This window comes from Platichthys flesus, chromosome 3 (genome assembly GCF_949316205.1).
Source record: "Platichthys flesus chromosome 3, fPlaFle2.1, whole genome shotgun sequence".
NCBI lineage: Eukaryota > Metazoa > Chordata > Actinopteri > Pleuronectiformes > Pleuronectidae > Platichthys > Platichthys flesus.
The window spans coordinates 3,925,942-4,027,817 of NC_084947.1; the positions used below are offsets into that span (position 1 = coordinate 3,925,942).

Sequence of the window (101,876 nt, forward strand, 5' to 3'; positions counted from 1 at the left end):
CGGCACGATTCTTCGATGGGAGACTGTTCTCTGATCAGCTTTGAAAATTGCCTGTGAACATAAGCGAGAAGTTTTGAACAATATCAAGCCTTTGGGCGCGGGGGGGGGGGGGGGGTTGTGGGAGAAACCACTGGTCAGACCAGGACTTCCCTCACTCGACGCTGTTCAGTCAAACCGCTGACACTTGAAATGTATCCCTCGTCAACTTGCAGAACTATTTACCCTCCATGAATTGCTGTCACTGAGCCCCTCCCCCCTCCCCAGAAAAACATGTATATGATTTGCTTTAAATAGCTATTGATGGATACCATATCTAATAGATGCTGATGGAAATCAGTGCTGTAAATCCATATGAACTGTGTACACTCTAATCCGTACTGAAAATGACTAGTGAATAGTTTTCTGCGTAGTATATGAAAAATATTAGTTTTAATAGTTTCAAATAGATTAAAGATCCTGGATCTGAGGAGTGAGATGATTTAGATCTGTGCAGGCTTTTTTAAAATCCTACTTCAGTGAAGACGTGACTGTTAAGACGCGTCGAGGGAGAGCACATGACCTTTAAGAGGGAAAACCAAAACTCTGAGAAGTCAAAGTAAACTTTTGGGTTTGCTTTTGGCAAGTTCAAATGTTTCAGGTGTTTCCTAAATGCAGTGTTGTAGTCACTTTAAATTAAAACACACTTTAATTATCAGTCGCAGTGTTAATACAAAACTTGCTAGCAGAAGCTAATATTAGCCATTGTTAGCTGCATTCATTGTAGGCTAAATGAGACTGAAGCAGTAAAATCTCTTAAGGCGATCGAGCCAGGTTTCATCTAATGGCTAATAAATTCAACTTTTAATTGCCATTTTTTCATTTCTTAAGATACTTATTCTCACTTCAAGACAAATACGGATCCATACAAGTGAAAAAGTCCGGTTGAAACTTCACAGGTAACTTAATGTGATTCTTAATTTCTTTGATCGTATCAACCATTCTGAGTCATGTAAAAGTTTATTAAATTCTATCACTAAATATGCCTCATTCTCGTATAAAGATGGGACATAATTTCACTTTCCTCTCATTGCTTGCAAAGGGGGGTTAATAAATATTGAGCATGGTTTCAGGATATCTCTCACTTTTCTACGTAATTTAAAGGTTTACGAGTTACAAGTCCCGGTAATAGTCTCAGCTGTCAATCATGAAGTTTCCCCCTGATTATATCGCATCAAAAATTAATTGGAACCAAACTTTTGTGGGAAAAAAAACATGTATTGTGTATTTTGACTATATTTGGCACCTGTCCCTTCAACTAACCTGGAGAATGCAGGATTAATGAACTATTCTTAAACCAGACACGCAAGAGAGATTATTAGCCTTGTCACATCCTCCATCTTTACAAACAGTTGCCATTGATGAGGCTGCTCTTGACTGCAACACTGCTAATAAAAGGTTTCCGTAGGACTAACTTGATTTAAAGTTTTAATTTGTGCAAACCCTACAGATTGAAATGACTTCTTGGATCATAAAGTAAAAAAAAAAAAACACGTACGTAACTTAAATCTGGCCGAACTGTCCCTTTAACATATCAGAAAAAGACATATCAGGACGACCACCCCAGGCCATTTTTCTACTTCACGCTGTATATCAAAATATATTTAAAATGTACATTTTAGAGATATAACAAATCGGAGTCGTATCATCGTGAATTCAAAGTCGTGGCGTCACTTGAGCTGTAAACTGCTTCTGATTCTCCCGAGCAACTTCAAATCCACGGAGACAATCCAGTCATGTTAAATAGCCATTCCCACGTCATTATTTACACATCTGCCAGTGTTGGAAAATGCATACAAACAATCTGCTGCTGTTTTTTGGGAGTCTGTCTGTCTATTTTGAAATTGCTGGGATTTAAAATATTGTAAGTGGATCATTTATATTTGTACTGTTTACAACTTTCAAGTGCATGAGATGGACTATCAAAGATTGATTATTGTTATGAAAAAGAAATACTCCTTCGACCCTATATATATATATATATGTATTTATATATATATATGTAAGCATTTGTTCTGATGAACTGTTGTCCATTGAGCAGTTTGATCTCTATACCTAATGAGGTTTTTCGTCAGGCTTTGCAAAACGTTTCAAACCTCTTTCTTTGGGATTGTTTCAGTATATTTATAGATTATATAAATGATTAGACGTTCGCATTTAAATAAAAAATAAATAAAGAAGACCTGTGCACATGCTCGAGATTACACCCTGACTGGACAACAATCAAAGATCCAAACATTAGTGCCAAGTGTATATAACAGATTGTAGAGTATGTTTTACCGTCAATTGCCGTAAAAACCAATATTCCTTGTGAAATCTTTTGACTTCTTTCTTTTGAATGTACAAATTGTGTTGTGTTTTTTGGTTGTTCTTTTTAGTTTTTTTTCGGTTCATTTGAATTTATTTCTCTCCATTTTTCTTCTATATTGCATTATCGTCGATGCTGTGTCGTTTCTTTCCCCCTTGATTTTTTTCGTCCTTGTATTTGTAGATTGATAGCCACAAGACGCTTGTATTTAATGATGCCTTATGGTCCATGGCTTCGTGATGAGTAGATTTTAATCACAAGCTCTTTTATTTGCACTCATCATTTACAAAGTGTATGACAATAAAAAGATGTTTTCATTTTGGACGTTTTCTGTTTCCTTTATGTCATCTTTTATCTTAGTCAACCCCTTCTCCATATTTTACTTTGGTTGGACTTTTTAACACAGCATTCCTGTGGCTGTGAGTCAGCGCCTTCCACCGCAATAGTTGTTTTAATCATTTATGGTTACTTGTCAAGTACTTTACAGTTTGGGGATTTTAAATCTAAATACTAAAAGGGGCTTTAACATTTTTTTATTCTCTGACAGTATAAAATATTTATGTTCTGTTTTTATTTGAGTTGAAGATTCCAGACAGTTTCACATGTTTATTATAATATAGATTTGTGACAGGGCTTTTCTTCATGACCTAAAACTCAGTTAAGATAATTCATACATCTATACATCTATTTAACATTAACAGTGTTGCTTCTGCAGCAAGCAGATATACAAGCAGGCAAACTGCAGCTGAAACATTGACCTAAAAAGATAAAATAGTTTCCATAAGTATAGGAATCTTTATATCTTTATTTATCAGTATACAAACTGTATTGTCATCAAACATTTAGGGTGAAAAATGGTTTTAAACCGAAGTCCTTTCAATAAAGCTTTGTGAAAATAGGCTTCACAATGAAGATGATGAGAACCACCACATCAAGTTCTACTAGTCAGACTGTTGTGTTGAGCTCCAGAAGTCTATAAATGAGGTTAAATGGTTTATGCTTCCTATGAGAGAACCTGTTTCCATCACATTCATGGACTGAGCGGAGCAGTGGTTCACCAATTCAGCCTCAGCTTCAACCTCCTTACAGTAAATCCATTTAATTAACTTACAGTATAAACGTCTGAACCTTTGTTAAAGATGAAAAATGTGCCCCAACACAACCCCCCCCCCCCCTTCGGCTCTAATACAGGCTCATAATTAAAGTTTTTAATAAATGATGTGGAATACACAAGTAATTTAGAAAGAGTAATGTGCTTAATTCGATCAGAGGCAACAGGGAGGAATTACTTTCAGAGAAGTCTGTTCAAACAGAGAAAACCCTGAGATCTGATGTGATCCTCTTGTATTTGTTTAGTCCTCGGTGAAGGAGCGAGCACAGCGATGATGGGGACTGTTTGTGTGTGTGTGGCACACGATGTCAGGCCTGACTCACCGGTGGAAGACGGAGAGTTAGTGAGGGCACGGAGCAGAAAAATATGAAACCATAAATAAATAGACAGATTGATAAGAGCTCTACCTGCACAGTCCTCCTCCTCCTCCTCCACCTCCTCCTCCTCCTCCTCCTCCTCCACCTCCACCTCTGAAGTCCAGCCTCGGCCACTGGAGCGTAACAAATCCACATGACCCAATCTCATGGAGGCTGGAGCCCATCAGAGCATGAATGTTTGGTTTCTGTCGAGTTTCTTGTTAAAACTTCATACGGTTCGGCACGTTTCTCGTTACAGGAAATGCTAATGTAGAGAATAAAAATGAAAACAATAAGGGAAAATTAAAATGGGTACAAACAACTTAGGTCCAGGTTCAATTATGTTATAAACTTCCAAACTAATCCCAAAGGAAATGCCAGCATCACAGACACATGCTCATGTTCTTAAACTGTGCGGAGATCATTTAGGTATTTATAGTTTCAGTGGGGGGGGGGGAGGGACAATAAAACACTCGAGAATTTTCTAAAAGCAGATTCAGTTTAAAACGTGAAGGAAACAAAGAAAGAATATAAAGAGAATCTAAACAGAAAGATGAGGATTGCCGTTAAAAAAAAAATCCAGAAGATATTTGTTTGTTTGTCTTGATGTTCGCATGTGACCTTTCAGTTGAAACCCTGTCAATCTCTTCATGATGTTTTATTTCAAGTCACCATCTTCCGTTTTATTACTTTCATTCATTTTATTTGATTGTTGTGTGTGAGCTGGTTATAAAGGAAACAATCAAGAAACAACAATGTCGGTGATTAGACTTCATCCATGTGGTCACATGACTGAAGAACCTTTTGGACAATGGAAATTTTGTGTATTGTGCTCTCCTGTTATTACCTTTTGTGGCCACAGGGGTCACCTTCCAGAAAACGTGACATTTGCTTTGCATTAAATTGGATTGGTACACTTAGGACTTCATGTAGTACATTTTGTTCACAGCGTACTCACTGGTGTGGGGCGACAGGATCCTATCATCTAAAATTAAACCACGTTACATTTAAAATGGTAACTGTTGAGTGTCAAATTGCTTTTCTATTAGGTTTTTTTATTGCACTACTGCCCTTGGACAAAATACTCACAACACTTAACTTTCCGAGTAAATCCAACAGACTCTTTATAAAGATGGACGACATGACACCTCCCCAAAAGTGAAACCAAATCAAAAGTGAAACCAAATGATATGCCCCCCCCCCCCCCCCCTTTGGTTTTAATTTTATATTTAATGCTATAAAAACAGCTGGAAACGTCCGAATCAACAGCTGAGACTGACTTGTGATTGGTCGAGCGTGTGTTTGGGTGGAGCCTCGATTTCGAAGCTACGCACCGTGATCACTACTGCACGGTCTATGACTACAAACTACGTCTTGGTCTTGCTCTGCTGAGGCTGTTGCTCTCTCAATACACACGTGCAGCCGCGCAACAAGTGCAAACAAGTTCTTCTTCTGAACTTTAATGAGGTGTTTTGTGAAATGTGTGTAACCACTATGTCATGTATGGCTGCAGGCGAGTTGAGTTATGTTACAGAGACACCTGAATGTGTATACAATCCTGCTTCAATCATCACAGGCTAGTTCTGCCCTTTTGCAGGACTCAGGTTGGATTAAGGAGGCTAATTAGACCGCTTCACTGTTCACCTCACAAACACGATGGAGGTCCAGAGAAACACGTACTATATTCATCTTTGAAATTAGCCAATTTGGAGCAGCAGGGGTAGCTGGGCCACATAGCCTCACAGGACTGTGGGCTTCTCTTTATTCATTTAAAGACACCCACGTGGCTTATTATGCCAGGGATGTATCTCATTAGCGCAGGTTTTTGGGAAGGCAGAAAGAGAAAGACGAGCAGTGATAGATTTGCCATATAAGGAGGGGGGGGGGGGTGCAACGTGAAGGTTCAGCTTCGATGAGCCCGGAGCCGTGCCAATGAGGAAACGCTTGTTAGGGCCTTGAGGCTAAGAAACAAGCTGGCAACACCTGTATGTGCATCGCAACAAATCCCACGCAGCTGCTGGCTCGATTCCGGGAGCAAATACATTTAACACCAATGCTAGAAATACTGCGGCTATCAAATCAGGAGGACTTGTCTGAGGGATGATTTACAAGCAGCCGGTGGTGATTCCACATCGCGCTCAAGAGCCGGCGAGTGGTTGACTGTCCGACAGCAGCTTCTCAAACCAGCACTGGTTTGAACTGTACGTCCCCGAAATAAATCTTACATAATGGGAGAGGATGGCCGCTGTGACCCTGTCCTGCCCTCTAGCAGGCCCCGCACCGGCCCATCTGCCAGATCATGTGCAGCGACACTGGCACTCAGACCCTTTTAGACCCGTTGTGGTTTTTCCTGGATGCAAAGTTTGTATTTCACGTCTCCACAGCATGTGTTGATGAATACTATGAATAATTTTTATACATCTTGAATTTGAACTTGGACTATTTTTAGCCTGTGTCCCTTTCCTTCTTGCAGTGACGTCAAAGTCATTCGAGGATTTGTGATTGTTTGAGGATCACTGTGTGTAATTGTTTTGCAATAATGCTGCAGGTTTTTAGACTATTCACTTTTTTTTTAGATAAGACCTGTCAGGCCCTGAAAAGTTTAGGCTATAATATCAAATCTTCCCCAAAGCACAAGCTTAGAAAGACAAATTCCTTACTTGTATCAAACTCTGCAATATATGCACGGAAAACGTCCAGTTGAGCGATATCCTATATCGGAGACCACAGAGTGAAACCAACATTTCTATCAGTGTATGTCAATGTTTTGTCTGTGCAATAATTGGAATTTTTCCTGTTCTAGTGGCTCCTTCACAAATGCTCTTCTTCAGACTGAGGTTTCAGCTTCACTTAGCCGTTAGCTCGCTCACCATTGAACCTGCTTGTGTAACATTGTCTCTGTTGAAAACACAAACTCCACCAAAGAGCTTTAACTTCATTCAAGTGCAATTGTCCTTGAAACTCATCCAGTCTGGTTTGCATGTTTCCTGCTGTTAGTATTTTCATGCATTTATCTCCAGATCCAGTTAGTCTCCTCACTGCTGCAAAATTAAACGAACACAGTTTTGGGATGTGTTTTGAATTAGATTTCATGTACTCTGCTTTGTTCAGTGTCTGTCAACAGTGCTGTTGTCCTGCAGGACTGTGTGTGTGTGTGTGTCTGTGTGTGTTTGTTTGTGTGTCTGTTAAGATGGCTTCAAATTTAATGATGTCTCTGTTTTCCTTCCCTCCCCCTTCCCGCTCTAGGCTGTAACGGAGCCATCGATGGGACCATGTCTTTGCATGAAGCTCGTCCTCAGCTCTGCTCACATCTGCCCTGCCACCCTCCCACCCACCCTCCTCTATTGCCCCATCTTGCTTCCACAACCTTCGCCTCTCCTGCTCCTCCACTCCAGCTCTGACACACAGGCACAAACACACACACACACACACACACACACACACACACACACACACACACACACACACACACGTTTCCCCCTAATGCCTGATTGGACCCTTTAGCGGTCAGTGGTGGCCCACGTTGCCAGAGTGGGCGGCCGAACACGCCGCAGACTTTCAAACAGAGAGGCCTTGCTATCTCCACTCTATGCCTGAAGCCCTTCCCCAAAATGACACCTTTGTCTTTTTTCTGTTGAGGAATTTTCAGCGCCACACCCACGCCACCCTTCATGTCGTGCTGCAACTCATCTCCAGCCTGCAAAACGTGTTATTTGATACCATGAGTGTGCAACATGTCATTCTCAGCCTTGTAGCCCCGAAGACACATTGTCACAACAGCGCACACAACACGTCTGTTCACGTTGACATCTGGAGTGTGCAAGTTATGCAAAGGAGTCATTCCGAGATCGACACAGTCAGTACATCTGGTCGCCGTCCTCTGACGGCACCGCACGCTTATAAGGACCCAAGCGAAATGACCTATGGTTTAAATTCTGTATTTGAAATATCAACCGTCAAGTTAATGTTTTTAATATTTCAGCAGTTTATCAACATTAACCTTTTTGTTTTATCGCCAACTCCAACAAATTTGGACCTTAAGTTTATGTTGGATGGGAAACCTGCAGAGACCACTGTGCTTCAAAGTGTGTATTTCTATCAGTTACATTTTATTTACCAATGCACCATTGTTTTATTCTTGCTATGATTTGTGCCTGTAACCATAAATAGTCCATCACCACAACATGGAACTCTCCTAAAAATGAAAAATGATATTATACCACAAACAGTTTTATTCACTCAAAACCATCACATGTTCACAAACCAGGAAAACAAAGTATATAAGCATCATTTCAAAAAGGCAGGATTGACACGACACCACAGTTTGAACAACGTGTGGAAGCTGAACGCAGCTCACATTCAGCTGCAGAGACTTTCACATCTGCAAAATGCCAGCACATGATCACGACTGGTGGCCACTGAGCAGCTGCATCTGTGCAAGTCAGTAGGTTAAGTGCCTTGCTCGAGGGCATCTCATCAGCGGCAGCGATTATTAAGGAAGGAATGACTCTTCATATTATTGTGTCCCCCGAAGATCCCCGGGTTTTGAACCAGCTTCTTTTTGAGAAAACAAAGATATGAATCTCCATCTTTAAAACTGAAACAAAAGCTTTTTGTGATCTCACATCTACTTTCATTCAGAACAAAGTTCCTCATCTTTAAGCTCGAGCAGCTTGAGTCATCACTTGTGGGGAAAACAATGGCGAGGCAGCGAATGGAGTCGGAGCGAATCAAACCTCCCAAAGAGAGAATCTCAGATTTGATTGATTCTATTACATGGTCGGCTAACTTAGAAATCAGCTCTCCCATTTGTCTAGACTGACAAATTAATCTCTTCTCAGTGAGTGATGAAAAATGGAAAAACCTGAAGTGCTAAACTATTTCTATTGATATTTGCATCACATGGAATGAAAGTGAGTTCTTTCATTACCTCTCTGGGGAATATGCTTTTAAAATATTGAAATCTCCAGTTGACCACAGACGTTCTTGCTTCACGTTTGTTGACGCTGTCCCAGCCAATGAATGACAGTCACTTAAAATAACAATAATTAGACAGATTATTCCAATGTGAGCATTTGTGGGAGTCAGTGAGCTGATTATTCAGATTCTTCCCCCACACGAGACCATGTCTAATGGCATCAAGGCTGTGCAATTAGAACAAAGAAGACATATGGTTCAATACCAAAGGTTAAATAACTAATTAAAGTGCTGTTGAAATTGATTAACTGCCCTCAACAGTTTAAGGTTTGCATTTAACATTTTTAGGGCGTCAAAAAAAACAAATACACATTCAACTTTTAAGTAGATTTAAATCATGTTTTGGTTTATTCAGGAGACACATCCTCCAATAACGTCTGATTTACTAATCAAGGCAGATTATTAAACATCCCTGACGAGGGCTCTTGAAGCTTCGCTGAATTTCACGATGGGCTCCAGACGCAGCCTGAGAGTCATTCTTATGATTAGTTGCTGTCGAATAAACATTCACAACCGCACATGTGATTCAGCACGTCCCCGCTCTACCTCTGGTGAATATAAAACCCAGTGGATCACACAGAAGCTCGGACAGAGGAGATTAGACGTACTCTGGTATGTTCCGCGTCCATTTGATACAATGGCGACTCCTAATGTGCACACAATCATGCATTCATTACCGATAAAGTGAGCTAAGTAATTGTTTGATTACAGCAACAACGTCGTCTCACACTATCACAGCTCCAGTTAATAACAGCATTATTATTTGGGTTTATTTCAAGCCCTGTCCTGACACTGCTCAGCTTTAAAACCGTCTCACGGCATTCTGAATATCCTGAGCGTCTCATTTGTAATAAACAGAGGTAAAGGTAAATAAAGAGAAAGGTGACTCTGCTTTGAAACAGGCCCTTTGTATAAAAGCTGCAGGCCGAGCACGCAGCACAAACAGAGGAGATGTTTGAGTTGCGTGCTCCGCCTGCAGCTCCACAGACTCCCACTGTTTTCTTTTGAAACCTGCAGCAGAAAAAACAACTGTCGCTCTTCACATGTGTTTCTGGCATTAAAGGATACAACTGAAGAGAGATTCTTTTCTGTTTCTGATTGTGGACAAATTCCCTGAAAAGATTGAAACAGACATTGTGTTAATCCCGACCGCTGGTTCCTACCAAACACACTAATCTTATTTATTTAATCATTTCCTTTTTAAGGCTTAATAACTTCCTGAACCGACTCAAGCAGCGTAAATTGTGTTGTGGATAATTCTCAGCACTGTGGGGTTGAGTCAATACAAACATCAATGTTAATGGGAATTAAAAAAAGAATGTCACCCAAGTGCAAAGCTGCGGCTCATTGATGTGTTTTTTAAAAGATTCTGGACACCAGTACAGCGCAGAGAAAAGTGTAGAACCATTTTTACTATATAGTTTCAGGCCGTTAATGACAGAATAGTAATTGGGAGAGAAAGTGAGAGAAGAACCGAGGTCGGTACCAAACTCGAGGCCACGGCTGGAGGACCTGAACCTCTGTATGCTAGAAGCTTCCCTCCATATCTCCACTGCTAAGAATGTACGATATGTGAGTAGATTGTCTTTACACAAACTCACACACAGTATGCTCTAAAACAACATCCCTGCAATACCACTACCTACCACTAGAGAGGTGGTTGCGATATTTAGCCCACTATGGGGCCCGTATTGCAGCAATAGTATTTGTGAGTATGTGTAAAGAGTTGTGTAACTGTATCTTAAAAAAGTGTATTTAAATTCTTACAAATCTAATTATGCACACACACAGATTCTGAATCCACATATGCAGATTCCTGTGCACGTTCACAAATCTGGTTACACACACAAGGAGTGAGACAGTGTCGACAAAGCTAAATTTATTTCAGGACTGTTTAATCCGACGTTAGTTTTAGCTGGTGAACCTGAATTGGTGTTATTTTATATTATTTTATTTTTATTTTTCATATGCTTGTTGTGATTTTAAGGAAAGGAAGAAGACATCACACATATAAATTAAACAAAATTGAAAATTTTAAAAGTCCTCTCCCCACACTTTGATTGAGTCGCTGAAGCTTCCTTAATGAGTGGACACCTGTTTCTCTGCCATGCATCCTAACCTTGTTACGTGCACTTGGCTCAAAGGCCTCTGTTGAGATCAAACACGGTGGCAGGACTTCAAAAAGAGGAGAAATAATAATGGAGAAAAACACCACATACTTCAGATGAGCAGAAAGGCTGCACTCGACTGCGCTTCCCCTGTTCGCCCAATTCTCTCCAGCTCTTCAAAATATCCACAGGTGATACAGATAAAGAGCCGCACAGTGGATCCATGCAGATGAGACGGTGGAGAGAGGTGTTTATTTTCCTGCTGGGGAACATTTCACGGTTGAGGCCGGAGAGAACGACCTGACTTCTCCCGAAGGCTTTGATCTTTTAATGCCAGAAATTTGTGGGCGACCGATGTGACTCTTATGTTAAATGTTCTCATCCGAGGGCGTCTCCACACCTGAAAGTCTCAATCCAGGTTCACATCTTTGCTCCCATCGGATTTGGTTAGTTTTGGTTTCACATTGTAATTCAAGGAGCAGACTAAAGACATACCTACCTTCTGCTGTCATCACCTACGATTGGCTGGGTCTAATCCGTACTCGACATCGATTGGTTCGTTGTCAGGCGAGCGTTTTATTCCAGCTGTCAGTTCTGCTCGTTCCATTTCCGTTCTGTTTATGTTGTTGCCGTTTGAAGACGTGAACTTCTGGGTCTTAAACAGCGGGAGATTCGTTCACAACATCACAGAAATCCTATCAAGACTATCAAACTGAGTCACTTTGTCAACCGGAGATGTTTGTGTTGTTTTCATTTATTTGCTTCCGCTGCGTGATGGAAACGTCCTCAACCCACCCACTGGGTCGCGGTGAATCCTCCAGATACTCTCCTGCTGTTTTCTCACATGGTCTCACTTTTGATATCATCTTTCAGTGCATGTCTGAGAGAAACTTTATTATGGTTAATTTAATCAACAACTTCAGATGTAAAACTTAACACTAGCTTCAATGCACCAAACAAACGCCTCTTCATTCAAACATCAAAACCTGATTATTATTTTTTTTCTTCTATTGTTTAATGCTGCCTCAACTTCCTGAAATTTAGTTTTGATCATAAACTGAAAAGTCCAAAGGACCAGACCCAACAAGGTAGATGTGAAAGTCTCTGCAGGAAATCAGCGGAAAAAAAGCTGATATTTTCTAAAACCCACTCCTCCAGACATTCAGCTCGGAGCACGGGGAGAAACACGGTGAAATCCTGCTCAGTTTGACTGTTACACAAGGGAGCACAGTGAAAGGGCTTCTCACAGCAGTTCTGTCACCATTTATTTGTTCCACGTTTTGCTCGGAGAACTTGTAAAAGGTGACTCTATCTCAAATGTCATCCAATCAAACTTGAGAATGTACAGAATGATGTCAAATACAAGCAGCTCTTCCTGTTCGCCACGAGCAGATCAGCCCAAACATACTGTATAACCTCCTTTTCTTTTTTTTGATTCCTGTCATGTTGCTCTGAATCATCCTCTGAACCGACACCATGCGCTGTACAGGAGAAGTGCTCATGTCCAGGGCTCATCCCTCTGTAAAACCTTCTCATATCCTTTGGCCTCATTCGTTGTTGTCATTTTCTACCCGAAATGCTTTGCTGCATCCTCTCCACGTCCAGGTCCCTGAGTTTGATTTTGACGAATCCCACCTTCAACGTCATCATCCATCGTGATGTTATCAAAAGCAACACGTGATGCTGTCCTTACTCGAAATCATTGAAGCTTGTAATGGATCTTCATTTGTATAATTTGTACAGTAAAAGTTTATAAAAAAGTTTTCTACCCTTCCAGAAATGATTTAGTTTCTGCCGTTCAACTGAATGTCGACGAATTACAATTTGCAGGCCTTGATATAAAGTTTGTGTTTTTTGTGCAACATTTGGGTTTGTTCTACTGTCCAGAAAAGAAGAACAATTGTCAATAAAAAACTTTGAGTGATACTTTTGTGTTGTTTATTCGTTGTTTTTATCCAAACTAGTGCAGTGTCGCTTCTATACCAGCCTGTTTTAAACGTTTACTGTGTTGATGCTCGATAATACACTGTCACTTTTTATTGAATTTAGAAACTTTGTGTTCATCCTACCTGGTTTATCTGCATTCAAGATTTTATAGTCGATGTTTTTCAAAAAATGAAACTGTTCACATGTGTGCTTGATGGTTGATTTCAGGGGTCAATGAGGCAATCGACACAATCTTTAGACACAAGTTGACAAGTTTTCAGAATAAAAGCTCTGTGATCCCGCACAGTATAAAGCATTTTACTTTGAAGACAGTTTGTAAACCTTGGGGGGGGGGGGACACTTCAATTTTGTCTGGTAGCCTCAATTTGAGCCAGCGGCCGACCACCGCTGTAGTTTATCAGTTGAAGAAGAAATGTTCAGCCTCGTCCACAGACTCCATGTTTTATACTTTGTGTCTGTGTGGAGATCAGATGTTTTTGACTCACATTTTGCCCCGAGACATCATTAATGTTTCTATTAATGCATCTAATGTTTCTTTGACATTAAATTCAGAAGCTTATTTATTATTCTCTTGATGTTGACCAACTGAACTTATATGGTGATGTTCTATTCTTGCTGGTGGCAGTAATTTCAGGGATGGTACTGAGAGCTTTCTCAAAACCCAACGTGTGTGCATGTAAGCATTTAAATCACCTGTTCAGTTTGCAATTTCAAAATCCATTCATTATCTGTCAGAGTTTATTTGTGTTGCACTTTTCATACACGCAAAGAGAACCAGAATAAAAAGTAATAAAGATAAAACCCCTCTCCTCCACCCACCAGCCACCGACCTAAAGAGCAAAACAATATACACAGGAACCGAGGAAACTCTGTCCCAAATCAAATCAATATGAAACGAGGAAGCACCAGCAGATAACATGAAGATTAAATAATAAAAGAGATGTGAATAGAATGAAGGTTAAAACAATAAAATACTGAAACACATGAGAAAGGATAAAAATAAAATAAGCTAAAACCAGACATAAGAAAAGAGTTGGGGGGAATTATGGGAATGTGAGTTTGTCAAATATTGGATTAATACATCAAATTTAATAAAAAGATTAAAACAGTCTATTAAAAGGTTGTTGGTTCAATCCCCGGCTCCTCCAGTCCACATGCCGAGGTGTCTTTGTGCCCTGATAGTCCTCGTTCATGTGACCTGCACGTCTCTGGACTGAGGGAGGACGCTGGAGTGAGGAAACCCACACAGAGACACAGGGGAACAAGCCATCGCCACAAAGAGAGACTCTGGTCAAACACAGACAATACGTCTCCACTTCCTCCAGTTGTGTTGTTGTAATGAAGCTAAATCATTCCCGGATACAGGCGTCACCATCTTCTGACGTGCTCTGGAGCCAGAGTCTGCAAAGGAGCGATCAAGGGATGGAGGTCCCAGCGATACACGCCCTCAACCAATCAGAAGACGGCCTCATCCGTCAATCATCTCGTGGACACTTCCTAAAATGACAGAAACCTTCCTGGAAGAAAAAATTGACTTTTAAGTTTGATCCATGTCCCATACATTAACATAGAGGAGGTTATTGACCATCTAATCTTTGATTCAGAACCTTCTTGCTGAGAGGCAACAGGTGATAACCGCTGTACCACTGTGCCGTTGTCTGTGTTTTTCCCTTTCGGGCTGGATGGCAGTCGGTGTGATGTGCTGCCGCCTCGGTGCGACGCTGGAGTCCGGACAGGAAACGCAGTCATCACAATTACGTGTGCATGGCACTAACCGTGTCGGCTGGAGATGCGTCCTGGCTCATAACCCTCGCCGCTGGATGCAGCCGGTGGAATCTCAGTCCTCGGAGAGAGGATGCAAATCACCGGACATAAAATGAAATTGTTTCTGCCTCGTCTTAATTTGACATAAGTAAACATCCATTTGCCTCTGATCACCGGCAGCTGATGGCTCCGGCTGAAAATGATGTGTAGTTTCTCTGGTAAAAGCCTTTCATCTGGTTTTTCTCCCAGAGAATAGAAACACAGAGTAAAGAACATGTGGAAGAGTGTGAGAGCACTTTAGAGATCTGTGCATTGTGTGTGATCTGAAGAGGACATGAATCAGTGAGAAGATCTTTTATCTGAAGAATATTTCATCTGCTTCAGTCGCTGAAGAAAAAAACCTTCGGGTTCGTGAAAGCTGAAGGCAGCAACCTTGTTGAATTCATGTAATCACTCCTTTTCTCTTTCTATCACTCTTTGTGTCTTTTCACGTCTTCTGTGGACATTTCATCACCAATTAAACTGAATAGAAACTTTTGATTCAACATCTTGGGATCTAAATGATGATTGGATCTTGAAACACATCACAGTTTTTTTTACATGGTAGGAGCAGCTGAATGGACTCGTAAGCACTGAAACTCTCCTCTGCAGCATCCACTGGAAACCAGTTGAGGAGATGGAGGCAGTTGTAGTTTTTCTTAGCTGATAAAACGAGAGCTGATTTTCTCAATATGATCAAACACAAGTGTGAAAGTGTTTTTGTTTTGGATTAACTGAGCTTTAGAAATTCAAAGAGCAGATAAAAGGCAAAACCAGCAGCTCCTAATCCAGCTCCTCGTTCCCGCTGGTTTTCTGTCCTACCACACACACACACACACACACACACACACACACACACACACACACACACATACACACACACTTCATTACAGTTAATGACAGTTATTAGCACTTATTTGGATTCACCTTGCGTTTTGACCTTGGGCACATCAATCCTTGATGAGACGGTTCCAGTGAAATCCAGCAGGAAAATCACATGTTTATTTTACCCCAGTAAAAACAAACAGCAACATCCTTGTTTAAAAATGAAACAACAGGTAGAAGAAATATTTTTGAAATATATCAAATGAGATGTTACATAGTGAATCAATGATTAAATTCAATTAAAGCTATGAATAAATACGTCTATTGGTTACAGATGTCAAGTAAACACAAGAGAAAATAATAATTTAAAGATCATAAACTGGGGATGAAGCTCTGACTGACATTAAAGGGACTTTGCAAACAGTTCGAGCAGCTGAGAAATTTTCACTGAGCCTGGAACTGATTATAACAGCAAATATTTAGCTGTATTTTTTAACGTAAAGTGTTCACATGAGGACACAGATGAGGCTATCGAGGGGAGCGGGGGTGCTCAAATGTTGGCAGGAGGGGGGGGGGGGGGCGTCCCAGCGCCAGCCATCGAGACGTGACATGGAAAGTATGATGATAATGTGAAGCACCCACTGGATGATGGGCATTAACCAGTTCACATCATCCCCAGTCATTTGCTCTGGTTGTTGCTTTTCCCACTGAAATCTTTGTTAAAAGATCGCAGGAGCCATTATCTTCATCTGCTGTGACCACAGTCATTCTCTGAAGAGCATCACACAGCTGAACAGAAGTCGTACCCGCGCTCGTTTGGGTGAAGTTGTCGTGAAAAAAAAAAAACTCATTTAAAGTTCCACAGATCGACGGCACCGACGGACTCGTTTGCCAACCGATAGATTATGTATTTTAAATAGTTTGCCACTCCCATGGAACCCATTGATGTGTTTCATTTGCATTCAAGGGGCGGGGGAGGGGGGGGGGCATTCTAGCATTTAATACAATTACGTCTAACAGGAGAAAGTGGCCTCGTGTGGATTGTAACGCGTCTGGTCATCACGGCCCTGGACCTCGGGAGGACAGTTTTTTAAAAGAAGGCTGAAGAGCAGGTGAGCACCTTGATGTCAGCTGTCATCAGAGACCACAGTGGGAGGCGGCCTCCTTCATCAACTTTCATCATGTCCGGCGTCTGGAAACCGGATTTCACAGTCTTTGCTCAGACTATTGCTTGTTGAGTTTGTTAAGAAACACTTTGAAGGGCTCCACAGGGACTGACTTCCTGTCAGTGGAACAAAGGCTCCTTGTAACACAGACATGTTACTTGTTCCCTCAGTGGAAATCTAAAGAGGAAGTTGGAATCCATTCTTGTTGATGTAAAGATCTTGACACAGTTTCGACGCCTGCGGCCAAAAGTTGGTGGTTCACTAACACAAACAGATTTGGTTTATTGGATTCCATTTTATGATTTATCACTTTCTTTAATTCTTTTTTTAAAGGTGTCGCTCATTGTTTACCAACACACTTGAAGAGAAAGGAGCCAGTGTTAATGTGTGACAGGTGACAGGTTCCCGTGCTCATCACTGATGTATCACACCTGTGTCAGGGGGTTGGGAAACATGTCACCCGCTCAACTTTAGGTCTGTGGAAGGTTAACGAGGCTGCGAATAAATTATTTCTCCAAAAACAAACCATTATTCTAAGTGTGGCTTTAAGATTTCATCCAAAGGGGAATTCTGCGGCGTACGAACAGTTCATATCATATTTAACAGCTTTTGTTCCAGTTGCAGCTTCCGACTCGACACCATCCACCTTAGGAGTTGTCGTCCATTTCCACCCTCTGACCCTCTGATATCACTCATTTCAGGTGTTAGTCTTCAAATGGTGCCACTGGTGCCACTGGTTAGGGTGGCTAGTGGGTGGCTGCCTCACCATTACAGAAAATAACCAGGTGCCAGAAAAGATTCTCCAATATCACAACATGATGTTAACAGAAAATAGGTTCCTCAGTAGGTTATATGTTTTAAATCATGTTTTAAAATGTAAATGTGGTGAATGTTTCAAAGTAAATGTGTTTTAACCAAACGAGGCCTCTTTATATTAGCAAACTTAATTTGTGCATTAATTTGAGTAATTAACAATCCTTACACCTATGAGAGTTCATTTGGGTTTAAGACTTGTATGGTTACGGTACTGACTCTCCAGAAGGAGTAGCACAACGCTGCAGGAATCTAAATAAAAAATGAAATGATTGTGAAAACACGAAAAGTTTGTTGTTTGAGATTCTTTTCTTGAAATTTTGATCCAACTCTGGACTCACATAATAGAAATCTTCAGATATGTCAGGAGGAAGAGAGTAAAGTAACTTGATATGGTTTTGGATAAAAGACGACGTCCCACATCTCACTCACTGAAAACTCAATCCACCCACGAGCACTTCGGGGCTGACGCCACCGGGCGACTCTTATCGTCCTCACCAGTCTGTTGTGAGGCTCTGGAACCAGAAACCAAACTCATCTGGCTCCTTAATGATTTTGCACGTGACCTTGACAGAGTGCAAACGGCACATTTACATGTGCAGCGTTGCTCTTGGCTCTTTTCCGTCCTCAGTCTCGGGCTGTGCAGCTTTGACCCTTTTTAGCTGAGCTCAACTTGTTCGTTACCAGTCGACCTCAGTGCCAACAGAGAGTGGGCGGTTTCTTTTCAAGTCAGAGATTTTAGCATGAGATCCCCCGGCTGCGCTCTCTGGCTCTCACTGGCCTCACTGGTCTTTCACAGATTTTCCCTCTCACCCAGCAGCAGCATGGGAACCCGCCCTGATGTTGTTTTTGGGTTCACATCAAAAGCAACACACACTCTCTCTCCACACTGTAGGTGGTTGGAATCTGACAGCTCGGCTGTGCATTTATTCGGTCCTCCTCAGGTTTTTGTTATCACCAGTTCGGCTGCATTGCTCATTTCATTTTAAATTCCAGAGCAGTGAAAACTTCTAACACTGATACTGAGGAGGAAATACATTTCAAATCCTGTGTGAGAGCTGGATTCCTCTTTCGTCTTCTGGGAGGTGAATCTTGTTGAAACCTGCACACAATAGTTTTTCTGGAAATTAACCATGAACAAGATGCTCAATAATATAACATTTCACACCTTGATTCATCAATCAATCAATCCCATTTTATTTGTATAGCCCATGTTCACAAATCACAATTTGTCTCATAGGGCTTAACCCTCAGTAAGAGAAAGGAAAAACAACTAAAAACCCTTTTAACAGGATAAAAATACATAGAAACCTCAGAGAGAGCCACATGTGAGAATCCCTCTCCCAGGACGGACACACGTGCAATAGATGCCACGTGCAGGAAAACATCCAGATTAAAGTTTTTAGCAGCATTGATGAGGGTAAACATCTTGAAGGATAACTTCAATACTATATGTCAAGCAGTCCTGCTGCAATCATAGTCTATGGTCAGCAACCAGCACCTAGTCCACAGTCATTGTCCACTGCCGCCAGTTAGGATCCATCATCAGCCGCCGACCTCAGTCCTGGTCCACCACCATTATATGATGCCAACGCGACACAGGATCCGCCATTACCACTACGATCAGCCCCCGAGATATAGAATCCGCCATACTGGATCCACCATTGCGACCTCATGCACTTGATTTTAAATTTGATGAGGAAATCAGGCAAATTCCTTTTCATCAACACCCCTGAAGGTAAGTCTGTAATGGTATCCAAAACCTCCCCATCACTCCTGCCCATCATGTCAGGCGTGTAAAGTGAGTTTTCACAGCGCTCCTGTTCGAAGTGGAACCTCGGGGAACATGAGTGTCAGGTTTGATGGATTAGTTTTTTCGGAGCTGAATAGTTCATCCTCTGCTTGGAGAACACACGTATTTGCCTGAAAATGCTCCTTTTAGCAGCCGGTGTGTACCACAGCTGGTGTCCAATAATAACCCGTGGAACATTAAGCACTGATTAAATGTATGAACAAAGGAAGCCTTTCAAAAAGAGACAATTTAAAGTTTAAAATTTGCAGTTTCATGCAGCAACCTTTTTAGGAATTCAGGATATTTCCACTGTTCGTCTGGAGCCACTTTTATATCCTCATTATTATATTTTATTACATTCATTGTTTTGGTCGACAATAATTCAACCTACACACGTCACACTTATTTTTACATGTTCCCCAAAATACAAACAAAAGCACAAAAGGTTCAAATCAGGGAAAACATTTCAGGTTTTTGCTCTATTTTTGTCATCTTCTCTTTGCACTCTAAAATAAAAGAGAACAATGTCACTTAGGTGAGTGTGTGTGTGTGTGTGTGTGTGTGTGTGTGTGTGTGTGTGTGTGTGTGTGTGTGTGCTACTGCTCCAAAGAAAGAAAGAAAGAAAACAACTAAAAGAAAGACACAACATTATTCCATATCGGAATAGTTAGATTCAAAGGTACTCATTTCAGGACAAATATTCTATCAGAGGCTCAGAATTAGATAGATAGACAGATGGATACTTAATTAATCCCGTGGGAAATTTAGGTCATCCAGTAGCTTATACACTTAACCGACATACATACATAAAACACGTATACATAGGTAGAACATTGCAGATACAGGTGCATGACTGGGTATGACCCTATGCTACAGAACTCAATGATGTGATTGTGTCAGTGTCAAGTATAAAAGTGTCCTTGTGCTGCTGGAGTGGAGTATTACAAAAAGATAACTATATAAATATAAAAAAAAAAAAATATATATATATAAAGGTTTAAGAATATTAAGTGGTAAAAGGTAAACGTCTGTGCATGGGACTAGTATAGCCAGTATAGGGATGTTATATGATGAGATGAGAAGAGTCCTCCAACCTTCTCCCGATCAGTCTGGATTTTGTCAGTCAAAGTTTGATGCTTTACTTTCTGTGTAAAAGCGGAAACTCAGGCCGACTCTAAAATTGTCGTGCGTCTCGGAAATCGGAGTCAAAATCTTTCCCTTCATTTCCAAACTCGTTTTAGCGCGACTGCTCCGGCCAGATTGACGCACGTGAACTGGAAATGGTGCATTAGCTGCTGAACACTTAGAGCTATTCCTGACCAGCCCCTGCAGCGTGTTGTTTGGGGGGGGGGAGCAGATCAAAGCTAAATGACGGGATTGGTTAAAAAAAGCAGATATACTGTACATCGAAGAAGCCATCTGTCCTTTCAGTCTCTTTTGTCTTGTAATGCAATCTATCACTGATAACACACACGGGAGTGAAGGATGGAGAGAGAGAGGTACATCAGCCTCGAGCAGCGAACCTGGCAAGGAAAAAAAAAAAACGTAATAAAGTCATGATTTCTATTACATCTCCAAGCGGAGGAGTGGTCGTACATCTCAGAATGACAGATGCAAAACTGAGTGGAGCGGCAGACCCACGTCCTTCTATTCCTGCGTTTCCTGTCCTTAAACTGCCGTCTTCTAGAGTTCTGCCTTAGTCCCTGTCTCGTGGAGATGGACGGAGAAGAGAGAAAGAGAGTCGCAGGGACGTCGTAAAAATAATGGAAAAGTAGATGAAAACCAATAACTGAGACATTAACATCTCGACGGAGGGAGAAGGTGCACAGAATGAAAAATGAGTGGAAGAAAAAGCGTGAGGAGAAGAAAAGGAGAAGCAGGAGGAGGAGAAAGATGAAGAGAAGAGGAGAGGGAAATAAAATATTGAACCCACCGAAAAGTTCAATGTAGTTGTAGATGTTACAAAACCAATTGTTATAATAATAATAATATAATATTTAAGAATCATGGAAACAGAATTGTATTTTTACAACTGTGTAAAAGGGGATGGTTCAGCATCAGCATCAGAAAAGCCTCCAATACTTCAGAAAACGCCGGGCGAGTGAAAAACATCTAATCACCAATCTGATACCAGGTTTTTAAAGTTTCTTTTCTAGGAATTCAATATTTCTTCATCACTCGTAAACAGCAGTTACGCTGCACTGCCACTGACAGGAACTGTTTCTAGAGAATCGTTGAGCTGTAAACTTCAGTTTCAAGCTTTCTAAAGGAAGTCATTGTTTTGTATTAATGTGTATTTATGTGTGTTATTGTTCAGTTATGATGTTGAACTAGATGATAAAATAAGTTCTGTTTTATTCATCCACTGTGTGTATTTGCTTCTCAGGGTTTAACCTGAGCCGGGTCATACAACACCTGTTGAAATAAGTAATTTTTTTAAATGCACTGGTATCTGATAGGAACAAAGTATCGGCCGTGTATCGTAAAAAAGTCAACGCAGTATCAGAACCTGATTATTGCGCACAAATACACGTCCTCAGCAATAATTCAATCCAGCTTCATGCAATCACTTGTGTGAGGTGTGTCGACATTTGCTTTTATCATCCATCCAAAGATATTTAATCATTGGTTGCCAAAAACAAAAGACAGGGCGCTCGTTGAAAAGATGATTTATTAGGAAAGTTGAGAGGGTGATTGAACATGTTCTGTATCTGAGGCATGAGACAGACCTGAATCAACACGTTCCCGATATGAGTTATGGAGAACGAGTGTTCGGCAGGAGTAAAGAAATACAGTCGTGCCCATAAAAACATGCAAATGCACTCACATGCACTCACATGCACTCACATGCACTCAAATGCACTCACATGCACTCACATGCACCGCTTCTTTGCTCCCATGTGCAATAAATGGTCAAATAAGACAAAGGGAAGATGCAGGAAAAGAAGCCGATGTGATCTGGACCATGCAGCCACGTGTGACGTCACGGGGCTAAGCAGGGGCTTTGCACAGTGATCCTCATGGTGTGTGGCTTTATGAGAGGGCAGATGGTAGCACTCAAGCAGGAAGTGATTGACATAATGACATGGCCGACCGCGGAATGTGTGTCTGTGTGTGTGTGTGTGTGTGTGCGTGTTTGTGTGTTTCCAAAGATACGTCCCTAATAAAGTGGATTCAGCGAAATCTTTTTTTTTTTTTCTTCTACTCGTCTGTGTGTACGTGCATGAGAGCGACATCCAGGAACTGTTACGTGTGCATGTGGACACACTGGGAGTCAGATGATGATGGATTTAAACCGTCTGACTCTCAGGTTGTGTATGTCGATGCGTTTGTGCAACCCGGGGTCGGAATCGAACAACCTGCAGAGGAGACACGTACAGGGACACCTCAAAGATTCACAAATATCTTACATGTTTTCAGCATCTTCTAGTTTCCTGTGTTTTCCTGTTCGTTCCTATCGTATATTTGATGCAGCCGAGAGGTCAATGATGTTGTAGAAGTTGTTGATGATGAAGGAAGGATTCCGAGGACCCAGTAGTTTCAGTGTAACAAGGTTTATTACAAGAAATTACAGGTCGGTACGGGCATCTAGATACCCGGAGACACACAGCCAATAGTGAAAGTCTGACGTGCTGGGGTCTTACACACATTTATATAGGAGGTTGGTTCCGCCTTTGACTTCAGGTAAATGACGTCCCCAAAGGGACTTTTGACTGAATAAGGGCCCGTTTCTGTGTCCGAACATGAAGACACAGAGGTCAAGCACATTCCTTCTTAACCCATCCATTAGCCGGTCACAGATAATTCCCTAATTCAAAGGTAATCCCAAGAAGTCAAAGTGCAAATAACACAAACACCTGGAGGACTCTCCGAGAATGTCTGAGAGTCCAGAAGTATATAAGCCTGTCGTTGTGTTTAAGACACGTCCCAACATGGTCTACTCTAACGAATATACACGACATTCCACTTTTTCTTATCTTATCTCACTCCTGCATTTATTTGTGGTCCACCTGCCCACCTCAACTCCGATGACCCCGGGCAACACCTTCAGGGGATCCCTTCAAAATGAATCAAAATGGTCAGTTAGACTCAGGGATTAACTTAATCCCAAATCAGCCATAGGTCACAGAGCAGGTTTTTGGCCTCTTGAATTTCATATCTCAAGTCCACCTCTACAGATTGTTGATTGATGCAACATGTGGGGAACAGGCTGAGGGAGTAAAACTGGAATCTGGTCCGACTAATACTTGTTGTTCAAAGTTGTTCAACATTAGTGATATTTGCTTTGCACCTGCAGTCTTAGATTATTAAGATCTTAATGTAATAATATTGAACATTTGTCAGCGGAGCCTCAAACTGATTAATTCATAAATAAGCAAAAATTATAAGATTTTATACACAAGAGAATCGATTACATGATATCACCAAAAGATTGGTGACAAGGTGACAAGGTGATTTTATGATGAAAAGAGAAAGTAGTTGAACGATCAGGAATATCGAAAAAAATAACTGATTATGAAGCCAATTAGGAGGTTTTGTTATTTTAATTAGATTGAAAAGTTGAAGAAATACAACAAGGATCTTTATGGACCTAGTTATCATTAGTTTTTTAATGTTTTACAAGTAGCTTGCATCAGTAACCACGGCTGCTGCCGGTTGTTCAGCTCATGGTCGCCTGAACACGGGTCAGCGCCTCGTCCAATGAGCAACAAGCGAGATGAGACAGACAAAGTAAAAAAAAGAAAAGTAAAGTATCACAGGGAGATATAAGAGGGAGTGGATGTTACAGGACAGGGGGAGTGTCTTTTCTGGCACCGAGACATGATCTGACAATAACAGTTTCCCTGAAAACACACACACACACACACACACACACACACACACACACACACACACACACACACACACACACACACAAACTGAGCACCAGCTGGTTATGCCAGAAGTTCCTCTGAGTTAAAAGATAGTTTTTCTCTTTCCTAACAAGGTTGTTAAAGTGCCTTCTCACTGTTGGAGCTGTTGGATTTCCCTGTGATTACTTATGGTTTCTTTACTAAAGTGCTTTGAAATGATAAATATATCTATATTGTTGTCTGGTGCTATTCAAATCCAATAAGTAGTGACGTCCAGAGCAGAAATATTATTAGATATTATTGTGGGGAAAAGGTTCTGACGTTCTTAAGATCTTGAAAAAAAAAAAACCCACACACACACGTACACACACACACACACACACACACCCCCACACACCAACTGGGTGAGATTATAAAATCCTGCTGAGGTTACTTTTCCCTGCATCTATCACAAAAGACAAGTCTGAAGATGTTTCTTCCCATTTGAAGGAAGACGTTTTCCTCTCCGCAGTCACCAGGTGTTTTTCTCGTTGTGTGAACTCATGTTTTCTCTATAACATTTAAGATTAAGATTAAGATATGTTTATTCATACCAAACAGACATGCACAACACACCCATACAATGGCAGGCAAATTCAACCTCTGCATTTGACCCATCTGTGTGCAGGACACACAGAGCAGTGAGCGACCATGTACGGCGCTCGGGGAGCAGATGTTGGGGGAGTAAGGTGCCTTGCTCAGGGGCACTAGACATGGTAGGGAGACTCTTGGATTTTTGGACAGATCAATCCAGGTTGGTCTTTTGTTGTCTCTCCGTGGAGTCGAACCAGAGACGAACCAGAGACCTTCTCTGCCCAAAGTCCAAGTTTCTGCCACTAGACCACCGCCTCATCATGTGGCCTCGACCTTAAGTACCTGGAGATAAAATATAATTGAATTCAAAGTCTGAAATTATCTTTACGGCTCCTCCCTCTCAGCTTTGGGTCAGCTGACGTCAACACATGCACACACACACACACAAACACACACACACACACACACACACACACACACTCACACACAACTGACATATCTTTTCTCTACACCCTATGTATTGTAGATAGTAACATCTCTTTATTTGCAGTAAACTTTTAAGATTGTACTTTGCAGTTTGCTGCAGTTGTTTTATTTGATGCTGAACCTTTAAGGATTGTGTCACCACCGACTGGGTCTTGGTCACTTCCTTCTATATCTTTCTATCAATTTCCTCCCTTATATTTAAAGTTACCTCATCATTTGACCGTTCCAATCATTCTATATTTAATTTATAAAGTGTTTTACCTGGGTTTGGTCTTTTCAAAGTCAACTTTATTGTCAATTATTCCATACATAACCGGAAACATAAGTATGTTATATATTAAGTACTCAAAACATAGTACAAAATAGTGTCAAAAGACAGGTCAGGATTGGATGAGCAACCGTGATAGTGGAAAATCGATTGAGAGTTTAGCAATTCTTCAAATACTCACTAGTTGTAGTATAATTGAAGCATTTTCAGTAAAAAAAGAAGTTGAATTTGCAAAAAAAAGTCAGACATACATGATCCTTTGTGAAAGGATTGTTATCTCAACGAGATCCTTGAGTGAACTGAAGGTTAAACCGAGTAGATAACAGGTCTTTTGTTTTGATTCTATTTGTGTTGAGCTTAAAGATGGTTTTCTAAAAACAAGTGAAAGCCCCCCCCCCCCTGCTTTGTCTTTGCAGATCCCTGCTCACATCTTTATCCTCTCATTAATCCGACTTTACTGCAAGTTCAAGAAAGATCACGACCAGGAGGAAACCTCTGTGCTGAGGCGCTGACACACCTTCTCCTCCTCTGCCTCCAGCCCAGGGCTCCAGGGGTGTGTGTGTGCATGTGTGTGTGTGTGTGTGTGTGTGTGTGTGTCTCTGATTATGTGTGTGTGTGTGTGTGTGTGTGTGTGTGTGTGTGTGTGTGTGCGTGTGTGTGGATTATACGCGCAGACCCAGGCGCGCTGCATGCTGAGTGATGACGATATACCTACATAACTAAACCCACCTCCACCAGTTCATCTGAATGCCCGCGCACGGCTCCCCCCCCACCAGCTCGTCACAGTGGCCCCCGTTGCTCTGTATTTATACGGCGCCCCGGTGCGCGCAACGGCACAAGCGTGCCTCGTCTCCAGAGAGGCAGAGCGCGTCGCTGCGACTTGGAGACGTTTTGGTTTTGTCCTCCCTCTGTGGATGAGAGCGAGAAAGAGAGATAGAGAGATAGAGAGAGAGAGAGACGTGCAGCCGCCGCCGAGGAGCAGGACACGGACTTTTTATCCCAAGTTCACGGCAGCAGGTCGTGGAGACAGCGACCTGCTTCTCAGGGGGGTGAGTTCCACTGCATCTTAGTTGTTGTGTTGTTGTGTTTGTGTGTCTCTGTGGGGGAATCAAGCTGCGCGTTCCGCTGGAGGATGAGGAGAGGAGCTGGAGCAGAGGATGGAGGGATGGAGAGATGGAGGGATAGAGGACGCATCCCTTAAGTGAACCTTTTGCAATTGTTCCCAAACAAAGTGTCTCCAGAACTTGTTGCTCCCGGAGAAATCGGTTCGTTTCCTTCTCGATGGGAACATCTTGTGCGTTTGTGTCGATTGCACTGACGCGTGTGAGGAGAGCCGAGCCACATGAATCCAAACTGGGCTTCATGCATGTTCTGTTCAATCTTGAATATTGTCTATGAGTAGACGTGGTCAGAGATTACATTTTGCACTTTGCATTTTGCTGTAAGTATATCTTGCTTTCTGATTATAGGGTAACTGCCTGTGTCTCAGTGGCAAAGCAGTAATTCTGCAGCTGCTCATCTGTTGTGTTTGAACTTGTCTTGACAGCAAAAATCTGACCTCCTTCTGGCTTTGTTTTGTAACTGTTGCATGATGATGATGATGGTGATGATGATGATGATGATGATGATGATATCAAACATATGTTAAAACTCCTGGTCATTTATTGAATGCACAACCTGTCAGTTGATTCCAAAAAATGCTGTTTTTCCTTCATGATCGCCCCTAAACTGTTTATACCCTATGCATTTAACTTTAAATGTATTCTTATTATATTGAAGGATTGTCCTTATAATATTAAGATTTACCAGTTGAAACAATATTACCTGGCCCTCAGCGGGCCCCTGACATCTGGGGGGCCCCTGCAGACGAGATACTGTATATTTAAAATGGTTTAAAGTAAATAACTCAACAGATCATTTTTTGATCCATAATGATTCATGAGGATTAAACTATGCTTGCTTCATTGATATTCATAAAAATATAAAAGAGACTCGTCTGACCCAAACCAGTAAGAGCAGTTTTCTCAAAGAATGAAAAACCTCCGCGTTCCGGGCATATTCTCATCAATATTCACGTCCGTCATTGATCATTTCTTAACTATGCTGCAGCTTCAGAGAGAGAGAGAGAGGGATCGAAGGGCGTGTTTAAGTGATTCCTGTGCTCCAGGGCAGATCAGTTCAGTTCCATTTGACCTGACTCACTCTCATGCAAAGTATCATCGCCGGGGAGATTCAAAAAGAACATTGACGTCTCATTATAGTCCCTCTCTCTCTCACGCTGTTCTCTGGAACAAGTCACTTTCACATGTTCCACGAGCCTCCCTGTGATTTCTGACCGTGGTGAAGAGTTATCAAACCACTGAACTGCTGCGAAGGAGCAGAAAGAGGAGCAGGAGAGTGAAAACAGCCACGAACCACAGGCTGCTGTGAAGGCAGAGCGCTGACCTTGGTGGTGAATGCCCCCCCCCCCCCCCCCCCCCCGTTATTGAGGTGCGTGCTTGTCCTCCTATACCGACTGCCAGCACGCGCACGCTGCTGCTTCACATCCTTCTCTTTTTTAACGTGGTGCGTAGACCACCCACGCTGCCAGATGCAGAGAGATTTCTAGATAACAACTCGTTTATTGTTGCTTTGCATCAGATGGAGTAAAAAGACATTAGTGCAGCGTCTGAGCGACGTGGGAGGAAAGTGTCTTTTTGTTCCTAAAGTTCATTTCTAGGGCAGAGACGATGGTGCACAGAGTGAAACAAAAGGACCTGAGAAGCGGAGGGATCGGCCTGGATTTGTTGTTTCCCGAAAAGTTTCGTTTTCGTGATTACACAAAGAAGCTCATGTTATCATGTTTTTGCATGTAGAGTTTTGAAGAGGCTTTGAATTCATTGAATTTGAAATAACACGTTCTTGGCTACAGTGTCAGCTCCGTTACAGGCGAACCTTTGTGTCTGAATGCAACAGGAATGAAACTGGGGATTTCTAAGGTTGCCGTTGCACAAGCAGACGGATCATTGCACCCAGAGCTGGCTGCAAATGGAGGAAAACAAAACCCAATATTTCACGTGTCCTTCTCGCTGCAGGGTCAGAGGAAAAATCCATTACTTACAAATCTCAGCATGATAAAGGAAACATATTCAGAACAGATTCTGTCGATGGCGTCAGGCTAAATTACTGGATCACTATCAGTAATTAACATTTTAACAGAAAATAAGATTATTCCTTTAGACCCTCAAGAGGTAAACAGTCAAAGCAGGCCTCAGTAGAAGTAATAATAAGTAAGTAAAACTTGCAGTATAAATGCAAGAAGATATACAAATATTAGTAGAATATGATTAATATGCAATCTCCACAGAATAAATACCCCGTGAGCAGAATGAAATGGATGAGCATGAGCCATTGAATTCCACACACAGATATGAGCAGTTTATATTGTTGGATATTTGAAGCTTTAGAGTCAAAACTCATACGCCAGCCAAGGCCCAACAATCCACATTAATATTCACTAGATCGGGATTTGTTTTTTTGCATCTGCACCAAATTGTAACAAACTCATATCATCAAGATCCAGGAATTAAGTGTGAAGAAAGTGTTCTAACTAATGTTGAAATCCGGTTCTGAACAAAGATTTGATGGATTTTTCCCTGACCCACAAAAACAAAACCAACCAAATGGACATGGGTGAAATAATCTCAATTATGTTAATTAAATGTAGCTTGTTAAAAAGTCCAATATTTACCCCTGAAATGTAAAAGATCCCAGAACAAGAACCTGCTGGTTTCGTGTAGCGGAGCCAATATTTGCCTTTAGAACGCGACTTTCCTCCGGAATGAGAATGTTGAGAATCACACAGGCACACGTTGGTCTGATTAGTCGGATAATAGATTTTTTATGTCCGTGAGGTTATTCCTGCTTCTGTGGCTCAACAGGACTTAATGATCTGTGAGATATTACCTTCTGAAAACACTCTGCTTTAACGACTCACAAACCGTCCTGGACACACTGGAAATCATGCACACAAAGTAATTGCCCCTGAAACTAATAGAACTTCTGCCCCCCCCCCCCCTCCTCTTTCTCTCTCTGTTGCTTTTCAGAAATATCCCTGAGAGCGCACACACAATCCTAGAGAAGCACACGCACGCACACGCACGGCAGTAGTCTCACGCAGGCAACATGCAGGAGTCTGAGCCCACGGTGTGCCAGCTGCAGCCCAACATCATCTCAGTGCGTCTCTTCAAGAGGAAGGTCGGCGGTCTAGGTTTCCTGGTGAAGCAGAGGGTGTCCAAGCCGCCGGTCATCGTGTCGGACCTGATCCGGGGCGGCGCGGCGGAGGAGTGCGGCCTGGTGCAGGTGGGCGACATCGTCCTGGCCGTCAACAACCGGCCCCTGGTGGACCTGTCCTACGAGCGGGCCCTGGAGACGCTGAAGAACGTGTCCCCCGAGAGCCACGCCGTGCTCATCCTGCGCGGGCCCGAGGGCTTCACCACCCACCTGGAGACCACCCTGTGTGGAGAAGGCCGCCAGCGCACAGTGAGGGTGACCCGCCCGGCCTACCCGGCCTCAAAGTCCTACGAGCACTGCTCCCCTCTCAGTCCCTTCAGCCCCGGGCAGCAGCAGCAGGTCAACAAGGAGCCCCAGCTCAGGGCCATAGAGAACCTGTCCTCTCCGTCCATCACCCAGTCCTTCCTGCAGAGGGGAGGCCTACAGGCCCAGGACCCCCTGCTGATGAGGGACGGGGGCCGCGGGGGCCTCCTGTGCAACGGGATGGAGGAGAACAACGAGCTGCTGAAGGAGATCGAACCCGTGCTGCGCCTCATCAGGAACAGCAAAAAGGAGATCAATGGAGAGGGCCAGAGGAATGCCGGGAGAAGGGACGCCGAGATTCAAGTGGCCTGGTAATGTGTGATGTGATACCACCTTATTGATCCCTGAGCCCAAGTGCCTCCCTGCTTGGTTCTGGTAAGAATTAGATCGAGCGGGCCTGAAGGACTCTTCAGGAATGTGGTTGTTGCCTGGGCCACAGTCCCTGAGCTCCACCAACCAGCTGTGTTGCACTTATTGCTACACACTCTCAGTCAGGCTCTCATTCACCTAATGTGACTCAGTGTGCAAGTAAGTACCCCGAGCCAAGTAATTACTGTCGGCTCCCTCGCCAACCTCACTTAAGACGACAACATTCGTCATGACCATTTCAGCAGCTGGAACAACTGCTTCAAGTGCTGCAGGCTGTACATTCAATTACATACTATAAGTATAATATGTATTATTATCACTTAACATCATAAGGTCACACAACAAGACCATAACAGAGAGAAACCCAACATAAAGTGATGAAACACTAGCATCTTAAAAACATCCTTTAACAAATACTTCAATCGCCTTTGAAAAATATTCTATTCTTTAAATTAAACGTCCTGCATTGTCTCACTTTATCTACCACAGAAAGTTTTGATATTTAATGTTAAAGATTCAAAACTTCCTTGTAATCTGCGTTTATTTGACGTTTTGCTGCAGCTCGGATATTGTCCCTGAGAGACAGGTGCTTCCTTCAGGAGAATCATCAGAGACATGATTAGATTCCACTGCAACACAAAGCTCATCACAGACCTGTTTGTTATTCGCTTTTAAAGAGAACAAATCTTTTCTTCTGAAGAGCAGCTGCAGCAGGGTTATTATGTATATTTAACCCATCACCTTGTTTTCAGATTCAAAGTGAGATTGATTTTTGTTCGTTTCAAGTGTTCGTTCTGCAGAAGTTCTTCATGAGGCCGCTCAGTCTGAGCCGATACTCCATCCCAGTGCACTGCTGGTATTGGCGTCTCGGTTATCTGCCATTGTGCTCCCCCGACCGATTGAAATCAGATTGAGGCGACACTCTCTTCTGAATCGATATCTCATTCTTGACCACTCCGGCACATCCTCATCTCCTTCATAAGGACTCGGAGTGATTCACTGCTTTCTAATGACGCACAGGCTCAGATTAAAAAAAAGTAGGAACAGTGGAGTCTGGTGAAAATAACTTTTGGTAATTTGACCACCTGCCTGCACAGAAGTGGAGTTCTGAAACCTTGTGAATAATCTAAAAGCACGCGTCAGGAAGGGGTCAGTTAACTGTGTTTTATATTCTGTGATCTGTCATTTTCCAGCTACATTTTCTGCAATAACATCTCTCAAATTATTTCCTTGATCCAATTTGGCTGGAATAGAGCGGCACATGATAACCGCTGGCTTGTCTTCAGAGCAGAGTCGATGCTAATGACCGCCCCCCCCCCCCCCCCCCCCCCGATATATGTGGACGAATATGCTTTTACAAACTGTGGCAAGGAAGAGATGGAGTGTGACAGGGGAGAAGGGACGTAAGGATTAACAATTGGCAAGGACACGTGCTCATCCGTATATATGTGTGCATGAGTGTGTGTGTGTTTAGGAGGGGGGGGGGTAGTGTGAGAGGCAGTAGAAGGCGATGTCTGTTGTGGGTGTGTGTTTGTGTGGGCGTTTTTGAATTGGAATGAAAGCAAACTGGAAATCACGCCGATGAGTTTCTGCCACATCGGCAGCACAGGGACGCCCCCCCCCCCCCCCCCCTCCCCTCCTTCAGTCTCACAAGATACAGCTCAGAGTGAGATACAAATCTGGAACGTGACAAATCGTGTTTGAAATCACAAAAATGTCACTTCAATATGGCTTTTGAAATAACTTTTCACTTGCAAGGGGTATTTTTTTTTTTGTTTTTTTTATTTTCACAAACTGGAACTCGTGAGCTCGTGGTTACGACGTGGGAAGTTGTGAGAACACTGCTGCCAGGCAACGGCAACATTGACACTGGTATGAACGTTGCCGAAAAATTCAGGCCACAGAGGCGAAGAACTTTGCAGGCTAGCAGGCAGGGAAATACAGAGGCATAATGAATATCAATGTCAATATTTCTACAAACAAAACTCTAACTTCCATAGTCGCCACCCCACATACGGCGGCTTGAGGCCTCGGAAGCCTGTCCCGCGGGTCTTCTCCTAATTTTGGGCTCAGGATAAAGGAAGTCAAAGCAAACTTCCCCCGGAAATATCTTTAAAGAATGCAATTGTCAACAAACAAGACAAAGGTAGTGAATTTAAAGAGGAAGAAGAAAATTCCAAGAAGTGGTTTTCCAGGTTTGATGGCCAAAGAACGGGAAAGACTGGCTTTGATCTGCCGTCCTTCAGGTTAGAGGCTGCCCCCCCACCGAGCCACAGCCACACTGACACAAGTCTCATTTGAGGGCAGCAGGGGAACAAACTTCTTTTTCAAAAAGTTGGAGGGAAGCTGTGGTGAAAATTGCCGGCGCTGACCCACATAGGAGAAAGTTGTGCCTCTGCAACAGGTGCAGATAATTTAACAGAGGAGAAGCCTGATGACAGTCGAGCTGAGCCCCCCCGCCCGGTGAGTCCAGCACAGGAGGGCATGTGGGGACACGTGAGGCCGTGCAGGGATTTATCAGAAAACTGAACTGAGTAATCTTTTCACGATCCATCTCTGTCTGTTTGCATTAGTGTGCATGTATGCATGGTTTGGCCGGGATCTGAAAGTGACGCAGGTGCAGGCTCACACACCTGACAGAAATCTGTTTGTGACTTCCAGGGACCTTGGCGTGGGAAATGGCACATCTCCCCAGCTGGCGTCAGATAACGACAGGATGCTGGAAAACATGCCGGTGGTGTTCAACAACACTGGCCCTGACAAGGTAAAGTGAAACAAATCCAAATGAGCAAAAGATCATGTTAAAGAAAAGAGACTGTGCTCGATGAGAAGCTCAAAGATCCATCTGCGCTTTTGTTTGTGTGTGTTTTGCGACGCAGCCGTTTGCTCAGTGGATCTCGAGCTGTGTAATGCATGTGTACCCATGACCGCTGCGGCCTGTCTGGCTCTTCAGCCCTACACATTAATCCACACTATTGGCCCATTCCACGGCATCAGAAACTGAGCACGCACGCCCAAGTTGCTTCTTTGCACAAAGTAATAAATCCTTTGCTTGAGATCCCATCACCTTGGCATTAAATCCTTCCGGTTGCAAGCTGGCGCGGCATTAAATCCGGCTTATGGCTTCTACACAGAAGGGTCTGGTCACAGGTCTGAGTGTCGTAATCTGCACATGGGCCGCGTCCGTGACGTCGCCCCCCCCCGTCCCCATCAATGGGACCGGATGGGGCGAGGCGATTCCAGGAGGTCTAATGAATGCACGCAGCTGCCGATGCATCTCTCGCCGGCAAATGCGGCCCCTCTTGAAATGATCCGGCCCCTCAGACCTGCGGAGATGAGAGTGTTAATGTGCAGGCCCGGGGAAAACATGTGTATGAGAGTGTGCTGGAGAAGAAGGGGGGGGGGGGGGGGGGGGGTAGCTGGAGAGGACGTGTGTGTGCGATATGGTAAGAAGCCTTGTGTCTTTTCCTGGAAGAAGGTGTGTTTGAGATGTAAAAATCAGTGGATGTGTGTGTCCAGTAGACGCATGTGTACTGACTTCATGCAGCAGGAAGTTCCCCCCCGGGCCTGCGGCGAGACACCGGTGACGTTGATGCCCCATCGCTAAGTGTGAATTCAATAGACTCAATTAAATCCATAGAAAAGCACATGTAAAAATTGTTTCAGGGAAATTCGGACAAATTTCTCCAGCGTTAAAATACGAGGATTTAAAAGTGACACGTCGACGGCCTGCAAATGAGTTTCCTCACATCGGGGGAGGATTGTCCTCGTGCCTCCAGCTCCAGCTTCTGCTCCTGCATAATTTAATGTTTAATAAGCCTGTTAAAAAGGATAGGTGGCAGAATGTTCTGTCAAATTCCACCAGCGAGCGACTCCTGGAGAACAAACCTTGTGATGAGCCATTAAAAAGCAGAGACTGTGCCTCCGGGCCTCCTTACTTAGCAAGCTGTGGCCTAATCATCCCCGAATCAATTGTTAAAACCATAAATTAACCTGTCTTAAAAAACATGACAAGAGCAAATATGAATATTAAATGGCTAACGAGTATTTCATCTCTCAAGTTCTTCTCCTCCCCCCCCCCCCCCGTCATGCACACACACCATCTCCTTTTCTCGTGAGGAGTTTTAATTTATGGGGAAATGGAGAAACTTTGAGTGCTTAACTGCATTTACCAGAGAGACTGTGGTGATCACACTCCGCAGTGTCATTATCTGTTATCGGATTAGCTCCAATTATCTTAATGTGGAGCTCCATGGCTGCTCCCATCTGTCACATCTCCACCTTATTGGCACGGAGGCCCTGTGATTGGCGTGTGATGGGATTCGTATGATTGGTTATATGTTCGTGAGGGAATACGCAGAACCTGGGAGAAGATTCACCATTAAAAAAGATATTTTTACCATTTACCATTTGCTTCTTCTCACCCAGATTTAGTCAATCCTTCGTAGCAGATCTTTTTCTTCTTACCATTGGATTGATAAATGTGCCAAGCGAGCTAATTTAGCTAACCGAGGCTAATTGGTACCATAGACTTTAAAGAAAATAGAGTTACTGTTCCAAATTCAAGATTTTAAAGATTTGATTTGATTTTAACCCTAACCCTAACCCTAACCCTTTCTTTTTAGCTTTTAGGGTTTGACAGTTTTGTCCCTTTCTTTGGTTTTGGAAAAGCTAAACAAGAACTTTAAAATTTGCTTTTTTTCGACTTCCTAAATGCCATATCCTAATCTCAAGACATCTGTCAATGAGCAGCTCCTTGATGACTCATCACTCATGCTCTCAGTATTAAATACAACCAAACTTGACAGCTTCATTCACTGTGAAACTCCGTCAAACTGTAACGCAATGTTTTAAACTCGTTGAGCAAAATTGTTAATTGACACATAACTGCTGCTTTTTACCTCACTGGCTCTCGTGCCCATAATTTTCACCTGCAATGTGATTTCAGTATTATTTCATTTGCTGATCGCACATTCAAGAAAAGTCTCCTAGGCATAAGAATGTTCCTCCATCACGACACGACATTTAAAAAACAGCACATGTGCTAAAAGACATAAACTGACATTGACGGGTTGTTGATATAAATGTGTTGCTCTGAAAACTTCATGTAGCCTTAATAGAAAGGACTTTTTTTTAAATGTAAATGCCAAAGCTATAGCTTCCGGTCAGTGAACGACAAGCTGAATATTAACACAACACACAACTGCTCCGCGTCTCTTACGCCAACAGGCTTGAACCCGGTGCACCTGTCTCTCTTTGTCCGATCGGCTGAGAATCACTTTACGGTACAACGATCTTCATCTCCTGTCTCCGGCCTCGGCGGTGACAGTTTGTCATATCTGAGATTATTGAGGTTTGAGCCGGAGCACACACACACAGGAGCCGAGCTCTTTGCTCTCCCCGTGTGTGTGCAAAGTCAAATTCGATTCAAATCTCCTAATTTCTCTCTGCTGTTCGAGGGGACTCACAAAATGACAATGAGACTCAACCTGTGTGACAATGTTGGTATTCATCCTCCTGGAAGGAAGGGGAGATCATGTCTCTGTTATTCAGAGACTTGAATAACAGAGACATGATCTGTCATTATCGCTGCCGTGCAAGGTTTCGGATTGATTGCTCTCGATCTTTGGCAATCACTCCGTTTCTTTCAATAGGAGCACGTACAGTCGGGTTTGGGGGTTAAATTGCAGGCATTCATCAGTCAACTGCGACAATATTGGGAAAGCCAGTGAGCCAGGAGTTAGCTTGTCATTCACCTGCTGTTAGGGGCTGATTGCCTTCATCCCGGTGTGGGAACTAAACCAGAAAATGTGAGAGCAAGAGAGAGAATGAAAAAGATTCTGCCAATAAGTCTGTGAGTCTAAGAATCCTGTTAAAAAGACCTCCAGATATTATCCAGGATATGTCTGTCATTAACCTGCCAATCAATGTCAAACGAGTGCAATCAGATTCATTGCCGTTGATGGGGGGGCTGTACCACTTTTCATCTTATCTCAGTACGACTCCGAGTCATTAACATCTCACCCAGACTGCACCGAATGTCTGCTTGAGGTCAGAATGCATGAGGCAGATGTAATGAATTCAGAAATGTTTCATGTTTATGTGTGTCTGTGTTTCCTTTCCAGCCTCCGCAACAGGGCAGCGCCTCCCCGACTAAGACCCTGCAGAACGGAAGTCCCTCCAAATGCCCCCGATTCCTCAAGATCAAGAACTGGGAGACTGGCACCGTGTACAGCGACGTCCTCCACCACAGCTCCAGCAAGGTATGGAAATGAGTCTCATTCAAGATTGAACAAAGTCGTCCACTGCAGCATTTACATCTGTTGTCCTGGCAAGGACTGGATTTAAGTCATTCTGTTCCAGCGATGAGTTTCTAGTGTTGAATCTAAATGAAGAACTGTGAAGTTCTCTGGTTTCTTTCTGCCCTGACGCTGATAAAACACCTGATGCTGCTGCAATGCAGTGCAACAGCATCAGGTGTCTGATAAAATGAGGTGAAATGAGATTTTTAATAAACACAACTTTGTAAAGTCCATTATCAGAATTATCCAACATCCAAAAGCACAAGGAGATTTAGTATATTGAATTGAATCTATTTGAATGGTCAACCGTTACTTAAAATGTATATCTTTGTTCGATAATAACATTTCAAAATAATGATTTCAAAACGTTGTGTGTCTGCACTTTAAATAAAAGGCGTTTTGAATATTGTATTCACCTAATTTGCATATGAGAGAGGAGAATGAAAGAAAACATTAAACCAGCACCTTTGTGATTCTACAAATACAAAGAGCTGCACAGAGTTCGACCTGGTTAATCTATGGAAATATAGCAAAGAGCTAACGTGAGGCTTTTATCGGTCGTTCATGAATCTGGAGCTAACGCGATGACACATTCGAACTCGTCTCTGCAGTGACATGTAAAGCTTTCTAGAGAAGGTCCGCCCACGACGCCGACAGATATCTGTGCATTTAGCAGCATCTTAAAGGCCCCGATGAACAGAGGATACAGTCGACTGAGCAAACATTCAGCCTGCGGACTTACCGACACATCATTTACAAGTCAAGTAGATTGAAGAATAATGGCTCTTTTCTGTTCCTCACTGTCTCCTCAGACGTCACAGAGCTCACGTCTGAACTGTTTTGGATCCAGATCATTGGTCTTTAGCCAGAATGTGAGAAAAGGGTGTGATGGAGGTTTGGGGAAAGGAAACAGAAAACAGCAGAAAAGAAAGAATCTCTTCCTTGTTCGGTGGATATCTTGTATTCTTGGCTTAATAGTGATGCATTGAAAGAGAGGCATCTTTAACAAGTTTTAAAGGATTACTTTAAACCTTTATAAACTAATCAGGAGAAAAACCTGCAGCTCTCTGTGTTAAAGATTCCACCTGATTACTTCCTGGATGGGTTATTCTGCTCATGCCCTGCGTCTTGATGGGGAATGCGTGGGAACATGCGTTTCTCCATGCGTGACATATGTTGCCCTGTCTTGCATGTGACACATATGTTTGTCACATGCATGTAAACACCATATTTATATCACAACCCAAGCACAGAAGTCAATCCTCGAGAAAACTGTAGCTTCTGTTCTACTTGGTTTAAAGTTAAGAATTAGTTTTGGTTCTTAAACTCAATTGTTGTATATGTGATTAGTGAATATCATGGTCCGGGTTGAAATGAACCAATGACCCATTATCCACCTTGACCATGTGTGGACTTTGAAACTCCTTTAGAATTAGTTTTGTGGATTTCCTCATTGTGAGTTAAAAGCTAAACGTGAGGGCATTTAGAATCCCAACTCCAAACAAAGTAAAATGTTCCTGTGTTCGTCCCCCTTCATCCATCAGCTCCGTCCGTCCCTCCATTTCTTTCTCCATCTTACTATGCAGCCAAAGTGTCCTCCTCTAGTTAGTAAGCCGGTCTGCCGAGCAAGGTGAGCCCTGCTGTTTGAGCATTCACCCCCGAAAACGCCGCAGCCATTCGAGAACGGCAAACAGCCGCCTAATTACCTCGGTGACTTATCGGACAGGCGGCCGTGTGCATCCCAATGAATGGCCTGTAATGGCATCTTCAGATTTATTATATATATCACAGACGCTGCTACGTTGGAGGATGATCCGTCTTTTCGTTAAGAGGACAGCTGGATGGCATGAATGCCCGGAGCAGCGCGATGAGCGGAAGTGCTGGAGCACGAGTGATTCCTTTGTTTTATTTTTAACACTCTCCTCATCCATTTCCCCCCCTTTTTACTCCGTCACCTCTTGTCTCATCTCATGTTGCTCTCTCTTCTTATTTTCACGTTCAATCACGTGTTTATCTTTAATCTTTGTTTTCTCGGTCACGTTTTCCTTTGTTGTGACACTGATGTTCGCATTAGTCTTGTTCACCAGCTGTTTTGTCTCTTTTAGGGGGGGGGGGGGGGGGTGGAGAGGACACACTAAGGGAGGTTTATTTTGGACGGGCTGCCGGTTCATGCCGTGTATTTGGACAGTGCAAGTGGGTGGTTCAGTGTAACGAGCCAATTTTAGCAGGGTTGGGGTCATTGTCAAATTTCCTCTTGGGCTGCACGCCTCCGCTATCGGTGCTGTCGTCGCTCCTCGCTCACTCATTCAATCTGAGCCGGTGAAGGCATTCACGGCGAGCCAAAGCGACAGCTGACTTCAACTCTAATCATATTAAACTGACCACACAAGGTCGCTCCCAGCGATGAGCAAATTTCCTCCTCGCTCTTTTCTCTCTTCCTGAAGGAAACCAATCTGTGACTCACCCACTTACTCATTCACTAAATATTCGGGCCGGCCATGTGCGAGCGATATCATGACAGAGATTGTAAAACAGCGAGGATCTTTTCCAGTTCAGAGTTCAGAACCTATTTCTCCAAACCCTTAATGACATCGAGTGGCGCCGGAATCGTGACACAACTGGAGTTGACAAACTTAAAAATGTTTCTAAATGAAAAAACTAAACTGTTTCTTTTATAGTTTATTTCATATTGGCACTTTTGTGTGTTGTGTCCTGGGACAAGTATGTTTATCCATATGGAAAATTCATCTTTAATGGCTTCAGAGCAGCATTTAATTAGGTTTTTATTTGGGTTGTTTAGCAAAGATAGAGACCATCTCAACAGGGTCCTATAGCATGTAAGCACATCTTTCCCCTGAGGGTTGCTCCATCTGATTATCAGCTGAAGTTAAAAGATGAGCAAGAAGCAAATGTGATTTGCAAAAAGCTTTTGTTTCTCTTTCAATCTAATAAAGTATGAATCAAGAATTTCCTGTGTCTGTTCAAAATCAAGCAGAGCCAATACTCGGTAAGATTAAAATTAATAGAAAAAGAGGTGAATGTGATAGTTCTGGCCTTTTGTGAATTAAAAGGATGGTTAGCAGCTCTTTTTTGTGCGTATTTAATCGGGCACTGGGATTCTGTTAGTGTTACTCAGGCTGGGAAGCAGATTTTGTGGATATTTGCAGACGTCACCTGGATCTTCGGTCGTATCTCGATGCTGCAGAATTCATCCCCGGGAAACCCCCCCCTCATCTGTCTTCTTGTTTGTCTCGTCAGTTGCCGATCTGCAGTGAGAACGTGTGTATCGGCTCTGTGATGATACCCAACACGCACGCCCGCAAACCAGACGAGGTCCGATCCCCAGAGGAGCTTCTCCCACTGGCCACAGACTTCATCGATCAGTACTACACCTCCATCAAAAGGCAAGCACGGCCTGCAGCAGTGTATTCATACTGTGAAAGGGTTCAACTTTAGTTATTCCTTCCTCATGCTCAACACTTTGACTTATAGGTAGGTACATGTTACTGTGTTCTCTGACTCACCTGTCCCGGTGTCCTGGTTCACAGGAATGGCTCCAAGGCCCACGTGGACAGGCTGGAGGAGGTCACCAAGGAGATTGATGCTTCGGGAACATATCAGCTAAAAGACACTGAGCTGATCTATGGAGCCAAGCACGCCTGGAGGAACGCAGCCAGATGTGTCGGGAGGATTCAATGGTCCAAACTACAGGTGCAGTGTTACTGCAATCATGGCTTAGGGCTGTCAGTGCTAGAAACAGTTTCTATGCTGCTCTATACAAATGGACATTTAATGTGGTTACTACCATTAATAATAATAATAACAAACTTTATTTAAATTGCAGTTATAGATGTTTTTGAGAACAGAGCGTATTGAGACAATAAAGGAGATTCAAAATAGCTTATTCCTTAAACTGATATTTCTGCTACTCTTCAATAGTCAAGGTATTCAAAGACATAGTGAAAAGCAAAACTATCTTTTATCTGCTTGCACATTAAAGTCTGAGCGAAATCATATGATTTTATTTATGTAGTTTAAAAACATTGCCATTTGCTTTCCAGGTTTTCGATGCTCGAGACTGCACAACGGCTCACGGAATGTACAACTACATCTGCAACCACATCAAGTACGCCACCAACAAAGGCAACCTGAGGTAAGAGGCAACAAAACCCTTGTTTCCTTTTGTCGTCTTTTTTTCAGTTGGTTTTGTTGGACTCTGTCTGTTCCTCCACTCACTCCTCCTCCCATCTGCTCCCTCCGTGTCTCTTATCACCCCCTCTCCATCCCCGACTACCCTGACTTGACCCGCAGTCCCATCTGTCAGTGAGCGCTCTGTCTCTTAACGCTGGATCTGACACTATCTGCTCCCTGTCTGTCTGTCAGCGTCTCGGCGCCGATCGCTGCCCTGTCGGCGCGGCGGCAGACCTTGCTAACAAGCAGTCATTTGTCAGACCTGCGCGGCTCTCGCTTGCTTTCTGCCAAATCCCTAATCACATGTGACATCTCAATATTCACCCCTGGGTTGATGGATGGCTTCTGAATCATTGCTTTACTCGGTCTGGCCTTCGGAGGGACAGCTCGTGTACAGATGTTGATAAGAGGCAGCGCAACATCCTGGCCGAGGCTCACGTTGACATAAATAAACACAGACGTATATACAAACAAGTTGTGTAATTGCAATATGTTGCAATAGTCTGGGAATTTTGTTTGCTTATCTGAAATCACCTGTCAATGTTGCAGAGATGATTCCGAAAGTGACGCAAGACGACTGAGAGTCAGATGTTTTCTAAGTAGTGAAGCTGGAGGATGATTTCAAGTTTGTGAGGAGATTTAGTTATAGCTGTGAATGGTGAAATATATTATAATATATATAATATCGCTCAGTTCAAAGTGAATAATCAGAGTAAATGTTGTGAAAAATCTTTGTTGCTGGTTTTTACGTTTCTCTACTTATAATGTAAATTTAACATTGATCATAATTTCTCATTTGCACTTGCAGGAATTAATAAGATGCCAATATATTGATTGTTTTCAATACAATACAACAACTCTTACACAGGATTTTGACAACCTGGCAACCCATATTTATTCATGCATCATTACTTGTTTGATCTGTAGCTTAGAATTCTATAAGTTCTAAAAAAGACAGATAACTGGTGTCACCACTAACAGCAACCTGCAAGCCAGGCTGAGGAACTGTTTCCTACAGATGTTGGCTGCAGGCACAACTGGCCCAGATTCCCAGCAGCTGCACTAACCCCTCAGCGACTTACAGCTTAGCAGCATTAACACTTTTCCCCGGTCGTGACATTAAAACACCACCGACATGTAGAAGCGGCCAAAGGTAGCGGAGCTCAGACCTCTGACAGAACAGGGTTAAATGGCTTATGTTATGGATTACGTGCACAATTTCCAAACGTCTGTTGATAATCATACTTAACAATCCATATATACTATATAATGTGTGGTTGGCAGGATTAACATGTTGTAACCTAAGATAATACTGGAGCACAGTTTATTTTACACTAATCTCAGCATTTTTCAAGATATTCAGACCAAAAACAAAACTAGTAATCGGGTTCAAATGTAGCGAAACTCGATTAAAGCTTTGTTCTTTTCTTGCAGGTCGGCCATCACCATATTTCCTCCGAGGACAGATAGCAAACACGACTTTCGAGTGTGGAACAGTCAGCTGATTCGTTACGCAGGCTATAAACAGCCTGATGGACTCATCGTGGGAGACCCTGCTAACGTCGAATTTACCGAGGTACAGGAGAGGAGCAGCAGAGCGTGACACAGGAAGAAGACGAACCCTGTTTGTACTCAGCTCAGATGTTTGTTCTGGTCTCTAGATCGTCACGCAGCTCGGGTGGAAAGCTCCGAAAGGTCGTTTCGACGTCCTGCCCCTCCTGCTGCAAGCCAGTGGAAATGACCCTGAGCTGTTTGAGATCCCTGAAGACCTCGTCCTGGAGGTGCCGATTACACACCCAAAGTGAGTTCAGCTTCCCTCCTGAGCACGAGATATAAAGAGTTCTGCAGAAACAAAGAACAGAGGGGACTGCACACCAAGACCTCCACCCACTCATATATCTCCAACAAACCCTTCTCAATCAATGGGATACTTTTTAGCTAGATGTCTGATTGGGTTAAACTCCCACTGTTCTGATGCCAGTTCTGTGGTTAGCATGGGACTTGTTAGTGCGTTTTTGAGCATCCTTCCTTTTTTATCCGAGTGCGTTTATGTTTTACGAAAACTTCTCTCGACAGCAGCTTCTGTCTAAAAGCTGTATCGCCCTTGAGAGTGGAAGCATTAAGCTGCTGCGTCTAATACCCATAATCACAATAAAGAATTGGGTATTATGGCTAGACTTGCTTTCAGACACGCAGACACAGATGCACACAGAGATACCACAGCGTCACTACACGCTGCGTTGAAAGCATTTCACAATCCCTTGACACACTGATCTCCCTGCCATACTCTCCCCCCCAAAGAAACCTGGCATCCCTCTGCTCCATACCCTGCATCAGCTGGCCCTAAGCTCTGGCAGCAGCTTGGCACGGGACGCGATCACTACGAGCATCTCATCATTACACGAGATTAGATCCAGCTCTGCAAATAATGCACTGAAAGCAGTGTCAACAGTTCCTCTAGAGGACGCGAGGAGCGAGTGGTGCCGTCTGCTGTCCAGCAATGAAAAGCTGTAGAGAGTGGATATTTTTTTTGTTAATGTGTGTTTTGGCTGCACTCCTTTTTTCACGGTATGTGTCCAAGGGGGTAAGTACCTGTGCTCGTGAAAACTGGCTGTGCATATTGCAGTTGTTGGACTTTTACCAGACCCCATTTTCAATATGGACCGTTTCTCCGCTCAGGTACGAGTGGTTCAAAGACCTGGACCTGAAGTGGTACAGCCTCCCGGCGGTGTCCAACATGCTGCTGGAGATCGGCGGCCTGGAGTTCACCTGCTGCCCCTTCAGTGGGTGGTACATGGGCACGGAGATCGGTGTGAGGGATTTCTGCGACAGCTCACGCTACAACATTCTGGAGGTAGAGTGCCGTGCCAAAGATACAGAGTCATGATCTGTCGGAGAGAGGCACAGATTGAGCCGTGTGCAGGGAGGAGCGTGTGCTGTGTTACCAAGTGACCCAATCAGGAAACAGTGGTGCTGTGCACACTGAGGAAAAAGCTGATGAGCAGCAATTGTCTGTTGCAAACTCTCTAGACACAAATTACACAGAGGGATGTTGATCCAAAATATGTGTGAACGTTGTGTGATAGATTATTTAGAGGATAACATTTGGCACATGAATTCAAATGAATGTCTTATATTTGGACATATTGGACAGATTCTCATCCTAATGCCTGTGATAAAGACCTAGATTGTCCAGTTCGTCCACTGCAGGACACACGGGTGGCGATTTTAGAGGATTATTCTTGTGCTTGTGTATTATTCTTTAGTTTTGTTCTGTGCAGTAATTTGCATTATTTGGTGAATAAGAAAATAAGAAAAACCTGCTCTCGAGCTTTAATCTTAGTCATTGAGGATAAAAAACAAAACATTGAAGACATCGTTACTCTAATTATATTTCGTCCCAGATGTTGACGAACGTTAAGAAATTATGCTTCCAACTTATTTTTATTTAGCATCTGCTGAACGCGTTAAACTTACTTGAACCTCAGGCTTGACAGACACTGAAACATCCAGCTAGAATACCTATAATGTGAAGCACAATGTTCACACCGACTTTCCTGTCGGTCGTATTCCATTTTCTTTACATCTCAAACAGGAAGTTGCTAACAAGATGGCCTTAGACACCAGGAAGACTTCCTCTCTGTGGAAGGACCAGGCGCTGGTGGAGATCAACATTGCTGTTCTCTACAGCTTCCAGGTGCGTTCATCTCTACATCCATATCATCTATGTTAAAGTAGAACAGATATTTTGACTAACAATCTCTTCCTCTTTATTTCAGACCTGCAAAGTGACCATAGTGGACCACCACTCTGCGACTGAGTCCTTCATGAAGCACATGGAGAACGAGTACCGGGTGCGAGGCGGCTGTCCCGGCGACTGGGTGTGGATCGTGCCTCCCATGTCGGGAAGCATCACACCGGTTTTCCACCAAGAAATGCTCAACTACCGCCTCACCCCCTCCTTCGAGTACCAGGTGAGCTGATGTGAGATCCTCGGTCTCACTCCACTGTTACGATGTCGACTGCATTTGCTTGACATTCTTGAAAAGGCCACCAGGAGAGTAACAAGGAACTTCAGGGGCCTTGGGGCAAAGGAGACCATAGGGGCCTGTTTAGGAACAAATACCCTTTTTCAAAGCTCTGTACCCTTTAGCTTTGAGTAGATACAAGTAAAGAGGCTGAAACCAAAAAACCTTCCTAGATAGATCTCACACAAACTTTTACACATTTAAGTCACCTCTAAAAGATACTCCGGCAGAAAGTTAGTGACTTGGGGACTTTTCTGGGTTCCCACCGTGTTGTTGTTGCAGTCTCCTGTACACACCGTATCGGCCCCAGGGTGATGCCTGCTTTGCGCACCCTGTTGCGACGCCCCTGAACGTTTCACCTGTCATTAAACTGAACTGATTGAACTCTTGAGAACAGATGGAACCATTCTTTATATAGTATATCACTCAAAACAGACCAGGAGCCAGCCATGGGCTATACAATAAAAAATCCTGAGCACTGACTATGTTTATAGCGTCACCTTTTCCCTCTGAACGAATTCACCACCGAGGTAGAACTGTCTGTAATGTAATTCACAGGGTGTTGTGTGTTCGCTAGAGGGCATCACCACAAATATAGAGACGCACTCATGTTAACAAATTACTCGGCTGCTCAGCTAAATAAAGGAAGTCATTAAGGGAAGTTAAACTTGGAAATCATTACCTGGAAAGGAGGAAGAGGAGCCCCGTTAAAAGAAAGTGAATTTAGGCTCCACTCTACCAAGTCAACATTGGGAGACACAGACAATATCTCCCTGTCTTGAAAATTGATTTTAAACGAAAAGGTCTGAACCCTCTTTTTCTTTATCAGGCTGATCCATGGAATACCCACGTGTGGAAAGGTGTCAACGGGACTCCCACAAAGAAAAGAGCCATTGGATTCAAGAAGCTTGCCAAGTGAGTGTGAACACACACACACACACACACACAGACACACGCACACACACAAGTCTTCTGTTTTGTTTGGGGATTTTGTTTCTTCTTGTTCTGTCCTAAATGTCAACGATAATATGCTGAAGAATGTGTGTAAGATCATTTAGGGCCAAACAAGTAATCACTCCTCTGACAAAAGTTCAACCATCGGGAAGGAAGCTGGTGAACCTCATCCAATCAGCCCCTCGGGGAGTAATCAGAGCTTTGTCAGGGTTCTGTCTCCGGATGCATGTGTGCTTCTCTATTTATATAATTGGCCCGAAGGAGATGACAAACTAGGTAATCACAATTGTCACCCATCCGCTACCTTAATGTCGGCTGCGCGGTGAAGAGAACCACGATAACATGCACTGTTGGTTTCTGTGGCTCCTATCAAAACACGTACAGTCCTTGAACGATGCGTTTCACTCGTCCTGTATCTTTTACAGTTTCCCCTCTTGTCTCTTTCCCGTCTGCAGGGCTGTGAAGTTTTCGGCCAAGCTCATGGGCCAGGCCATGGCCAAGCGGGTGAAAGCCACCATCCTGTTTGCGACGGAGACGGGCAAATCGCAGGACTACGCCAAAACTCTCTGTGAAATCTTCAAGCACGCGTTCGACGCAAAGGTACGCTTGCTCCCGCCTTGCATCACCTCGCACCCGAGAGCTGCCACTGTAAGAACATGTAATCGAAAAAAGGAGGAATTCAAAGACATCAATCCTATACCGTACCTATACACCCCCACCCCCACCCCCCACCACAATCACCCCTACCCCACCTCCTCGTCCAGCTGAGGAAGCCACGCAGAGGCCACCTGAGCACATGTGATGAGAGGGTAGAAGGAAACAGTCTTTATTTCCTCTGGGGAAGTGAAAGTGCTGCGGGTCAGAGGAGAGATTGAACCACCGAAGCGTCGAGCGGTGCAGTAGTTTAAGATCCGGCTCCCCCTGGGTGTGCAGATCTGTGAAGAGCAAAAACATGCTGCTCGCTATCACACACTGTTGTGCTTTTTCCTCCAGGTCATATCCTACTTTCCCCACAGAGGAGAGATTCATGCATGCAAAGTGTGTGGATATGTGTCACCGCGAGTGGGTGTGTGTAGATGGATCGCAGGGGCAGATGCGTGTGCCCGTGGGGGGGCAAATCTTTGTTGTCGCGGGGCTAAAGCCTGTTTGTCTCCTTCACGCCTTCGGTTGTGTGTGCATGTGAGGCGCGAGCGCAGAACCCCCGTGGCAGACAAACACCATCTTGTCGAGTGGTATGCATCATGGATGCTCATTGTGTGGCAGCAGCACATTATCCTCTCGTTAGAGGCCAGGACGGAGTGGTCATTAGAACCTCCTCCTCTGCCGACGGCTGTGTGTTCAGCCCCGATCTACACGCTCAAGTCATCTGTCGTGTGGAATGTGTGTCTCCGAGGTGAGAGCGAGATAAAGACTGCGGCGCGGAAGTGGAGGACCAGATTCACTCGTCATCTTCTCCTCTCTTTCCTGCAGGTCACGTCGATGGATGAGTACGACGTGGTCGACCTGGAGCACGAGACACTGGTGTTGGTGGTGACCAGCACGTTCGGCAATGGTGACCCGCCAGAGAATGGAGAGGTGTGTTTATCGATGTTGTGTTTACCACGTGTGTGAATCGAGCACAAGACAGATGCACGGATTTCTAACACTTGTTCTTTTGCTTGCTTTAGAAATTTGGAGCTGCCTTAATGGAGATGCATCACCCGACATCCAACACAGCCGACAGGAAGTGAGTTTAGTCGCTCAGTCTGTGTTTGTAGTCCTGTCTGTTTATTGTTTATTCTGTGTCCGTCTTTTTGTTTTGTTCCCCCTCGAGTTGTGCAACCGTTCATCTCATGTCTTTCTTCCTCCAGGAGCTACAAGGGCCGTTTCAACAGCGTCTCCTCGTACTCGGACACACGCAAGTCCTCCAGTGACGAGCCGGAGCCCAGAATCAACTTTGAGAGCACCGGGCCTCTGGCTAATGTCAGGTAAACAAAACAGGATCAACTCAAATAGTCATGAGGACTCTTGTTTGTACTCGTCTCAAAAGAGGCTGTTCACAGACAAGAATGATCTTGTGATGTGCAGGTGATACGAGGACTAGATGTCAGAGTAATTACAGGACATGTTTTCTTCTGTGCTTGTTTGTCTGTTAGTTAGAAGGGTTGAGTCAAAACTGAAAAGATGTTTCATGAAATCATTAAATCAGGGTTTGGATCCGAATCAGGGGCCAATCCAGAAAATATATTTGACTGCCTTAGTAATGCAAGATCGGTAGTTTTTCATGGATCTTGGTGAAAAAAAGTCAGACATATTAATGGGACTAATATTTTTGGAGTGTGTACGATTTGGTCTAGATCAAAATAAAAATAAAAAAGTTGTAGAGGTTTTTTTACGCTGCAAACATAATCTGTCTTTTCAGTCACCATTCGACTATTATTATTATTATTATAGTAAGTATATATATGTAGTAGTATTTTGTTATTTTCTAGTACAGCATCACAACCAAAGGAAAGTAAGTTAGCAGCTGTATACGTCAATTTATTCTTCTTTCTTTATTTCTTCTGACAAACACAGTGATATGAAAGATTATTTAAAGTGTAGTTCTTTTATAACGTGCCGACATGTTTAACAACATAATCCCATCAGATTCAAACTGTGTTCAGTGAACCTCTCCGAGCACAGACTCTTTGACAGAGTGCATTTATTTGCCAGCGATGATAAATCTTATTGCGCCGGACAGTTTGCTGATCTGATAAAGAAGTGGAGCCTCCGACCTGAAAGTGATGTGGGCCGACTGTTTCCCAGCGAAGCAGCAGCAGCAGGGGGAGGAGGAGGACTTGTCTGTTCTCAGAAGAGCGCTCTCCCTCATGTTTACATCTACAAAACCAGGCATTCATAAATCGTCAGCTGTTTTCGACTGTTTGGAACTTTCCGTGGAGGAAGGAAAGGGCAAGATTCTAAAGCCGGCTCGGTGACGGCAGTTTTGCGAACGTGTGTGTTTGTGTTATTTCTTTTTAAACACCACCTGCCTGTCTATCTCTGTCTTCTTCTTGTGTGTTTGTGTTTAGGTTCTCAGTGTTTGGCCTTGGCTCCAGGGCCTACCCACACTTCTGCGCCTTTGCCCACGCTGTGGACACGCTGTTTGAGGAGCTGGGGGGGGAGCGCATCCTACGCATGGGAGAAGGAGATGAGCTGTGTGGTCAGGAGGAGTCGTTCAGAACCTGGGCCAAGAAGGTTTTTAAGGTCGGTTTCTCGAGCAAAGACCCTGTGGGCTAGGATTAGTTCATTTTCTACCTCATACTGGTTCGGTATCTTTACTGTAAACCCACAACAACATCAGAAAAATCTGAAATTCCTCTGGTGCTTCGAAAGGAATCCAAACGTCAGGGTAACATTTAACCCTGGAGATCATTTTCCAAACCGTTTCCTATCGCTGTCTGAAACGCAGCTGCTGGTTCAGGTGTGAGGGACTAATAAACGTCTTGTTCTTCTCCGTGGTCGTGTCTTGTCCAGGCTGCCTGTGACGTGTTCTGCGTGGGCGATGACGTGAACATCGAGAAGGCCAACGACTCCTTGATCAGCAACGACCGCAGCTGGAAGAAGAGCAAGTTCCGCATGACGTACACGGCCGAGGCCCCGGCGTTCACAGACGGTAAGTGAAGACCCCGTGGGAGCTGAGTGATGAACTGTGGATGATGCACTGATATTAAAAGGGCAATTAGGGCTAATGAGAGCTGCAGGAAAAAATATATATCTGAAGGGGGGGGGGGGGCTTATTGATCAAGACCAGTGGCTCCTCCATGACATCACCTGTAGATTAAGGCTCTGTTGTCTTTCCTGTTAATCTTGGTCCAGAGTCCTAAATGTTGAACCAGGTCTGATATAACAGTGGCTCTTTAACCAGATTGCCTCAATTAATTTAGTAATTATAGCACTTACATAGATCTAATAGCAAAGACGTGATTTCACAGAATACTTTGAATAAAAAGGCAAAGATATAAACATTTCAACAAAAACATTGTAGCATTTAAAGATGTTTTATAGAATTAGTTTTAGCTATTAATCTGGTAACTCAATATACAATATAAAAAAACAGATAAAAATACAGATAATTTATGGTAAGATCGAAACCACTGGCGTTTCTATTCTTGGAGAATTAAACAAGTTCCAAAAGATGTAAAGTAAAAATATCAAATGCAACATTTTTCTTTTCGCTCCCATTTCTCATGAGTTGAAGTAAAAGATGTAAGATTTCCTCATTTCAAACAAAAAGTTAATTTCTCTCAAATTCATTCAAATCCATATTACCGAACACTTGACATATGAAAAGATTATTATAAAGCATGATTATTGCACAGATGTGCCATTGGACTGTCACAATGACAGGCTAATGTAACATGTGCAGAGTATCTTGAAGAAGGAGCATTATTAGGCACCGACCTGCTGTTTCACTATAAATATGGCATTGGTGGATAACTAACAACCTTCCAGTGATATCTGGATTACCAAGTATTGTTTGCCAATATAAAGATAAACCATGTAACGCCCTCTAAAGCCACACAGAGTTTCTGTCCTCTACTCGATGCTTCTAATCTACACATCCCTGATATTCACCTGGCTCCTTTTTCATAAAAACAAGATTAGGTCTGTGGATAAACAGATTATTGTCGACCAGTTTCTCAATCCCAGTGTAAATGTCATGTGTGTGATGCCGTGTTGCTCCCGTCTGCCAACAGCTCTACACAGCATTCACAAGAAGAAGGTTTATGGAGCAAAGATGCTGGAATCCGAAAACCTACAAAGTTCCAAATCCAAGTAAGTATTAACTCAAACGCAGGAATATTACTTGTCACATCTATTTTTGGTTGTGATCTGTGAAATAAAGATTTCCTCCGGGTGTCATTTTGTTTACTGTGCTTCACGGAACAGACTGAAAACGCTGCACCGTTCTTCCCTCTACCTCTGATCTCTCTCTCTCTCTCTCTCTCTCTCTCTCTCTCTCTCTCTCTTTCTGCAGTCGCTCCACCATATTCGTGCGGCTCCACACAAACAACCACGACAGCCTGAGCTACCATCCCGGCGACCATCTGGGCATCTTCCCTGGCAACCACGAGGACCTGGTTACCGCTCTCATCGACAAACTGGAGGACGCGCCGCCCGTCAATCAGATCATCAAGGTGGAGTTCCTGGAGGAGAGGAACACGGCTCTGGGTGAGCGCTGCCGGTTGAAACCACGAGTAGCTGCGGTTCAAAAAAATCGGAGCCGGATGTTAGAATCCAAACGTGAATAAGAAACAGTCCCCCTCGCAGCATGCAGTCGCACCATGGGGGGGGGGGGGGGGGGGGATTCTAAGCCCAGAAATCTTTCAGTGAAGCCGCATATTGGCAGTTGAGGTGACACTATGCAACACAAGTGCTATTTTCGCTATTAGAATGTATCTTGAACGTGGCTGTTCAAAAAAATGAAAATCCTCTCGATAAACAGGCCCGGTTTTCCCAAAAGTGATTTACACACTCAACTGTTTACAAGCAGATTGCAAATGGTGTCAGTCGTCGTGTTTCCCACACAATCCGAAAAGACGTTTGTGAGCCGCGCTGGGCTCACGCGTGCTCGTGCCCGGGTGACGAGTGTAGAGTTTGTTTGGATTGATTTAGTACGAGCAGGAGAGGAAACGCGCTGGTGATCCAGAGCACAAGGTGCACGGTGCAAACTTGGCAAAACGGGCTGTGAGCTAATGTAGCAGGTGTAGTTTAAACATAACGATTCATGCAGCAACACTCTTTGTTCGGTTTCAGTCAGAGTCTGCAGGTGTAAGAAAACAAAACAAAGGATCTGCAGATTTGAGTGATATCTATCTGTGAGCTTATATCACAGCTGCCAAGGAGGTTATGTTTTCACCCCTGTTCATAAATGTGTTTCTTTGTTTTGTTGGCAAGATTATGCAAAACATATCGAATGGATTCCCGCGAAACTCAGTGGAAGGATGAAACATGGGCCAAGAAGGAACTCAATGAATTGGCACAGATCTGGTGCCTTATGACCCAGTCACCATATCTCGCACAACATTATCATTCCAAAATAGGGCCTTTTTGGACATTTTCACAGATTTTGCAGGAAATCTGAAAGAATCTTAATGAAACTAAATCTGGAATTTGGTGTAGATTCACTTAAAATCTGGATCCAGTGAATTTCAATGTGTTTTTCTCTGCAGGTGTAATCAGCAACTGGACCAACGAGACGCGTATCCCTCCCTGCACCATCTACCACGTCTTCCAGTACTTCCTGGACATCACCACCCCCCCGAGTCCTGTGCTGCTGCAGCAGTTCGCTGCTCTGGCGACCAACGACAAGCAGAAGAAGAAGCTGGAGGTCCTCAGTAAGGTAAATTCACTTAGAAATGTCTCCAGCCTTATCTTTTTCACTGACCTTTTGGATTATCGAGCTGCTGCTGCTCGTCGCCTGCTTCCAGACACATGAGGGATTTGCGATGTACAGTGTGTGCGTGGGCTTCATCCAAAAATACACCCCCTCTTTTCTCCAAGACATCTTCTTCACTTTTTATTATGAGACTCTATAAAAAGTCAGCATGTGTTTAAGGCTCGACAACACACTCCACATGTTTGCTGGAAGATGGTTTCCTCTGAACTGGTTGGATGCACCTTGCGCTGATGGAAATACATACAGTAGGAGTGAGCTGGCGCCAAATTAAAGCCGCTGATCTTTCTTACCCAGAGCCATTCCCCCCCGTGCAGTGCCTCCCACAATTCACTCTCCATTTTTGTCAATGTGTGGAGAAAGGCTGGCTGAGGCCAAGCAGTGACTCACACGCTCATGCATCGGATCATTGTCACCAAAGCGAGAGGAAAACGATGCAAGAGTTCTGATTTCAGGAAAAAGGAAATATAGTGCAGCGCCGCAGATTATATTTATTTTTGTAGGTGCTACGTCTCTGGATCATTTCAGGACTAACACACAGTTTCTTATTCTCTTTTTATGTTATTAGATTCACACAAGCAAAATAACAAACACTAGAGAAACGACTCAAGCTGTCGTGTCCGTTTGTATTATTATGTTCTCTGTTTGAAGACACAAAAAGGAATTGACAGACAAATATTTTACAAATGTATTTACTAGTGAACTGTCTGATTCTATTAGGCCTTTTTGGAATGGGCTGTTCAGTCTGGTTGCAGCTTCTTTCCTGAAAAGACCCGCTGCAGAACCGGGAAGAGCTGCTCACTGTTTATTCAAGTTCAGTGAAGATTGGCTCTAAGCATAACCTAGAAGGGGAATTACTCAAATTTTTTAATATATCACGTGTCCAAATGGCACTAAATCCAACACTGCACTTCGTTCTGCCCCTAACGACACACATGCCAAGTGTAAAGACGATGAAATGAGCAGTTCTCCAGATATGTGAACCACAGACAGACAGAAAGTCATGGAAATAGTGTAGATTACTCAAAAACACTAATTATATCAGACCTGAACTATTGAATAGTCCCACAACCCTGTATCTTTACATTGGTAACAAAGAGTAGTAGAGTCCTTCAAACTGTGCTTTCACTCCAGCACGGCGTCCACACTGGGCGTCTCAATGGGCGCTGTGTCACTAATTAGCAACTTGAGAAGAAAGATTTTTTGAAAGCCTGGTGGCAGTTCTCTAAATTCATCCCAATCCAAATGTCAGCGATGACAAACTAAACCCAGTTGGACGGTGAACGGTGAACGGCTCCTGCCTGTGGCGGCCTCCTGCTCCTGAGTCAGAAATGTTTACAGATCTAAAAGAGGAAACCCTCCTCCGTGTTCTCCCCTCGCTGCGCCACTTACTGTGCTTTCTTAATTAGGAGAAAAAAAACTCATCAACCCACCGATAAATATCCACTTTTCCTTTTCTGTCCCCCCCTTCATCACCCCAGGGCTTGCAGGAGTATGAGGAGTGGAAGTGGTACAACAATCCGACCCTGGTGGAGGTGCTGGAGGAGTTCCCCTCCATCCAGATGCCCTCCACCCTGCTGCTCACCCAGCTGCCCCTGCTGCAGCCTCGCTACTACTCCATCAGCTCCTCTCCAGAGCTGCACCCGGGGGAGATCCACCTCACCGTGGCTGTGGTCTCCTATCGGGCCAGAGGTACGGACCTTCTGCTCCTCTGGGGCTCCTTCTCACCCACAGCACTGTGTTGAGCATCAGCCGCGCATCCCTCGGAGGATGCGGCTGACGCGGGTGTTACGGGCTTTTCTGTCTCTTATTGGGCTACTGAGGGTCTGAAATCGGTCCCTTTATTTCTGGCATTTCCTACGATGATGTTCTTGACATTTCAGGGAAATTAAAAAACGTAATCACACCCTGCGGTTCCCACCGAACAGTATTAAGCTGGTTATTAGTGAAAAAACGTGCACATTCTGTTTATCCATATATTTCGCTGTGGGTGAGTTTATGTCGCGGATAAAAGGCCCCGATGCTGTGGATCTTTTCAAGGTTGTTGAAAATGACTCACTCAGGCACGGCTCAGAGGAAATAGATTGGAAGTTATCTTGGAAATCCGGTCTGCTTCATACAGCAGCTGGACCACGACTGCAATTACAAAGAGTTTGGATTTAGAAACACCTCGGGAAGATTCAGCATCTCACACACAGATTCTATTTAGAGACACAAATTTAGAGGAAACGGTGTCGCTGCACTAATCTGTGTGACAGTGTGTAAAGTGACTGAACTACTCAGGTGTTAATGTTACTACTCCAGTTTATCACAAGGTCCTCGTGTTGCCACCTTTGCAAATCACATCCACTCTCCCCTCTGCTCACGATTATTTTCTCTCAAATGTGAAATGTATACTACGGCCGACATCCTCCTGTGATTGTAAAAGCTGAATTACTGTAATTTCCCTTTTAGAGAGAGAGAGACAGAGAGAGGGTTATGAAATTGCCCTGAGCCTCGGATAACATGTTTGGGTCACACACGCTTCCTGTGTCAGTTTGTGCACTTAAAGAGAGTGGGAGGCAGAGGGGTGGGTGGGTGGGGGGGGGGAGAAAAGGTCAAGTGTTGATTGAGTAATTGTCTCTTTCAGATGGAGAGGGGCCCGTCCACCATGGAGTGTGTTCATCATGGCTCAACAGGATAGAGAAGGGGGAGATGGTGCCGTGTTTTGTCCGAGGGTAAGTACCAGGGTTGTGTCTTTTTTGTGTATCTCACGTGGATCTGTATTGTGGGACGTTTGACATTTGGGGACACGATTCAAATTCGCCGAGAGTTTGACAAGAACGTGGAGCTGCCATAAGTCGGTAGCGTTTTATAGAGAAGTTTGCATTTGGAGGAGCCCTCGAAAGGGGATGGTCGCGATGCCCCCCCGCTGTGACACAATCAGTCTTCAGATGCAGCCTCGCGAGGACGATGCTCCCGAGTCGAGGAACAACTCAAGCTTCTCCATGTTGTAGTCCAGCCTTCACCGGGTTGCTAGGAAACTGGTCCAGATCAAGAAATAGTCTGGCCCTTTTTTTTTTTTACACCAAACAAAAGCAGATAAATGTGGAGATCTGTGAGTAAGTGCTGATGGGCAGATTCTGTCACCCTCGTTCAACCAGTAGATTCAAATTTAGCATAGAGACATGAAAGCGGTATCAACATTCTCCGTTTGGTGATTTTAAAGGCATTGTAAAAGTGTTGTTGCCTAATTCCTTTGTGTGTTTCTTCTTCTTCTTTTTTTTCTCAGTGCGCCATCTTTCCGACTTCCCAAAGACAACCAAGCACCTTGTATCCTGGTGGGTCCAGGAACAGGCATCGCCCCGTTCAGAAGCTTCTGGCAACAGAGACTGTACGACCGTGAACACAAAGGTTGGTTCTTCTGTCAAATGACTTAATAACTTAGAGATGTTCCTAACCAGCTCACAGTAGATCTGCACTGAAACACGGGAACCTGCAGACTGAATATGACGGCTGATTATGTGATTATCACTGATTTCACTTATTCACACCTCTGAATAATGAGAAAAGATCAAATCCCTTTCCATTATTCCTACATCTTGAATTAACTCTGCCTGTCTTCTTCCAGGGATCGAATCGTGCCCCATGATCCTGGTGTTCGGTTGTCGGCAGTCGGAGATGGACCACATCTACAAGGAGGAGACGGTCCAGGCCAAGAACAAGGAGGTGTTCAAGGAGCTCTACTCGGCCTATTCCAGAGAACCCGGCAAACCAAAGGTACAGACACTGAACCGCCTGTTACCTCGGATGAGTCAGCTTGTCACAACTCTCTTTGTACTGTGTGGGTTTGAAATAAAAATCACAGCTGTGGTTATATTCTGGAGTACACTTCAACTTATGTGTTTCCATTTCGCCACTTTTAAATCTAGCTGTGCAGGTAACATTTTTACCGTTTGTGTATTTTTTAGAACCACAACCTTTTCTTTTTGCTCTTCTGATGTATTGTTCGATTGTGTTCTTGTTAGCATTGATTAAAAGACGCATACATTTTCATACATAATTCTTCCAAGGTCATAACAGGCTTCCAGCTTACAGTTTGAGCAGCTACTTCCTTCCTACTCGACTCACACTCCTGTCTCCTCCTCTGCCTCTCTGTCAGAAATACGTACAGGATGTACTTCGGGAGCAGCTGTCGGAGACGCTGTACCACTGCCTGAAGGAGGAGGGAGGACACATCTACGTGTGCGGGGACGTTACGATGGCCGGGGATGTTCTCAAGACCATCCAGCAAGTCGTCAAGCAGCAGGGCAACATGAGCCTGGAGGACGCCGGCTTCTTCATCAGCAAGCTCCGGGTAAGAGAGGGAGGAAATCATTACCCCACCATTAGATCGCTCAGTGGGGTCAGGCAAGAGAGGGTGCTAGTTTGAATCCAGGATGAAAAGTATGAGTGAAAGGTGAACTGCGCCCGTTGCAGTTTACCGCTGAGGAAAAGTAGTTTGATATTCTTCATCCTCTCATCCCTTCATAATCTTAGGATTATGGAGATTTAGGATAAAAGCATAATACTAGCAAATTGTATTTAAAGAAGTTAAAAATAAAGACAATTGTGTTAAAAAAAGGATGAACTGAATTAACAGAAAGGTCATAGAAATAGGCTGGTACTTTGCACCTGCTGCATTTGGACACGGCCGATGTTGTATGATGCATTGTGGGTAGTGAGCTAAAAGCCAAGAAGCTCCGACCTCATTCAGAGGGAGGATTTATGAAGGAGCCTTGCTGCTGCTGCACTGGACAAATTGAATCCTGTTCCAAAAGGCCAGTTTGTGTCAGAGCAAATTACTGATGTCAGCTCAAGATAATAAAGAAAAACTTTAAAAGATATGTATCTCTCTCTGTTTTCGTCTTTCTGTTACCAGGATGAGAATCGCTACCACGAGGACATCTTCGGTGTCACCCTGCGCACCTATGAGGTCACCAACCGGCTCCGCTCCGAGTCCATCGCCTACATCGAGGAGAGCAAAAAAGACCCAGATGAGTAAGTGGATTTCTTTCATTACCCCTGTTTACTATATGGAACACTAATGATTTTAAATGCAGATTTATGTGCGACATTTTAAATATGGTAAAACTGCTGTGGAATCACCAATTCACCAATTCGAATATTGTTGAGATGATTGCGTTGTATTTGCCTTCTGCCTCATGTCCGTTTGTCTCGGCCTCAGGATCTTGCAGGGTTAAGTCAGTTTAATGTCCAGTTCAGTTCAACACTTGCTTTCACACATGCAGCTCCTGTGGATGATGTCTAGACATATTCAGAGTTACAAGGCTGACATGTCTGAAAGCAGCTCCGACTCTCCGACACTCACTGTAAAGAGTAGATGTTCCTCACTCTTAGCGAGACGAACATGAATAGAGAGGCATTCTGCTCATATTCCTGTTCATCGTTCGAATTTTGTTGTAACTCTAAAAGGTTCACATGCTCTACTCTTCAGAAACCACATTACTTTCCTCAAACTGTCCTTTGCTGCAGCTCCTCTTTTCAGCCTCTGTCGGAAACACTTGATTTTGGCTCCTGTATCTTTAAGACCCCACCTCCTGCTCTCATTGGCCACTTGGCCAAGTCTGTTTTGATTGGTCAACTAATTCCAGCGTGCGTTGGAAATGTCAGCTCTTGCTTTACCTGACAGACTGACATGCTAGGCTAGTGATGGAAGTATCGGACTGCTGTCACCAGGAGAAGTGTTTTCACTTTAATTTTACTTTGAGCTTTTTAACATTGCAGAACTTTTACAAACACAACAAACCTATTTAACACACTAGAAGAAAGAAAAAACACAAATGCATCATATATCTCATTTAAAGCTTTGGTTAATTTGTTCTTCTGAGTAGCTAGATGAAGCTTTTGCTAATTTCTCAGTCATTAAGATACATTTACAGCTTTAGAGTCATGACTCACGAGTTCTAAAAATAGCTCCACATGCACTGAATGAAACCACAAAGATACACAGAATTCATTTATTCCTCCCTTCATTCACACAATCTTCTGTTCTCCAGTGGATCTTAAGAAGCACGACAATGTCTATTGTTTACACACAAAACCAGGATCACTCACTTCTTGTCTTGGCTGCAACACCACTGAACTGTGCAGGATCTAATTATTCATCTTCTCATCATAGATCCTTATTCCCCCGCTCACATGTAACAGCTGGTTATCTCATATCGCACAAAAAGAGAAACGGTTTTGGCACCGGCCGCTGAGATTCATCCCAACCAGTGAGATTACCACAGCGGTTCTGGTCCAACTCCAATCCGCAACCTGTAGTTGTTGGTTTGTTGTCATCCCATAGCTTCAGTAGAAAACAGAGTGGGTAACCATAGGAACCCATGGAGAGAAGGGGCCTTTAAAAACTAACAGGATTAGAGAGAGAGCGAGTGGCTCTGTTCCATTTCTGTTTTTGTTTCCGTCGTTATTTGTGCATTTTCAAGATTAAACACTTCATGTACTCTTGCCATGAGAGCCAAACAAGGGCCCTACATAGCCACTGTGGCTCATTAAGCACCAACATAATGCATCACAGACGATGGTTCCTGTGTGGATTGTCACTTAAATTTCACATTTGGCCGTCAAAGCCCCTGCATGCTGGATGAGTAATGACTGTAACATCTCTATTTCTATGTCTCCGTCGCTCTCTGTCTCTCTGTCTGTCTCTCTGTGTCTCCTTCTGTCTTTTCATTTCTCAGGGTTTTCTGCTTGTAAGTCTTTGAATCGGGGGCTTTCCGACAACAACCAGTCCGGAGGATGCAGCAACACTGGTTGAAGAATACTGTGCCAATTTTTGTACTGTATAAAAAAAACGGGGGTTTCTTTCTTTCTGTCTTTTTTTATATACCACTTCAATGTTTCTGTTGGGCTCTTTTTGCGATTTCGTCTGTAGCAAGTTGGAAAATGTTCCGTTCTCTGAGAATCTGTTTTGCTTGTCGATGATTCTTCCAAAAATTATAAATTGATCATTTTTTGATTTCATTTCAACGTGTGAACCTGTTGTAATGACCTGCCTCATTGTGAATGCATGACCAAGACAAGAATATACTCAACAAATATAATATACTCTGTGTTATTGTTACAGTGAAAAGGATTTTATCGAGGTTTTATATTTGCAAGGTAATGTGTGGCATCGATTACAGGAACAGGAATTGTTGGTGTATGAAGTTGATTTATCAAGAATCAGGGTCGATCAAAGATATTTGGGCTGTTGTGCTGTTTTATTTATTTATTTTTTACATCAAAGGCAGCAGTTTCAGAAAAATGTAGAATCGTGACAGATGTAGATTGACAGGTCCCTGCAGATTATGAATATCACATCCGGAGAGCACTTTCCTCCGCCAAGGCTAAAAGTTGCATATCGCAGTGTTGAAAGAAAGTGAAAAGAAAGTCCTTGATACATCAGTTTTTTCCGGACCTGCTCCAAAATGTAATGTGTTCTTCTTTGAGTCGTGTTCCACCCATCGGCAAAGTGTCCTGGAAATTGGTTCTGTAGTTTTTGCTTAATCTTAACTAACAAACAAAAACATGCACTTTCGCCAAGTCTTAAAAGTCCCCTTAAATTCAGTCAAGCTGCACCAAATTTGAGATGTAAGTTCCCAGAATTAGCCTGATATTTTGCATTGAGATCATCTGGCTCTACCCCAAATTTAAAAAGGTTATTCCCTGAGCCACACAACACCCAGACACCAAGTTTCCTGGTAATCCATACAGAGGTTTTTGTGTAATGCTGGTCAATATCAAACAAACAAAAGAACATTAATGTGTAACCTCTTTGGCCGAGGTAACAAATGTATTCTCTCGCTCTTCTTCTCTCTCCATTTAAAATGCATCAGCCTCCGCGGCAGCTCTCTTATTGGTGGCCTGTCCTTTCTCTCATAACATCATGATCCCATGTGTCCCCGTGGACAGCAGCAAGAAATCAAAGCTACCATGTATCGCTATGTGGTGTTACTCAACTCCAAAACACTTCTTTAGGACTCTCAGGTTTTATTTTTATTAAAGATGCTTATTCAACATATTATACCAATATTATGAAGTCTTCTCTTTCTCCTTCTTGCTGAGCGCTCGATGAGGAATTTGATAGCCTGCCCCTCTCCTGTCCGTACGGTTGATATGAAGATACAGCCAGCGGTGGGTTAGCAGGCGCTCCGACCAGAAGTTCCACAAAAACCAAAGTTCCATGTTGTGGTTTTAATGTGTCAGGCTTTTGACTGGAAGCAGGAAGTCGCAGCTCCTGGACAATGAATTTAAAAATAACCCTGTCCTAAAATGCAACTTATAATTGTTAATGTGACATATAAATGCTTTAGATGTGCTGGTATAGGAATCTTTTGTTTTAACTGCTAAGCTAAGCTGAGTAGCTGCAGGCTGTAGCGTCTCATCTACCGTACGAACATGGTCGTGGTATCGATCCTCACCTTCCTCTCAGCAAAAATAACAAATGCCAAATTTTTTTCTGGTGGGCAGCGAACCTCTTTTGTAACGGGAAAGTAAACGTTCTGCTCCTGCACACCGAGCTGCCCTGATCACACGTGTCAGCTGTCAACTCTCACCCGCGCTCACTGGATCTTTAAAACTTTCATTTGTCGGCATCATGACTCTCCTGCCTCTTGCCTTACATTCACTCTCTGCTTCTGCCTACATGCACCACATTCACTCTCTTTTTGTCTCATGCCTCTCTCTCACTGTGACCTGACACCCGCTCAGTAGCATCAGCATGTGTGTGTGTTTGTCTGTATGTGTGTGTGTGTGTGTGTGTCATATCAATCTCTATAAGTGTGTGTGTCTCTATTCGAGTGGGTGGAAACGTGCATGTGCTCAGGTGTGTGTTTTTACATGGTTATTCTGCTCTGTCGTCTGCTAGCTCGTCAAACTGGTCGGATCTTTTGAAACCAGCATGAGTGTGTTGCCGTGTTCGAGTCTGAAAATGAAATCTTACAGATGGTGTTTTGGTGACAGGAAACTGCCCACATGGCTTTTGGGTTTTTTGATCTCAGCAGTTCAGACTTATTGTGAAGATTTGTTTTGTTTTTATTCAAAGACAAGAGGCTCGGGTCATTTGCTGCTTTCCAATGAGTCACAGTTGTAATTTGAATATATTTGTGCGGCTGCCACATGGTTTCTCGACCAACTCAACAGCGACCTGAGACTTTCCCTGTCATATTCTCTGACTTATTTATTTCCTCCCTTTGTCTCTGATGCGGTTTAAAGATAGCCGTCATCGTGATTCATGGATTTCAGTGTGATTTTCAAAACGTCTCTAACAGCTGCTGAGAAAACGTCTGTTTTGTTTTATTTGGTCTGATTCAATTGTTTTAACTGCCAAGAGAAAACGGGCGATTCCCATTGTCCCCACTGTCGTCCACTCTGGATGAATGTCTCCTCTGTTTTATTTTTAACAGATTTCCTTTAATTGGAATAAGAAAATGTCTGTGATGTAAAATGTGCAACAAGAAAACAATTGATACAAGAATATAGCTCCTATATATAGCTTCTATATATAAATATATATATATATATTCAAAGACAAAGTATAAAATATAAAGAGTACCACTTCGATCTTTTCTAAGAATGTATTTTGATTATGTAAATGAGCACTATGATTCTGCTTGATTTAAAAAGAACAAAAAAAAAAACACAAGGCCTATTCTATATGGTGTCTCTCATATCCTTTAGGTATGGGGATAAAACAGCAGCATTAAATACATGCATGGTGATCTCCTGTCTCCTGTTCATATTTAAAAAGCTCTGTCTGTTAACCAGCACTGTGTCGGTCAGTGAGGCTGTATATCGTGAGGTCTGGCCTTTTCCCACAGGGCTTTGGATGCTTAAAAAAAAAAAAAAGAATCTCTGTGTTTGCAAATCGCTGCTGCTACGAAACAACTCTGATCCAATCAGCCTCTGCTGTAATGACCTTTGTGGTGTAACTGGTCGAGGGTATTCCATTCTAACGCATCACCTGCAAGGACTTTTCATTTACTTACGAAATAAAGAGAAACATTTACAGAATATGTCAACACAGTTTGCCTCCTTTGCTTTTATTTTGTGGTCTTGTTTATAAGAAATAAGGTTTATACTCTGGCAGTGGGACCTTTTCGTTATGTGGAAGGTCAGATTCAGATGTTGATAAAGAGCTGCTTTCTTTCTAACTGAAACACAAGAGTTGTAGCAAACAAGACCCAACCCCCCCCCCCCCCCCCCATCCTCCCGCCTGCCGGTCGTCATGGCTCAGAGAATCTCTCTCAGTGCCAAGGCAACCTGTCAACAAAGCAAGCTGCTCAAACTTCTAACAAGGACTCTGATTGGTGGACAGGCCGTCCTTTCTAATAAGCCCTAACAGTTTGACTCTCCTGTTGCATGAACATGAACCCTCGGACAAATACAGCGCAGTGATTTCACTCTCACCAGCAGGATGGATCCAATAACAGACCGAGACGAGGACGTGATTTCTACACAAAGGATTTAAAATAGATTTATCTTTTCTCAGTGTTAGTATCACTGTGGCTTTGCGTTGAAGTCATGGTTAATGGGAGGAAGTTGGCCGAGGAGACGGCGATGCCTTCTGTGCTGGAAGACGATGACGCAGGAGCAGAAAGTGAGAAGCTGCAGCTGGGGGAGGTAGGAAGAAGAGCGAGCAGCCAAGTCGGCAAAGCAGCGACAGTAGATATCAGGCAGGTGAAGGCATGCAGCAACTCTCTGAGGCCACATTTAATAAATACTGATGGTTTATCGATGTAAAGTCCTGGAGGTAATGAATGTGCCTCAAATCAGGGGGAAGAGATGAGGAGATAACTCTGGTTCAAGAGGTTAAAGAGAGGTGGGAAGAGACCGAAGTGGACAGAAGTTCATCCATATCGAGTGTAGGGTCATTTTTACTTAGAGAATCCCTCCAGTCGCCTCATCTCCCCTGCCGACGCTGCAGACTCATGATATTTATCATCCCCCCCCCCATCCAGCCGAGAGCGAGCCGGACAGAGGTCGGCGTGCGTGGGCCGGAGGACGGACCCTCGAACCTCGATGGGAATGATCAAGACAGAGGTGAAGGAGAGGGTGAAGAGGAAGACGAGGAGGAGGAGGAGCTGGGAGGAGAAGAGCCTGTGATCTCTGATGAGGACTACGACACAGATTTGGAGCTCGGAGGTAAAGAGGAAGTGGATTTTCAGATTGAAAAAGATAATATGAGTGGGTGAGATATTAGATTATGTGATAAAGGGTTTGATGTTCCTCCTTTTAAATAACGATGGAAATGGCTCTGTGTTATGAGTCATGTTTGAAATTAATAATTCCATCTTGATAATGACTTGTTGAAGTTATATTCTATACTATAGCCTAACATGTTTTAATTTGATCTCGATCAGAACTTGCGAGGCGAAGTCGACCCCAATCTGCTGATCGTCTCCCTCTCTCTCTTTCCTCCCAATCTCTAAATGACTTCTGAAAAGGAAAAGAAAAAAACAAATAGAAACCCTCACACTCGCCCGCCCACACATGTGGAGCCCTGTTCTGCATCTTAATGAAATCATCTCAGTCTTTGTGTCAGGCTTCCTTTTTCACCACCAGTGAAAACCCATCTGGTGGGAATGAGCACCCCTGGCAGGGCGAGAGCAGCCAGCAGGGACTTTTTCAATATCACACTCAGAAGGCCCCCACCCCCCCCCCCCTCCTCCTCCTCCCGCAGGAAAACACAGAAAGACCACATCTCTGCTTTTTCAAAGACGTATTGATGACGATTTCGGACGTACACCACCGCTATTGTCTTCATTTGTGTTGCAGGTAGGGAGGAGGCGTACGACCCCTCGGGGCAGGCGCGCTACATGGAGGCATGTGACAAGTTGCAGGTGGTGCCCGCCTCTTACTTCCTGCGACACGTGAAAGACAGTGAGCTGAACATGATGCATCGTGGCCTCGGGCCTCAGGTATTCTCATCACAAGTTAGAAATCTATTATCAGAATAGGAGAGGTTGGAATGGGGGGGGAAGTTTTGTGTTGTTTGTGTTTGCTGAATGTTTTCGGGGGAGAGCAGGGAAAGTTGAGTTTTTATCAATTTATGTTTTTATCCAAACTTTATTTTCTGTTATCATTCTGCTTTCTTAATTAAATCATTTGCGATCCAGGTGCAGGGAATGTTGTTTTCCCCAATTGAAGTAAGAAAAAAGAAAGCATTTATTTAAAGATAGATGGACAACGTGTCTCAACTTGATCCCATTGGACAACAAATAAGTTGAATAAAAAAGTATGTACAGAACGTTGGCATCAGTCGAGAATCCATCTGGGCCGTCAATCATTTTAGCATCAAATAACTAATTTTAAAAACTACCTAAAATTACATTTTTGAGTTTTTATTAATTTGGGACCATGTCCGGTTTACTAACCTTGAGGGGGTGGGGTTAATGTCCAATGTTGTAGCCAGCCACCAGGGGGCTAGCCAGATGATTTTGCTTCACTTTTGAGTTTCTGGTTTTCACTTTGTGTCCACTGCCCCCAAGTGGCCAAGAAATCTGAAGTTGTCGCCGACCTATAAGGTGATTAAGAGGTTTTCACTTTCTCCATCGGAGTCGTAGAGGAACATAATATTACTGAGGAGCCTCATACATCAGCTGAATGCCTCAGATCTCCTACAAGCTTTTCCTGTATCTCTCATCAGATCCGTTTCACCGGGGGAAACGTACCCGAACAGAACTTCTTGTCAAAGAGCCACATAGACTTGAAGTCGCGTGAGGAAATGTGCTCACACACTGTCCCACATGTTAATAAAAGGCCCATGTGAGTCTGAGCAGAAGCTACACATGTAGATGTGCTGGATGAGATTAGACTCCAACTCTATTTCACATCAGTGCAGACCTTTGTTCAGTGAGTGACTCATTAATTCAAAGTCACATTCTCCTCCAGGGGACGGCTCTGATCATGAATACGTCCGGGCTGCACTGTGCTAAGTGCAACGCAGCTGCGCTTCAAGGAGTTTCCAGCCCCTTCCCTCGGAAACAGATCATGCATGTACATATGTCTGCAGTGCACATTACATATCACCCATCAGATAGTGTAGATCTCAGCTGAGCACATTCATGTGGAGAGTCCTTCACCTCCTCAGAGAGAGAGAGGTATTGTTCTGTATACTTAATGACAGCAAATCACTTTCACCTCTAAACCCAATTAGTTGTTTCTGAGGAGTCTGTGTGTTCTAATTCTCATGCACAGATATAAATAGTAAATCAAAGACATGTTTAAAATGGCTTAGATCATCAAGTAATGATGGACAACATGATACTCCATAAAGGTGAAGCCAAAGCCCCTCCATTGCCCCCTGGTGGCTGGCTGCAGTACAGGTTGTAGATTCTGCCTCCTCCACGTTAGAGGATGGGACATGGACCAAACTAAAAAGTCAAAGTGCAGTTTCTCAAAGACGATACCTGTCATATGATGAATGTTCATGTGTTAATTTATATATATATATATATATATAAAAAATGTGATGCTATAAAATGGGGTATCATGATTGACAGCTGAGCCTGAGACTCTTGTGTATTTCAGTGGGATCTTGATGTCCTGATAACCACTGGGCAGATTCTGTCTTATAGTCTTTATATGAATTTAAACCCCAAAGGAAGAAAATCAATGAATTATGCATTTAAGTTAAAACCACAAAACTAATTTGATGACATATAGTCGTGCTGAACAGCTCAACGCTCTGTAGCTTCCACCCAAGTCAATAACAATTATACTCTAAAGACTAATCAATGATTAATCAATGTTGAATTGCTCTGTAGTTGACATCTCTGCCTGAGAGAAGGGTACAGTCATTGTCAATGTGTAAATCCATCAATCCAATTATAACGTCACAAATGAGAGATGAGCGAAAGTAAATCCATTCCTCCACGAGCCACTTCCCAGGTTCTGTCTTTACATCCTTCAGATGGATTAACTAGGATTTTTAAATACGTCAATTCACATGCCAATCACACACAGCAGAAGTAAATGAACTGGTGTTGCTGTAAAAGTTTATTAATTCAATGCAGATGAAGGTTTGTCAGATCTTTCAGTCAGATTCTCCTCGTGCATTGAACCACGTTGTCCTCAGATGGGTTTGTTCCTGTTCTCCCTTTTTCTCTTTTTGACAAGATCCAGTTATTGTAAGTGTTCATCCACTCAACTTTCTCATTAGCCGAGCTGGAAACTATAATTTTCATGTTCCGCGAGCCTCATTCCTGACCCACGCCTCCACACAGCCGCCTCCTGCTTCATTTGTCTTTGTCTCACTCAGGTTTAACACTCACTCTCTCCCGCTGCCCACCTGCATCAGCACAGCTTTTAAAATGCAGCACAGATCAAGCAGAAAGTGCCCTGCTGCGAACAAACAGAAGAATTTCACTTTGACGAAGGGGGGGGGGGGGGTTGCTTGTGTGTTTTGCAGGGCGCCAAGGCACTGGCGGTTCCCCTGGTAACCAACACTTCAATACTGAGACTGAACCTGCGAGATAATTGGATGGGAGGACTGGGCGGAGCTGCCATCGCCGAGATGTTAAAGGAAAATTGTTACATTACAGGTGGTTTTACTGGGCGATGAAGCGTGCACACATCCTCTCGTCCCTTTCCCCCAATTGTGTCTCACCTTTCTCTGAGGAAAAAGGTGTCGCCCGCACTCCCACTCATACACCACTCTCACCTCAATTATATGCCTCACATACGGTTTAACATCTGGGGTCCCTCTTTTTATTTGCCTCACGTCAGTCACCTGCGTGGTTCAGATCGCTGGACGACTCCCGTGACTCACGCAGACTCTTGTATTTTGAATATCCTTTGTCCTGCGCCACTATTCAACTTCCAGGGTTATTCCAATCCAGTGAATGCACGGTGTAACGCTCAGGCACTGGGAGTGAACTCTGTGCAGCTCAGCCAAGGCTACACAACCCCACACATCATCCTTATAGAATATAGAAGAATAACAAGATGTGGACTGACAGCTGAAAAGATTTGTTCATCATGACATGTAGGGAGGGATGCGTCCAGGTTCTCAGGGGCAAGAGAGGAAATGTAATTCTAAATGGTTTTGGTAAAAAATCCACACAACAAAACAAGTAGTGCAGGACAATATAAATAACTACAAGCCATTGAGGGGTCTTAATGACTGTCCGTCTTGATTGGAGAGCTGGAGACTGGAGGTCTGACACCAGAACCACATGAGAACCACACCCCCTGGCAAATTCGTCCAATCCAGGGTGAGGGTTCTCTAATTGATATCACTCCCCTAATATATCAGATTATTTTTGCGATGTTAAAGAAAATTAAGTAAAACTCCTGGATTCACCCACTTTACTAAATCTGCGCTTAATGAGAACAGGGTCTTAAATATAGTTTCATAAACAGCCATGAAACTATACGTTGCTCAGAGACCATGCACCGTACCCCTGCCAAGGCCAACACCCAATCTCCCCATGCCAATAAATGAAGATAAATAATGGATTCTCCCATTTATCAGCTCCAAAACCTTATGGAATTTACAGCCCATGCAATCGTTTGCTGTATAATCCTCTGAAAGAAACCAATGAAAAGACACGGATAAAAACATAACCTCTTTGGCTGAGTTAATAAAAGAAAACCCTTAAAAAGGTTTCATATGATTCATCATTACGGTCATTGCAACTAAAGTTGGTGTCTTTGTTATGGTGGTTTTAAAATAATCCTTCAGTAACAATGCAGAAATCAAATCCCAGCAGCTGGTGGCCTGACTGAAAGGTCAGGGTCCTTAGGATTCGTCCTCTGAGAGCCGTGCATTCAGCAGCTGATGAGGTTTTTCAGTCTGGACAAAAGGACGACGGACATGTTGACTTTGCTACAGAGTCGTGCTCCCAGTGTTTGGCTGGTGACGACAGGAGCTGGGTGACCATGAACTGCTCCAAAGGTTTGGCTGCTAAACAGCGAAACCTCCTCCTTTTGAACTGCTTCAGATTTAAAATGAACTTGTCTCCACTTCGTGCCCGGGGACATGTCCTCAACGAGGGTGAATTATGTCCAACAACTTTCAAAGCCTTTCGTTGAGGCTGAACTTTAAATTGAAGAGAAGGACGGGGATATTATTGGATGTTTCTCAAACTCTTGGCTACCAGATATAACCGTGGAAGAAGTCAGGAAACTATAAAACGTATTTTCATCTTTTAGCTAAATCACATGCCTGTTGTTTGATGAAAGACATTAATGTTGGTTTTAAAATCACATCCAACACAAATTTATGAAAGAAATCTACACATATGGGCTGAATATGGCAAAAAAAATCATTAATAACTCATATTTTTAGTTGTTGTATTGTTTTTATGATGGAAAATACAGCTTCTCCAGGTTTACATATATTTTTGTCAGTGGCCCTTTTCCAATGCCCGACCTCTGACCTGGGTCTCTGTCGTGTCATCCCAGACGCGGACCTATCCAACAACAATCTGGGGGATTACGGGGCCAGAGCGGTAGCCGGCATGCTGAAGGAGAACAGCACCCTGGTGCGGCTCAACCTGTCAGGAAACCACTTCACAGACCGCGCCGCTGAATTCCTCGGCCCGGCTCTCGTCACCAACGCCAAGCTGCAGCACCTCGACCTGAGCCACAACGCTCTGAGGGAGCAGGCAGGTACAGGTGACACATAAAGGTCTCCTGTTTTCTGTGAAGCCTTTCCCAAACTGAAACGGTTCCCATGTCGGATTCCTTTATAACATGGATATTAAAGATAGACACTGTAGATACATGTTTTCTATTGGCAGCACCGGACAGTTTCAGGACGGAGACGTTATGTGTAAAAACAACTAATTGCAGTAGATAATAGAAGAGATCTGAGTAATGAGGGGTGAGTGAGCTCAGTTTTCTTTGGGCAGGGCTCGCCCGATTATTTCTATCAAAACTCAAAGTTCTTTGAAAAAGCGGCAGAGGAAGTAGTCAAACATTTCACTTCTTTCTAGGTACAATAATAAAGAGACAATAAATAAATAGAAAAGATGAATATAAAAGTTAAAGTTCCACATTGACTTGTGTCAAAAGTAGTTGCTTGTATATATACTTAAAAGTATTAAAAGTAAAATTACAGTCACAGGCAGAAGATGCTAATGAAACATTTGCATTGTCATGTTAATTACTTTCTCAGTCTCGGCCTCTAAATCCATTTCAGGTGTTTGTTCTTCATCATTAATAACCATTTTAAATGAGTTCTGTTTTCCCGTGGCTTTATAAAGATTTTTATTTCTTAAAACCATCCTCATCAAACCAGTGAGACTTTGCTGTAATTACACAGCCTTATCTGTGAGCAGGCGCAGGACAGCAGGCGGCGGCAGACTGTGGCATTCAAAGGTCAAGAACGCTTCTCCTTCATTAAAACCTCTTTCAATTATCATGGGATGAGCCTTGTGACAGGCTCCTTGTGGAAGCACGGCCGAGCAGGATGCACCGAGCATCTGATGTGGCTGATTGAAAATAAATCTCTCCGTGGGAAAGGAGAACGCCTCCACGTCTAATTGCTGTGCGTGTGTGCGGATGTTATTCATCCCCACATATTCAATTAAGATTTCTCCTCCTGCTGAAATATCAAAGTACGTCCTTGTGCGTTTTGAGCGCATTCTTCCATATAGGAGTTCCTTGAGAGGAGGTGCAGCTCACACACTTTGACGCTCAGGGTTTGGTGTTATTGCCTTTTTTTCAGCAAAGCTCGGTGAGGGTCTTTTCCTGTGATTAAACGCCGCGGAGGGCTGTGCACTTTCTTATCCCCATGATAGAGTGGGCGAGATGATGACAGGATCTTTCTCTTTGGGATCTCTGACTCTTACCGGTCCTCACTTACCGCGAAACACACAATCCCACAAACTCACTGCAGATATGATAAATGGCTCCAGAAGAGGACACACGTGGGAGTTTGAGTCATTGGTTTTAAAAAGTACTTCTGATGAGGCTTTCCTACCAATGAAATATTTTAAATATATTAAATATATAATATTACTTGCAGTGGAGCTGCCTCAGCCAACGATTTGAATTTAATCAAACTGCACCAATTTGCACACACTCATATAATTCCTCTAAATATGCCTGATTTCTTTTTGATCAAGATCCATGAACTATTCTGTGGGAAATTGCTGAAATTTCAAATAACGCCCCATCTGGCAATGTTAAAGAAAATAAAATGTACTGAAGTCATCTCTTTTCGGTGCCACATCCTTCCACCAAGTTCTGTGGTAAACTCTCATGTAGTTTTTGTATAATCTTGTTCAACATTCAAATCAACTAACCAACGAACAACACGACAGGGGTGAAAACAAAACCTCCTTATTAAGCAATAATTCATACAGTTTCAAATCTGACCTTTTTCCTTTGTCTCATACTGTCAGTGAGTTTTCTTAATTTCTTCCCTTTAGGACAAATCCTGGGAGAAGCTCTGTCAGAGAACACGGGGTTGAGATCGATCAGTCTGGCCTGGAACAGCATCCGAGGCAGAGGAGCTGTGCTGTTGGCCGACGGCCTCGGGGTAATCCACCTTGAAATCAGTGTTCGAGCACTTTATTGGTTTTTGAACTTGTGCAGGACAGAAATAAGATCTACAGGTGATACAGTGACGGATTGGAGCCGAACTATTTTTGTTTTTGTCTTGGATTCAGAAACAAGGTTGAGAAACATTCAGAAACAGTTTTTATAAACTGAACTTGAGGGGAAATTAAAACTTTTTACCCGAATGTGACTATTTAACATCTTGTGCTAAAACTGAACAATAATGTCTTGCTAACAGCCTCAAGTAATGCTAAAAATAAAATGACTAAATCATACTGAAATAAAAATGCCACCTACGAAAGATATCAGTCCTTAATATGGATTTTGTTTTGTATCAAGAACCATGAATTATTCCCAAGGAGAAATATGTTGTGTAGTTTGTGTGTAATCCTGCCCACAAAAAACAATAAACAAGAATAAACTAATAATAATATTAATAAAAAGAGTAATCAAATTCAGAACACAGATGGCAGGCTTGGGGCCAATTATAAAAGTCATCCCATCACTGCTGAATAGAGCTGAATCTAAGTATTTAAAAGAAGATAGATAGTCCTCATACTTCTGGCAGTAAACTCTGTATCATGGGGGGGGCGGGTTCCATTGAAAAGTGAACTGAAAGTGAGTTTTAGGACAAACTGTGCAACCTGTAGAAACAGGATCATGACATATTTTGTAAATGCTCTTTTGAAGGATAAACAGAACATGTTAATTCAGTATAAATCAGCCTGATAGTCACTAATAGAGGCGGCTGTATGATAACATGGCTTTATCTGCCCTCTGGTTCTATATTGATCAAGTCTCTCACAGCCGAAAAGACTGAAAAGTGCAGCATCCTCCTTCATTTTCCCCTTTTCCCATTTCTCAATGACCAGGGTGGTCAGGGGGACACTAATCCCTGAGCTGCACTGACAGGTTTGATTGATTCAGCTCCTGAGAGCCTCATTACCTCAGGATTTACACTGCCCACTCATTCTAAATGAAGTTGCGACTTCGGTATATCTTGTTGGAGAAAGTGTTCAAGTTGTTCTCATTATTGCTTCTTTTTTTTTTTAAAGGACAAACATCTCCCATCTTGTCTTTTCTCAGGGGAACATTTCACTCAGAGCAGTGGATCTGTCATTTAATGGCTTCGGTAAAGAAGGAGCTGTTGCTCTGGGGCAGGCCCTGAAGGAGAACAACGTGTTGGAGGAGCTGAATGTGAGGTATGAGCCCATTTTCAATCTTGGTATAATTGTACAGTAGCTGAGTCAATAAGGGAGCAGAGGCTGCAACTTCAGGATAAATGAGATTGCAAATGAGATGTTTAACCTTGTTTGGTATTAAAGTGAAACTATTACCGACTAGAACAGGACTCAGCAGAGCAGGTACCTCCACCAGAAGCCTCACAGTCCCCTTGGACATAAAGATACAGTTGATTCCCTTCTGAATTTACATTTCCTCACCTATTATCTGGAGGCAGTTACAGGTTTGTAGAGCGATTTCTCACCATACAGCAGCTGAAAAACTGAAAAACTCATAAAAATCTAAATGTGCCATATACCGCAAGATTTCTGGATTTACCCGGATTCAAACTATTAATGTGTTCTGTCCACGGCCATGCCCCTCCCTTTGAAAAGGTTTTATGGAAATCAATTCAGTCGTTTTGAAGCTGTAATCATAAGCCGTCTTCAGACCAGATCTCAGTAGGATGCCAGGAGAATTGGGTCCAGAACTTGCTGCAGAGTTTGCTTCTCACACATGAACAACACAGCAGGAGATTCTCTGCTCAGACAGTTTCAAACAGTGCAGGATGTGATGTTTTAATTCTGCTGCTCCTTTATCACCGAAAGCTTTTTGCTAGAAGCGTAATCATTGAAAGATTATGAACTTTCTTCTGACACTCAGTCAGTCGGAAGAAAGTCCTGAGGCTCTTGGTTCATGTCTGAAAGCAGCTCTACCGGTAAACATACAAAAAAATGAAACCGAACCAAGAGATGGACAGATGAAAACATAACCTCCTCCATAAACATTCTTTATTTGACTCCTGGGGATGTCAATAAATCTAAAAGCATAGATTCTTTCAAAGCCAAACTGCCTCATGGATGAACAATACCCTTTGAAAACACAGCACATGATGATTGCTTCCCTCAGACTCCAACACACCTTTCCTTCCTTTTGTTTTCTGTCCTGTATTTGTTTGTCTCCACAGTAACAACCGAATACCCCCGGAAGGAGCCGTCCGCCTCGCCGCCGGCCTCAAAGTAAACAAGACAATCAAGTCCCTGAATGTAAGCTGTTGAAAAGAGATTGGTTTGGGCTTCGGGAAGCAAAGGGTGGCATCAGTGGATGAGATGGGATGAATAAGTGGATCGCTGTATTTTGTTTTAATGTCGGCAGCCGAGCTTCTCAGGGGCTCGTCTCGATCGACTGGGAAAAAAGAGAGTGAGAGAGTCACAGCCTGAGAGCTTGATATCGATGTGAGCTCACTTGGGTTTAAATTGGAGTTCGGTTGTTTGATTGTACACACAAGTGGGGGGGAAAAAGATTCCGAGCAGAACAATCTGAGCATTTGAAGTGAAACTATTCCAACTGTTGAAAAATAACTGATATAGCGTGTTTAGTAGTTAAGAAGTTTCACAGCTGCAGTTTGGTGGATATCTTCACCACTGGAAAGAGACAGGCCAGAATAGTTTTTTAAAGGAATAGTGATCCACTTTTTAAACCCATTGTAACATTTACAACATATTTTATTACGTGTACTAACCAGAATCACGGTTAACACCTTCTTTGTGTGTGGCATTATTCCAAATTCTCATATTTCTCCTCTGTATCTGGGGCCAGATGAGCAGGAACCCCATCCAGAACGCTGGCTGCTATGGGATCCTCAAGTCTCTGCTGGAAAACAAAGATTCAGCCATGGAGGCTTTAGACTTTGCAGTAAGTGATTCAACATGTTTCACCTTTATAGAAAATACACATCTCTTCCAATCCTGAGACAAACTTTCTTTCTTCTCTTTCTAGAGCATCATCGTGAACAAGGATTTTGAAGAGTTGCATGCAAAAGCAAAAGATATTCTCCCTGCGCTTACAATAAACCACGGGGGCAGAATTGGCACGTTCGGAACAGCGAAAACTTGAGAAGTGTTACGGTAATTGCGAAACTCTTTTAATGCTAGCGAAGATGGAAGAAGTCTTGTCAAAGCCCCGTGGATGATTTCCTCAACACGTGAACAGAAGGATGGGTGCCTGCGAGGACATCATATATAAAAAATTAGTAAAAATGTATTTGGCATAAATTAAACTAGTTAAATACCCAATCTAATGAAAATGTAGTTAAATCCCAGGTTTGTTTATTCTCTAAAAGAATCGGTACATACACACCTTTTGTGCCGCTACTTGAAATATGGAGAGTCATTGAACATGTGCATATAATACAGGTATTGAGTTTGAATCCTTTTAGGTACGATCAGATTGGATGTTATGTAATGCCAGTGGGCAGAATGATGGAGAGGATCAGAGAGCGCTGCATTGTGTATGAAAAGAACTGAAAGTGGGTTGCACAAAAAGGATTTAAGTACTGCATGACTCGTCTAATAGAGAAACCAGCTCCGAAAGAAAGTGCCGCTGTTAGATAAGAGACCTGTTCGCATCAGCAAGACGAGTCAAAACACTGTTAGACAAAGTAAGCTGGGATTTGGTGATGTATTCCTCCCACAAACACATACACACCATTATATTTCATATTATTTATTTTTTTTTAAACTGGTAATTATTACAATTATACTTCTTTTGGCCTGGGTAGAGTCTTTAAATACAGAGATGTAGAAATTAAATTTTAAATTTTGTGTCGAGATACTTAACACATTATTGTCTAATTATCTTTTTTTGAAGGCTGACGTTTTATTAGTTTAAACAAATGAACAACAGTCAAGCAACTGACCTGCTGCAGAATTATACTTAAATATTATCGTAATAAATCAGTTTATAAATTCAGTATTTGTTTTTAATCTTTGAGTACTAAATTATGGTTATACTACTCTACTTTCACTATAAACTTAAGGTCTTGACCTTATTATGTTATGATTTGGCTTAAATTGGACTGAACAGATCTATCTATTATGACAATCGATTCTTCATTTTTGCCATTGACTTCTGTGTGGTGGACTTTGTAACCTTGTTTATATAAGTGCTTCACAGATAAAGTTATTATTAGTATTAATATTATATTACTTTTCCTTTATGACCGCACTCTCAGTAAAATGTAGAAGAGATGAAGAGAATCTATGAAGAGATATGTATTCAAACCACATAACATGATGGTTGAAAACTTTGTAATAATTTGAATATTTATCTAAGATATTAGCCTACAAAAAACATGAAATGGTTGTAAAATAATAAAACAGTAAGTTATACATAGAATCTGTGAAGATAATTAAAGTAATAATTTATTTATTTAAGTTTGACTATTTGAAATGAGTCATCTCACTTCTGGTTGTACTACCTTTGTGACTTAACTATTTATTAAATACTGGTAGTTCAAAGGATATACACACAACATGACATGATTGTAAAATGTATCATAAAAATATACACTAAATTAATATATATTTACAAAATAGGTTTACGTCTGACAAGAAGACAGTATACAATACATTATAAATGTAAAATAATAACATCAAACAATTTTTTTTTAATAATAATAAAGACTATAATTATATTCTCAGACACGCTCGACTAATCGGGTCTGATCGACTAAACGTCCTGCGTCACCGAGTCACGTGTGTTTTTAAACCTCCGGCGGGTGAACGTCGCGTGAATCCGCTCGTGAGCGCGATTGAACCGGATTAAACTCGCCTGGCCTCCGCTGACCGGAGGTAAACATTAACCCCAGCACCGAGTGTCTCCATATCCCAGTGTCTCCCAGTGTCTCCGTGTCTCTGGAGCGTGGAACATGGCGGCAGTGTCCTCTTCCGTGCGCCTCGGGGGACAGATGTGGTTCAGGGGCTCCATGCAGCAGGCGAGCAGGTGAGACGGTTCTTATAGCTAACGGAGTTTTTAATCCGAACCCGGAAGTGGTGCACAACACGGAAGCTGCTGCCTCGAGCGAGTTGCTGTCAGTAGATTTAGTTAATGTCAGTAGTGATCAGTCAGTTAGCGTCAGTTAGCTTCAGGTGGGTTACTGCTGCAAGTAAACACCCAAACTGAAACATAGTGAAACAGGACTTGTCTGTTTGCTAACCGCTAAGCTAGCTCACTTTACTTCGATCCACAACTTTTTTATCTAGCCACGATTCTAAAGATAGCCTACGATTCGTTTCAGCTGAAAGAATTTTATATTTTAAGCTTTACTGATTTACTTAGTCCAGAAGTTTGGATATAATGTTTTTTGATAAGAGCCTGGTGTGATGTTTTCCAAAGTGTAAACAAAACGCAGTGCAATGTCCCTTTTTTGTGCATTTTCACTTCCCAAATCACAAACTGTGTTTTTAAAGTTTATATAGCATCTGTGGGTTCATCTGGTTTAGATATGATGAGTCATGATACAGTGGCTGTAGAATATGAAACTGGTTAGATGTGGTCTTTGTGGGAAAAGTGCAGTGAAATGTCCTTTTTTTGCATTTTCCCAAATCTTAAATTGTGCTTTAAGGCATGTTAAGCCTCTCTGTGATAAATGAGTCCAGTTTGGCATGTCTGGATGAAGGGATTTTTGATCAGGACCTGCTCTAATGAGGTCTAAGTATGATTTTAAAACTATTAAATGTCCCTTTATTCATTTCCCCCAAACCGCACAATCTGTATTTTACAGAATCTTCAGCCTCTTTGTGATGATGAAGTTAAATTCTGACAAGTCAAGCTATATCGGTTGTGAAATGTACCATTTTAGTATCTTCCAAAATGCAGAAAGATTTCAGAAATTTACAAACATTTATTTAACTGTGTGTTTTCGCAAAGCAGCTCTATTCATTGACAGCACCTCTGAACTTTGTTCTCTAAAGCTAGACTAAACCAAACATAGAACACAGCTTCATCATGTTAACTTATCTCTGCCTCTGCATTGTGTGTATTTCCTCTGTGGCTGATTGAATTTGAAGTTTTTCTTGACGTTGTTGTTGTTGTTTTTAGGTGAGGGTGCCATGGGAAATTCATTTCTAATTATAGATCCCAATTAAAAAGCCAGTGGCCCATGAGGTTATTAATAACAAAGACGTCCCACTGACCTTGAAAGTTTGTCTATTTCAGGATAATAAAATAAAAAGCTTAGGAATCATTTGTGACTTAACAGACGGCCTTGAAAGTCCTACATGAGGGTGAACATGTGCGTAATGTACAGATCCCTAATCCACGAGTGGGCCCACTCCAACTGTTCTCCCTAATGTGGACTTGGTTTCAAATATTATCAAGTCAATGAAATGTCCTTGGATTTGATTTCAAGCTGAGTGATTTCCAGCATATCAAAAGTGAAGCAGCTTTCCTCTTGATTTTAATCGAAGGATTTATTTATCCAATTTTTCTTTTAATTTGAAGCTTTTATTTCAAAATAAAGGCAACAGTTTAATTTATTTTTCCCATTTTTACCCTCAAATTTTAAAACAACATGCTTTGCAACTTTTGGAGTATTTTGGGCCTTTTTCCAGTTGTCTTCTTCAGGTTTTTTTTGGCAGAGCTCTATAAGCGCAGCCTGAACACACACTCACTGATTCATATCTTTATTTTTCCGCTCTGTGACTGAGATAGAGCGACAGTCACGTTCATTTACTGAGTGGAGCCTGCTAGATTGTAACAGTAGCTGATAAAGTGGATGATATTCCCGATGCCAGAGACTCTACCACACTCACTCATACTATATGCCTGTTTTTTTTTTTATATCAAAGCATATTAGCATGACTATCTTTAAGTCCATATGTCATGCACATCTTCATGTTCCTTTTAAGTTTTTCTCTTTTCCCATTTACAACTTCTCTGCTGTTCTGCTGTTGTTGCTCTGAGCCTTTGTGAAACTTTCTTTCATGTCGTTCCTGTGTAGGAGGTTTTCAGAGAACAGCGACAAAGGCTGGTTTCGTTCCTTATTTGTGCACAAAGTCGATGCCAGGAAAGATGCCCACTCCAACCTGCTGTCAAAGAGGGAGACCAGCAACCTTTACAAAATCCAATGTAGGCACAAGACCTTCTAAAATTCTTACAAAGTGAAGGGTGAATTTCTTTTTAAGCGTGAGGTCGCAGAAGTGAAGTTCTTGTTTACAGCACGTTGACATGCTCTCGGAGAACGTCGGGAGCAACTGATGTTACGTGAGCGCTCTCACACACAGCCCCTCTGGAGAATACCCAGAGTTCAGTGCATGTCTGAGAGCAGCTCTATTGTAATGAAATGGATTCTGCTTAAAATCTCATCCATCGATTATCCATGTGTCCCTTTGGAAAACGGCTAAATACATAAATTCAATCCAAACTGGCCTTTATGGCCTCATAGAAACCTGGAGGCACAGACCGCTCCGTAACAGCTTATTTGTTATGCATGCGTCTCAAATAGGCAGCAACAAGTTGAGCAAGCATGAGGTTTCAAGTCTGCAAAGAATTATAAGCGACATCAGAACCTTTTTGTCTGGTTTTCTTTCCAGTCTTTTGTCCTAACTGTGTCTCCTTGAGAAATCTATCACTCTCCCTGAGCTTTGATGTTTCTCACGGGGTACGTCACACCATGTGGGGATTTCAATTTGAACTCTCTATCAGCCGTAGCCTATAACCTATTGAAGGCAAATCGTTTTTGTATATAGAAGTCTTTGCTGAATTGGAGTGTGAAATTACTTTGTTGAAGAATTTGATTGTTGCTTGTATTTAAAAAAAAAACTACCATAGTCCGGGTCTATGAATCTTTCTCTCTTTTCTTTTTTTTAAGTTCACAATATCAAGCCAGAGTGCATGGAAGCGTACAACAGTCTGGAGTAAGTGTGTTCACTTTTAAAAGACTCTCTGTAATACCAGATCAAATCCATCAATCCAACAGGTTATGGGTTCAATATGTTTGCTTAAATTATTTGGTTACTCGCAATAATATCTTAGAAAAGATCTAGTACATAGCCCATATTTCTATAATCAGGTTATGGTTATATATATTTTTCGAACCAAGTACCAGCTGATTCTATTTAATTGAAGACTCAAGTTTAGGATTTCCACATTTAACAAGATAGTCTTTATTCCATCGTAATGGGATTATTGCAGAATCATAAGATTAATTTAGCATAAAATAAAGAAAATTAGAACATTGTCTTTGGGTGTAGTAGAGGGTTGGATAATCGTAGTGTTTCTGCTGTCTGAGTGCCCTCTAGTTGGTCATGATGGTGAAGTGACAGTGATTACCCACATTCAGGGAATGTGTGTGTTTGTGTGTGAGTTAAGAGTTTGTATTTACTTATTTTACGCTGACCCTAGGGCTGAGGTGCAAAACAGGCTCCATCAGGACCAGGACTACCCATGTGAGGTGGTGGGAAGCTGGAACACCTGGTACGGAGAACAGGATCAAGCTGGTGAGTCGCTGAGGGACAGAAAACAGGACAGAGAGTTCATGATAAATCCTGTTTCCTTATTTCCTGTATGTATTGTTTGGTTTAAGGCCTCACACGCGTCTTTGAGTTTAGTTTCAGTGTTTACAGTGTGTAATATTCTCTGAAGTGTATTCAGTCACAAAGTGATCACACAGGGTGGTGGAGGTTCTGCTTCTCTTGCCTGTGTGGGTGGCATCAGTCCCCACACAGTCCTACAGTGACATCTGCTGTTCTTTTTCTGCAGTGCATCTGTGGCGATACAAGGGAGGTTACCCAGCCTTGACTGAATGTCTGGAGAAGTTGAACAACAACAAGGTTTGTTACAAAAGCAGTAGTTAAAGTCCACCTTCCACTGATTTGAGTTTTATCTTTCCAGAACTGTCACAGTAGAAAAGCACTGTACAGTAAATATTTATTTCATCGTCTCTCTTCAGGAGTATTTAGAATTTCGGAAAGAGAGGGCGAAAATGTTGATTTCTAGGAGAAACCAGCTTCTTCTGGAGTTCAGCTTTTGGAACGAACCTCTGCCCAGACCAGGACCAAACATCTATGAAATGCGAACATATCAACTCAAGGTATCCACACCTACGTCACAAATAAAGATTGAATGACCGACATGTGCTTCAGATATGTAAACTCTCATTTAAAGAAAAGCTTATACATCAACTGAGTGGAAACCATATGAACTGTTATTATTGATATTGTCTTGAAAGGGTTAACATCTGCTTTTAAAACAGCTTGAATGTCTGGAGCCCACTGAGGTAGCACTTCACGCGGATGCCTGCCTCGTTGGCATATTGTACACTTTCAGTCAAACATGGCTCACTGTGTGGACTTTAGTGACATCTAGTGGTGAAGTGTCATGTTGCAGCTGAATACCCCTCACTTCCCCCTCCCCTTCCAGACATGACAGAGAACCTGTGGAAACATTCAGTTCTTATAAAAACTCAAAAGGTGTAGTTTGTCCAGTCTGGGTTACTGTAAAAAGCATGGCGGCCACAGTTGAGAGGACCCACTCTGATGTAAATATAAAGTATTTAAATATAAAGTATTTAAATATAAAAGGTCCAATTTAGATGATCACACTAGTGAAAACATCACTAGGATTAATTTGTATGTAATTTCTGCCAATAGATCCCTTTCACCTGAATCTTACACACTGGACCTTTTGAATATGGTTACACATTGCTAAGGTTTCACTTATTCCTTGTTGATTTGAAGAGGCTATGAAGTCATTATCTTTATTTACTGAAAACTCATCACCACTCCGGCTGGCAGAATCTATTTTCACTACTTCATTATTAACACACTGCAGTGCATATGTTTCATAACTTTTAAATTCTAATATTTTGCACAATGTTAATGTTTGAACTCTTGACTTGTTTTTCAGCCTGGGACCATGATCGAGTGGGGCAACCACTGGTAAGATCCAAAACGCTTAATTTAGAACTTTAAACTATAAATCATATCAACTGTCTTAACTTTTTTTCCAAATGAAGCATTAAGCATTTGAGGAAATTATCATCTCTACAGGGCGAGGGCCATTAAGTACCGACAGGAGAACAGTGAGGCAGTGGGCGGCTTCTTCTCCCAGATCGGTGACCTGTACGTTGTTCATCACCTGTGGGGTGAGTCAACACAAATCTACATAACATTTAGATTGATTTAATGAATTAAAACAGATTCACAGGAGGTCACTCGTGGTTGTTTGGTCTTGGAAAAGTGAAAAGTGTAATATTAGTAATACAATACTAAACCCTTGAGAACAATGAAATACATGTTTGTTGCATTATTTACAATAATAATAAGACATTGTTGTTTAATACTTTTCTCAAAATGTTACTAAGTGCTTTACAAGGAAGAAATGAAACAAGACAGGCAGATGAAGTATTTGTGTATATATATATATTTAGACTGTATCACAGGGTGTTCAACTTATGTACAACTGAAGGTCGGGAGATAATGATAGGGTTACAAACTAACCTGTTTAAATGGGGTTACATTCATTCATTTACCACCATTTTATAGGTGTTTGGTATCTAGTATTGTTAAAATAACAAAACAAAAAGCTTGAAAGGACTTAAAGTTACAGTCTTGTGCCAACGACACAACTCAGGCCAAATGAAAAACATTGCATTATTTAGAATTACAGTTTCTTCAGCTCTATTAACTTAGTTTAATTAAGTTCATAAGATTATTTTCCAGTGTTTCATTAGACTGATACACATGCAGTGATTCTGTGGTTTGATAATGTTTTCTTGTTTACAGCCTATGAAAGCCTCGAATCCCGGGAGGAGACGAGAAACTCTGCGTGGCTGAAGGAGGGATGGGATTCAAATGTGTATTACACAGGTAGGGCTGCAGTAAGGGCAAGGAAAAGTGGAATGGAAATAGAAACGTCCAGTATGTCTGTGTTGTTTTAACAAAACAACAACGTTTTTAACTCTAACATGTCTGTCTCTGTCTTTCTGTCCTCAGTGCCTCTGATTAGAAGCATGGAGTCTAGAATAATGATTCCCACCAAGAGTTCACCATTACAGTGAGAGAGAGGGAGAGAGAGAGACTGAAACTGCAAACAACAGAATGACCACCACTCTTTCACCGACTGCCAGAGCAACGTGGAACGATCCTGATCCTACTGATTGTGTTGCTGTGTTCAGGTCAAGTCTGTGGAACAAGCATTGACAAACTGAATCTGTGAAATAGAAAAAAGGACATAGCATACGTAGAACTGCGCTAATGAGAGTAATTTACATTAGGATTATCAAGCCTGAGATGGTGCTTTTTGTTTGAATCATGACTGATGAGTTTGTTTTTCACTGTGAAAAATAATCCCAGCTTTTTTTTTATGTCTGCGTTTTAATGTGTGTAGCCAAAGAATCACACCAAGTTTCACTACTGTGAATCTAGTGTTTAATCAAATAAAGCTTGTCTACTACCTCAATCAATAGAATATATGATCATTGTAATGATTACAATAACCAAAGATGTGATGAGGGGCACATGTTTACTTTCCACTCTGAAATGACGTGATTTCAAAATAAAAGCTGTCTAATATACAAAACTGTGTCATAAATTATATCACCAGTGTTACACTAAAATGTTTGAACAGGGAAACTGCATCTTGGGAGTCAGTAAGTTTTCGAGGCTACATCTGATAGTAACAACATTTTTATCCTTCTGAAATATTTTCCATTTATAACGAAGAGACATTACAGCTGTTAAAATAATTACTGAGACGTGATTGAATTAAAAACAAAAAGACCAGGAAAAAGAAGAAAACAAATAAGGAACAAGAAAATGTACAATGGTCTGAATGGTGAAGGAAGAAGGAAAGGCATTATGCACACATCTGCTATTCCAACCTGTGTATTTTGTTTCTGGGCACGTGGGCCCCTGCAATGTTTTCTGTGAAGGCTTCCCAGCAGAATCTGGAACCAGGCAGCTGAGGTTTCCTTCCATTCAGACATGAGAGCATCAACTAGCTCAGTGTCTGATGTTTGGTGATGATGCCCAATCGCTGTCTGTGCAGACCAGGGAGATTCTACAACAAACCTTTCAAACTATTTCTGTAAGAAGCTGGCTTTGCACATGCATGAGATGTAAGGATGAAGGTATACGAAAGCACATCAAAACCTAATGAGCACAGGAACTGGACAGAAGGGGACGAAAACCAGTAGACCATCAATTGATAATCCTACAAGCATTTTAATTTCATTAGACCAAGATCGGTCTGGAGAGGAGCCTGTAATTCAACCTGGATGATAACACGGACACCAAAGTGTTGTGAGGTGTTAGTGTGGAGGTGAGGACTGGCATTAGGGTCTGTGGGATGAAAACAAAGTTTGTATATAATGAAACACAAATCAATTTGCAGCTGATCCGGAGTGAAATGCATGGAAACAAAAAAGAGAGGAAAAAAAGAGCAGAATTGTTTCTAATAAAAACAGAAACTCATCTCACCAATTCAGGAAAAACGACTGAAAGAACAGGGTTAGTTTGGTTGCTTGCAGGAAAAAAGCTGGGTTACTGTTTTTCTTGTGAAAAAATAAAATGATCTTATATACTTTTATAAAGCAGTGAGTTGTCCCCCCTCTTATAATCACAAACACGCATCTTATTAATTCAGAGATATATTTCTCACAAAAAGAGAAATTCTTTTTTTTTTTTATTCAAAACGACTGCAGATTGGAATTTCCTCTGAAAACAGACAATTACGTCATACAGAAGAAAAATGCTGAACAGCACCTTTTCTTTAACCTCACAAAAACAAAAATCCCTTTTCATTGAATCAGAAGAAACAGTAGATTCGTTTCTCCAGTATATGAAACTCGCTCCTTTAATAAAATCCTCCCGTTTTACCCACATCATTAAATCTTTTATTCTGAAACACGTGACGGGCTCCTGCAGCTTTAAGAGGAGGGGGCGTGTCCTGCATTTGAATATACAGTAGTGGAAGGAGCCGGAGACTGTTTGTCGTCTCTGACTCGAGATCAGCGGAACCTGGAGCTTGAAACCGTCAACATCAGGCCCGAGTTCAACATCTGGATGATACGAGACAGATAGGAGGCGTTTTCTCACACACACACGCACACGCACGCGCAAGCACACACACACACACACACTGCACCGCTCCCCCACCGACAACATGGATCTGCACATCTTGGACCACAGACTCCGGGTCACCAGCATATCCAAGAACGGGCTGGTGAATTTCACACACCCGCTGATCAAGCTGATCTTCCTCCGGAACAGGACACGGTAAGAAGACTGGTCCAGAGAGAGAGAGAGAGAGAGAGAGAGAAAGAGAGACAGAGAGAGAGGGTGTGTGTGTTTGTGTCTGTGTGTAATCCAGTCCGGATATTTGAGATAACCTGCAGAGCCTCTCCATTCATTGGGTGACTGAGCCTTTCCTCAGATATTTGCCTGTGCATGTCCTGCTCTGCTCCCATGAATGATGCTCTGGCTGCCAGGGAGTCACTCCATTGCACAAGTTAGTTTGTGACACGTTGGTCATGTTGGGAAAACTGCACATCAACCGGGAGAGGAGACCCCTGCAGAACACGTTCTCACTGTGCAGATCGATGGATAGATAGCATGCTTTATGTGTCCTATCCCTGTTTGCACGAAAACTAAGACCTCATTTACTGAATGGCCTCTGATGCATGCTACCATATGGCCCCTCCACTGTAGCTGGGTCTCAATTTGGGGCCGCTTCCTTCAAAGGCTGCGTGTCAGTGGCTCGACTTGTCTGTCCCGATTTGAAGGGTTCTCAAAATAAGGTCGACAAATTGCGTCCTTCCAAAAGAGGCTCCACCAGGTGGATCCTTACCAAACCAAGATATCCCATGATTCATTGCAACCAACTGTTTTTCAAAGAGGCGAAAGCAACAGAAGAATTTAGGCACTCGACCGAACAGCTAATGGTACACATGCTAAAACAACACGCTTTAAAGAAGGATAGAGTGGCTCCTGACTCCACACACAGCCTGTACTTTGGTTGGATCCTTTTTCTGCAGCATGGCCGTGACCTTTGACCTCCGTGAACCGGAGAGCATGTCGTCCGGATCTCGTGTGTTTGTCCCCGGCACCAGTTCTCAGTTAATCCCTGGATTTCCTCCCATTGTTATGCAAGTGTGTGTTTTCTCTGTGGTTGCCCCACATGTGCACGGCTTGAAGATGAGCTCCACATCTGTCCTCAAGCTGCTGCTCGTGCTGCGGGACGCCGATGGAGTTTAAACGTCAGCCGTCTCTCCTGTGATGCCCGATATGACCCCGTCCTCGAGGATCTGAGCATCCTGTTTGTGCGGCTCGGCCCTTTAATCAACCAGTCTCTCTGTAAACATGATGCATGATGGGATCGTGACCCTGGAAAACACTTCTTGTCGATATCTTCCCATTTGAATCTCACAAGCATCTCTTCCAGTAGAACAGTCGGTCATGAGATGCCCCGCCCCCCATGTGTCACGATGACCCCCCCTCGTACACGTCTGTACTAAGGACACAACTGGTCACTGTGTAACTAGCCCCCGAGTTGCACCAGCACAGGTTCACAGGCAGTGTTGTGTTTCTAAAGAACGAGTCAACACTTTAATTTTAAACAGGCTCTTTAAATCATTCAGTGTCTGGCTGGAAAACGAAGTGAGCTCCCAGTGAACCAGAAACAGCGAGAGCATGCCGAGGCTGGGATTAGCAGCCCGTGTGTGTTGTCGTGCATGCTGCTCAGTTATGTCATCGTCGTGGTTGTGTTGATGCGTTTTTGCCTGGTTTTTCCTGTTCTTTTATCTGAAGCAGGTTTTCTTTATTTTTTAATGGCTGATGCAAGAGCGGCAACTCAAAACAACCACAGAGCAAACAGAAAAACAAACACAGGGCTGGCTGCCTCAGCTGGGCGTCCTCCCTCTCTCCGGCCCCTGCCATTCATCAGAACAGCTCCGCTCTCAACGTGATGTGAGAGCAGTCGTGAGCAGAGTGTTAAGAGGGAACGGCTTCCAGGAGACAGGAGCTTCCTCAGTAAACATGCAGATCTTCCTCCGATAGTTCTCCCACCACCTTAACTGACTTACGTTCCCGCTCCTAGATGCAGCTGTATTGTTTTTAGTATAAATGCATGTATGTAATTGTGTGTGTTTACTTAAAATGTTATGATTCTAAAGTGCAATGGACTGAATTTATATTGCACTCTACTGTCTAAAGTAGTGTTCTCCCATTAACACACATTCACAAAGCACTTTAGCTTTCACACACTCATCAGCACAGCGTCGGGGGGGGCCATTAGGGATTTTGAAGAGCCCGGAATCACACCACTGTGGTTTCTGGATGACCCTCTCTACCTGCTGGGCCACGGCCACCCGACGATTTCATGTTATGAGAAGGAGCACTGATTCCACAGCTCACTCAACATCCAACATCTCATTCAACATCCAACATCTTTGTGGAAATGACTTCTATTGGATGAGGCACAGCCTGCGCTCCATCAGCTCCTGTGTTAATCTGTGAGGCTCGGCCGTGCTCGTAGTTATTCAGGCAACAATTCGTCAAACACTGTGAAGATATTTGAGAAACGTCAGCAAAAGTGAGGATTCTTTTTCTTTATCTCTGACAAGAAGTCCCTGGTTTTGTCCCCGTCTCTTGGTTTGTCTCAACCTTACACAAAATCAAAGGTCTTCCACAAAACCTGGTAGATGTCTGTTATCAGAATATCAGCCGTGTTTCTGAATCGTATACTGTTGAGTTAAATAAAACAAGATAGTAATGCACTGGTTGAATCCTTTTGTCGGGCATTCTTGGTTTGATATCAAAGCGAGGTTAATAAGTAACTAATGGAATTTGTGTGTTTGTGTATCTTCCTGCTCTCTTGCAAAGCTGTGTGCACTTAGGCCTCTGCTACATATGGTTGGATTCTATGAAATAGCCGAAGATGTGAATGAATCCTGGAGCAGGGACCTGTAGTCGTGCATTGTCCATTATGGCTGTTTGGAGTCTGTGGGTGTGGTAGAATTTAAACCCCAGTATGAGCCCAGTATGAATCGGCGTGGCTGTGGTGTGGCTGCAGCCCTGCAGGCTCCACACAGTCCTCCTCTCTGGGCAGCTCACTAACAAGAGCCCGGCTCGGAACAATGCCTCAGCTGATCCAGAAGCAGCGGGGAGTTTTCCACTTGTCTGCTTCAGGGATCAGTCGAGGTCTGGGGGCTCTCGGTCCCCTCATGTACACAAGGCTGCCCCCCCCCCCTCTCCCCCCAATCCCTCCCCTCTCTCTCCCACCCTCTAATAACAAGCAGCGATTTCAAGAAAAAAAACTTTCCCCTTTGTTCTAAAAAAGAAAAGTGGAGCCCATGAGAACGCTGTGTGGCTGTAGGCAGCTCGGTCGGCCGCTCTCGATTGGCTGATAGCTCGAGGCTCCACACGCACTTCAACATCAGTTTGCTTCGCTCTTATCGTGTTTTCTCAGCTGGAGCATCATCGCAAACAGTCGCTCTGCACCACCGGCGGCCCTCACTCCCTCACCTCCGTCACCGCCCGTCGCTCGGATCAAAGTCCAGACTGTTGTGTGCTGGGTTTTCATCTTCCCCTGGCGACCTGTTGCTTCCTCGTCTCCTCTCGGTGGTTGTCGGTCTCCTCCTCGTCATGTCCCTTCATGCTCCAGTGGAAGGGAGCTTGTTTTGCTGCGTGCTGTCAGTCAGTTAATCATTGTTTTCCACGGCCTAAAGACGTGTCTTCAAATGTCTCACCTAAGAGAGGTGGAATCTGAAAGCTTGTCAGCAAGTGTAATTGATGGACATGTTCAATTATGATGATTGTAAATGATTAACTATAATGTGCATAATAAACTTAACCCAACCCGTAGACACTGTGTCCTCCGCTGGTCTGGTTCTCCTTCAGGTGTTCATGTGGAGGCGAGGGTGGATTCAGGGGTGAGGGCCGAAAGCTTTGTTTTGGGGATGAGTTCCCAGACCTTCAAACTTCCATATGCATGGATTTGACAAAACCATCCAACCCTCATTTGAAAATAACCCAGTCTCATCTCAAGATGTATAGTTGAGCAGATTCAGTTTCTGATGTAAACAGGAGGAAACTACCTTTTTGCATTTCTTCAACAAGAGGTGTCAAAGTGTTCTCCTCCTCTTGGTTTCATAAGAAGCCTTTGGGTCAGACTGTGGGCTGATGAAGAAGAGGGTTGAGCAGTTATTGTGAATAGAAGTAAACATTGTTAGGCAACATTGTTCCCCGTTATGCAGAAGACAAGTCATCTCACAGATGGATTTCCCCCGGTTGCACACAACCAGTCTGAGCCGCCTTGCAGGTGCAATATAAGAACCTCTGCTGCCTCCTCCAAAAAACACCCCCCACCCAGGGGGCGTAGATGCTCGGCGTACACCACCTGCAGGAAACTGCAACCAGGGGAAGGTGAAGGGTCCACAGGAAATGAGGGGGGTATTATAACACAATGGCGCGGCCGAGCTTGCCAACACAGCTGGTAGTTAGAGTTACAGTGTTCTCTGGCTCTCTGTGGCGCGATTGTCCCGTCTCATGGAAGGGATTCACTTTTTGCTGACTCTGCAGTTTTGCCGTCTCTCTCAGGCTCCTGCTGTAATGATAAGCAGAGGGAAGAGGAAGGTGTATCTCCAGAGAGGTGGTTTTTCTTTTATTAAGAAAACAGGAATATGTAGGACTTCCTTTTAAGGGACTCAAGGGAAGACATAGAGAAGACGCCCACAAATGAATTAGCAAAAAATAAAAAGCAGTACAAACTCAGTGGCTGTGTGTTCTGTCAGATTTCTGGAAGGTTTAATCTGTAGCTTCAGTTTGTCATTAGCAGCATGACAACTCGGACAGACCAAGAAGCTTGAGGGCCGGGTCCATCTCCTAAGTAACACAATATTTAGCTCCACTCCAGTCTCTGTTTTTTTACTTTTATACCAAACATATGGAAGTGAAACAAGCAAAATGTCTCCAGTCCAGAAACAGAGAATATTGGCCTTGCAATCAGATGCAATCCAGGAAAATGTGCATCTCACTGCCCAGTTTGTCCCCCAGTCTGAATCTGATGGGCCTATTGCCCCCCTCCCCCCCTTTACGCCCCCCCCCCCCCCTCCTTGCAGCCCTGTGTTTTCTGTTTTTTTGAACATTTCACAAAGGCCACATTCAAAAGAAGCGAGCACTGTAGCACTGTAGCCGACCAAGCAGAGGCCTTTGAAAACAAATGCTTTTGGCCCCGAGCCCAACGAAGACACAAACTGGAGAGAGGAGGCAAAGTAAAATGTGATCAAGGGATTTAAAGGAGAGCGGCTCAAAGATCCCAAACAAAACACAACTACTTCATATCATCTGCTCTTTTCTTTCCTGTATTTACTTTGTACATTTTGAACAGTGCACCAAAGACTTTTCAAATATTGAATCCTACTGGTTTGATTCCAGAAGCAGATTGCATAAGAGTCTGGACAAACGGACGACTTGAAGCTTTGCAGACCTGCAGAACTCAGTGGTTCCGGTGCAGAGATGTTTGAGAAAGTTATGATCTTTGATGCATTTACACACAATGAATGACACAGATCTTCCACTCTCTCTCTCTCTCTCTCTCTCTCTCTCTTTCTCTCTCTCTCTCTCTCTCTCTCTCTCTCTCTCTCTCTCTCTCTCTCTCTCTCTCTCTCTCTCTCTTTCTCTCCCCCTTCCTCTTCCCCTCCTCCTCATCTCCTGCTTTCATGTTCTATCAACTTCCAACCGCATGCCTCTCTCCGTCTGTTCTTCCTCCCTCTGTCTCAGATGCAAGTTTTTCAGCCTGACAGAGACGCCAGAGAACTACACAGTCGTCCTTGACGAGGAAGGATTCAAAGGTAAAACGCCCTTGAGCAGGCACATCCACACCAGTACCTCCCACTCCAGTCCCAAACTGGACCATATACTAATCTGTCTAGTATCATGTTTGGTAGCTAGATTACAAGCAGTATATAAACTGTAACATTGTGCAGAAACATAAATGATACCAGAAATTAAACGATACTTGTTTGATATTGAAAAGCCTGCATTAAAAGGCGAGGTGTGGAGTTTGAGAGTCGTGCTCTGCATCAATTTGACCTTCTCCACTCGTCTCCTCACTGAAGTATAAAAGCTTGAGTGCTTTTTTAACAAGGCAAAGGGTTTTTTATCCCAAACACTCAGTCCTTCTTCATGGAGTCGGCTCAACAATTGCACACAATCAGTTTTTACCAGTTGTGAGTTGCTCCTCAAGCGTTCCAACCACACAACCTTTTCTCTTTTCCGAACTTGCAACATACACAAAACATGGTCATGAACCTCGTGTGTAGTTTTGTGTTGAGCCACAATATTCTGTTGTTTCACCGCTGCAAGTTTCCTTCCTTCCTTCCTCGCCCCCCTTGTGTGGTAGGATGGGTGTAGACAACCATGACATGAAAAAGCTGTGTGAGGAAATTATGTTTTGTGAGGTTGATGTAAGTGGAGCTAAAAGTAACTTTGAAATGGTTTCACAAATACATGGTAAAGATTGTCCTTACGTCCAGCTTCCCCTTTTGAGGATCTGCTTCCGACTTATCAGAGGTGCAGTGTGTTCATTGGGAAACAAGGTTGAAGCTGCTCTAGTAAAACATTTTAGTGAGACATGAATTTGCATTAGTGCACGTTAGTAGACACACAAGGGTAAAACACTCAAGTCAACACCATGGACTTTGTATAAAGACCAAACTAAAGAGTGCACAACAAATATATTGTTCGCAGGATGGTTTCTGTCATTTTACGTAGTTTTTATTGCACTGATGGTTTTTTCAAGTGCAAATTTTCTACGGTCAACGCACAAACACATTCAACCTTTTGAGTGTGTCGGAGATTGGTTCGATTGGCATTCAATTTTGTTTTTGCCAAAACGTTCCTGTCTTCATTTGTAAAATAGATTCTACAATCTGGAGAAATGTTTACAAATCAGAAACACAAGAAACACAAGAACATTTCAGAAAATCCTGCTTAAAAAGTGACATGAAAAAGGTTTATCATCCTGTTGTGTTTTGTGAAATGTGATTGTGTTTTGACCGAACTGGGCCACCTTAGATAATTAACATCTAGAATGTGCCGGTCTGCCTGTGAACACTCTCGTGAACATTATAACTTTCTGTGTACAAGTTGAAGTCCCATCTCTATATCTGGTCCCTATGTGTGGAGACACATGTTGCCTCGGGGCGCCCTGCTTCTCCCTCTGTCCTCCTCGGCCTCCTTGTAGCTGAGTGCCTATTTTAAGAGGTGAAAGCCGGTGTAGCGCAGCCACAAGGGGCCGTCTGTGACAAACCAGAACAGTGAGCCTTTGAAGGGGAGCGAAGAAAGAGGAAAATAGAGTGTTCACTGCAGGAGGGAGACAACATTTTGAAAACATGAAATGTTTCCAGTTAGCTGAGTTGTAATGAAACCCTGACCGGGACACTTGGAGCCGTCTCTGGAGGTTAGAAGATGCATATTCAAGATCAGAGGAAAGTTCCCCTCATACAGTCAGTGTTTTTTTCAGTGTTAGTTCACTGCTAAGTTCTAACTGAAGTGTCTCTATACAAATGAGCTTACTTAAACTAAGATATAAAGGTTGTCTATCTTGGCGATTGCTCCGGTCGCAGTAAACACAGGCTTCTCCCCTCCTGAGTTTTCTAATGGCCAAGAGCATGGTGGTACTGAGTTTAAACCGTTGGCAGACTGAAGCAGCCGTGTCTGGGAACGTGGAGGAGCTGGAGAGGATGTGGGGACGTCTCTGGATGGAAGACCATGTGGTGGTTTAGGGTTTTAGTTTCAGCATGGATTGGAAAATGAGAACACCTTTCTAGTTTTTACCTTTTAACAAGATGCAGAGAGAGGCCCAAGAGGTCTAAAACACTAGGTGGCGTTGTTAGCCATGTTCAACCCAAGAATTTAGACATATCATTTAGTTTACATCTCAAAAGACACATTGAAGTCAGCAGAATCGCTTCAGAATCTAAATGAGACTCAATCAGAGGTTTCTCACAGTTTGTCCTTCTTCACTCCCCGTTCACTTCCTGCACAGACACCTGTTCCCCAGGTTGTTGGCTGCTTCAGTTTCGGTCTCATCTCAGGAAGAAGAGTGAAACATCCTGATGTTTCTTTTGGCTCAGAGACACTCTGGAGTTTACAGCCTCATCTGAACCTTAAACCCTCCTCACTACCTTACTGGGAGCACACAAGTGCACTGGTGTCAGGTCACACTGGTGCTGGTGGCCTCTCCGGATCATGATCCTATACCGTGGCCAGGTGGTATAAATAGAGTCATGTGAGGTCTCTGTGGTGAAGGAAGTAACGGGAGGTGGGGGAGAGGAAGTTTCTACTTTACAACGCTCAGCCGACAACAGATTTGCACCTTCATGAATATAAAATGCACATTTTATGATATAAAGTTATAATGAGGGCTTTTACTCTGAAGCTACTGAATTATTGTTGTTCTTTTAGAAAGTAGAGCAACGCCCCCTCGATAGATCATCGTCTGTCTCCTCCTCGCTGGTTCTGTTTCTGCTTGTGACTGATATTAATCTTCACTTCCTTTTAATTTGAATGTAGAAGAAAGTTAGTTGTTTATTTTAGAGCTACAGTATGTTGTTTGTTTGGCTTTGTACACTCACATAGAACATAAAGCTAAGACTAGCAGCGTCTGTAATGGTGATTTTCAAAGACTTTTCATTAATGTTGTCAAGAAGCCTATGTAGCCATCCTCCTAAATCAATCACATATTCTCTGATATATATAAATATATATACACATATTCAGAAATCTCATTGAGCCTCATATGACTCAACAATCTGTACAAGGTGCAGCATCCTCTGCCCTGAACCAACAACAGGGGTGAGGAAAAACAACCAATAAAATAAACTTAGACTCCAGAGAGAGTCAGAACATTTATGATTAAGCACATTGAATGACATCAATGGATGCAGAGGTCAATGTTTAAAACCTTTTTAAACTTGCTAAACAAACTGAATCAACAAGATTCACAATTTAGGAAGTTTTTGCAGCTGCAGAGTTTGCTCCTCCTCATGGGAATATCTGTTTTGGTCTGAGTGTGGCAGTTGCACCATTGTTAAGTTGTTTTTATATTTAGTATATCTGTTGTGCAATGATGTAAAGACAGGGTATTGTAAAATGTAAAATAAATTTCGCAAAATGTAAGGAAATATATCAATATCCTGATTTTTTTTTTTCCCTTGCTGCTATAAGTCAGATTCAAAAAACAAAGCATCCTGCATTTCCCACAATGCATCACTTATTCTTCCCCTTCCCTGCCAATTAAACTTCCTCATTATTTAAACTCTATGTTTTCTAGTTTGTGTTTCTGTGACTGTGCATGTTCACCATTGCACATTAGCATAGATCTTTTCCACATAAACCCACAACCTTTCCCGTCTCCCTGCCTTCCCTCTCAGAGCTGCAGCCCTCGGAGCACCTCAAGGTAGAAGGCTCCATCTGGCTGCCGCTCAACGTGGTCTCGAACGGTAACGCCTCCAGCAGCTCGCAGGCTGTCGGCGTGACCAAGATCGCCAAGTCGGTCATCGCCCCTCTGGCCCAGCAGCACGTCTCGGTCTTCATGCTGTCCACTTATCAGACCGACTTCATCCTGGTGAGCTCTGTGTGCATATCGTCTGCATGTTGTCCACTGAGCTGAGGTCACTGAGAAGCTGGTTGATGTATTAAAACGTGAAAGTGTTAAGTTGGCGGAAAAATAGATAATGGCCCGACAGACGCTGGTGTCAGCAGGTACATGAGTGGTGGACATGCTGGTGGAGCTGAAGTAACTCGTTAATACTGTGTACTGACCCTGAGCAGCTGGTGGATCAATGTGTGTGTTTGTAGGTCTTCGTATCAATGTTTACACTTCCCATCTGTATTGTGTAGGTGCGAGAGAAGGACCTGTCTGTCGTCGTCAGCACTCTGGAGGAGGAGTTCAACATCTACAGGGAGCTGGGAGGAGAGTCGGAGCCGGTGCACTGCCAGGATTTTTCCGGCTGCCTCCAGAAGAACGGCAAAGAAGGTTAGAGGTCGCGACCCGGTTATTAGCTCCACCTAGGAGGTTATGTTCTCACCCCTGGGCAGGATCACGCTAAAACGGCTGAATGAATTTCCAAGAAAGGACAAAAAAAAGTCCCTTAGACGTTTGTTTCCGAAGCTGAATTAAGATGTAACTCACGAAGTTGGTTTAAAACAGAAGAAAGATCATTTATGTTAGGGAGTGTAGCATTTATTGTGTTTGCATGACCAGAGTTGTGAAGTTAAAGAAGAAACAACTGAACCAATGACTGTGATCTCTGAGTGGATCCGGTAAAAAGGACAGGACTTGTTTTCATCCCTCTCTGTAACATAGAGGGACAGGATGCTCTAGTTGGGCCTCATGAAGCTGTGTGCTCTACTGAGCGGCCACCAGGGTATGAGTGTGTGTTTTCCTGCTCCACCTCGTCTCAGGTTGCAGTTTAGAGTCCTTTAGCACCACCCTCAGGCTGTTTGTACAAAGTGCTTGAGTTATAAACCAGCCTTGTCTCACCTTTCAAATCAAATTCCTTCCCACTGTACACTGGATTAAAACCCATTAAAAAAGCTCTGAATACAAAATCCACCACAAATCCGCAGCAGGGCTCCGTCGCTCCTCCTCGGTAATCAAGCCACGGACACTAACAATGACTCGGCTTCATAAAGAGGCCGTTACAGTGGAGCCCGACCCGGTGTGTGAGCTCTGAGAACAGTGGCGCTTCCTCATGGTTATTATTTTCACACTTGGCAGCCGTGCAACAGCTTTGTGCCTCTCTGGGTTATTTGAAGCCTCCATTGTTCTGTGGTCTGTGTGAAACCAATAGCGAGAAAAAGTCTAATGGGGCGACCGGACCAAATGCATACCAGTATGCATACGTCCCGGCAGCCGGTAGCTCTCCACTGCAACACGGAAGAAGAGAAGTGGAACGATTTATTCTTGTAAGCTCACAAACTTAATTTTTACATTCAGGGTTGAACACACTGTGAAGTTCTGGCCCATTCAACTTTGTGAAGAGATCAGACAAAGGCTGGGAAATAAACTTTCAATCTGGGTGTGGATTGGGACAGATCCAGGATTTCGTTTTGTCACTTTCTTGTGAAGTTGTTTTATGACACTTTCACCAAATTCCTGGGGAATAATTCATGAATCTTGATGAAAAGAATTCGACATATTTAGGGAACCGACATCAGAACTCAGGGCTGATCATGGAAAGGGATCGATAAGGTTACTGGGTCTAAAGTACTGCTGGAAAGGTTGAAAATCCACTTTTTCAAGAGATAGAATTACATTTCTAACATTTTACATTTTTTAAATGAACCACCCTGTGTTTCAGGTCTGTGGATCCTTGTACAGCGATCATATGTCTTTATAACCAGAGGAACCTGTTGCGCACGGACACAAGGGTGGGACCTCACTGCTTTTAAATCCTAAGGGAACTTTTCAACTACATTGAACGATTATTTCCTTCAGGGGAAGTTGTTTAAAACTCTTTACTTGCAACACGGTCATTGATCCGAACCCACTCACAGTTATAACAACTCTGATGTCCTGTTGATTCTCTGTGAAAGGCTCCACCTTTAAAACCTTGAGCAGGACAAAGAGACACTTCCTGGAAAACATGAATAACTTCTGCTCTTCTCTATTTTCTCCTTTTCTTTGAATTTCTACTCATTTCTGCAGATTTTTTTAATTTGAGAGCTGACTGTATTTTGTTTCCTTATGCTGGGTGTAGCTGTGTGGGTAGTGGGGGCGTGGCACCTTGGGTTGGTAAAGCATGTGTACATTTAGTTTTATATGTTTATAAACCAGTGGGTGAACTCAAATAAACAGATTTAAAAAAAATAACATTTTGCATTAAGAAAAGCATTGTTTACGTTTTTAGAAAGGTCTCAAATTTGAATTCAATCCCTCGAAAAATATGAGAAAAAATAGTTTTAAACATATCTACCTTGTTGTTTTATTGTTCCCTGTGAAAAGCTGTGTGTATAAACCAGTACCGTCCCCGTCTCCCTCCTCCCAGCGATCCTGCCCACAGTGCATCCGGTGCTGATCCCCCAGAACCACTTCTGTGTCATGTCCCTGGACCCGGACACGCTGCCGTCCATCGCCACCACGCTCATCGACGTGCTCTTCTACTCCAGCAGGTGAGCGGCAGCTCGCTCACGTCACTGTGCGACCAGAGGGAAACACAAGGGGGCAGCACATGATCCAAAGTCCTCATGATGCTCATTGGCTTGATGTCGCACCTCAATGGTGACAGTCGGTTTAATGTGATCGGACTTGATGTTTGATACGTTTGAAATTAGACCCACAAAATGAACATATTGTTTATAAACAGGAACATTTTTAAAGTAATATGCAGCTATTATTTATTTCTTAGATTTATATAGAAGTTAATGCTTATGCAGGACTTTTGAGATTTTGAGACTGAGATTTGAGTCTCAGACTTTTGGATCCTGCTTTATATTCTATATATTAAGCACATGAAACTACTTTGCATTTGAATAATGTAAATAAGGTAAATCCTATATGCATCTTTGTGATTTGTTCTCTTAAAGTTAAAACTTCTCTTCCCTTTAAAACTCACAGTTTTTGCTCTGGATCTTGAAAATTATTTTGCCGTGTAAACGGTCTCATATGTTATTTTACTATAAATGGCTTCGGCCTTTTATTTTGGTCATTTATCTTAAAAACATATTTTCTGCACTTTACTTTACATTTTTGTTTTATTATCTTGATTTTTATCTTTTCTCACCTGTAACTTGTGTGATCTTCAAAATGCTTTTTAACTTGCTTTGCCTTCATTTTTACATTGTAAAGCCCCTTGTCACTGTGTTATGAAAGCAGGTTAATAAAATTAAACGAATGCTGCTGAATGTGCTTCCTCCTCTTCAGCCCTAAAGAGGACACACTCTCGTCTGCCAACCAGGACTTGGACTGCATCAAGTTCTTCTCCTTCTCCCTCATTGACGGCTACATCTCACTGGTGATGGACACCGAGGCTCAGAGACAGTGAGGAATCCCAACTTGTGCTTTAATAAAATCTAAAACATTGCAGCTGCAGATAGAAATGAACAGTTTTTAATGGATTATTTCCACACTGACACCAAAGAGTCTTTCCAGCCATTAAGAAAATCTGTTAAAAGTAGGATTTTTAAAGCTCCGAGTTGAATGAACCGGATATTTGTCAGATATTAAGTCCGTTTTTTTGCTGCGTTTTATCCAGAGATCACTAGAAGAACATCTCTGAAATATCTGTTGCATGATTTTGTGTCTTTGTAAGACGAAGCTTGATCTCCTGTGTTCCAGGTTTCCCGCTGACCTCCTCTTCACCAGCTCCTCCGGGGAGCTGTGGAGGATGGTGCGTATCGGAGGTCAGCCACTCGGCTTTGGTAAGGCCTCCTCGTTTCACATACCTCCACACATGTTAGGTATTTTATTCTACGTCCACTATAGAGGACTATAAATGTCAGTCACACAACAACAGTCCCCCCCCCCCCCCCCCCCCCGCTTCTGGAACTACTTATCTCGGTCACATAGAAAATGATAATCTCTATTGGCGTCAAGACAAGATTCACAGTAATCGCGTCTTGGAAATCTTTTATATCCTGTGACTGTGTGAAATGTTAATTCCTCAGTTTACTAAGAAATACTGAAATGTTTCTTCGAATATTAAAATCGATGTGATTACAGGTGTAATAATTTTCATAGTTTTTTAGCCTTAATGTTGATGCACATGTGTTATGTCAAAGTTATATGTTCGTCTTTTTTTTAATATTATTAATGTGTAATTAATAGTTTGTTATTTTGTGAGTAGAGATTGAAAACTTATGTAAGCGGAAACTAAACAAAAGTGTTACTTCTTTCGTGTTTTTCACTTATACAGAGATTAATTCACAATTCTGCTCCAGACGACAGGTTTTCTAGAAACTTTATAGTCATAAATAATCATTCCCATGCATCCAATTTTAAATTGTATTTTAGCTGCTACATATATTTCCCATGTAAACGTAATGTGGTAAATGTATAAACTCTACATATTTATTATGAAAACAACAAAAACTTAAGATCTTTTGACTATAGCTTGATGAAACAATCTATAATGTCAAATTCCTGCAAACCTTCTCATTTCCAGTCTACACTCTAGAACTGTGATCATGATTCAGACAATTTCTGTCCTGATGTGTCAGGAAAGTCTCCGAAGACACGGGAACCCTGACGTTATCATGTGGTCAAATTCATGTGGTCAAATTCATGTGGTCAAATTCATCCGGTCAAACTCCTACATTCATAATCCTCCTGTGTTTTCTAGACGAGTGCGGAATCGTCGCCCAGATTTCTCAGCCTCTCGCTGACAGCGACATCTCGGCATATTACATCAGCACCTTCAGCTTCGACCACGCGCTGGTGAGTCCGACATCTTCACGTTGTTACTGCGGTGTTCACAAAGGTCGAAGAACTTAAAGCTGACTCAAACGTGTATCACACTCGGCTCATGTCTCTTCCTGTGTGAGATGCAGACAGATAACAAGCGAGCGCGTCACCATCCGCAGGAATCGTGTGAGGTTTACTCAGAAGCTTCAGGGAGGTGATTTCAAATCAGAAATGTACCTATTTGGAAAATAGTGTATTTTTAAATACGGTACCGCTGATAAATATTTATCTACTAATTCCAGACATCTTGTTCTGAGAACCGTCCTCGTTATCGCCTTCATACGTGTGTGGCCCAGGCTCTGCAGAGACGGCAACAAATAGAGAGATAACAGAAGATTGAAGATTGAAAAATTGTTCAGCATATGATCTCATTTCGGTTCTTTGCCTCAAACATGACTATTTAAATTTTGAAGGTCATAAATTACATGCACAATGCAGCCTAATGTATATTTCTAATTTTCTGCCTTTAATCTCGACTCTTTGGTATAAGAATGTAAATAATGTGGTGAGTTTGAACTTGAGGTTAACTCAATGGTTAAATGAGTAGATTCATGGTCTCCTGACTATTCACCACACACTCATCAGAAACTCTTACCGCTTTGTTTATCTTGAAAGTTACAGAGAAAGTTTCTTTCCGTCGTATTCCTGTTACCCAGAAACGTACCGCAGAGAATAACAGATTGAATCAGCAGATTTCCACTCACATCAGTGATGTGGAGGCGTGATGTGTAAATCATCAGTAACACGTAGATGTTAATACTGGCCTTTTTTTTGTTCCTGCAGCGTTTACACAAAACAAATGGATTTTCATTCGATTTAATATGAAAGTGTCCATCATCGCTGAATAATGATTTGTGTTCAATGTGACGTGTGCGTTGGAAACAAGTGTGCAACTCACTGGACCTAACCACAAAGTGTTAGCCGCAGAAAGTCATTCCACTTGTTTGGTGTCATGTAGTTCTTTATTTGTTCCTGTAATTCTACAATTAGTCCTGGATCTGTTTTTTAACAACCGACATTATTAGTTCTAACAATAGGAAACCACATTCGAGGGAAAATTAAACAAACTTCCGCTTATTCACTTCTGAGAAAAGCTCTGCATCACAGCTGCCTGGCAATCAGATTCTTTTAATCAGTGGCAATATTACAGATCTGTTGGACCTAGATTTTATGAGCGGTCTGTTCCTCTTCCTTCTATTCCTTTCGTTTCTATCGGACCGGTCAAGGCAGATGAGCATCAACCCAGAATCTCCACCCAACGGGTTTTACTCCATAACAAGTCTCAACCCTTACTTTGTGAGGAGCCTTGAGATGATTGAAGTTTATACGTTGGGATTCTCTTTTTATTCTTTTTCAGGGTAATGTCGGAATTTATTTCAAAAAGTCATCCACATGTCTGTAAAGAGGAAGAAAGAAGCGAGTGGAAGTCATTCAGAGAGCTGTGGATGGAGTAGTCACTATTACGGAGGCAGTTGACGACACTTCCTGAGTATGAACTTGAACACGCAGTCTGGCTCATGTTAACTGAATCAGTCTGAATCATTGCACCCTCTCTCAAATCAGTGGGGAACTCCTGGCGCCAGGGAATTTCATGAGAAGAACTTCAGGGCGGACGATTTGGAAAGATCTGTAAATAATGGTTTTGGTGTGTTTATCGGATTTTAATATAATATGTATATATGTGAACTGCATTTTTCATTTAGCATAACCCAACTAAAGTCGATATGTGAATAAGCAATAATCAAATAAAGACACGTGGAGTCTTCTGACCTTTTCCTATCGGAGTTTTCAGCATATTGTAACAAGACAAATATAAAGGAGTTGTAGCTTTTGCAAAATTAAATGTAAACACCCAAAATGCCACATTAAACTATTTCAGGTTGAGGTTTCCAAACTGGTGGCATAACGTCAGACGTAATGATGCGAACACGATAAACTAAATAACGATTAGGCTCAATATTCTGAATAATGTCGTCCACGTGAGCGAAGTCAGTGTTTTAAGGTTTAAAGTTTGTCCTCCTAACAAAGCTGTCACCGCTTTACCTCTTTTTGTCCCAGGTCCCTGAGGAGGACATAGTGAGTGTGACGGACATGCTGCAGCATCAGAGGAAGGAACCAGCCAGCAGCTGATCTCCAAAGTCCCACTTAAGACCCCACCCTGACCATTCCCACCCTCTCACTCTCCCACCTCAGTGGTAGTGGGGAGGGCAGAGCAGCAGGAACGGGGGTGGGGGGGGGGGGGGGGGGGGGGGGTAACTCTGTGCCTAGACTAGCGCTGCATCTCCAGCAGTATTAACTCCCACGAACACCAGAAGCACGGCTTCTTCGTGGCGTGCACGTGGGGTCTGTCTGTGCGGCCTCCTGTCTTCACCTTTCCAAGGCTGGATGCACTGAGTCGACGGGAGGCCCACACGCTCACACATGCACTATCACTCCACAACACACACACACACACACACACACACACACACACACCTGCACATTCAAGCTCACAAGCACAAAGTCAGATAAAGGGGCTCGAATGAAAGACTCACTCTCTAATACAGAGATCTCATGGACCGTGTGGTTACATTACTGCAGAATATACTCACACACATTTGACCAGTGCTATACACACACAATTGTAGTCTTCCAGTAATTTGTATAATCATAACGCCATGTGTCTGAGCAACCCCCTTTTTCTTTTTTTATCAAACGCCTTCATAATAGGTGCAATATTGCAAAAACAGCGTGAAACACAAGGCAGTTGTTTTCATGCAGAGGAAAAGTGATCTTTTTATTATTTGATGGTGTTGGTCTGAGAGGAATGTGCAGGTAGATTAAAACGACTCAGAATGCAGTGTAACAGGAGAGCGGGTCAGTATTTAGTTTTTCAGGAGGTCAGCATTTCTTAACCATAGCAGTGTCCAAGGTCAATAACACTATGTCTTATTTCTTTTGTTATTTGCACAATAAACTTTTAGTGTAGCTAATATCACATAGACGTTTTCTTTGGTACAACTACATTTTGTACATTTTGAAGTAAAAGTATTCTGTAAACATTTGTAATTTTTGTGCTGCTTCGTTCAATAAAGAATATTAAAAATCCCTTTGTTGGCTTCTTGGCATGAAATTGTTTGGTTTTTAACATTTTGAAGGAATAAATTCAGGGTCATAGCACAAATACATGTTCCAACAAATAGTGATTATTTCAAGATTGACTTTAATCATGCATGAGTCAAGTATATACAGTAATTTGAAGATGACAGATCGCGGTATAATGAGCCTTAAAGGCTTAGAGAAACAACTTGGTTCAAATTAGGGATCGGCCTCCACGGGCAAAGGGAACAGGTCACAAACCAGTTGATATACTGATGGTTAAATTAAACATATTTTTAATATCATCTGCATATAAATGAGATGCACCTTTTAAACTGTTGATTTGATGTGAAGAGGAAGCTTTTACAAGGAAAATAAAATGGGACCCAGACCGGAACCTTGCGGCACACCGGTGGGCCGAGCTTCTGTGTAAGGGGTGAAGAAAAAAAACCTCCTTTCATCCAGCGGTTATGAAGAAATAATCACCAGTGTCAATAATGAACCCTATCGCATGGGGATACTCCAACACAT

The 101,876-nt window shown here is 42.8% G+C and overlaps 5 protein-coding genes across 6 annotated transcripts in view; all 5 read left to right on the top strand.

Annotated features, from left to right (window-relative positions):
- The window catches only part of ksr2 (kinase suppressor of ras 2), a 78,335-nt gene extending 78,252 nt beyond the window's left edge, over positions 1–83 (top strand). Inside the window, exon 21 of the mRNA XM_062379531.1 lies at positions 1–83. This exon is cut by the window's left edge and continues 787 nt beyond it. The gene's annotated coding sequence lies outside the window, so the exon portion shown is untranslated.
- A 29,437-nt stretch (positions 84–29,520) lies between these two features.
- nos1 (nitric oxide synthase 1 (neuronal)) lies at positions 29,521–62,309 on the top strand. The gene is made up of 28 exons (XM_062384788.1): positions 29,521–30,308; positions 33,028–33,130; positions 36,492–36,629; positions 39,927–40,072; positions 40,217–40,379; positions 40,730–40,821; positions 42,294–42,435; positions 42,521–42,660; positions 43,539–43,713; positions 44,455–44,556; positions 44,639–44,833; positions 45,717–45,802; positions 46,297–46,441; positions 47,312–47,416; positions 47,509–47,567; positions 47,692–47,808; positions 48,892–49,066; positions 49,337–49,475; positions 50,560–50,638; positions 50,841–51,034; positions 52,036–52,205; positions 53,741–53,951; positions 54,889–54,976; positions 55,531–55,652; positions 55,870–56,018; positions 56,401–56,595; positions 57,160–57,278; positions 58,985–62,309. Exons 1-28 carry the CDS (start codon positions 29,587–29,589, stop codon positions 58,998–59,000), a joined length of 4,287 nt encoding a protein of 1,428 aa, XP_062240772.1. The 5' UTR covers positions 29,521–29,586; the 3' UTR covers positions 59,001–62,309.
- Positions 62,310–62,626: 317 nt separating this feature from the next.
- lrrc74b (leucine rich repeat containing 74B) lies at positions 62,627–74,768 on the top strand. Of its 2 annotated transcripts, none has more exons than XM_062381450.1 (10): positions 62,627–62,906; positions 63,245–63,428; positions 64,062–64,204; positions 66,697–66,829; positions 68,694–68,906; positions 70,667–70,776; positions 71,883–71,998; positions 72,985–73,063; positions 73,617–73,712; positions 73,797–74,768. In XM_062381450.1, the coding sequence occupies exons 1-10, from the start codon at positions 62,808–62,810 to the stop codon at positions 73,911–73,913; spliced, it is 1,290 nt and encodes a 429-aa protein (XP_062237434.1). In that variant the 5' UTR covers positions 62,627–62,807; the 3' UTR covers positions 73,914–74,768. The 2 variants fall into 2 exon arrangements, with proteins under 2 accessions (XP_062237434.1, XP_062237436.1); XM_062381452.1 differs by having other exon boundaries at positions 62,629–62,906; positions 68,694–68,900.
- A 598-nt stretch (positions 74,769–75,366) lies between these two features.
- On the top strand, positions 75,367–82,379 carry nipsnap1 (nipsnap homolog 1 (C. elegans)). The gene is made up of 10 exons (XM_062381453.1): positions 75,367–75,800; positions 77,800–77,927; positions 78,670–78,715; positions 79,203–79,297; positions 79,560–79,630; positions 79,750–79,890; positions 80,706–80,737; positions 80,849–80,943; positions 81,584–81,667; positions 81,794–82,379. The coding sequence occupies exons 1-10, from the start codon at positions 75,727–75,729 to the stop codon at positions 81,856–81,858; spliced, it is 831 nt and encodes a 276-aa protein (XP_062237437.1). The 5' UTR covers positions 75,367–75,726; the 3' UTR covers positions 81,859–82,379.
- Positions 82,380–83,621: 1,242 nt separating this feature from the next.
- Positions 83,622–100,495, top strand: castor1 (cytosolic arginine sensor for mTORC1 subunit 1). Its single transcript, XM_062382702.1, has 9 exons — positions 83,622–84,076; positions 89,579–89,649; positions 93,235–93,428; positions 93,704–93,839; positions 95,854–95,977; positions 96,729–96,845; positions 97,143–97,225; positions 98,146–98,240; positions 100,326–100,495. The coding sequence occupies exons 1-9, from the start codon at positions 83,964–83,966 to the stop codon at positions 100,395–100,397; spliced, it is 1,005 nt and encodes a 334-aa protein (XP_062238686.1). The 5' UTR covers positions 83,622–83,963; the 3' UTR covers positions 100,398–100,495.
- Positions 100,496–101,876: the final 1,381 nt, after the last annotated feature.

Excerpts from the sequence above, each read along its gene's own strand:
- castor1 (XM_062382702.1), top strand. The coding sequence starts at position 83,964 with ATGGATCTGCACATCTTGGACCACAGACTCCGGGTCACCAGCATATCC. Across the intron at positions 89,650-93,234 it reads TGACGAGGAAGGATTCAAAG|AGCTGCAGCCCTCGGAGCAC; the intron begins GTAAAACGCCCT and ends CTTCCCTCTCAG. Across the intron at positions 96,846-97,142 it reads GACACCGAGGCTCAGAGACA|GTTTCCCGCTGACCTCCTCT; the intron begins GTGAGGAATCCC and ends CCTGTGTTCCAG.
- nipsnap1 (XM_062381453.1), top strand. The coding sequence starts at position 75,727 with ATGGCGGCAGTGTCCTCTTCCGTGCGCCTCGGGGGACAGATGTGGTTC. Across the intron at positions 79,298-79,559 it reads CGGAGAACAGGATCAAGCTG|TGCATCTGTGGCGATACAAG; the intron begins GTGAGTCGCTGA and ends CTTTTTCTGCAG. Across the intron at positions 80,944-81,583 it reads CGTTGTTCATCACCTGTGGG|CCTATGAAAGCCTCGAATCC; the intron begins GTGAGTCAACAC and ends TCTTGTTTACAG.
- nos1 (XM_062384788.1), top strand. The coding sequence starts at position 29,587 with ATGCAGGAGTCTGAGCCCACGGTGTGCCAGCTGCAGCCCAACATCATC. Across the intron at positions 45,803-46,296 it reads GGATTCAAGAAGCTTGCCAA|GGCTGTGAAGTTTTCGGCCA; the intron begins GTGAGTGTGAAC and ends TCCCGTCTGCAG. Across the intron at positions 47,568-47,691 it reads TCCAACACAGCCGACAGGAA|GAGCTACAAGGGCCGTTTCA; the intron begins GTGAGTTTAGTC and ends TTCTTCCTCCAG.
- lrrc74b (XM_062381450.1), top strand. The coding sequence starts at position 62,808 with ATGGTTAATGGGAGGAAGTTGGCCGAGGAGACGGCGATGCCTTCTGTG. Across the intron at positions 64,205-66,696 it reads ATCGTGGCCTCGGGCCTCAG|GGCGCCAAGGCACTGGCGGT; the intron begins GTATTCTCATCA and ends TGTGTTTTGCAG. Across the intron at positions 73,064-73,616 it reads AGACAATCAAGTCCCTGAAT|ATGAGCAGGAACCCCATCCA; the intron begins GTAAGCTGTTGA and ends ATCTGGGGCCAG.